General features: G+C 37.6%; 1 protein-coding gene across 1 annotated transcript; it reads left to right on the top strand.

Annotated features, from left to right (window-relative positions):
- Positions 1-12,989: 12,989 nt before the first annotated feature.
- ANKRD26 (ankyrin repeat domain containing 26) lies at positions 12,990-101,630 on the top strand. Its single transcript, XM_065871914.1, has 34 exons — positions 12,990-13,219; positions 20,676-20,790; positions 20,953-21,126; positions 25,525-25,631; positions 29,443-29,513; positions 34,090-34,123; positions 36,538-36,610; positions 37,523-37,583; positions 37,673-37,872; positions 41,186-41,312; positions 41,615-41,676; positions 44,522-44,615; positions 46,670-46,768; positions 47,389-47,417; positions 47,510-47,582; positions 58,121-58,194; positions 62,170-62,321; positions 64,834-65,004; positions 66,796-66,829; positions 67,113-67,254; positions 70,318-70,531; positions 72,386-72,569; positions 73,188-73,325; positions 76,157-77,113; positions 78,500-78,652; positions 81,521-81,591; positions 81,929-82,022; positions 86,417-86,529; positions 88,131-88,260; positions 93,981-94,271; positions 94,857-95,074; positions 96,476-96,704; positions 100,324-100,369; positions 101,494-101,630. Exons 1-34 carry the CDS (start codon positions 12,990-12,992, stop codon positions 101,628-101,630), a joined length of 5,097 nt encoding a protein of 1,698 aa, XP_065727986.1.
- The last annotated feature ends 4,234 nt before the right edge of the window (positions 101,631-105,864 follow it).

The following is a 105,864-nucleotide window of genomic DNA, read 5'->3' as shown; positions in this document are numbered from 1 at the left end:
TGCTGGATATAGAATACATGATTAACAGTTTATTCTTTTTTTTCGCGGTACGCAGGCCTCTCACTGTTGTGGCCTCTCCTGTTGGCGGAGCACAGGCTCCAGATGCGCAGGCTCAGTAGCCATGGCTCACAGGCCTAGCCACTCCACAGCATGTGGGATCTTCCCGGACCGTGGCACGAACCTGTGTCCCCTGCATCGGCAGGCGGACTCTCAACCACTGCGCCACCAGGGAAGTCCCAACAGTTTATTCTTTAATCTCTTTGAATGTGTCGTCCCACAGCCTCTGACTTCCATTATTTTTGGTGAAAAGTCAGCTGTTAATGGTAATTTTGGTCTCCTTTTCCGATAGGTTGTTTTTCACTTGCTGCTTTCAAGAATTTTTTCTTAGCCTTGTCTTTTAACAGTTTGACTATGATGTTTATAAATGTGGACATGCTTGAGTTTTTCCTATTTGGGATTCGTTGAACTTCTTGGATCTGTAGATTAATGTTTTTCATCAGATTTGAGACATTTTTGGCAATTATTTCTTCAAATATGTTTATTTGCCCTTTCTCTCTTCTGGGATTCTCCTTTCACATATGTTGATCTGGTTTCTGAGGCTTTGTTCATTTTTTTCATTGCTTTTCTCCCTCTCCTCTTCAGATTGAATACTTTCTGTTGATTCAGCTTCAAGTTCACTGATTCTTTCTTCTTTCAACTGAATTTTTCATTTCATATATTATATTCTTCAGCTCCAAGTTTCTATCTGGTTCTTTCATATACCTTGTATCTCTTTACTGAGATTCTTCATACATTGCATTATTTTCATCATAGCTCTCATTAATTTTTTAAACATGAATTCCATTAGTTCTTTGAACATGTTCATAATAGTTGCTTTTAAGTCTTTGCTCATTCTAACATCTGGAGATACTCAGTTCCTATTGAATGCTTTTCTTCCTCAGTAAGGGTACACTTTCTTCTTTCTTTGCTTTGTAATCTTGTTGAATTTCAGATAATGTAGCAATTACTAATTCTGAATTTTTCCCCAGAGGGTTGTTCTTGTTTTATTTAGTAACTTGCCACCAGTAAATTTGTGAAATCTGTCTCCACAGCAGTGTGCAGTCACCAATGTCTCTACTCGTTTTTTAAAATAATAAATCTTGCTTCCTAAGCGTTGCTGCTGGATTGCATAGCTTAGCTTATAGCCAAAGATTGGACAGAGGTTGTGTTCAAACCCCATCAGTCAGGCCTCCGCTCTGCCAATGGATCTGTGTGAGCTGGCAAGTACATTCAGTGTTCAGGTCATTTTCAAGTCTGCTCTGGTCTGTGCTTTCTGCTGGGCTTTTTTGCTTCTCCCTTGTGCGTATGTGCAGGCTTTGGCAACCATGGGTATGTGGGTGGCCTGAACCAGCTTCAATTTCCGCTTTGCATGCCTGTACATCTGGAGTATATAGAGTGCTTATCAAACCCAGATGGCTGTCTTACCTCCTAGAACTTCCGGTGAAATCCCTAGCTACTCTGTTGTTTGCCCCAAACAGGACTACAACCTCACTGAGCCTTGTTTGCTTACCACTGAGCTCCCAGGTTAACTTACAGTGCATCATATCAAATGAGTCCCCTCTGGCAGTGACAACAAGCCTTGTTCCCTGGGTCTGCTCTTGCCCTGGTTGAACTACTGCACCCGTAGACCTGGCCCAGGATGTGGCAGCACAGTAATCCCACAGGCTCACAGCTTCTTTCCCTAACTGGGTTTCATGAATAAGCACTTCTTAGTTTGTTGCAGATCTTCAGTTAATTTCCAGAGTGCTGAAATGGCTGTTTTATTAAACAGTTTATCCAAATTTATAGCTGCTTTTTAAAAAATGGAGAGGGAAGAGATATGGGAACATATGTATACGTATAACTGATTCACTTTGTTATAAAGCAGAAACACACCATTGTAAAGCAGTTATACCCCAATAAAGATGTTTTAAAAAAAAAATGGAGATGATTTGTCAACCTCCTCCCCTCATCATGCCAAAAGTATATTTCCCCAGCTTATTCTGAGTCACATTTCAACCAAATCAGTTTAATAAGAATGGACTTTGAGAGGACTTGTAAACTTTTTAAAGCTGTCCATTGAAAGCTACCACAATGCCAGAGTTTTACAAGTAACCTATACCTATTAAATAGATTACTTGTGGTAATTGATAAATGTTTTATTTTTAGATATTCTTTGTTCATATTCATTTTAAAGTAAATACTGAGTTACTACCATCTGGCTAGTTATAAGCATTTTTCTTAATGTAAGTATGTAACATTTTAATAAAATATGTTGGAATGTAGACTTGATCTTTGAATTGAAAAAATAACACCTAGTCGTGGACATAAAATTTGGAGAGTTGATACATTTGAACTGAGGATTTTATTTCTATGCAGATTCTCCCCTGCCCCCATTCTGTCACATGAATCCCTATTCTTTTGGGCAAGAATGTGATTCCCCGACACACACCCCTCCCCACCTTTTAAAACAGAAACTTAGTTTAGTTATGTATCAATGCTTCATATGGGAATATAATGGATAGCTAATCTGTTATGAATTTGAGAATGTATTTCATGAAAAAAGAAATTACAGAGCCGCCAAAGAGAGAGGGTGAGAGGGAGAGAGGTTGTAAAACCTAGTTTGGGGAACTTGATATGAATCTAATCTCCTGCAGTTCTGGGAGCAGGTATGTAACTCATACCCAGGGAACCTGGAATCTGAAGGAACTGGTAGGTTGCTTTGGCTCAGGACAGGAGAAGAACTGCTAATGTGATGAGACAGTTCTGCACTCGCAGCATTTGCTTTGACAAAGACTGTTTGAGTGCTTATCGAGGACCAGATGTTAGTCAAGCCTGAAAGAGAGAAAGTGAGCCATGGTGGTGGATCCACGTTGGATACCGCACGAAAGGGCCACTCAGAGGCGTGAACAGGCCTCAGAACAAGATAGTCCAAAGTGGGGCTCTGGATTCCTTAAGAACGAAGAAGAAAGAATGGATTACATTCACTTAGGTCAAGGGAGTTACAGGTGAGAACAGCTCTGGGCTCAGAAATGCCCCTGAGAGAAAGAGTCAGCTTTAAAACAATTGCCAGATCCAGACTGCTCAAAACCATCTCACATGAGAACTCTACCGCCCCCTGCAGTTTTGAACCTGGCATCATGGGAAACCCTAATTAGCCAGCTGAAGGAAGGGGACCATGCCTGCTTTCCACCCTTACTGCAGGTGGTCTGCCTGTAGCATGGCCTAGCTGATTAACTCTGACTTGGCATTTTTATAGTTCCGTATAGTTTTGTGGGGCTGGACATTGTTTTTCAGTGCTTTGTGAGATAAAGCAACTCTGGACTTATTACTTGAGAGTAAGGGTTTTCAACCTGGCTTGGGAGAAGAACCTCTGAATATTTAAAAGGGTAGTGGGAGATGAAGTTGCCTTCTAATTATATCCCATGAGTCAAAAATAGTGGTTACATATATTAACAGATTTTTGTTTGAACACTTTTCTGGGTGATATAATTCTATTCATAAGATTTTTCAAAATTGAAATATTTGTGTAATTTCCATCATAATCATGTATGGGGTATGTGTGTGAGTAACTTTTAACAAAGCTTCTAATGTCTTAGTATTTTTTAAAATTTTTATTGAAGTATAGTTAATTTACAGTGTTGTATTTCAAGTGTACAGCAAAGTGATTCAGTTATACATATATATCTATTTATATTCTTTTCCAGATTCCTTTCCATTATAGGTTATTACAAGATATTGAGTATAGTTCCCTGTGCTATACAGTAGGTCCTTGTTTATCTGTTTTATATATAGTAGTATGTATATGTTAATCCCAAACTCCTAATTTATCTCCCACCACCATCCCCCTGCTATCCCCTTTGGGAACCATAAATTTGTTTTCTATGTTTGTGAGTCTATTTCTGCTTCGTAAATAAAACGTATCATTTGTATCATTTTTTTTTAGATTCCACATATAAGTGATATCATGATGTCTTTCTCTGACTTGACTTCACTTAATATAATAATCTCTAGGTCCATCCATGTTGCTGCAAATGGCATTATTTCATTCTTTTTTATGGCTGAGTAATATTCCATCGTATATGTATACTACATCTTCTTCATCCATTCACCTGTCAGTGGACATTTATCGAAAAGACACATGCACCCCGGTGTTCATAGCAGCACTATTTGCAATATCCAAAACATCATGGAAGCAACATAAAAGTCTTGGTATTTTTTATATCATTTTATTTCCTCTTCCCCCTTATATGATATTTTATTGTACTATATTATGGTTCAGTATTCTTTCCCCTTAAAATTCCTATGCAGTTTAGTCATGTTATATTTCCATAATCATTATCAGTTTAATACTTTTAATATTGAAATAGCTAATCTAGGGACTTAGTAGAATGATCTATTTATTGTTAAAATGGGGACAAGAGAAACTGCTTTTAGTTGATTACAGCTCTTATTTCCCCCTTTATTCTATTGATAACATTTTTATGATTATGTTAAAATTCAGGAATTATTTTGTGGGATCTTATTCTTTGCTCTCCATTTTATGTTGGTAAACTCTAAGGTTATATATATATCCTTGGTCCTTTTAGCTTCTCTCTATATTTTTGTATCATCTGTATGCTGATGACTTCTTAGTCTTTCTCTACAGCCCTTTTCCATTTACGCTACATGTCCAACTGTTTTTCTCCATAGCATTTGATTTGTATGTTCATAAGAAGCTGTTCTTGGGGACTTCCCTGGTGGTCCAGTGGTTAGGACTCCGCACTCCCAATGCAGGGCGCACAGGTTCAAACCCTGGTCCGGAAACTAAGATCCTGCATGCCACGTGGCGCGGCCAAAAGAAGAAGAAGAAGAAGAAAGAAAAAGCTGTTCTCTAATTTATTGTTTCTGTGTCTGCCTTTTCCCACCTGATGTTGAGTTCTAGGAAGAAATCTTGAACACTTGTATCTCTAAGACTAAATGGAGTGCTTTATAGGTAGACAGCTAATAAATTTTCAGTGAGTGAAAGAATAATAGGCATTCAGTAGATTGATCCTAATTCCCCCATCAGGCAGAGCACTGGAACAGATGGGTCAAATTCTCCATAGATGGTTAAATAATGCCGTAGAGGATATGAGTAGTAAGTGTTTTTTTCATCTTTGAAAATATCGCAGTGACTATAACAATAAAGAAGATGGAATGTCTTCCTGAGGAAAATCTGCCTTCTTTTTTGGAAGATAAAATGTGCAAGGTAGGACTGAGTGCCAGGCTAACAGTATCTTTTACATAGAAGGATCTGTTAACTGGATAAAACGATTACTTTAAGATCTGCAGCATGTGAAATTCCTTAAGTATTCTGGATTGATTTCATACAAGATGTGTTTTATCTTTGATCAACCGGTTGTCTCCATTCACAGTCCTGAGGCATGTTAAAGACCAGTTGTTGGTAAACTTGAGATGTTAGGAATGTCTGTATAACTCTCCTGGAAATTCTGAACTAGGTGATGAAAGAGACAGAGGTGCAAGAAGACGGAGAAAGAAGAGACAAAATATGGAGGATTGGAGAAGATGGTTGCTAAAGGATTTCCAGGAAGAACAAAAGAGAGACTGTGTTTATATTATTCGGAAATAAGCATCGTTATCTAAAAAGAAACTCAAATCAACTATAACCAAAATATCAAATGACTGAATGATTATAAGAAATTTGTGAATCAAACTATGCAAAGCCTGGGGCTTCCCTGGTAGCGCAGTGGTTGAGAATCTGCTGCCAATGCAGGGGACATGGGTTCGATCCCTGGTCCTGGAAGATCCCAAATGCCTCAAAGCAACTAAGCCCGTGTGCCACAACTGCTGAGCCTGCACTCTAGAGCCTGCGAGCCACAACTGCTGAGCCTGCGTGCCACAACTACTGAAGCCCACGCTCCTAGAGCCCGTGCTCTGCAACAAGAGAAGCCACTGCAGTGAGAAGCCCATGCACCGCAACGAAGAGTAGCCCCCGCTCGCCACAACTAGAGAAATCCCACGTGCAGCAATGAAGACCCAGCGCAGCCTAAATTAATTAATTAATTAAAAAAAAAACCTATGCAAAGCCTGATGCACAATGTTTCCTGGTGGAGGGAGCATAGCTCCCACCAAGTAGAAGCATCTTGTCAGCATTAACTCTGCTAGGCCAAAAGGTACATAATTTTTTATTTTTAATTTTGCTGAAAGATAATGTTTTATACTGTTATAGCACAAAGAAAACTGACTTCAAAATTTATCAAAACTTAATGTGATTTTTTTTTCTTCCCGTTTGGGAAGTTGATAGGAGGGCAAGTGCATACTTGTACCCTGGTTCTGCTTTCTGTATGCTGCTTCATCCTTGTTAGATTTTAAGATTCTTAAGTTCATGCTACTTCTTAGTGTCCTAAGATCTCCTCAAATCCTCTCATATAAAATTTGAAGAAAGAGTTGTTAAAGGAGTACATATAAGGTAAAAAGAATGTCTCTCTTGGTTGGGTTTTATAAAAAATACACCTTTTCTTTTATTTTTTAAATACACCTTTTCTAAAAGTGAACTGTTACTATGCTTCTCAGTACGCCGAATCACAAATTTCATTTATCCACCAAAGCTGCTGTTGGTCACTGTTAGAACTGATTATATGGTTAGCATTATATTTTGTAAATTACTTGTGATGCCAAGGTGATGTTTAGGATTTGTGCTTAACTCTGGGGGAAATATTTCTTTAAATGGATAATGCTGATTTTTTTTAAAGAGGCGTTAACATAAATCATAACAGTGGGAAAATAAATTTTTACCAGAACTTTCAAACTATCTCCTATTTCCTATGCACCTAATACCATCAGCATGAAGTCATCCACATAATGGGTAAATTTGATGTCCTGTAAGGTAGTGAGAATATCAAGATCTTGGTGGATTAAATTACCACAGAATTATCAGCATTGATGAGCAAATGTTGTCTTGAGGCAAGATGATGAAGTTGAACCCCTATCCATATCAAGTAAGAGTAGAAAGCTTCTGGTACCCATGGTTAATTTGTGAACTGATTGTATCCTTTGATCATTAAAAAAAAAATTTAGGGGACTTCCTAGGTGGTGCAGTGGTTAAGACTTCGCCTTCCAGTGCAGCGGGTGTGGGTTTGATCCCTGGTTGGGGAGCTAAGATCCTTCACGCCTCACAGCCAAAATAACCAAAACATAAAACAAGCAATATTGTAACAAATTCAGTGAAGACTTTAAAAATGGTCCGCATCAAAAAACCTTTTTAAAAAATTTAGTTCCTTGATTGTAAACAAAGAATGTTTTATTAATTATGCATGTTAATGCCTTATCTGTATTTGCATTTATACTGATTTTGTGTGTGTGTGTGTGTGGCTGCACCGGCCCTGGCAGCAAAAGCGCCAAGTCCTAACCACTGGACCGCCAGGGAATGCCCTATACTAAATTTTTTGGTCACAAATTTTATGTGGCCAAATGTACTGATATTTTCTTTTGACACTTCCATTGTTTTTGTTTGAAAAATCTTCAAAAACTTATAAATAATACCACTCATCCATATTTTCTTCTAAAATATTTAATGGTTTCATTAAAAAGACTAAATATTTTTACTAACCTGGAGTTTCTTTTGGTGTATATGTTGAGATATGTAGTTACTGCTTATCACTAATTGATTTTTCCCAAACCATTTATTAATAATCTATATCATTCTCATTGATTTGTATAGTTTCTCTTATGTTAATAAGTTCTCACCTCTTACTGTTTTCCAGTAATATGCTTATTCTTCTGTAGGCTAGTATTTAATAATTATATTTTTATATTTACTAATTATATATTTTATAATCTAACAGAAAAAATTTAATTTATCTTAACTTTCTTTAAACATATTTAAAGCTATTTTATTTTAACTAGAAACAAATCACTATATGTCTGTGCAAAAGCAACATATGTTTATTGCTGAAAAGTTAGAAAATATAAATAAGAAAATAAATATGAAAGAAGGAAGAGCTTAGTAGTGAGAGTGGATGTAGCTATGCCTCATTCTCCTAACACTGGGTCCCCCACGTGCAAGGTTCTGAGGGGTGATGTTAAGCTTTATGCCCTACCTCCTTCCCCTCTTAGAACCCACTTGGGTCCCACGTTGGTGACTGAGGCACCTAATTTGTTTCCAGTGAAAAAAGTTTGGCCACAAAAGGGATGGCCATAACACCTTTCTTGGTAGCAGCTCCCTATAAAACTAAGAGGTCCTATGTTTGCCACAGACTCAAGCAAAAAATGGCTTAAGACTTTATGAAGTAGAGATGCCGACCCATTTTTCTTGTAGATGGAAGTGCATTGCTGGCTGACTATAGTCATGAGAAAATAAGCTCAGTACCAATAAGAGAATGATAATAAGAATAAGAGAAAATAAGCTCAGTGCCTTCTCATAGGAAGCAAAGACCCTCGGAAGGGCTAAAGTAGGCACGTTGCCAACTGATGCTCTATATCCTCACAATGCTGGGGGGTCAGGGACACAGGGGATAGTCTGGATTCTATGGGGGACAAGTATGGAAGTAAAACAGCTGAAATTTTAACTTGCATTCCTAATGAGTTTCAATGTTTGAGAGTTACAAAGAAAAGTTACAAACACCCCAGTCTGCCTACGGAATCTCAGGAGTCACAGATGGTGTCTACTCTGGCTAGGTAGCGAAGGTAGGAAGAAGGTGAAAATTTTTTCCAGCTATAAACTGCCATGATAAGCAGAAATTATCCTAAGGGACCCACAGAGATGAGGGGTATGTTGGGCATGAAAATGCTCAGATCAGGTCTCCAGTGCTAGGGACAGGGTAACCAACCATGCCAGTTTTCCCAAGACTGTCTTGGTTTTATCACTGATGGTCCTGTGTCCCAAGAATGCCCCAGTCCTGGGCAAACTAGGGAACCTACTTGGGACACATAGTAGACTGACAGCCCCAGCAGCTGTCCTTCTGGATCCACGTCTGTGTCTGTCCTATGACCATGCTTCCCACGACTGCTCCCAGCCATTGTACCCACAATAGGGGTAAAATACAGGCCCATTCCTGGAAGATGCGGGATTTATTTTTCATATGATGTTGGCTCCAGGATTCCCCTTTGGCCTGGCCAGAAATGTTGTTAGAACTGTGCTGCAATTTTAGACTCTCTCTACCCAATCCTCTTTGTTTCCCTCTACCTCCACTTCTTCCATTCTTCCTAGCTCCCTCTCTCCATAATTTTCTATGGCCACTTAACATATTACCACAAATTTCGTGGCTTAAAACCACACATATTTATAGTGTAGTTCCGGAGGTCAGAGGTCTGAAATGATTCTCACTGAGCTAAAATCAAGGCTGCATTCCTTTCTGGAGGTTCTAGAGGACAATTAGTTTTCTTGTCTTTTCTGACTTGTAGAGGCCACCTGTATTCCTTGGCTTGTGGCCCCTTCCATCTTCAAAGCCAGCAATGACCTGTCGAGTCTTTCTCACATCATTCTGACACTTCTGCCTCATCCTTACACATATGAAGGACCATTGTAATTTCACTGGACCCACCTGAATTTGTTAAGGCATCCATAACAGATGTTTTTCATCATAAAACAGGTATTACTCTGACATTATTAATTCCATTAGCATATCTATTAAATAAATATGCAGGAAACCACCAGGGCATTATTTGAGTCTTAGATAGGCATGGGAGCTCTAAGCAACAACTTTACTTTTTTTAAAAAAAATTTTTATTTATTTACTTGGCTGTGCCAGGTCTTAGTTGGCAGCACTTGGGCTCTTTTAGTTGCAGCATGTGGCACCTAGTTCCCTGACCAGGGATCGAACCTGAGCCCCTGGCACTGGGAGCGTGAAATCTTAACCCCTGGACCACCAGGGAAGTCCCTAAGCAACAACTTTCTAGAGGGCATGTGTTTGCAAAGAAATCTGGGAATCTTAGCTTTCAAGTGCTTGGGGACCCAGGTAGCATTTGACAAAGGACATACAGAAGTTCAGAGTTGGCCTAGCATATACTCCTTGAGTATCTCTGGTTTATACAGAAACACTAGTGTCAACCAAATCTTGACAACCTACCTGGAGTCCTGGTGTGTGGTTCTTATCTCCCTACAGCCTCGTAGTGTCTTTGACCCTCATTCCAGGCTGCATCAGCAAGTGTCAGAGTCTTCTTCAGATGTCACTATAGGGAGGCTTTACTGGTCTCAGGTCACCCTGGGGAGTACTGCGGAGACAAATAGAGGACAAAAGATAATTTTCTGGTTGGGCTATTACAGGAAGAAAATTGTGGGTGGTCAGAGTTGAAACCAGTCTCACACACAAAAACCATTTGGTCCAGCTAAGTTGGATAGACCTGAGAAATGTTTTTTTGTTTGTTTTTTGTTTTGTTTTTGTTCATTGCTCTTTCACCAGTGAAGACACTGTCCTGGAACCAGCTATCACTTCAACAGGGACCCTGCCTCCCTCCAGAGTTTTTCAGTGCAATTGCTTTCTTTCTTTCTTTTTTTTTTGGCTGTGCTGCGTTCCCCAACCAGGGATGGAACTCGTGCTTGCTGCAGTGGAAGCGAGGAGTCCTAACCTCTGGACCTCCAGGGAGTTCCCCCAGCAGCAATTTCTGCTGAAGGTCTGGACACCTGACTTCTGAGTCACTAATTCCAAACAATTTGTTGTCAAATCATTCAACCTACAAAGCACAAAATGGCATTAAGTGGCCTCTGAAGAATAAGTACCTAAATTAATATCTGTGCATTTGTCTTGCTGTAAAATATGGCTGCCAAACTTTCAAATTTTGCTGGTGCATCTTGTGCAATGGTGGCATCTGTTACTTTTTAATTTGGTTAATAAAAATTCTTAAAATCAACATGATTTTGATCTTGAAATCATTAACAAATGTAATAGGAACCTGCTGAGTTTGGGGATAGCTGGTTTTGTATTAACTGTTGTTGTGAGCCTGCTTCTGCTTCTGTCTGTTTCACCCACAATACCAGGTTTGGTTTAATTATATTGTAACTGTAAAATTACAGTAATTGTATAAGTAATACATTAAAAGGAGTTTCTGTATACAGTTGCCTGCTTCTACCAGTATGGAGTATGGAGTCAACCTATTTTGCTTTATTCCTAAGAAATGGAATAAAGATGGAAACACAAATTACAGACAGAGAAAGATGGAAGCAAGGGAAAAGATTGTTTAAAGTTTGGGAAATTTTAAAGAACATGAGACAAGTATAAAGCATAAGAGGTTTCATAAAAATGGAGATGATAAGATTCCACAAGTTCACTATGATGATTAGATCTAGGAGTGGGAAACAGATTTGGGTGGATAAAGCAAAGGAGCAAAGAGACTATTAAGAGAAAACACAAAAGTTAGATGTCCCTATTAGTTAGCTAATTACTGAAAAAAATTGGCTAGTAGAATTTTAGGGAATTAGCTATATTGATTTTTAAAATTTGTAGCAACGATCTTATACTTCAATAAAAACAGAGTATCCTGTTTGCATTCTACTTGATTTTTTTCAGCTGCATACTATTCTTCAATATTCTTCAATCTATACCAACCAGTTTGTGCCTTCCTTAAGTACTGCCAGAAACTATCAACTCTTTCTCCTGTTACAAAATTATAGCTTAAAGAAGTTCTTCACTCTCATTGTCAAAAGAATACACAGATATCAAACAATAATCATTTACAAATTATAATGAAAAGAATAATATACCATTACAAAAAAAAATCCCAGGTACAGATATATCAAGAAGTGTACAGGATTTACATAATGAAAAAAGCTACCAAAGGCTAATGAAGGACATAAAATAAGACAAATTGAGACATAACATGTACCTGGATACACTGATACAAGAGACTGATTCGCAGTTAAAATTCTCTTAACCTAATTACAATTAAAATCTCACAAAGAACTCTCTTTAGCTTGGCATAGTGATTAAAAATTCATCTCAAATAATGCAGAGGTAAACATTTCCAAGAGAATACTGAAAAGGAAGAATAGGGAGGGGAACCTTGGACCTGTAATAGATATTTATATTTTATACACTACTGACGCTAGAAGAAGCAGACCAGAATGGAAAAACCAGAAACAGAAAAAACATCCGAGAATTAAATGTAAGATTAAGGGGTAAACTAGGTGAGGAAAGATGGATTGTTTGGGACAAGTGGATAACCATTTTTTTAAAAGTTCTCAAATGTTACACCATGCTCCAAAATAAATCTTGAATTGATTAAAGATTTAATTAGGGGAAAATAAAAGCAAAAACTAAAATATAAGTGAAGAAAATGTGCAGACGGAACGCTGGGCCACAGGGGAGGGTCAGGAGGCATGCGGAAACGCGTCTTCATTTCATCAGGAGAACCTGCGTTGGTTTCTCCTAAGTTTGCACTTGGTGACACCTGTTGCCACAATCTCTGGAACCATGAAAACAGCTTTCTGTAGGTACATCTGTTAAATTCCATGGAGAAAGCCTGGGGCCCAGAGGGATGTGGAAAGGAATAAACTGAGGGATAAGGAGATTTAGAGAGTATTTTTAGGGGAGCTCTCTGGGGGACGTGGCTTTCAGCATCCTGAAGCTCCACGCCGCTCTAGCCCCAGTCGCATGCGAAGACGACTTTCTCACGGGAGATTCTAACATTTGCAAACGTCCAGAAACGCTCAGCCAGCTCGCACCAACGTTGGAAAAGAACCCAGCGCGGCCCACAAAGAATCGCAGAGATTTCAGACGCTTGGGCCTCGCACATGCGCACCGGGCACTCCTGGTCGCCGGTCCTCTGTGCGCAAGCGCAGTGACGCCTTCTTACAAGGCGCGCACGCGCACTGTGTTTAGCTGTATCGCTTGGCTAGGGTTAGTCCGGGCTGAAACATGAGAAACCGCGGAGTTTCCCAGCTGGGATGTTGTGGCCAGACCGCGTTGGCTTATCTGTACCGCTAGTGTTAGGCTCAGGAGACTGTGAGAAGCCGAGGGGGAGGTGAGGTGTGTCTGAAGCCTGTAGGCTCTGCGATGAAGAAGATTTTTGGCTTCGGAAGTAAGAAGGGCGAGTCGCCCTTCGGCTCCTTCACCAGCTCGCGGAGAGAGAGCGGTAATCGAATCAACTCCCGGCCCGAGTACCACATCCGAGACAAGGATCTCGGGAAGATCCACAAAGCTGCCAGCGTGGGCAACGTAGCCAAAGTGCAGCAGATTCTGTTGCTTGGGAAGAATGGCTTGAACGACAGGGACAAGATGAACAGGTAACCGGGGCGGGCGGGAGGAGGCGGGGCGGGCCTGGGTGGGGTCCCTGCTGTCAGTTTCCCCTCCGAGGCTCGTGGACACCTACGTGGGATCCCGCGCCCCGCAGACTTTATAGGCAGCAAAAGCCTTAGCTGGTTTCGGACCCGCTCATGATTCCCCTTATAGAGCACTTTACTGACAGTTTTAAAGTCATTTGACTGAATGTCAGTAACCACAGAAACGAAATTAAACATGAACAGTATCTTATTTTTAATGTACACATTTTTATACCGTAATGTTATATGTTACAGAGAAGTGCATAATGAGGAAAATGATCTGTCTCATGACAGATAAACTTCTGGACTAAAAATTCTTCAGATACAATCCAGTATCTTTTTGTAAAAAAAAATTTTTTTTTATTGCTGTGTTGGGTCTTCATTGCCGTGCGCGGGCTTCTCATTGTGATGGCTTCTCTTGTTGCGGAGCACGGGCTCTAGGCGCGCGAGCTCAGTTAGTTGTGGAACGTGGGCTAGGTAGATGTGGAACGTGAGCTAGGTAGTTGTGGCTTGCTGGCTCTAGAGCGCAGGCTCAGTAGTTGTGGCCCATGGGCTTAGTTGCTCTGCAGCATGTGGGATCTTCCTGGGCCAGGGCTCGAACCCGTGTCCCCTGTATTAGAAGGCGGATTCTTTTTTTTTAATTTTATTTTAATTTATTTATTTTTGGCTGTGTTGGGTCTTCACTGCTGCACGTGGGCTTTCTCTAGTTGCAGCGAGTGGGGACTACTCTTCATTGCAGTGCGTGGGCTTCACATTGGGGTGGCTTCTGTTGTTGTGGAGCACGGGCTCTAGGTGCGCGGGCTTCAGTAGTTGTGGCATGCGGGCTCAGTAGTTGTGGTTTGCAGGCTCTAGAGCGCAGGCTCAGTAGTTGTGGCGCACGGGCTTAGTTGCTCCACGGTATGTGGGATCTTCCCCGACCAGGGCCCAAACCTGTGTCCCCTGCATTGGCAGGTGGATTCTTAACCTCTGTGCCACCAGGGAAGCCTGCAGTATCTGTTTTATATCAGTGTACACCTATGTATATATGTTCTCTACTGAAGGACCTTAGAAGACAGCTTTGAAGTGGGAAGATGGCTGTGTCCTTGAATAGGAAGACTCATTTTCTTAAAATATGGTCTTCCCATATTTAAACCAAATAAGCATATGGTGGTTTAAAGTTTTTTGAGTTTCACATGCTTTCTTTATTTGTTGTGATGAAATTAAAAGTTTTATGTAGTAGACAAAGATTTGCCCTTCTAGATATCAAAATGTGCTGTAAGTTCCCACAAATTATTCGTTTACTAACAACTGAAAAGACAGATAAGTGAATGGAACAGAATAGAAAATGCCCAAACACCCAAATATATGTGAGACTTTAGAACTTGAACTGATGACATTTCATATTAGAAGGAAAAAATAAATTGTTTGTAAATGGTGGAGAAGTAAACTGCTAACTATTTAGAGAAAAGTAACTAGATTTTTATCTCACAAAAATAAGTTTCAGATGGAGTACAGATCAAAAATTTTAAATATTCAAAGTGAGAAAACGACCAGAAGAAAACAAAATTCCTATTTATACATTTTTTGTGCTGACAAAGACCTTCCTAAGAATGACTTCAAAAGCAAGAATTCTGGAGGTTGATTTAACAACATAAAAAAATTAAAACCCTCTGTAGATCAGAAAAGAAGATTAACAAAATAAAAGACAATGAACTTTTAAAATATATCAACATATTTGTATCAGGCAAGAAAACATATCTTCATTTTACAGAGAATTCTTTGAAATCAGTAAGGGGAAAAAACCTCTAATTTGAAATTGAGCAAAGTACTTTTTTGCATATCCATAAGTGACCAATGGATATAGGAAAAAAATTAGCATTTCTGGTAATAAAAGGAATTTAAGTTAAAGAGGAATGAAAAACATTTTCCCTTCACAAAGTTTGTGACGATGAAGAACAGTGGTACTTATACTGCTGTTTAAAGTCTAAGTTGCTTTTGACTTTTCATATAGGCAGTTTGGTGATAAGTACCACATTTAAAAAATGTATATTCCCTTTACACATCAATTCTCTTTATACAAATTAGAAGTAAATAATTAGAGATAAATTAGAGATAGGTAAGATACAATTTGTTGTTCTCAACACTGCTTAAAATAGCAATGTATTAAGACAAACTCAAAGGATTTTAAAAATAAATTACAGTGTATCTGGTATGGAGTAATATGTGACCATTGAAGGTGACATAGATAACAGATGTGTGTTGAACTGCAGAGATGTACTTTGGTAGAACATTGAGAAAAAAAAATCAGTTTCATTATATATAAACACAAGAAGACTATGGTCTTATCTTAGCCAAAAATATGATAAAATTTGTTATTTCTGCACACTTATATTATAAGTGAAGCTTTCTTTTCCTTTTAAAAAAAACTGTGGGGCTTCCCTGGTGGTGCAGTGGTTGAGAGTCCACCTGCCTATGCAGGGGATGCGGGTTTGTGCCCCAGCCCGGGAGGATCACACATGCCATGGAACGGCTGGGCCCATGAGCCGTGGCCGCTGGGCCTGCGCGTCTGGAGCCTGTGCTCCGCAACGGGAGAGGCCACAGCAGTGAGAGGCCCACATACTGCAAAAAAAACAAAAAACTGTGATTTCTACAGTGAACATGTACAAAAATTCTAGTAAATGTTTAGTATTAGTGAAATAATCCTGGGAGAGAGCAGGAATATGAATCTTGTACAGATAAAAATAATTCCTCACTTTCTTTTTTTTTTGGAAGTTTTTCAAGGATTGATATCTTCTGACAACTTTTAACCTCTTCAGAAGTAAAGGGAATCTTTTTATTCATGCCTGTAGATTTTACTAGGTATATATTTCGCTATATACACGTTTTTGATTTTGTGTAACTTTATTACCTATAATATGTAAATGATTATAGATTAATCATTTTACTTTATTGCAGTCTTATGAAAATAAAAAATAGTAAATATAAGTGGTGATTATTACTATTGCAAAAGTTTATAGAGTTTTAGTTGTGTCCTTATGAAAATAAAAAATCAAAAATACAAATGTAAATGATTATTACTATTGCATAAGTATTGCTTTACTTCCCAAAAGTTTTCTTTAAAAATATCGAACTCTCCAAAGTAACAACTGACATCAGAAATACAAAGAATCATGAGAGATTACTACAAGCAACTATATGCCAATAAAATGGACAACCTGGAAGAAATGGACAAATTCTTAGAAAAGCACAACCTTCCAAGACTGAACCAAGAAGAAATAGAAAATATAAGCAGACCAATCACAAGCACTGAAATTGAAACTGTGATTAAAAATCTTCCAACAGGGCTTCCCTGGTGGCGCAGTGGGTGAGAGTCTGCCTGCCGATGCAGGGGACACAGGTTCATGCCCCGGTCCGGGAAGATCCCACATGCTGCGGAGCAGCTAGGCCCGTGAGTCATGGCCACTAAGCTTGCGTGTCTGGAGCCTGTGCTCCACAACGGGAGAGGCCACAGCAGTGAGAGGCCCGCATACTGATAAAAAAAATAAATAAAAAAAATCTTCCAACAAACAAAAGACCAGGACCAGATGGCTTCACAGGAGAATTCCATCAAACATTTACAGAAGAGCTAACACCTGTCCTTCTCAAACTCTTCCAAAATATAGCAGAGGGAGGAACACTCCCAAACTCATTCTACAAGGCCATCATCACTGTGATACCAAAACTAGACAAAGATGTAACAAAAAAAGAAAACTACAGACCAATATCACTGATGAACGTAGATGCAAAAATTCTCAAAAAAATACTAGCAATCAGAATCCAACAGCACATTAAAAGGATCGTACACCATGATCAAGTGGGGTTTATCACAGGAATGCAAGGATTCTTCAATATACACCACTCAATGTGATACACCATATTAACAAACTGAAGAATAAAAACATATGATAATCTCAGTAGATGCAGAAAAAGCTTTTGACAAAATTCAACACCTGTTTATGATAAAAACTCTCCAGAAAGTAGACATAGAGGGAACTTACCTCAACATAATAAAGGGCATATATGACAAACGCACAGCCAACATTGTTCTCAATGGTGAAAAACTTAAACCATTTCATCTAAAATCAGGAACAAGACAAGGATGCCCACTCTCACCACTGTTATTCAACATAGTTTTGGAAGTGTTAGCCACAGCAATCAGAGAAGAAAAAGAAATAAAAGGAATCCAAATCGGAAAAGAAGAATTAAAGCTGTCACTGTTTGCAGATGACATGATACTATACATAGAGAATCCTGAAGGTGCTACCAGAAAACTACCAGAGCTAATCAATGAATTTGGTAAAGTAGCAGGATACAAAATTAATGTACAGAAATCTCTTACATTCCTAAACACTAATGATGAAAAATCTGAAAGAGAAATTAAGGAAACACTCCCATTTACCACTGCAACAAAAAGAATAAAACACCTAGGAATAAACCTACCTAAGGAGACAAAAGACCTGTATGCAGAAAACTATAAGACACTGATGAAAGAAATTAAAGACGATACAAACAGATGGAGAGAGATACCATGTTCTTGGATTGGAATAATCAACACTGTGAAAAATGACTATACTACCCAAAGCAAACTACAGTTTCAATGCAATCCCTATCAAACTACCAATGGCATTTTCCACAGAACTAGAGCAAAGAATTTCACCAGTTGTATGGAAACACAATAGACCCTGAATAGCCAAAGCAATCTTGAGAAAGAAAAATGGAACTGGAGGAATCAGGCTCCCTGACTTCAGACTATACTACAAAGCTACAGTAATCAAGACAGTATGGTACTGGTACAAAAACAGACATATAGACCACTGGAACAGGATAGAAGGCCCAGAGATAAACCCACGCACATATGGTCACCTTATCTTTGATAAAAGAGGCAAGAATATACAATGGAGAAAAGACAGCCTCTTCAATAAGTGGTGCTGGGGATACTGGACAGCTACATGTAAAAGAATGAAATTAGAGGAATGAAATTCCTCTAAAACTCTTAGAGGAAAACTTAGGCAGAACACTCTATGACATAAATCACAGCAAGATCCTTTTTGACCCACCTCCTAGAGAAATGGAAATAAAAACAAAAATAAACAAATGGGACCTGATGAAACTTAAAAGCTTTTGCACAGCAAAGAAAACCATAAAATAGATGAAAAGACAACCGTCAGAATGGGAGAAAATATTTGCAAACGAAGCAACTGACAAAGGATTAGTCTCCAAAATATACAAGCAGCTCAATATCAAAAAAACAAATAACTCAATCCAAAAATGGGCAGAAGACCTAAATAGACATTTCTCCAAAGAAGGTATACAGATTGCCAACAAACACTTGAAAAGATGCTCAACATCACTAATCATTAGAGAAATGCAAATCAAAACTGCAATGAGGTATCACCTCATACTGGTCAGAATGGCCATCATCAAAAATCTACAAACAGTAAATGCTGGAGTGGGTGTGGGGAAAAGGGAACCCTCCTGCACTGTTGGTGGGAATGTAAATTGATACAGCCACTATGGAGAACAATATGGAGGGTCCTTAAAAAACGAAAAATAGAGCTACCATACAACCCAGCAAACCCACTTCTGGACATATACCCTGAGAAAACCATAATTCAAAAAGATACATGTACCACAATGTTCATTGCAGCACTATTTACAATAGCTAGGACGTGGAAGCAACCTAAGTGTCCATCAAGAGATGAAAGGATAAAGAAGATGTGGCACATATATACAATAGAATATTCCTCAGCCATAAAAAGAAATGAAATTGAGTTATTTGTAGTGAGGTGAATGGACCTAGAGTCTGTCATACAGAGTGAAGTAAGTCAGAAAGAGAAAAACAAATACCATGTTTGTATTTTATTTTATTAACGAAAGAACTGCTTTTATTTTATTATTTTTTAAAAATTGAAGTATAGGTGATTTACAGTATTGCTCATCATGGTTTTAAGAACTAAAAGTTATTTAAGTGCCAACTGTGTGACTAGAACTGCAGTAGACCTGTTATATAGACCATTATTTCATTTGATGTAAGGCACGATGGATTGTATGATGCCCCACTATTTTATATATTAATACAGAAATTTTTTAAAATGTTACCAACTCACAGATATAGAGAACAAACTAGTGGTTACCAGTGGGGAGAGGAAAGGGAGGAGGGGCAAGATCGGGGTAGGGGATTAAGAGGTACAAACTATTAGGTATAAAATAAGCTACAAGGATACAATGTACAACATGGGGAATATAGCCAATATTTTATAATAACTATGAATGGAGTATATAACCTTTAAAAATTGTGAATCACTATGTTATACCCCTATGATATATAATTTTTATTTTATTATTTTATTTTTGGCTGCGTTGGTTCTTTGATGCTGTGCACAGGCTTTCTCTTGTTGTGGTGAGCAGGGGTTACTCTTCCTTGCGGTGCGCGGGCTTCTCATTGTGGTGACTTCTCTTGTTGTGGAGCACGGGCTCTAGGCGTGTGGGCTCAGGAGTTGTGGCTCGCGGGTTCTAGAGCGCAGGCTCAGTAGTTGTGGTGCACGGGCTTAGTTGCTTTGTGACACGTGGGATCTTCTGGGACCGGGGCTCGAACCTGTGTCCCCTGCATTGGCAAGTGGATTCTTCACCACTGCGCCACCAGGGAAATTCCGTAATATATAAGATTATACATCACCTATACTTAAATTTTAAAAAATGGCAACTTTAGGCACAGAGACAGAGATAATTAGACCAACAGGAAAAATGAGAAACGAACAGACAAAAAATGCTACCAATAATAGTTGTAACACATCATGAATTATAAATTTCATTCCAATGTCAGAGATGTTAAAATGTGAGAAAATGAGCATATTAGAATCATTGAAGTACAGTGTTCTCTCTAGTCCTCAAGACATATCTTCAAAAGAGGTATAATATCCTTTTACTTAATTGAAATGTTGCCCTTGTAAAATAATAGTAATAATTATGATAATATTACCTAATAATTATTGAGCTGTTATCTGTGCGAGGAACTGTTCTAAACCCTTTGCATGAGTTCTCATTTAAGCATCACAGTGGTGTCCTGTGAGATAACTACTGCTCTATCCCCATTTTGTTGATGAGGAAATTGAGGCACAGAAAGGCTAAGTGACAGCTAATAAGTGACACAGTTAAAGTCAAATTCAAACCCAAGTTGAGCTGAATCTCAAGGTCATGTTCTTTCTGTTCAAGCAGGTTGTTCTTTCGTTAATGTGGAGAGTAAGAAGAGCTAATATATATTGTTCTTTCTCCAGAAGAAAACTAAATATTTGTTTTAAAGGGATAGGAATAGCATGCTATCAAATGTTTTCAATTACATGAACAATTGCATGTTTTGACATAGTGCACTACAGTTTCCTAAAAACTCCTCTCGGTTTCGTAGGACTGCTCTCCATTTGGCCTGTGCCAGTGGCCATCCAGCAGTGGTAACTCTCCTAGTGGAGAGAAAATGCCAGCTTAACCTCTGTGACAACGAAAACAGGACAGCGCTGATGAAGGTACATAGTAGCCAACCATGTCAACGTGAGATGGATTTGATTTAACTGCTTAGAATAAAAATGGATTTATCTCATTTAAATAAAACGAATTGGTGAAACTTCTGGAATGTTTACTCTGAATTCCTAGAATTTACAGTCTGTGTCTTGGCATAACACTTACAGGCCATACAATGCCAGGAAGAGGAGTGTGCAACTATTCTGCTGGAACATGGTGCCGACCCAAATGTCATGGATGTCAGTGGCAACACTGCTCTCCACTATGCTGCTCTTTATCAGAATATATCGCTCGCAGCAAAGCTGCTTTCACATGACGCCAACATTGAAGCAAGGAACAAGGTATAGCTCAACTATATTTACAAAATATTTGCAATACATGGTTGTTTTTTTTTGTTTTAGCTGCAGATGTTTTATCTATAATAATATGTATACTGAATACCACCCATCAGGGCCTGTTACCGTGGAAACAACTCCAAAGCCAAGTCACGGGCTGGAGAAAGGTGGTGCTCACAGAAAGAGCACAATTCTGTCTCCCAGCCACCCTTCTACCCCAGAAGGAAAATCTTCCCATTAGGATATGCCTGGGAGTGGGTGGTGGTCTCAGAGCCCACACAAGACAAAGACCTAGGGGGAGTGAGGTGAGGTGGCGGCTGGCTGCTTGCAGGGGCTCGGGGAATGGGTGCTGTTGGGGATGGATGGGAGGAGGAAGGAGACCCAGTACCCAGCAGGGAGAGCTGGGTGAGTGCAGGTGGCCAGGGCAGGCAGCAGGCTCTGAGCCCTCCAGGACCCCAGGTTCTAAGATCGGGGAAAGTGGGGCAGGTCGTGTTTGACAGCCAGCAAGGGTGTTCACTTATGCTGGTGGCCATTTGGTCCACCATGTACACCTTGGGGTCTTCCACGCTCAGCCTCGGGTGGCTCCTCAGCAGGGTTGTAGCTGTGCATGGGGAGCAGGTGATGGCGAAGCTGCTGTTCCTGCTTTTTCTTTGGGATACACATTACCTCCTCCTGCTGCAGCCCCACCAGGAACTCCCTCTGCTGACATAAATGGGGTCAGTTTTACATATTTGGAAGCTCAAGCATTCCCTGAGTGAAAATATTTTGAAATAACTTAATTATCTAAGATTTCACTTTAAATCATTATATTTCTAAAGAAGCATTAGAGGGTATAGCTTTCTTTTATGTGTCTATAGCAGATATTTGTGAAAACATTGCATTTGTTAAAGGTAAGACTTTTTTTTTTCCCCAAATATTTTTTCCCCCGCTCAAATTTTTTTCCTGATTAGTGTAAAACAACACAGAAATGCAAAACTTGCCTTGGAGATAGACTTTGTCCTAAAACTCAAACAAAACAAAAGCATTTTACAATAATAGCAATCTTGCTGCTGTTGACAAGTTCCTATTTTATTAAAAAATGATTTATGTAAAAATGATTTCTCTCTCATTGCCTAAGGCTTCAGAGGGTAAAAGGAAAAGGAAAAGGAGAGAGCAGTTGAAATATGCAGGCTGGGCTTCCCTGGTGGTGCAGTGGTTAAGAATCTGCCTGCCAATGCAGGAGACATGGGTTCGAGCCCTGGTCCGGGAAGATCCCACATGCCGTGGAGCAACTAAGCCCGTGAGCCACAACTACTGAGCCTGCACTCTAGAGTACGCGAGCCACAACTACTGAGCCTGTGCCCCTAGAGCCTGTGCTCCGCAACAAGAGAAGCCACTGCAATAAAAAGCTGCGCACCGCAAGGAAGAGTAGCCCCCGCTCACTGCGACTAGACAAAGCCCACGTGCAGCAACGAAGACCCAACGCAGCCAAAAATAAATAAATAAATTTTAAAAAATAAATAAATATGCAGGCCAATTTGGAAATTTGGCAGTTAGGAAGTGCCAAGAAGAGGTTTTGGGGTTTTTTTTTTCCCCTTCAGTTTATGTATTTAGGCAAAGTTCTTTTCAGGTTTCGGGGATAATAATTCTTATTTTGGGAAAGAGCCTAAGTGAATTGTAACCTTGCCTAGAGATCAATTTTAGGAGGACTCAGAGGAAATCAGATTGGCAGTGAATGTGTGGTGATTAAATGGGAAATAAGGGAGAAGAACAAATAATTAACTGACATATTATCCTGTTTTGGCAGAAACAGCCACTTAGATAAGAGTCTAGACTCTGCTCTCAAATCTAGAATGTCTTGATGGGAAGTAAAGGGTTTATAAGTAATGAGATCAAGTTGCATTTTGAGTTTACTCGTCCCTGTTCTACCTATTTACCCAGAAAAATTAAATGTAGTTTTGGTGACTCTTATCTCTTACACTTTTCTTTTTTTTTTTTTTTCAAATCCTCAGTTGAGAAAAGGAATTGGCCATGTGGGTAGGAGATGAGACTGACATGGTTGCTACACTAATTCTCAGCTAGCATTGTGCTCGTGAACCACAGTCACCTGGGAGAACTTATAAAAACTTTACAAGCCTAGGCTCTCCCCTGAAGATTTTGATTGAATAAATCTAGGAAGGCCCAGACATGTGTGTTTGGAAATATTTCCTCAAGATTCTGATACAGCCCTTGGTTAAGAACAATGGAATGGATGAGTGTGATTTATAAATTCACAGATCTCAAAAATAAGAAATCTCTAGAAGAGTTGGAGTTTGATAGATGCTAATTCCATCAACTCCCTCCTTTCCAACAATATTAGCCTGACTTTTTTTTTTTTTTTTTTTTTTTTTTTTTTTTTTTTTTTGCGGTACGCGGGCCCCTCACTGTTGCGGAGCACAGGCTCCGGACGCGCAGGCTCAGCGGCCATGGCTCAGGGGCCCAGCCGATCCGCGGCACGTGGGATCCTCCCGGACCGGGGCACAAACCCGTGTCCCCTGCATCGGCAGGCGGACCCTCAACCACTGCGCCACCAGGGAAGCCCTAGCCTGACTTTTATGTTTCTCTGCCTCTGTGATTGAGAAGGTGAAAGGGATATTATTGGCAATATCTATTGGCTTGAAGAATAACTCCTTTTTCCTTCCAACCACTAATCATTCACTGGCACTCAGAGAGTCTTTAGAAATTTGCTTATGGTGAGTCATTTAATAAGTAGAGTATGACCCTTCGCGATTTTTGCACCTTTTGTTATCATCCAGGTCATTAGGTCAGCAGATGTTTTTCACAAACAGGGTTTTCCTGACTGCAGTAGTAGTAAAGCATGAGCCTTCTTTTGGTGAAAGCTGCATGACAGACTCTTGCAGTGTGTCTGTTAGGTTCACTGGGCCCTGGCATAAGCAAGATGATAGTTTTAAACATCAAAACCCATGAAGTTAGTAACAGTACAGATAGGAATTGTTTTAATAATTTAGTTTCAGCAGTCTTATGAACTAATTATCCATTTGGTTAACATCAGGGAGAATTATAGAAATAGATTGTAGTTTTCTTTTTTCTTTTTTTTTTTTTTGCGGTACGCAGGCCTCTCACTGTTGTGGCCTCTCCTGTTGCGGAGCACAGGCTCCGGACGCGCAGGCTCAGCGGCCATGGCTCAGCGGCCCAGCTGCTCCGCGGCATGTGGGATCTTCCTGGACCGGGGCACAAACCCGTGTCCCCTGCATCGGCAGGCAGACGCTCAACCACTGCAGCACCAGGGAAACCCATAGATTGTAGTTTTAACAGGCATTGGAAACATTCTTGAAGTGGGTATTATGAATCTTAATAGAAATTTTTATTACATGTTGGGACCCACTTTTTTTTTGTAAAACACATGATACTAAAGAAAGGAAAGGTTTTACGTGCAAATATTTGCTTTATACCCACCCGTTTGGAAACACTCACAGCAAACATAAAAACACAAGTGGGCTATAGACTAAATGTGGCCCCTGGATGTGTTTAGCTTTCCTCCACAAATTGAGTCAGCATTTAAAATTTAGGAGACTCATGCAGAAATCTGCATTTCAGGCTTCTCTTAAGGAATCCAATCTGGTCCCCCTTGAGCCCACGCTACTGTTTGGTCTGCCGTGCAAAGGGTGCCCCTTCTGTATGGCGCGCGTTCTCCGGTTCGCTGGCCTCACCTGGTCCTATCTTCACTTACTTGGGTCGCCTACTTTGCCTCCATAAGCATCTGTGTTTCCAGTTCCTGTATTACAGTTTATTTTGATAAATATTTCTAGATTTTAAAACAGTCATTAATTTATAATCTATTTCATATTTTAAAAGAATCTCTTAAGAATGGGATTGAAATGTTCAAGTTAGAATTTATAAGTTGGTTTTTTAAAAAAACTTTTTCTTTACATGTTCATGTGAAGAATCGTATTCCCATTGGAATGTCTGTAAACCTTATGAGGTTAATTGGTTATCGTTGGATAGGTTATGCATGTTGCAGACAATATTATATCTTTCTCCTCAGCATTGTTCCTAAAATATGCAGTTGATTTAATAGTTAAATGATTATCTCTGGAGGAGTGTTTAGAATGTATAGACTAGTATAGAGCAATAAAATAACTACAGTATACCTGATAAATACTGTGATAGAAGCAAAGATCCTTGGAACCGGTAAATGTTGGAAGTGAGTTTTAGAGAATGACTTTGCAGTTAATCATGTGAAGAAGTGAGGAGCATTTTAAAGAGAAGGAAGCAGCACAGGGTGGGTGAGAAGGAAGGGGCTTCTTTTTATTTACTTTCTATATTAGATGTTTAAGTTCAGAGAATCTATTATAAGTTTTAAAATTCAGTTTAGAAACATGTAACTTTGTACCTTCTGTATAAAGTGTTTCTGCTGTTTTACAGGAGGACCTCACACCACTTTTACTTGCTGTAAGTGAAAACAATCAGCACATGGTGGAATTTTTAGTAAAGAAAGAAGCAAATATACATGTAGTTGATAAGATGAAAAGGTACGGTAGTTTGTTCTTTTTCTTTTTAAAAACCTTAGTGCTGTTCTAGAGTGGTGACAGAAAGATTAAATTAGTAAGAAGAGGATTAATGTATAATCAACACATCATCAGGTGGAAAAGCAATTACTCTGACTGTGTATCATGAAAAATAATGTATAGCAGGATTCATATTCCTTTATAATATTGACTGATGTCATTTGCAACCTGATTGTTTTTTTTTTGTTCACATGATCTTATAATAGCTAAGGGATTTCGTATTAGTTTTATTAGCTTTATAAAATATGGATTCTACTTTTTAATTTACCTTATGACACAGTATTGAATTTCTTAATTCTTTTAGAATAATTTTTTAACCTCTACTTTGTGTATATATTTTTCCTTAAAAGATGCATGTCTTTGGGATGACTCTTTGCTTTAAATTACTTTCTTTGAAGAGTACTGATGTTATTAGGTTATCACTAAGTGATTGTTAATCACTATTACCAGACACTTTGGGCTCATCAGTTTTTATCCTTTTTCATTTCTAGTACATTTTTGGCGGGGGGGAGATACGTGGGCCTCTCACTGTTGTGGCCTCTCCCGTTGCGGGGCACAGGCTCCGGACGCGCAGGCCCAGCGGCCATGGCTCACGGGCCTAGCCGCTCCACGGCATGTGGGATCTTCCCGGACCGGGACACGAACCCGTGTCCCCTGCATCGGCAGGTGGACTCTGAACCACTGCTCCACCAGGGAAGCCCCATTTCTAGTACATTTTGATGTTCTTATTTTTGATTGATGAAGGTAGAAGGCAGAAAGATAGCTTTAATTGGATAAATATTTCCTTCAATGAAGACAAGTCATAGGTGGGTGATAAGGAGGAAAGTGATGGGCTTTAGATTCAGACTGGGTTTAATTCCTAGTTTTCCTACGTATTAGGTGTATGACCTTGGGAACGTTACTTATTATCAGCAAATATGTTTCCTGATATGAAAAGGAGGATAGTAGTATATCCTTCAAGGGTGGTTGTGTGGAAGAAAGATTACATATATAGTATTTCATTTAGTGCCTAGCACATGCTTGTCAGCAACATTAACTGCAACCATGACTATTTTTATTTCATTATTATTAATATTATTGTTTTAAGCCTGCAAATAGCTTTTCCTTAACCTGACCTCTAGCTGATTTTGAAGTATAATATAACAGACTAAGGAAGAAATGGGGAATTCTTCCTTTATATACTCACCTGCTTCAGATAAGTGACCTCAGCATAGTTTCTTGTCCATCAAGGACTTTAAATTAGCAATTTCTTCTACATGCCCTCTGAGTGGGGCAGGAGGCTTCTTTTTTGTCCCTTCATTTTAGCCTTGGAGGTAATTTACAAAGATGAACACTTGAATGTGTAAATGGTCAGTTCTGCATGGATGGGCAAGATATTAACTTGGTAAAGTATATCAAATTAGCTGTTAAAGTTAGCTAAAGTTCCTAAGGGTGAAGTTATCTCTCTGTTATTTTAGAACAGCCCTCATACTTGCTGTAAACGATGAGTCAACAAATATAGTCAGGCTTCTTCTTCAGCAAGGTATTGATGTCTTTTCTCAAGATATCTATGGATGGACCGCGGAAGAATATGCTCTTATTAGTGGTTTTAATATGTAAGTGTTTACATTAAAATGCCAGTTACCACTAAACTGTGGTTAAAAATAATTTAACTGTTACTTGTTATGTGACAGGTGAGAGTTCTAGTTTGGTGCAGGCAGCTTGGGAATGGTGGTGAGATGTTCCCCATTATCAGCTGGAAACCAGCCGAAAGGCCAGACTAGTTAGATGTAGCAGTGGGCACAGGGTTCTTTATCTCAGGACTTTAAGACTTTATATCCTTAAAGATCGTAACAGTATCCATTTCATTCCAAGTGTAACCCCTGTGCATGGGGTACAAGTAGTGTCACAGCTCTGATTTTTCTAACTTGTTATTTGGGTCTTGAAGTGTTTAGTTCAGCAGACTATCCTATATTTTCTCTTGGGGACTTACTTCTATACTCTCCCTCTTAAATTTTGCAAGAACCTAAGGGATTCCCTAAGAGCAAAGAGACAGTCCTCATCCATAAGTCATTTGGAGGGGAAAAAAAGGGCATTCTCACCATTCTGTTGATTGCATTGATTCTGTTGCTGCAGTGTTGCTACTAAAACTGGTCTTAGCAGGGTCTCCTTGGCAGCTGGATCTGCAGTCTGGATGTTGCTCTATAAAAACCTTTAATAACTTGAAAAGAAAAAAGAAACTGGTCCTGCAGTCGGGTCACGATCGACCTTTGCTCCCAGGATGCCCTTGCTGATCCAGATTCCTCAGTCTTCTTGGTGATGCACACTTAGACTTCAAAGTGACAACTTTTTTAGTTCTCATACATATGCCTGTAGCTCAGCCACTGTTCCAAAGCACCAGCACCCAGTTCTGGCACCTGGGCCTCCTAGCTTTAGCCACACACACCCTCCCCGACACACTCAAAAACCTTATGTAGCCCACATCTTAGCCCAGATCTTCACGATGAGTTACCCTCTTACTTGTCTTTTCTGCTAGCAGATGTCAATGGGAACCGTTTTAGGCTTTCAGAGAGGTTCAAATGCTCCTGCCGGGAGAGAGCTGACTTTCCTTTTTCCTTTGTTACCAGACCTGAACCTCAAGGCTGCTTTATATCCTGTGGGGCACTTTTTCTTAGGTCGTGGAAGGTCCCATATCATCCTCCTCAGAGTAGTGGGTGCCAGCTTGCCTGAGATTCCATAACTGAGGTTGGCCCCTCAAGTGATCTGTTTTCCATGATAATGAAAATCTTCTAAATGATTTACATCTGCCTCAACCTTCAAAGTATTTTCAGATTCTGCCTCATAAGGAACCCATTCACCAGAAATCCCTGAATCTCAAGTAGGTTAGTTGGCATTAGGAGAGGTAAGCCCTGTCCAGGACTTGTCAGCATCCATTGTAAAAGTAGGGTTATGTCTTCCAAGTGAATTGGAAATGAACATGGAGCTTAAGCATCATTCTAAGAAAGATCTGTTGGTTCAGAGTTTGAGTAGGTAGAGAAGCAGTAGTAGTGGTCCAAGCCAGGTCTGAACTTTGATTGGTTTTCTACTCTTGGTGTGATTAGCTGTGATAATTGGGGACAGTTATGTTATCTAATATAATGAGGTCATATATTTATAAACAAATTCAGTTACAAATTATAGAATAGCTGAGAGTCCTTGAATTACAAACCACAAAGAAAGGACAGCTAATCACCCTGATTACTGACATTTTTCCTGAAAACTGCAACATTAGAATGTTAAACCTATGAAAAGACACACACATTGGGTTTTTAATATGATTTTTAAAAATTAATTAATATATTATTTATTTTTGGTTGCGTTGGGTCTTTGTTGCTGTGCGCGGGCTTCCTTTGGTTGCGGTGAGTGGGGGCTACTCTTTGTTGCAGTGTGCGGACTTCTCATCGTGGTGGCTTCTCTTGTTGTGGAGTTCGGGCTCTAGGCGTATGGGCTTCAGTAGTTGCGGCACGTGGGCTCAGTAGTGGCTCATGAACTCTAGAGCTCCGGCTCAGTAGTTGTGGCGCACGGGCTTAGTTGCTCCACGGCATGTGGGATCTTCCCGGATCAGGACTCGAACCCGTGTCCCCTGCAATGGCAGGTGGATTCTTAACCACTGCGCCACCAGGAAAGTCCCACAATTGAAGTTTTGATAATAGCTCTGACATTGTCTGAAGTGATCTAAGAATTTAATATATTTGGTAATTGTTTTTCATATTAGTATTAAAATAGTAATATTATTTATCACATTTTTAATACATAGCAATCGCCAACTGATTTCTGAATATAAAGAAGAAAAGAGACCTAAAACTCCTTCTCAAAATAGCAACCCAGGTAAGACGTCTGATAGTGAATTACTCTTGGTGACCCTACCATAGATAAAGTAAGAGTGAGGAAGTTTTAATAATGAAAGAGCAATGAAAAAAAACAGTGTGTAAACTGCATGTATATTTTTATTTTTTTAATTAATTTCTTAATAGTCTAGTATTCAGAATTGTTTAAGAAGTTAATTGTAGGTAATTTAAAATCAGAGACAGTATTGTCTGAAAAGAAATCCACCTATTTAATCATGGCGCCTAAAATCCCATATTATATCTTTGTGTAAATAAGAAAAAAGATTTTTCGGTTAGTATGTTGTATGTTTCCTCTATAATCACATGAATATTAGTTATTTTACAGTGATTAGCCTCACTAAAAAAGTTACCAACTTTAAGCCTGGGAACTCAACAGTACCTTCCTGGTACTTTAAACAGATGGCAAACAAGAAGAACTGCAAAGCTGAGCCAGTGTACAGCGTACCAAGAAGAGATTATTTTTGAAAGATACCTACTGATAGTACAGAAGTCAGAAAAGCAATGCTGGTAGAGAAGCACTGGTTATTTTCCATATTATTGTACCAGCGAGGTCTCGCTATTACCAACTTCATTCCTCACAAGTCCAAACAGTGAGATAGGCTGACTTCATCAGAACCAGATGTTTTCTTCTGTGTGTTGGATAATTGTCATGACACTATAATTTTGTTAGAACGACATGGTCTGTTGCCATTAGTTAAAGGATTATCATAATATTCAAATAGCCCAACTGGGGACTCAGCAAACTCTAGTAAAAGCACAAAAATACTTCACATTAAGAAAAACACTATTGTGTTCCCTAGATGTGACACCTAGCGCGTTGTACAATCTGTATGAGGACACCTCTAACATAGTAGACCTCTGTCCATCAAAGAACTTCTGTAGGTTGGTTTTACACGTTAGAGGAGATACAGAGATGAAATAGAGCTTTGGTCTTCAAGGTGCTCATAATAGAGTTGTCCCTGGTTAATTTCTGTATTTTTTTAAATGGAATTTTCAAAGAAAACATTTATTTATTTGTTAATTTGTCCACAAATTAACTATCAAGTATCTTTTAGGTACTAGGCACTATTCTGATGTCACAGGATGCAAACATGTAAAAAACACAGTCCTTGGGCTTCCCTGGTGGTGCAGTGGTTGAGAGTCCATCTGCCGATGCAGGGGACACGGGTTCGTGCCCCGGTCCGGGAGGATCTCACATGCCGCGGAGCGGCTGGGCCCATGAGCCATGACCTCTGAGGCTGCGCGTCCGGAGCCTGTGCTCCACAACGGGAGAGGCCACAACAGTGAGAGGCCTGTGTACCACACAAAAAAAATAAAACGAAACAAAACAACAACAACAAAAACACAGCCCTTGTCCTCCAGGAGCTTGTTATTATAATGATCATTTTCATTATTTAGTATACTTTATTCTGTGCTTACTATGTCCCAGAGCCCACTAGGAGTTTATAAATTGTCTTTATGTATTTTTTTAAATTGGTGTTTCATATATGCCAGATATTTTAAGTCCATGGTGAGGGATTCGAGTTTTTAAAAAGTGCATGGACCTTAAGGTAAGCGTGCAGAGTGAGAAGTTTGCCAGGTAAAGAGGGAGAAGGACAGCGTTTGGCTGGAGGAACATCTATCAAGAGCACATGTTTTGCAGAAAGAACAGCAGTGTACAGGCTAAGATGTACGAGTGGACTTGGCAGGATTTATGAGCAGTTCAGTTTTGCTGGTGCAGAAAAGGTGCTGTGGGGATGGTTGGTAAAGAACACTTGAGGAGGGGCTGGAGAAAAGTAGGGCAGGCACTGAGCTCCACAGCGGGACAAAGGGAAGGTCTCCTGGGGACAATCTGAGTCACGTACTGCAGGGATCCTCCTCTAGGAATTTGAGTACCAGCCAATGATGAAAAGATGTCAGTGGAATTATAAAGCCCTTAACTGAGGACTGAGGGTCTTGAGATGGAGGGAAATATCATTATTCCACATAGATCAGTTTCTTTTTTTCTTTTTAAATATTTATTTTTTTTGGCTGCGTCAGGTCTTAGTTGTGGCGTGCAGGCCCCTTGTTGCAGCGTGTGGGCTTCTCTCTAGTTGTGGTGCGTGGTAGATCAGTTCCTATATTTGTTCATCTGAGTGTGCTAAATAAAACTCTCATTCAAAATAAAAACTAAAAAGGAAAAACAAAAAAAAGAAAAGTAGGAGAGAATGGTGGTGATGTTGCAAAAGTTTTTTTAAATGAAAATTTCAAGGAGTATCAATTATATCAAGTAAAATTACTGAAAAGAAAGTTGGATTTAACTCTTAAAAGTTCTTTGGTGGTAACCTTTTCATAAGGACAATTTAAGAGTCATAACATCTACTTTTTACATGAGTGGTACTTCTCATGTCCAAATATGGAAAAATTATCACATCTACCAAGGTCCTAGCTAAGTTTTTCATAACAGCGGCAGCTGCCCACGTAGGGTCAGCGAAAACAGTCTGGCCTGGTGAGTACGCTTGCCCGCGTCTTCCCAGAGTTGTCAAAACCTGGAGTGGGACTTCCCTGGTGGTCTAGTGGTTAAGACTCCTTGCTTCCACTGCAGAGGGCATGGGTTTGATCCCTGGGGAACTGAGATCCTGCATGCCACTCGGTGTGGCCACAAAAACAAAAACAAAACAAAAAACCTGGGAGTCAACTGTGAGGAATTAAACCCTGCTTAGTTGGAGAAAATTAACTGATCTTTTCATTTTCTTTATAGGAACTTTCATACTTTAGAACATATTGTCAATCATCAGAATTCTTTGTTTTTTTTCTGGTTGAAATAGGATTGTTGCTTGTTTCAATTAGTTTCTGACGTCACTGTTTCATCTATCCCTTTTATGCCTTTATTCAAATGGATATAGAAATACAGGAATCTCCAAGGCAAATATCAAGAAAAACAACTTTGAGGAAGGTTATTCTGTGAAATAACCTGACTGTAATCACATATAACACATCAACCCAAATAATACAGACTTCATGTAAACAATGCAACTGTTTGAGAGGTTCCCCAAACCACACCAGGTTTGGCTCTTCCATAGAACTCCCAGGACTCAGCATGTGGTTGTACTCATGCTTGTGATTTATTACAGTGAGAGAATACCAAGCAAAATCAGCAAAGGGAAAAGGCACACGGTGCGAAGTCTGCAGGAAACCAGGCGCAAGCTTGCAGGTGTCCTCTCCCCGTGGAGTTACTGCATGTACTTCATTCCCCCAGCATCAGATTATGACAACACATGTGAAATGTTGTCCAGCAGTACCAGAGTCTCTCCCTCCCTCCCTTTTTTTGTTCATCAGCTTAAGATACGATGACATATGCCTTACAAGCTGAAGAAGCATGATTTCTATAATCATTTGCCACATAATGGGAAGGGTTGAGAAAAATGACATCCCTCACTACTACACAGCACTAACTGTTTGGACCGTGCTGCTCTATGTGGTGGGTCCAGATAGACTCTTGAGCAATGGAAGGACACAGTCTCAAGGGATTATACTTTTAAAATGTATATATATTTCAAACTTAAAAAAAATTCAACTTCTCCATCCTCACCATCCAGTTGACCCCATTTGTCCTTCCCTGCCTCCCTTTCAGGAGATTATCCTTTATAAAACTGGAATTACAAAGTCTTTCATGCTTATCTTGCAATTGGATATAGGGCCAGAAAGAGTTTGTTTCCTGTGTTTTGCCATGCTCTAAAGTACAGTGCCTGTAGACCAGGCTTCCTTGTGACAGGGCGTTTTTACCCTGAACTGAAGAGCCAGAGAAGTTGTGTTACGTGATGGCAAAATACATGTATTCTCTATGCACTGCTCTGAGTGATGGAAGTCCAGAAATATCATGCTATTTAAGTTTGCTATTGTCAGTTTATGGTACTGATTCTACTAATGATATCATTTTCTGTCAGTCTCACAGTTTGGTTAGGATTATGGTCATTGTAAACAGCACTTCACTTTTAGGTATCAAATTTTGATAAGTACTGTTCTTTATTTTTTGTTTTCATTTCATAAATGTAAAGGTGGGGAAATGGCTCTCATGCATAATTGCCTAGCAGTAGTATAATCAGCATTCACTCTAGTATACTCTCCAGGTGTGGTTCCAAACGAATACTTTTTAAAAAAAATTAATTAATTTTATTTTTGGCTGCGTTGAGTCTTCGTTGCTGCACGTGGGCTTTCTCTAGTTGTGGAAGTGGGGGCTACCCTTTGTTGCGTCATGCGGGCTTCTCATTGTGGTGGCTTCTTTTGCAGAGCACAGGCTCTAGGCGTGCAGGCTTCAGTAGTTGCAGCGTGCGGGCTCAGTAGTTGTGGCTCACGGGCTCTAGAGCGCAGGCTCAGTAGTTGTGGCGCACGAGCTTAGTTGCTCCATGGCATGTGGGATCTTCCTGGACCAGGGCTCGAACCCGTGTCCCCTGCATTGGCAGGCGGATTCTCAACCACCGCGCCACCAGGGAAACCCGCAGAGGAATACTTTTTAACAAAGCATCAGTCTTACACTTTTAATATTCTGTATTTTTCTATTGTTGATTTAAAATGTGTTTTACTTTTTCCTTTAATAGTGGATGAGAGTTCTGAAGAAGAGTCTTTAAGCAGGTAGGATTTTATGGATTTTTAAAACTTGTGTGTTTAACTAAGGGAACATGGAGAAAAGAAACTAACGTTTGCTGAGTGTTCTACTCTGGGTTAAACACTGTATTATGTGCTTAAATTTGTTACATCATAAAGTCATCACAACCGCTTTGCAAAGTAGCTGTGCTATATAGCTTACTTTAATTAATTAGGCAGCTGTGGTTTGGAGGGCTTGGTTAATTGACCCATGATTCTATAGTCAACAAGTTGCTGACCTGTGATGTGACGGTCAGCCCCAGATCCACTCTCATGTCCCTCAGCAGAGATTGATAAGTACCCGTGTAGCACTGGGGTCAAGATACAGACCCAAATCAGATCAACTCAGAAAGTCAAATTTAGTTATGTATTGACTCTGATTTAGAGTTTTCCTAAGAAGCCTGGTTAGTCCAAGTCTTTGTCCTGATATATTTGACAATTGCAGTGGTAACTAGTACCTTGTATTTACCATTGAGGTGTTATGGCAGATCTCAGGTAGCTGAGGCCTCAGAACCATAGGGTTTTATACAAGCAAGACCTCATTAGGCAGGTCTTCTTAGATATAACGATGTCTACTCTCCTTAAGGTGAATTAGTTTTCTATAAGAGAGAAGTATCTGCCTATAGACCATGTTATGTTAATTAAATTCAACATCTACATAGAGCATCTGTCTCGTTGATTTCTCTACTTACTGCCTTCCCAGTCTGGTTTTGGTTTTCCCTTCAGGGTAGTACCCTTGCCTGGTTTTCTGAAGTTTTTTCTTTTTTCCAAGAGTCTTTTTTCTTTTCTTTTCTTTTTTTTTAATAAATAAATTTGTTTATTTTTGGCTGCATTGGGTCTTCATTGCTGCGTGTGGGCTTTCTCTAGTTGCGGCAAGCAGGGGCTACTCTTCGTTGTGGTGCACGGGCTTCTCATTGCAGTGGCTTCTCTTGTTGCGGAGTGCTCGGGCTTCAATAGTTGTGGCACGTGGGCTCAGTAGTTGTGGCTCACGGGCTCTAGAGCGCAGGCTCAATAGTGTGGCGCATGGGCTTAGTTGCTCCGGGGCATGTGGGATCTTCCCAGGCCAGGGCTCGAACCCGTGTCCCCTGCATTGGCAGGCGGATTCTTAACTACTGTGCCACCAGGGAAGTCCTGAGCCCATCCTTGATTCAGGAACCATTGCCTTCACAAGCTGAAATCTTAAAGGTTGGAGGCTGCTATTGAGCAGGCCTCAGGGGTGAGGCACAATGGTGATTTGGGAGGGGAGCCTATAGGAAGGAAGATATTTAGGCAGTACATAGGGAAAGAGAGGCACAGCTGCCAGGACTCTGTTTCTACAGCACTGTCTCTGCTTGGGGATCTGAGTGCCTATGAGGGTTTTTAAGAGCTAGCTGTTTATGTGGACCTGAATAAGGCAGGACCTCTATAGGAAAACTAAGTAGACTTTATAATTTTTAATGTTTTAATCTCTCTGGGAATAGTTTAACATATAAATTAAACATATAAATTTGTTCTTTGACTTTTGTACATTTAACTTTCAAACATTTCAGGGGACTCCCTGTACTGTTTTAGAGTAAAGGGGAGGAATGGGGCCTTCTTTTTTTTTTTTTTAAATAAATTTATTTATTTATTTATTTTTTGGCTGCATCGGGGTCTTCGTTGCTGCGCGTGGGCTTTCTCTAGTTGCGGCGAGTGGGGGCTACTCTTCGTTGTGGTGCGCGGGCTTCTCATTGCGGTGGCTTCTCTTGTTGCAGAGCAAGTGGTGGCGTGTGGGTTCAGTAGTTGTGGCTCGTGGGCGCTAGAGTGAAGGCTCAGTAGTTGTGGTGCACGGGCTTAGCTGCTCCGCGGCATGTGGGATCTTCCTGGGCCGGGGCTCGAACCCGTGTCCCCTGCATTGGCAGGTGGATTCTTAACAACTGTGCCATCGGAATAGCCCGGGGGGCCTTCTTTAATAAGTGGTTTCCCTGCTGGAGAACCAAGACTGCCATTTTTGACGGACACAGATTAGTCTTTGAACCAGGCACGGACAATGGAGAAGGAACAGCATATCCTTCTACTTTGTTTTAGGTCATCAGGTTTGTTCCAGTTCTGGTAAACAAAAGTTATGTTACCCATTAATTGGGTTTTCAGTTCAGGTTTTAGGACTTTTGGTGGAAACAAATTATTCTCAGGCTCTGCCAGTATATTGGCTGTCACTCTTTGTTATGGGAACTGAGAATGGGTCTTAGCTAGATATTTCATAGGTTGGGAGAGGTGGAAGCAGAAATAGGTAACTAAAAGCTTTTCTAAAACAGAGGCCACATTTTAATGATGTCAAGAAACATCATTTAATATATAGACAACCAACCTTTCACTTGATTTTTGTTTGTTTTTGGTTAAAGAAATGAAGTCACTCATTTTTGTTACATATTTTTGCTCTGAAGGCTTTCCAACAAACCTGGTGTTGATGATTCATGGCCTACATCAGATGATGAAGACTTAGATTTTGATACCAAGGTAAAGTTCTCTCCTGTGAAATTAGTTTTCCTGCTTTGAATTTAGTTTTGTGTAGTATTAACTTTTAAAGTTTAGCAGTGGTCTACCTCTCATTGTTTTATGTTTGTAATACAAAGTTGGTCAGAGCAAACCATTTTATAAAAATATGACTAGTTGAATTTTTTTTTTTACTTTGCTAAATACTGAACGTCGGGGCTGAAGAGAAAATGGGCTGGGAAGTAGATAGTAACAGGAAAAGTGTATTGAGAAGCGCTTTGCCACAAGGGAGGAAATACGAAATTTGGTCAAGGATAAGGATTCTTATTGTGATTTTTCAACCGTACTGACGTGATTTATATAATACTCATGCTTAAATGAAATCTTTAGTGGATACAGTTACTTATTGTAATAATCATAGAATTTTCCTGGGGCCTTTCAGTTCCAAAACTATATAGCATATATCATCTAGTTCTTTTTTCTTGGACAATTTTTATTTTGGTATCATAGAGTTGTTAGGAGAGAGCTTTTTTTTCTCTGTTTCTGTCTTTGGTTCTGCATTAAGCCTAAAATAACAGTCGAAATTATGGAAATTTAGAAATTAAAATTCTGTTTCTCAAAATCCATATTATGAAGGGATTTTGCTATGTTTTCTGAAGCATTCCATTAAGCGTATATTCAGGGAATTCCCTGGTTGTCCAGTGGTTAGGACTCCACGCTCTCACTGCCAAGGACCCAGGTTCAATCCCTGGTCAGGGAATTAAGATCCCGCAAGCGGTGCAGGATCTTAGTTCCCCGACCAGGGGTTGAACCCGTGCCCACTGCAGTGGAAGCATGGAGTTTTTTTTTTTTTTTGGAAGCATGGAGTTTTAACCACTGGGTCACCAGGGAATTCCCAATACTTCTTATTCTTAAAGCTCTTGTTTTCTTCTCTAGAATGTCCCGAAACCAAGTTTAACAAAGCTAATGAATGCTTCTCAGCAATCCAAGAAAAACAGTAAGTTATTTGAAGACTGTCCTTCTTGTGTTATTCACTGATTTGAAATTATGGATGTTCTCATGTACTCCACTTTGTTTTCACTATAGTAGAAGCAAAATGTGGCATCGTGAGACCAGAGAAGAGAACCTTCTTTGAGGACAATAGTTCTGATAGTGAAAATGAAGATGTGGTCGAAACCTTTCCCAAACCATCAATCAGACTCCAAGGCGTCTCTCATCCTGCTTTCCCATCACCTGAACCTCTCCCAAAACCTCTCAAGTCTTTAGCAGGCCTTGGTCTTACAAAGGTAAGTTGTTCTGTTTTGTTTTTAACTTTTTTTTTTCTGTGCTTTTTCACATACCAGACCCCTGATTCTTACGGTGATGAAAAGAATCCCTTACAGAAATGGAATTCCTCAAGATCACGATAGAAAACAGTGTAACAACAAGAGCAACATATGTGCAGGATTGAGATTTATGAACGTTGGTGGCAGTAAACCATTCTGAAGTATGCCATTATGAAAGGAAAGAATTAGAAAGCAACTAGAAAGAACAGCTAGATGAATATGAAGATGGGGAGGGGGATGAAGGGGAAGAATTCATTTAAGAAGGACAAGATGAATTTAAAGATTGAATGAGGGTCAAGATGAGAGAGATTATTATACAAACACAACAGAAATAGTGGGGTTAAGTGAGAGCAGGAACTCTATAAAATATGATAGAAATTATTTCAAATTCAAATTAACAAGAGAACGTCAGGTCATGGGAAAAAGTGCTCGCACTCTTTTGAATGACGTATAGTTGATTTTTATGAAGAACTGAAAGAGAATTTGATCCTTACCTTTTTTGGTTGTTGTTGTTGTTTTTTAATTGAAGTATAATTGATTTACAATATTGTGTTAGTTTCAGGTGTACAGCAGAATGACTTGGTTATACATATGTATATATCTATATTCTATTTTTTTCAATTCTTTTCCATTATAGTTTATTACAAGGTATTGAATATAGTTCCATGTGGAAGTTAGTTTTAATCTGAAGTTTTTTCCTTTCTAAAAAATTCTCACTTTTAAATTAATAAGGTTATGTCTTATATTTAATCTAGCAAAACCTTTGTTCATAGATAATGCAAGATGAGCTCTGTTTTAGGCCTTATCAGATTTATTATGAATTAAGAATTTTTGGCCCTTCTGCTTCTTGTGGTTTCTTACTTACTGTTTGGTATATACTTAACTTACTTAACTAATTTATCTTACTGTTTGGTATCATCTTGGTAGGCATTTTAGATCTTTTTGAGAATAGACAGAGAGGAAATAAATATTTTATCTAGTTTTTCACTAAGATTATAATTTCTAATTATGTAAATGAGGTTCTTAATTTCAAGTCATTAAATGAGAAAATTTTAAACTGCCACAGTCTTAAAGAAAAAAATATAGAAATCTTTTTTTCTGGAGAGATTCTGATTTATCTTTTCCTAGTAATATCTGTACATAATGGGCACATATACATGCATCAAATGAATGAAATCACAATTTATGATTTTTTTCTAATATAAACTACTTATTATTATAAAATAATAAGGAAGGAAAAATTACCAGCAGAGTGTACAAAATTATCTCTGGAAGACAATTTTTTACTTTTTAAAATATCTCCAGCAATAGGTACCTTTCATGTTATTCTTGAGAAACTTTATTAACTTCAGTATTTATAGTTAAACTAGCATGTAAATATTTTGTTATACAAGTTAAACTAACGTAAATTCTTTCATATCTAAAACTCAGGAATCCTGGTTACTTGATTTTTTAGTCCCTTTGTTCTTCCCTCATGTGAATATTGGGTCCTGTTTGTTAATCATAGATGTATCTGAGAACTTTTAAATCTCCAACTTGGATAATCATAGTTTTACTAATTTTTTTTAGTACTAAATCATTTCCCCAATCTTTAACTGCCATTCTATAAGGCGTAGATAGGAAGAGTTATTAGCGTGCTGTTCACAGGTGAATAAGAAAATCATGTGAATTTTAAAATAGGGTTTTATGTTTCTTTCGTACATCATAGTAGTACTTAAAAATGCCTTATAATTCCATAATCACATAAACATTCTCTTCTACAATTTTTTTTTTTTTTGCGGTACATGGGCCTCTCACTGTTGTGGCCTCTCCCGTTGTGGAGCACAGGCTCCGGACATGCAGGCTCAGCGGCCATGGCTCATGGGCCCAGCCGCTCCGCAGCATGTGGGATCTTCCCGGACCGGGGCACGAACCCGTGTCCTCTGCATCAGCAGGCGGACTCTCAACCACTGCGCCACCAGGGAAGCCCTCTTCTACAATTTAAAACTTGTCTTTTAAGATTAATTTTTGAAAAGGAATCTTCTTGTAGTCTCTTGAGTTGGTGTTTTACAATTAACTCTTTTCATTAAACTTAAAAATGCTTATTGCTATTATATCCCAGAAATGAATATTTGCACATATTCATGAAAGAGTATATTTTATATCCTTAAACAAATGTTGCAATATATAATCGAAAAATTGAAGCTCATAATTTTCTTCCCCAGTCTTGTTTATATTTTCAAAAGTTCAGAACTCTGCATAGGTTTGCATCATTTAATTATACCAGGTTAGTATATTTTACAGATATTTATCTTAACATCATATGCTTTTCCTGAACAAGTTTATCTATTACTAATCCAAATGCATTTATCCAAATCTTTCTTCTAAGTCCCCTGGGTGCCTCAAATTTCTTATGCCCCAAGCTGAAGACATTGTCCCTGATGCTTTCCTCTTTCCTGACTCTTTATAAGCTACTCTGTCTTCCCCATCCTAGTAGATAACATCACTGAAATACCGAAGCAGGAAAAATCCTGGACTCCATCCCTCCCTGAAATCACCACATCCTGTTGCTCATCAAGTTCAGTATTTTCTACCTGCTTACCATTTTTCATTTCCTATTACTTTCTCACTTATAATTTTGAGATGCTCTTTTCTAGTTTTGCTCCCCTGATGTTCATCTTTATGTTGCTGCCAGAGTGACCTTTCTAAAATATATTTGTGAAGATGTAATGCCTCTACTTATGTAGTGGATCCCCATCACGTGAAGGAGAAAGTTCATGTTCTAGGAGGACACTTGCTTTTTTTGGTTTGGCTCTGATCCTCCAGTTTTGTCTCTCCATACCATTCCCGGTAACTGTGTTCTGGTTTTCCACGTGACTTGTTATGTTGCTTCACGCCTCGTCCTTTTGCTCAGGCTGCCTTTCTAGAATCCCCTTCACATCCCCGCTCTACACTGTGTCTGTCTTTTAAGACACAGACCTGTCTTTGCAGCATTTCCTGAGTTACCCAGATACAGCTGACTCCTCTTTCCTTTGTGCCCTTCCTGTACTCTGTTCACATCAATTGTAGAGCTTTTGAATGATACTTTTCTGTTCTTATTTGTTTTCATGTAGCTCTTCTTCTCCTAGAATACAGAGCAGAATTGGTCTTCTATTTATATTTCCAGCTTTTCCCCCAGGATAGTGCCTATGATTTGATAGAACCAGTAAATGTTTGTTGTCTTACTGATTGATTGAATGACCAAATGAATGAATATGATGTTTTCTGGAATTAGGTGTTTGTTTTATTTTTATAGGAAGGAGCAACAAATCCAGAAATTGGAGAAAAAGAAAATGATACTGATATTGAAAGTGCTCCACAAGAGCAAACAGATCATAACAATTTGACTTCTTTTGATGGAGCACACAAAAATAATAGGAGTGGTAAGTTAGTGAATATTTATGAACTTTTTTCTATGCTTAAAGGCTAGTATAAAAACATCTAAAGTGTGTAGATCCAAATATACTATCCATTTCTTTTTAAGTATGTTTCTTTTGCTCTGTTTCTTCAGAAGTATCCCAACTACTACCAACTTTTTCTTCCTGAAAATGCCTCGACCCTCTGAAATTCTTTTCTGCCACTTTATTTTATTTAAATATTTGTGGATGGAGATAGACTTATACAGGTATTTAAAATTCATAGTAGTAAATGTTCTCATTAATGGATCTGTGGCTGCATTTTACAGATATGATGTCAGCGTTAGGATTAGGAGAAGAGGAAGATATAGAATCACCTTGGGATTCTGAGGTACTGTCTTCTATTATTTTTTTTTTATTTTAAAATATAAGCACTGAGTGATGTTAAAACATAAAAGGGGGATGCTTTGACTTTACTTTCTCACCTTTGCATTTGCCCATCAAAATTTTTTCCTTATATTTTTAACCTGTAATTAATTAAATAATTGTGTGCTAAATATAATAACTGCCACATAGTGCACTTTTGTTAATTTGCAAGATTCACCTAACGAAACCAGTGTAGTATAGAGCAAAAACCAAGGCTCAGAAGTCATAAGGAATCAGTTTGGGTTCTGAAGTTAAATTTATCTAAAAACTGAAGCATTATTCCAGGTCAGCCTATGGCCAAATGTATGTTTCTTTTCTTTTTTTTTTTAATTTTTGTTGGAGTATAGTTGATTTACAATGTTGTGTTAGTTTCAGATATACAGCAAAGTGAATCAGTTATACATATATCCACTCTTTTTTCGATTCCTTCCCCATATAGGCCATTACAGAGTATTCAGTAGAGTTCCCTGTGCTATACAGTAGGTCCTTATTATTGATCTATTTTATATATAGTAGGGTGTATCTGTCAGTCCCAGTCTCCCAAGCAAATGTATGTTTCTTTGGTACATATGGATGTGTAAAACTCCTAGTGAGGTTCAGAGAGAAACAGGTTGAAATGTAGTTTTTTACCACTTAGACCTGAAAAAGGTAGTGCCTGAGACTTGAAAGTATTATTACATTTGGATTGTCAAATAGATCTCAAGGAACATTTCAAGAGAAGCAAAAGAATGGGGAATAATAAGTATGTGGCGTTATAATAACCACAGTTTGGTTTAGCGATGTTTTAATAGTTACACACCATTTTGGATAGTTAAACTAGTGTGCGTTGAGTACCTTTATGGCAGCCGTACTTGAAGTAACGTAAATATAAAGTAATGATGACCTGTTGTAAAGTGACAGCTATGGAAAGAAATAAGAAGGGCCTGATCTGTTAGATATAGGCAGCTGCTGCAGTGATACAGCACTGTTTAAAGTCAAAAGACATGGTAGCATCCTGGTTCTGTCACTAGCTGTGGGATCTCGGAAAAACTTGTCTACCCTGTTTGAGCGTCAGTGACCTCCTTTGTAAAAATGATACTGGTACCCACTTCTCAGGTATGTGTAGGGAACAGATGTGGTAACACCTGTGAACACACATTGTAAACTGTAAAGGGTGCTATAGAAATGTAAGACAAAAATGATCACAGTCGCAATTAGTGACTCAGTAAATGCTGGGGCACTTTTTTAAAACCTGAAGGACAATAAAATGACAGTAGTGTTAAGAATAGGAAAATTAGAACGGGCATGTGGATTTCTAGTTTGGGGTATGTTAAGTTTCTATAGACTGTTATCGGAGATCTCCTATAGGTATCAAGTGCTTTGGTACTTGAGGTGCTCTCGACATTTTAAATGTTTTGATCTTAAATAAATTCCTGTCATTGAATACCAACTATGTGCTGGGCAGTTAGACACTGACTGTACCAATTGAGGGGTTAGGCTGTAGTGGTGGGAACATAAAACCAAACAGGAATCCTTTATAAGTCACTGTTAAGTCCTTCATGTAAAGAAAATGGAGAGGGCTTCCCTGGTGGCGCAGTGGTTGAGAGTCCACCTGCTGACGCAGGGGACACGGGTTCGTGCCCTGGTCCGGGAAGATCCCACATGCCGTGGAGCGGCTGGGCCCGTGAGCCATGGCCGCTGAGCCTGCGTGTCCGGAGCCTGTGCTCCACAACGGGAGAGGCCACAACAGTGAGAGGCCCGCGTACCGCAAAAAAAAAGAAAAAGAAAATGGAGAATGTTAAGTTAGACAACATTGAGAGAGTTTGTAGTTAGGATGGGGATGGGAGTGGGAGTGGAATTAGGTAGTCAGAAAAGATCTGCATGTGAGAAAAGCTACCAAGGGGAGGATGGGAAGGAGCCTGTCATGTGAGGGTCCAGGGGAGGGACATTCTGAACAGAGAGAACAGCAGATCCCATCTCTTCATCATTTCACTCTCGCATCTTGGAATGACCAGGAAACAGGAAGTGGGGTAACTGTCCTTACAATCATTTTTATCATTGTTGTTGTATGTAGAAAGTAAAATGTGCATAATAAAAGCTTGGCACATTTAGATGATAAATAAATGTTCTTATTCTTCCCTTATTAAAGCTTGCTGTACTTTTTTGAAGAGTTGCATAACTATATTTAAATTTTTTGCTATTATTTAAACATAAAAGTTTTTCTTACTACTTCGCTCTTTTATTCAACTAGTTTTCCTATCAATAAAAATTTTATCAAATAACAGATTCTTGTAAGCCCTTGTTTACCTAAGTGAAGCAGCTTCTACAGTGTTCTGTTTATGCTCAACATGACATACTTCATGGTTTCTTTTCATGCCAAGTATATTATTTTAATACTAAAAAATGTCTGTCTTTAGAAATATTTTAAATTTATAGCAAGTGTACTTATTAAAGAATTTATTTAAATACATATTTTTAAAAAATACTCTCTTCTTTTGACAGGGAATGCAAAGTAGAGTTAGGTATTTTGAAGTTAATTCTTTGCTGAAGTGTGCCTGTAAGTCAGTATTTTGTCTGTGAAAATAATTCCTCTGGCTTTCCATGCTCAGTTTACAGAGTCAGTAGCCAAATGAAGATAAAAGATATACTTGATCTAGAGAGTGTGTATGAAGTTTTCTATTTAAATGTTTGGGTTTTCAATCCATGCTTCTCTTATTTTTAAATCTAATTGCTTGTAAAGTAGGAAAATTTTCAAAAGTAGGGTATTTTCAGGTATTAGAAGGGGATTAGGAAATCTTTATGCAACTCATTATTAATATCAATTTTAACAGAGTATCTCTGAGAGTCTTCCACAGAAGTATGTTGATCATTTATCTGGAGCTGCAGGTCAAAGAGGAAAAAATATATTAAATGGACAAGTAGAAGGTAAGAACTGTATTTTTATGAAAAAGTCATTTGGCAGCATGTTGATTTGAAATGGGAATTCTGATATATTCTAATAGCCAAAGAAAATCACCTGTCGGTTAAGAGGAAGAATCATTCCTCACACTGATTTCAAGTTGAACTGAGCCTGTCTCATTCTGGAAAAGAAGTGCTGTATCAGAAGAACTAAGCAGCTACATCTTTTTTTCTAGTCAAAAATCCATCAACAGTTTTTAGGCAGTTTTTATTTGGCCAAAAAGCAGTGCTTGAATACTTAACTGTGTGCTGTGTTCTATTTAAGTTCTGACTGTCCAGATGTTCTTTTGTAGATGACATGCCATGATATAATCATCTATCTCCATGTCTGTTATCAAGTTACACTGTGAAGTGTGTCACCCTTTTGAGGTGGTCCTCAAAGACACAGTTTGCTTTTTGTTTAACCAAGTGTCCTAAAGCATGTACCTGAAGTTAAATCATTTTTTATTCTAAAAAGCTATGCAGCTTATATTCTGAAAACTATTACAAAATATAACACTGTTGATGTAAAAAAAAAAAAAAAGAAAAGAAAATCACCTGTCAAATGCATACTGAGGAAAAAGATGAGAAAAGGAGGGAAGCTGTGTATCTTATCTGGTGTCAGCCACAGATTAAATTGATAGTCCCCTTTAAGGAGCTAAATTATTAATTCCGTTTCAAGGTACTCTACAACCTAAGGAAAGTCGGGAAATGAGGAAGAGGAAAGAAGGAATAAAGAATGAGAGAGGCAGAGGTTACAGGGAATAAATGAAGGAAAAGGAAGCAGGGGTCTGTGGAGGACGGTGGCAAAGTAAAATAGGTCTTTAGAAAAAGGAAGAGAAGAGTATTTGAAACATGAGACAAATTTGAAGTGAGCTTCCAGCACCAACACTTGTCAGAGACGAACAGTAAAGCTTTCCCACTCTTACTGTGGGAATGTAGAAGCAGACTCATAGATCAGAGTTTCTCAAATTTTAATTAGTCCCCTGGGGACCTTGTGAAAAGTGCACATGCTGAGCAGCAGGTCTGGGGTTGTGCATTTCTGACAAGCTCTCAGAGTAGCAAGGGTGTAGGCTTGCATTTAGAGAAATCTGGAAGAGGAGCCGCTGGATAGTTCAAGACAGAACAGGATCAAGGAAAAGCATTATTTTCTTTTTCTTTCTGAGCGTGTTTATAGCCAGAGGGTAGCAAAGCGTTAAAGTAGAACTTATAGATGTAAGGTACCACTGCTAAGCAAAGAGGAAAAAAGAAGTGGTGGGGATGATCCATAAAAAGAATGTAAAAGGGGAAGAATTAAGACCAGAATTAAGAATTAAGATCCAGAGACTATCTTTGAAGAGGAAAGAATATAGTGAAAGGAAAGAGGGAGGAAAGAAGGATGTTAGGGAGGTGATTGTGGAGGTGATGAGGAAACTTGAGAGAACTCTTGTTAGATGACTTCAGTGTATTTACACTGAAACAAGGTTACGTCATTGCTGCCCCAGAGAATACTGGAAGCAGGAGTGGGTGCTAGAATTGAGGTAAACCCCAGCTCCTCCTTGTAACTATCAGGCATCAAAGATATATGTTGTGTTGGTATGTGTTATTCAAATGAGATTAATTTGAATATGGAAGCATTGGCTGTTTTTTTTTTTTCAAGATAGTTTTTTTTTGTTTGTTTTTTTGGCTGCTCGGCTGGCATGTGGGATCCTAATTTCCCCGACCAGGGATTGAACCCGTGTCCCCTGCAGTAGAAGCATGGGGTCTTAACCACTAGACCGCCAGGGGAGTCCATAAGATAGCTAATTTTTTGATGATAATTGTTTCACAAAAATCCTTTTAAACATTAGCATGATATACTGAACCAAACTAATTTTGGAAACAAAAGAAATTAATAGAGTTCATTCCCTAAATGCTAAAATTGTTATTTTTAGTAAATACTACACTGATTTTGAAATATTAAAGATTTTTAATATCTAATAATTCTGTGGCAGTAAAATTTACTTTTTCCTTTTTGATAATCGTACTTCGATATTGAAAACTTATAATACATTATTTCTTAGATGTGCCTTATATACCTTCTTGCATGAGTGGATCGAGAAACTTTAAGATGACTAAACTAGAGGATCCAAGAAATGTAGGCATACCAGTACCCCACATGGGTATGGAAAAAAAATGAATATTTTTATGAACTATTATTCTACAAGTGTATATCCAAGCTGATCAGTTCATAACACTTTCTCTGATGAGAAATGTATAATATGCATTCAACTGAACTGTCATCCCAGCTGTGCACTTCCTAAATTACAGGACAAATTGAAGAACATGATAAACACTTGTAGTATAATGGTGTAAATGATGCTGCTGTATTGCATTCAAGATATGCTGTTGCATTTTACCATCAGCTTTCACATTTACCTTCTCGGGGTCATGATTTGTTCCTCTGATTAAAGATCACTTTTCTCCTCATCCATCAGCATGTTCACATTGGTACATGTGCATTTTTCTATTTTATAAAGGCTTTTGGAACATAATCTTACTTTTGAAATCTTAACTGCATGTTTTATTAAACCTGTACTCCTATTTTTTCTTCAGTATCTATAGTGGATTCATATGTCTGTCTTGTTGCCGTCCTAACTTCCCCCAAGAAACAAAACACCAAAACCTAAAGTATTCACTGCCAAGGCCAAGCATGAGGATTCTGCTCAGTACTAACTGCATGAATATATAGGTGGCTTTCATAGTTACATGTAATTGATTCTATGTCCCTTTTGCCTTTTAGATTCTCCTGAAAAATATCCTCACTTGCAGGTAAAAACTTATATTTTTATCTTGAATTATTAACTACAGATTGTATCAAATGTACATTATTTATTAATCAACTTGTTTCAAAACCCATTCAGCCTGCAGTTGGAGTGAAAGATTCTGTTCCTAATAAAACAGTAGGAATGAAGGATTTGCAGACATCCAGATCAGGTAAATTCTGCAGTGCAAATTTCCCTCTGGAGAGAGGTACACTAAAATATTTGAAATGCTCACAGCCTTCATATTCCTAATTCTTTTTTCTTTTGTTTTTGCAAATTTAATTGAAGGATTTGACGTAAATAAGGCACGTGTTATTGTTGGTATCCATGTTTTGAAAACAGGATATTTACAAGCATAAGAAAAAGATATTTTTAAAATGTAAGCTTTAACTCACATGTTTCTATGTATGTTTCAATACCCTAAAGTAATCAGTTTGGAATCTCTGTACTTCTTAGGCATTCTCAGAGGTAAATTATTAGAGTCTAAGATTTTTCCAATTTTATAAAATGCTTATTTGAATTCTGACCTTTACCTAGAGTAAAGCTTCACTTGCTAACATGTCAATTGTATTTCAACTTTAATTATTTCATTTTAGTGGTGTTACACGGATGAGCTTAAGCCAACCAGATGTTTTGATTAGCAGACTCTGTGTGTGTGTGTGTGTGTGTGTGTGTGTGTATGTGTGTGGTCTTTGATTATTAAAAGTGGGGGAAAGTAATCATACCTTAATGATGATTTGATAGACACAATCTTTTAAAACAGTAATTCTGAAAGTTTTTGGCTTTAAGATCCTTTTATTTATTTATTTGTTATTTTTTTATGAGGCAGATATAGGATCCTTTTATACTTTTAAAAATTATTGAGAATTCCAAGGAACTTTTGTTTAAGTAGGTTGTATCTACTGATGTTTACTGTATTGGAAAATAAAACTGAAAAATTTAAAATACAAGCACACACAATCATACATTCTATTAGCCATTGGAACTATGATGTTATCACATATCTTGACTCTGGAAAACTCCACTGTACATTTAAAACAGAATGAAAATGGAAATAACGTTTACTGTTATTGTGAAAATAGTTTTGGCCTCTTGGACCCCTTGAATGGTTAGGTCTTGGAACTCCAGGGATGCTCAGGTGACACTTGAGAACCACTGTTTTAAACCATTCAGAGCTTATGGATGTGAAATGATAAAGGGACCCTTGTGATGAAACAGGATTTAAACTTTCACTTTTACATTTCCTGCTTTTTTTCTTTGATTTGTTTTTTTTTTTTAGGTTTTTTTCTTTTTTTTTTTATACAGCAGGTTCTTATTAGTCATCAATTTTACACACATCAGTGTATACATGTCAATCCCAATCGCCCAATTCATCCCACCACCATTGCCAATCCCCCATGGTTTTCCCCCTTTGGTGTCCATACGTTTGTTCTCTACATCTGTGTCTCAATTTCTGCCCTGCAAACCGGTTCATCTGTACCATTTTTCTAGGTTCCACATATATGCGTTAATATACGATATTTGTTTTTCTCTTTCTGACTTACTTCAGTCTGTATGACAGTCTCTAGATCCATCCACGTCTCAACAAATGATCCAATTTTGTTCCTTTTTATGGCTGAGTAATATTCCATTGTATACATGTACCACATCTTCTTTATCCATTCGTCTGTTGATGGGCATTTAGGTTGCTTCCATGACCTGGCTATTGTAAATAGGGCTGCAATGAACATTGGGGTGCATGTGTCTTTTTGAATTGTGGTTTTCTCTGGGTATATGCCCAGTAGTGGGATTGCTGGATCATATGGTAATTCTATTTTTAGTTTTTTAAGGAACCTCCATACTGTTCTCCATAGTGGCTGTATCAGTTTACATCCCCACCAACAGTGCAAGAGGGTTCTCTTTTCTCCACACCCTCTCCAGCATTTGTTGTTTGTAGACTTTCGGATGAAGCCCATTCTAACTGGTGTGAGTGAGGTGATACCTCATTGTAGTTTTGATTTGCATTTCTCTAATAATTAGTGATCTTGAGCAGCTTTTCATGTGCTTCTTGCCCATCTGTATGTCTTATTTGGAGATATGTCTATTTAGGTCTTCTGCCCATTTTTGGATTGGGTTGTTTGTTTTTTTAATATTGAGCTGTATGAGCTGTTTATATATTTTGGAGATTAATCCTTTGTCCGTGGATTTGTTTGCAAATATTTTCTCCCATTCTGAGGGTTGTCTTTTCATCTTGTTTATGGTTTCCTTTGCTGTGCAAAAGCTTTTAAGTTTCATTAGGTCCCATTTGTTTATTTTTGTTTCCATTATTGTAGGAGATGGATCAAAAAAGATCTTGCTGTGATTAATGTCAAAGAGTGTTCTTCCTATGTTTTCCTCTAAGAGTTTTATAGTGTCCGGTCTTACATTTAGGTCTCTAATCCATTTTGAGTTTATTTTTGTGTATGGTGTTAGGGAGTGTTCTAATATCATTCTTTCACATGTAGCTGTCCAGTTTTCCCAGCACCACTTATTAAAGAGATTGTCTTTTCTCCATTATATATCCTTGCCTCTTTTGTCATAGATTAGTTGACCATAGGTGCGTGGGTTTACCTCTGGGCTTCTTATCTTGTTCCATTGATCTATGTTTCTGTTTTTGTGCTAGTACCATATTGTCTTGATTACTGTAGCTTTGTAGTATACCCTGAAGTCAGGGAGTCTGATTCCTCCAGCTCCATTTTTTTCCCTCAAGACTGTTTGGCTATTCGGGGTCTTTTGTGTCTCCATACAAATTTTAAGATTTTTTGATCTAGTTCTGTAAAAAATGCCATTGGTAATTTGATAGGGATTGCATTGAATCTGTAGATTGCTTTGGGTAGTATAGTCATTTTCACAATATTGATTCTTCCAATCCAAGAACATGCTATACCTCTCCATCTGTTTGTGTCATCTTTAATTTCTTTCATCAGTGTCTTATAGTTTTCTGCATACAGGTCTTTTGTCTCCCTAGGTAGGTTTATTCCTAGGTATTTTTTTCTTTTTGTTGCAGTGGTAAATGGGAGTGTTTCCTTACTTTCTCTTTCAGATTTTTCATCATTAATGTATAGGAATGCCAGAGATTTCTGTGCATTAATTTTGTATCCTGCAACTTTACCAAATTCTTTGATTAGCTCTAGTAGTTTTCTGGTGGCATCTTTAAGATTTATTTCTTTTTCTTCTCTGATTGCCAAGGCTAGGACTTCCAAAACTATGTTGAATAATAGCGGTGAGAGTGGACATCCTTGTCTTGTTCCTGATATTAGAGGAAATGCTTTCAGTTTTTCACCATTGAGAATGATGTTTGCTGTGGGTTTGTCATATATGACCTTTATTATTTTGAGATAGGTTCCCTCTATGCCCACTTTCTGGAGAGATTTTATTATAAATGGGTGTTGAATTTTGTCAAAAGCTTTTTCTGCATCTACTGAGATGATCATATGGTTTTTATTCTTCAGTTTGTTAATATGGTGTATCACATTGATTGATTTGTGTATATTGAAGAATCCTTGCATCCCTGGGATAAATCTCACTTGATCATGGTGTATGATCCTTTTAATGCATTGTTGGATTCTGTTTGCTAGTATTTTGTTGGGGACCTTTGCATCTATATTCATCAGTGATATTGGTCTGTAATTTTCTTTTTTTGTAGTATCTTGTCTGGTTTTGGTATCAGGATGATGGTGGCCTCATAGAATGAGTTTGGGAGTGTTCCTTCCTCCACAATTTTCTGGAAGAGTTTGAGAAGGATGGGTGTTAGCTCTCTTCTAAATGTTTGATAGAATTCACCAGTGAAGGCATCTGGTCCTCTACTTTTGTTTGCTGGAAGATTTTTAATCACAGTTTCAATTTAATTACTTGTGATTGGTCTGTTCATATTTTCTATTTCTTCCTGGTTCAGTCTGGGAAGGTTACACCTTTCTAAGAATTTGTCCATTTCTTTCAGGTTGCCCATTTTATTGGCATAGAGTTGCTTGTAGTAGTCTCTTAAGATGCTTTGTATTTCTGTGGTGTCTGTTGTAACTTCTTTTTCATTTCTAATTTTATTGATTTGAATCCTCTTCTTCTTTTTCTTGATGAATCTGGCTAATGGTTTATCAATTTTGTTTATCTTCTCAAAGAACCAGCTTTTAGTTTTATTGATCTTTGCTATTGTTTTCTTTGTTTCTGTTTCACTTATTTCTGCTCTGATCTTTATGTTTTTTTTCCTTCTGCTAACTTTGGGTTTTGTTTGTTCTTCTTTCTCTAGTTCCTTTAGGTGTAAGGTTAGATTATTTATTTGAGATTTTTCTTGTTTCTTGAGGTAGGCTTCTATAGCTATAAACTTCCCTCTTAAGACTGCTTTTGCTGCATCTCATAGGTTTTGGACTGTTGTGTTTTCATTGTCATTTGTCTCTAGGTATTTTTTGATTTCCTCTTTGATTTCTTCAGTGATCTCTTGGTTACTTAGTAACGTAGTGTTTAGCCTCCATGTGTTTGTGTTTTTTACGTTTTTCCCCTGTAATTCATTTCTAATCTCATAGCATTGTGGTCAGAAAAGAGGCTTGATACGATTTCAATTTTCTTAAATTTACTGAGGCTTGATTTGTGACCCAATATGTGATCTATCCTGGAGAATGTTCCATGTGCACTTGAGAATAAAGTGTAATCTGCTGTTTTTGGATGGAATGTCCTATAAATATCAATTAAATCTGTCTGGTCTATTGTGTCATTTAAAGCTTCTCTTTCCTTATTTATTTTCATTTTGGATGATCTGTCCATTGGTGTAAGTGAGGTGTTAAAGTCCCCCACTGTTATTGTTTTATTGTTGATTTCCTCTTTTACAGCTGTTAGCAGTTACCTTATATATTGAGGTGGTCCTATGTTAGGTGCATATATATTTATAATTGTTATATTTTCTTCTTGGATTGATCCCTTGATCATTATATAGTATCTTTCCTTGTCTCTTTTAACATTCTTTATTTTAAAGTCTATTTTATCTGATATGAGTATTGCTACTCCAACTTTCTTTTGCTTTCCATTTGCATGGAATATCTTTTTCCATCCCCTCACTTTCAGTCTGTATGTGTCCCTAGGTCTGAAGTGGGTCTCTTGTAGACAGCATATATATGGGTCTTGTGTTTGTATCCATTCAGCAAGCCTGTGTCTTTTGGTTGGAGCATTTAATCCATTCACGTTTAAGGTAATTATCAATATGTATGTTCCTATGACCATTTTCTTAATTCTTTTGGGTTTGTTTCTGTAGATCATTTTCTTCTCTTGTGTTTTCCACTTAGAGAAGTTCCTTTAGCATTTGTTGTAGAGCCTGTTTGGTGGTGCTGAATTCTCTTAGCTTTTGCTTGTCTGTAAAGCTTTTGATTTCTCCATCGAATCTGAATGAGATCCTTGCGGGGTAGAGTAATCCTGGTTGTAGGTTCTTCCCTTTCATCACTTTAAGTGTATCATGCCACTCCCTTCTGGCTTGTAGAGTTTCTGCTGAGAAATCAGCTGTTAACCTTATGGGAGTTCCCTTGTATCTTATTTGTCGTTTTTCCTTTGCTGCTTTCAGAAATTTTTCTTTGTCTTTAATTTTTGCAAATTTGATTACTGTGTGTCTCGGCGTGTTTCTCTTTGGGTTTATCCTGTATGGGACTTGCTGCACTTCCTGGACTTGAGTGGCTATTTCCTTTCCCATGTTAGGGAAGTTTTCGACTATAATCTTTTCAAATATTTTCTCGGATCCTTTCACTCTCTCTTCTCCTTTTGGGACCCCTATAATGTGAATGTTGTTGCATTTAATGTTGTCTCAGAGGTCTCTTAGGCTGTCTTCATTTCTTTTCATTCTTTTTTCTTTATTCTCCTCTGCTCAGTGAATTCCACCATTCTGTCTTCTAGGTCACTTATCTGTTCTTCTGCCTCAGTTATTCTGCTATTGATTCCTTCTAGTGTAGTTTTCATTTCAGTTATTGTATTGTTCATCTCTGTTTGTTTGTTCTTTAACTCTTCTAGGTCTTTGTTAAACATTTCTTGCATCTTTTCAATCTTTGCCTCCATTGTTTTTCCGAGGTCCTGGATCATCTTCACTATCATTATTCTGAATTCTTTTTCTGGAAGGTTGCCTGTCTCCACTTCATTTAGTTGTTTTTCTGGGGTTTTATCGTGTTCCTTCATCTGGTACATAGCCCTGTGCCTTTTCATCTTGTCTGTCTTTCTGTGAGTGTGGTTTTTGTTCCACAGGCTGCAGGATTATAGTTCTTCTTGTTTCTCCTGTCTGCCCTCTGGTGGATGAGGCTATCTTAGAGGCTTGTGCAGGTTTCCTGATGGGAGGGACTGGTGGTGGGTAGAACTGACTTTTGCTCTGGTGGGCAGAGCTCAGTAAAACTTTAATCTGCTTGACTGCTGATGGGTGGGGCTGGGTTCCCTCCCTGTTGGTTGTTTAGCCTGAGGCAACCCAACAGTGGAGCCTACCTGGGCTCTTTGGTAGGGCTAATGGCAGACTCTGGGAGGGCTCACGCCAAGGAGTACTTCCCAGAACTTCTGCTGCCCATGTTCTTGTCCCCACGATGAGCCACAGCCACCCCCGCCTCTGCAGGAGACCCTCCAACACTAGCAGGTATGTCTGGTTCAGTCTCTCCTGGGGTCACTGCTTCTTCCTCTGGGTCCCGATGCGCACACTACTTTGTGTGTGCCCACCAAGAGTGGAGTCTCTGTTTCCCCCAGTCCTGTCGAAGTCCTGCAATCAAATTCCACTAGGCTTCAAAGTCTGTTTCTCTACGAATTCCCCCTCCTGTTGTCGGACCCCCAGATTGGGAAGCCTGACATGGGGCTCAGAACCTTCACTCTAGTGGGTGGACTTCTGTGGTATAAGTGTTCTCCAGTCTATGAGTCACCCACCCACCAATTATGGGATTTGATTTTGCTGTGATTGCGCCCCTCCTCCCATCTCATTGTGGCTTCTCCTTTGTGTTTGGATGTGGGGTATCTTTTTTGGTGAGTTCCAGTGTCTTCCTGTCGATGATTGTCCAGCACCTAGTTGTGATTCTGGTGTTCTCACAAGAGGGAGTGAGAGCACATCCTTCTACTCCACCATCTTGGTTCAGCTCTGATTTGTCTTAAGAAATTTAAATCTGACAATTTTACTTTCTTTAAAAAAAGAAAAATATTTTTGTTATGTATTCATTTCCTGTCTCATGGCACTGTATGCTCTTTTGATCTAGTGTGGACCTAGACTTATCCTATTTTTACCTGGAAACAATTAGTCACTCAAGGCTATCATTTCTTTTGTAAATTTATGATATTTATCCAAGGCTTAAAAAATGATTTCTAAAGATACATTGGTACATTGAGGAAAGTCCATCTCATTGTAATTAAAGTAGTACCATTCATTAAAAGATTTTTTAAAACCCATGTCTCTGGAACACACAATACTGTCATGCATATTTAAACATAAAATAAATGGTTAGACATAATTTTGTTAATGAAAAAATTCATATGTTGAAGAAACATAATTATTAATAAAGTTCTTATGGTATACAGAATATATAATAGAGATTGATGGGTGAATCAAAGTAAGTAATACTAGAAAATTAAAAAGTAGAAAAAATGAGAGGCTTCCCTGGTGGTGCAGTGGTTGAGAGTCCACCTGCCGATACAGGGGACATGGGTTCGCGCCCCGGTCTGGGAAGATCCCACATGCCGTGGAGCGGCTAGGCCTGTGATTTGGCCGCTGAGCCTGCACGTCCGGAGCCTGTGGTCTGCATCGGGAGAGGCCACAACAGTGAGAGGCCCGCGTATGGCAAAAAAAAAAAAAAAGTAGAAAAAATGAGAGGCAGTAGTTAACATATCTATATGAATGGCAATGACATGTAAGATACAATAAGCCATGAAGGAGTAGTGTGTTTGGGGGGAGAGGAGGACATGGGACTGCTTCTCTGAAGAAAGAATTTGTTCAGGTTAGTCAAATTTGTATTAGTATTCACATTCTAATAAATGGAAACTTTGTTTTCAGATTTTTCAGATTGGGATTCTGCTAGTTTGACGCTCAATAATGAGACTTGTCAGAGAGCCGGGCATTTGAAAGTTGATGATAAATATCCATTTGTGTCACAATCAATGACCAAAAATCAGTCAGCAGCCACAGAATTTGGACAGATGACCTTAATAGATAAAGAAAAGATTAATATCGGAGCGGTGTTTCTGTTAGGGAATTACACGCTCCATGACCTGTGTGAGTCACAACTGCCAGAAAACAGAGAAAGCAAACAAGGTAATAAATAAGCACAGAGCACTCAACCGTAGGCCACCTCAGCATGGCTTCACCATAATCCTGATGTTTCCAAAATCATTTTGTGGCAAAATCTGCTTTGTGTTTACTCCTTTTATTCAACCTGCAGCCAAACGTCTTTTAGCAAGACGTTTGCATTCTTCCTCTGACCAAAGCAACATAATAAATAACAAACAGAATTAGGAGAGAGAATAAGTTCGTTAGGCTAGTATTTAGCGTACACCTGAGAGTGGGTAGCAGGATTATATTTAGAATTTGGGGACTAGTTGGGAAACCTAGGTAGACATCTCAAGATTCCTTTCTCAAAGTGTAGTTTTTTTGGCTTTATTTTTGTTTAGCTCTGAATTCATTTGTATTAGTTATAACTATATTCAATGTAACTAAAAAAGCACCTCCAAAACCAAACACTAAACTATTTCTTGTATTTTCTATGAGTTTATATATTTTAGAATTGGCTTTCCCAGCGGTAATGGGAGTCATTGGGGATTGCTACATAGTCCCTCCTTCTTAGCTGTGTCCACATAGTATATCAACTTATTATTTTTAATGAATTAATAGTTCACAAGGGATATTGGTTTTAAGGAGTGCTGATCATTTAAAAATAGTATATGGAAAATCAATTCTAATTCTACTAGGATGCCCAGTCTATTGACTAGCCACACCTAATATATGTTCTACATAAATACCAATTAATTTAGTGCCCTTGATCCGTCATATGATCAGGGCTATAGTAATAAATCATACACTGTTTTCTTTTTCCAGTCCTATAGTTTTATCTTCTTGTCTTTCCTTACCTGTAGAATTAATGTTACATTTACAAAAGATTCTCAGTTATCTCCTAGAGTAGTGACTACAAGCTATAAACTCAAAGTTTTTTTTATCTATACAAGTGACTTGTGTGCTCTCATTTCTCCATGAGCTTGGTAGGTCCAAGAAGCACGAATTCAAATGAAACACCTACACGAGCCCCCTCAACACAGGAAGATGTGAAACAGGAAAACTGGAAACTAAATACAAGCAACTTAAAACAGTTCATGCAGATCATTTCTCTTCTCAGTTGATACCTTTTAAAGTAATAAGCAGAGTCTAGTTCTTGAGGGACCCAGGATTCGTGCATTTATTTATTTAATAAAGATTTATTCTATGCTGGGTCCTGGTAATTTTATATCTTAAATATTTCTGGAAACAGTCCCTCAGTGTAGGCCTGCATCATCTTTTTTTTGCATTATAATGCCATCAAATTCGTCTCCCTCTATTTATTTGTATGGCCTTCAAATTCATCCCTCCCGCAGCATTTAGAGTGATCTATCTCAAATGCACCAGTGATCGTGAACCACTCTTTAAAGCATATTAATGTTCAGCCATCTTAGAATGACACGAGGCTTTCATAATCTAACTTCTACCTGACTCTCCCTCTCTAGCCCTTTCTGTCTGTCCTTTGCTCTGGAATTCTGAACTGCTGGTGATGCTCTCTCATCTATCCCTGTATTTTAGACAAATATTCACCCTGTTTTATGTATGCTTCTCTCCCTGTCTTGCTACAGCTTTCCATGCTCTCTCCCTTTCCTGTCCTCTGTTCCCCTGAATCTGACTGACCTCACTATGTAAGTCTCAGCTCAGGCATTATCTCTAGAAAAGCCATCCCTGACACCTTTTATCTACATTCTTCTTTAAACTGCAATGTTTAGTACTGAGCAGGAACTCAGTAAATAATTATTGAGTAAAATAAATAAAGACTGTGTATATAAAGATGATTTCAAGAGATTGTTCTCTACAGTCTAGGAGCAAAGAGGATAGTCGTGAAGAAATAATTTACAGTTCAGGTGATGAAGATACACTAGAAAAATCTATAAAGTACTAAGGTAGCTACTAGGAAAGAGATACCTATTTGGGGAAAGAGAGCTGTAATCAAGGAGGAGTTCACAAAGCAGGCTGGGTCTTAAAAGATGAAAAGAAATTTGTCAGAAGAGTAGAGGAAAGCATTTCAGATTAAGGAACTGATAAAAGCATGAAAAGTGACAGTAATTTTGGAAACCATGAATAACGTTGCAGTTGAAGCTTGGTGTGTTGTTAAATCGGTACTATTATGAAGTAGAGAACAGAGTATATTGTGACTTTATATGTTTGTCCTGTATTTTTAAATTTTGTTTGGTTTTTGATTGTTCTGTTCATTGATGTTTGGTGGATGAATTTGTAAATGAATCTTTGAGATGTTTGTGTGCCTGTAACATGGTGACATCTGGTATTTCCCAGATGGTTTGTTGAAGTTTTAGGTAATTAGAAGTATTTCTTAAAGAAGTAAATATTCAGCTAAAGATTAAGCTTAATTTAACTTGTCATTTGATAAATGCTTTAAAATCTAATTTTATAAAGATTATGTCTTTTATCTAACTGTTCTAAATAGTTAATTTTAACTAAACATATAGATTTGTCAGCAGAACTAGGCTTAGAAATAACATCGGAGGAAGCACAAGAAAGGCTTGATGGAAGTGAAAATAACCACTCACAGGTATGTAAAAATGTAAATGTAAATTTCTGGCTCAATATTGTTTTCTATGCTTTAACGACATACCAGAGTTCAAATGAAATTACCTTTCAAAATTAACCTCTTAGAATCAATAGATAATAATTTAATATTTCGTTTTTATAGTGCTTTAATTACAAAGCTTAAAATATTGTTAGAATCTATTATAATTTATAGTTAAATTTTGTCCTTGGAATTGAGGCAAAAAAATTTCCTGAATATTGTTTGCTTCTTCCTTACATGATAAAGAAGGTGATAATCAAATACTGAATCGTATGATTAAGCAGTTGAAATTATGAACAATATATCAATGATGGTCCATGAGTTAGATTCATGGAAGGAGAAATGATTCCCAGCTGTTCAAAATTTGCAGTTTCAAATTGCCAGTCACTAATGCCAAGATTAAAGATTTATTCTGTCTTGTGACCTCTATGTAATCGACCTAAGGATCTACATTCAGGGAGAGAAGGGGTCATACAATCAACCCAATTGCTTATTAAGGAATCAGACCTTCCAGAATTGGACCTTTGTTGTTAGGGTACAAACAATAACTTTCTAAATTATTTCATTTCAGGGTAGGAAACCAGTAAATATTATTAAACAATGTTTTATCCAATTTCATTAGTGGATATTAGAATGAAATATGACTGAATGAAAGCAGGTATTATATCAATATATAATACTATCATAGTATATAATTTGCATTAAAATTTAGGAATTTGTTCCTCTTTCTGATTGATGTTAATTGATTTTGGCTCCTAGTAATTTAAGGTTTGTCTCTTCTCCAGTTACTAGTCCTTAAAAAAAAATCCTTATGTGCACATAGGGACTCTTTAAGGTACAGGGAGGTGAAATATTTTTAAGTAAGGAAGCCTTTGTAACATTAAAAATCATCTCCTAATTCATTTTTGGTAGATTTAACATATATGAATTATTTAGTTCAAACAAACAGTGACAAAATTGGGTTTGTGAGTTCATGTTTTTCTCCTGTTTTAGGCGAAGGCAAGTTATTTTTCACTTCTTAGTTGTAATCCAGTGATTTGTGAGTAGCTAAACATAGATTAAGAAGTTTAACGGTTGAATTTTAATTATTCTCTAATTTTTCTTTGTCCATACTTGATTACTTAAGGATAAAGTTATTTTACAAACATGTACCCTGACAGAAAAGACATCTGAAAATCAAATCAAGCCAATTAATCTTCCGCTTTTGCATCTGCAAAAAATGCCTCAAGAACCAGAAATGAATAATGAATGTGATAGAGAGGACATATCTGTATGTTCAGGACTTCCTTGTGTACAAAAGTATGAGGAAATGTGGACCAAACAAGGCAAATTAGAGTGGAAAAATAACTTAAAACTCATCACAAATGAGTTAAAGCAGAAGTTTGGTGAAATTTTTGAAAAATACAAAATTACTGTTTGTCCTGAGGAAGAGCCACTACATGATACCCCTAAAGAAGGAGCAAACATAAAGGAAATACCTTCTAATTTGACAAATAATATACCTGACTGTGAGGCAAAAGATGCATTTGGAGTATCTGTATCTCTAGCATTCCAAGCATTTCCTGAACAAAAAGAACCCAGTCTTGAAAATGTTTTTCCATCTTATTTAACCTCTGGGTACTGGGGACATGCTTGCCCATCATCTTCACAGCTTTATTTAAATGAAAATAAATTAGACTATGAAAGTGATAAACCAGACACTGAACATGTTTTTAACAAAAATGAGGAGAGTTTTTATAATGATACAAAAAATAAAAAAGTAAGGGACCCAGTAGTTACATTTGAAGTGCAAGAAGACCAAGAGTTTGATATGCAAATGGTACAAAATATGAACCAAAATAACACTAATTGGAAATTAGACACCGGATGTATGCCTCAGTCTAGTGATCCCAAAAGACTTTTTGATTTATGGCTTGCCCGCTCCAATGAAATGAGACACATGATTCAAATAAAAAGTCGTGATATTTCTGCTGTTACAAATACTTATAAGAAAACCAAACCAATACAAGACTGGTTCCAGAAGCCATTGCTTGCAGATAATTGCAGTGCTAATAACTATAAAAGCATGGAACCTGAATTAGAAAATGGGAGTTCTTCTCCACTGAATAGTAACAGAACATCCAAAGTGTATCTAAATGAAGAATTACAGCAAGATATGCAAAGGTTTAAGAATGAGATAGGCATGTTACAAGTACAGTTCCTGGCTTTGGAAAAAGAGAAAATTCAACTTCAAAAAGAGGTAGAGGTTCATTTGCTGCTACTTTGTTCTTTCTCTTTATCAATGATCTGATCCATTCTGATTTTCCACTTATTAATAAAATGGGGTCAGCTAAATAGGTAATTGTGTAGAAATAGATTACTTCTGCCATCTAAATAATAGGAAACTATTTTCATGGCTTTTGTTCCTTAATCAACCTAAGTCTCTCTCTGTCAGTCTTTCATATGGACTGGGAAACTAATTTAGCTACATACCATGTGACCTTCTGAGCCAGAATAAGCACAAAGGAAATTGCTTAAGAAATATAATAAGCTAGGGTTTTGGGTTTTTAAAAATCTATTGGCTTTTAAATATAAATTACACTTCTATAGTATGGGAAGGAAGCATGACTGAAAGAAGGGACATAAACACGTATTCCTGCTAAACTAATCTCTTTATTGTGCTTTAGTGTGTGCGATCTTCTCTGCTTTACTCAATCCCTTGGCACTTAGAATTCCAACATGGCCACTTTAAGATATTTTTAATAACAAATACATGTACTCCCACATATTCTTTAATCACCACTCTCAGATGTTTCTGTTGAGTCAGACCTTTACATTATGTTGTTTAATAAAATGTGGTAAGTTTTGACATGTATGATTTTATCATATAGGTAGTATAAACCCTCAGCAAAAAAATTCAGTATTTTTCTCCAAAGGAGAAAACTGAGTTTTGACGTGCGGTGAGTCTTTTTTTCCTTCCAGTAATAGATTTTTAAATTTGTTTGTTTGCTCTTTTGTGTAAGAGGTGCATTGACTGAGTTTTAAAGATAGACAAAAATCTAGATATTCTCCTTTAAAAGAAAAAGAGATGAGCCCTACCCCCAACTGAGGCATTAAATTACTTTGCCAAAGTCACACTTTTAACTTATCTGATTAATTTGATGAATTCATTTGGTAATTTATCAGAATCAGGGTTACAGAATTGTATCATCTCTTTTGGTGCCATGAAATGCTAGGAAATGCCACTTTAGGGGCTTTGGACAAATCATTGAACCTTTCTTGGTTTTATTCCCATTATTGGTAGATAGTGGGGCTAAAGTAGATAATTACTTCTATACCCTTAAGCTATAAAATTTCATGGTTATTGAATGTGAAATTAGGAGGCATTACTCATTTTCCAGAATTCCACACTAACTAACAATTCATTAATTTCACTCTACTCCTGTTTTTTGGTAAACTTTGGTTCATATATTTTAGTGAACACTGTCACTTTTTTGATATTCCCAGGATCCAAATGGAAAAAGAATTGTAAAAGGCAGTGGGGGAAGAATAGCTTCAGTGCAAAAAGAAGAATGTTTCCTTTTTGTTACTGAAGCACCAAGGTGTCACATTCTCTAAATTTGGCTGTTTAATGCAAAATCCAGGTGGTAAAGACCGAAGAGGACAAATTTTGTGTCTTTGTCTCTTTATTTCTCTATCTCTGCCATCAGACGGGGAAGAGTGGATGTGAATAGCTGCACACATTAAAAAGCCCTTTTTGAAATTTTTAAAACTTTATTTCTTTTCCTCAAACAGAAAGCAGAATTTACAAAAATTTCAATGACTTGTAATTAAAAAAAATTAAAGTAAGCACAAAACTATTTTTATTGCTTAAAACTGGGGCAAACTCTGAGTCAAATAATTAATGAAAATGAAAAGGTCTTTATAATGAATAAGGTAATAACAATTATATGTAGTGTCAAACTTTAATCATTAAAGGTTGAAGAAGAAAAGAATAAGCACAAAAGTAGTGAAATGGAAGTATCAGAAAACATATATGATGCTGATGACAGTGGATTAATTCAACAGAGAAAGAGCAGAAAAACTAATAACCAACAGTTTCCTACCATGGAGAATGAAGATTCTGATAGGTAAGCCTATGTCAGTATTTAACAATAGATAATTGTTATTTTACTATAAAACAAGTTCTCATTTGAGCTAATGTTCATGATTAACAAATTTTATATTTTACTAGGGTTATAGTTATTTCTAATACTCTTGTCCTTTAGCCTTAATACTAGACTTAATTGGTTAACACACCACCGTATTACAGTATTAGAGTATTCTGGATTTGACTGTATACTTACCTTTACCAGTGTGTTGTATATTTAAATATATTTTGTGTTACTAATTAGCGTCCTTTGATTAGAGCTTGAAGACTCCTTTCAGCATTTCTTGTGAGGCAGGTCTAGTGGTGATGACCTCCCTCAGCTTTGCTTTGTTTGGGAAAGTCTTTATCTTTCCTTCATTTCTGAAAGACAACTTTTCTGGATAGAGTATTCTTGGTTGGCAGTTTTTTTCTTTTAGCACTTTGAATATGTCGTCCTACTCTCTTGAAATCCGTTGATAGACTTATGGGGACTCCCTTATAATTTACAAGCCACTTTACTTTTGCTGCTTTTAAGACTCTCTCTTTGTCTTTGAGTTTTGACATTTTTATTATAATGTCTCCTGGTGAGGATTTCTTTAAGTTGAGTTTGTTTGGTGACCTATAAGCTTTAGGAACTTGGATATCCAAATCTCTCCCCAGGTTTAGGAAGTTCTCAACCATTTTTTCTTTAAATAAGCTTTCTGCCACCTTCTCCCTATCTTCTCTTTCTGGAACTGCAATGATTTATGAATTATTTCTTTTGATAGTATCTGGTAATTCATGTAGGCTTTCTTCCCACTTTTTCATTCTTTTTCCTTTATTCTTCTCTAATTGGAAAATTTCAAAGCTCCTGTCTCTTAACTCACAGATTCTCTCTTCTGTTTGATCCATTCTGCTGTCAGTGTTCTTTATCGCATTTTTCCTTTCATTCATTGTATTCTTCAGCTCCAGAATTTCCATTTGGTTCTTTTTTATTATTTCTGTCTCTTTGTTAAACTCCTCATCTTGTTTGTGTATTACTTTCCTGATTTTGTTGGGTTGTCTTTCTGTGTTTTCTTGTAGCTCACTGAGTTTCCTTAAAACTACTATTTTGAATTCTCTATCAGGTAGATTGCAGACCTCCATGTCTTTGGGATTTGTTACTGGAAGATTATTGTGATCTTTTGGTAGTGTCATGTTTTCTTGATTTTTTTTATGTTACTTGAAGTTTTGCATTGCTGTCTTTGCATTTGAAGTAGCAGTCACCTCTTCCAGTCTTTAATAACTGCCCTCTCCAGTGTACCCCAACTTGCATTTTTTTGTTCCAGTGGTATGCTGGCACTTCTCTGCTGGAAACCTGGATTTCCACAAAGGCTCTCTCGTCTGTGGGTGATTGTCTAAGACAGTGTTTTCCAGGGGTTCCCTGGACGTTGTTAAGAGTGGCTGGAGCCAGTTCATGGGCCATGCAGGGTCCACAGCAGGGATGTGATCTGTATGTCTGTTACCAGTTGGGTGGGCAGGACTCTTCCCACATCCCTTGGTTTATGGTGCTGGATCCTGCAACTCCCACAAAGCCACTTTTGTCCATGGATAGATGCCAAATTGTTGCTGGTGGTGGAGGGATACTATGAGGTACCTATTTTTCAGCCCTGATGCTGACGTGACCCCAACATGTGGGTGTTTAAAAGTAAATTTTCCCCCCAAGATATTTCCTTGAGTTCTTCTTTCATGTTACATGTACCTCATGTTATTTTTAAAAATCATGTAAGTTAAACATTGTATATCAAAACAAAACAATATAGTAGAAATCTAATTATTACTCCCATGTCTAAGAATCATTGCTTTTAGGCAGTGAACTTCAGCTTTTCAGTGTAGCACTTGAGGTTCTTCAGAATGTCTTTCCAGACTCATCTCTCTGCTTCCTTCCATGTATTTTGTACTTTTCCTTCCAAGTTCCTAGGAAACACCTAGATGCCATGTGCCTGATCTTTGTGCTCACATTCTAATCACCAAGTAGAATGATTTTCTCCATTTTCTTTTCCTCATGACCTCCTCTGTTTATTTAACCTCTTCTGTAAAGCTTTCCTATGTTCACTTATAACTTTCATATGTATCATAATTGTGTATCTGTCTTTGAAGCAAGAATTTGTATTTGCTTGCATATGGTTGGTACTTCATAACTGTTTTGTGAACTAATAAATGACTTATGATGGGTAAGAGCTGGAATTTTTTTTTTTTTTTTTTTTTTTTTGTGGTACGCGGGCCTCCCACTGTTGTGGCCTCTCCTGTTGCAGAGCACAGGCTCCGGACGCGCAGGCTCAGCGGCCATGGCTCAGGGGCCCAGCCGCTCCGCGGCATGTGGGATCCTTCCGGACCGGGGCACGAACCCGTGTCCCCTGCATCGGCAGGCAGATTCTCAACCACTGCGCCACCAGGGAAGCCCCAAGAGTTGGAATTTTTTTAAAAATTGGTTTTTTTATTCTTTATCAGTAGAATTATTAGAAAACATTGGCTTTTTTATGGATTTTTTAAAGTAACGGTCCTGGCATGCATATGAAGGAAGTAAAGAAAAATGAAAATGAAAACTGGACATCAAAAGAATGTGTGATTACACCAATGTTTGAGAAGGCTGATTCACTGATCGGTGGTCTGCTACACATGAATGATGACAGCAGTTTAAGTGAAGTAGATCAGGATGATGGCAGGTAAAATCTACAAATTCTTTATTTTTAGGTCAAGAAATATTAGCACTGAATACTTTTTCTGGAAATAGAACAGCATAATATAGTGTACAGGCCACGACAAGAGAATTCTCAACTATACCAGATGAACGCTGCTGAAAGGTTAAGATGAGGACAAGTGGCTTTGACCAGAAGTAGTTTCAATAAATATTCCCCATGGAAGTTGGACTGTAGTGAATAAGTATAAACGGCTCCTTAGGGAATATTTACTGGGAAAGGCAATAGAGAACTGGATGGTAACTGAAGAGGAATGTGGAGTTCAAGGGAGTTTCCTTTTTCTTTTTACGTTAAGATGGGAGTTTTTAGAGTATGTTTGTATGCTGTTGGAAATGAGCCAGTAGAGGATGCATTTATTCCGTTTAATCTTGTTTGCATGTCCAATATTAGAAAGTTTATTGATTGTATTACATTATCTTTAAAATATTATAGTAAACTAATTGTACATAATACTTCTATTCACGTATAGTTTTATGGTAAGGGCTTGTTCATTGATTTTGAAGTGTAATATTCTTATATAATTGAATATGCAGATGAGTACTTAAAAATTATTCTATCATACATAGATTTTTAAAAATTATATAATCATAAATTTACAAACATTTAGGCCATACTGAATAGGATTTAATCATTCCTTGATAATTCTAGATGACAGTATCATCATGAGTGGCTATGGTTTTGTGAGGTACTCTAAAACAGATTATGTTAACTTCATAGTGGTTTAGATTCCAGGGAAAAGGGTAAGATTTTGTTTATATTCGATAGAAAAAAAAACTATTAACAATCTATCACAGATTATTACTTTTGGATTATAAAGTTCTAAATTACAAAAGTCATGCTTCCTATACTAAAAGTGTCATTAACACGTATTGTGCGCTAAGTATATGTTGAATGCATGAATAAACAGCTGAATGGGTGAATGAATGCCTGCTGATGAATTTCTTTACAAAAGCAAATCTTTATTGAAAATAGAATTCCAATATTGCCTAGGTCTAAAGCCTTTTTATTTTTAAAAAATATGTGTAAGATTCAGAAATTATTATTTATAGTTATAACTAGACATGGAATAATAATACATATTCATTTGCTATCATATTACTTAAAAACACTTAAAAATAAATATTACCTTCTCATCATATTGTGAAACACAAGTGTTGAAGCCAGATTTCCTGGGTTTGAATTCTGGGTCTGCTGCTGATCTGCTGTAGGGGCTTGGGCAAGTTACTTAGCCTTTCTGTGCTCCATTTCTTCCTGTGTAAAGGACCTAATGTATTTACCTCTCTCCCAGAATTGTTGTGAGGATTAAAATGCCTTTAAGACATGTAAGGTGCTTATAATAATGCATAGCAGTTACATAGTAAGTCCTCAAAAAGCTAATATCATGATTATTAAAAAAGAGTTTCTTTCACATAAGGACTTAATACTTTCCAAATAGGTTTTAGTTCCATAAAGTTAGTTTTTATTGAAAATGACAATAACAGAAAACCCTGGTATATTTCTTCCTATCAAATAATTCAAGTAACATTATGTTTTTCCTTTTCCTTTGATTGTCAGCTTGATCTAATTTAATGTTTTGTTAATATTATTATGGTATATTTTCTTTGTCTTTTAATGTTACTCTTTCTATTTATTGTTTAATCTCTTTTATAGAAAATTAATTACCGATACAAAGATTTTATGTAAAAAACAATAGGTTTAGGTATTCTTTGTATTTTAAGTATTTAATGTTTGCCTGAAAAGAATTGTTTGTTTTTTTAGGGCTACAAAGGAAACATCTAACGAAAAGAACAAGGTAGAGTAAAAAATTAATTATAAAAAATACTATCCTGTAGTAAAAAATTACTTTGTAAAAGGTATAGTGGAAAAATAAAAAATCTTCCTTTGTTGTAGAGACATTTACTTTGAAAAAATAATTTAGAAACACTGTTGATTAAATTATCCCTTTGATAAAAATCTGTTCTTTTAAAAAGTATCTGTGTTTTTGCTTTAATAAAGAGATATTTATCATCTCTGTACACTTAGTATATTTTATAAATATTTTGGGGACATTGTGAAATAGTACTTTTTATTTGTAGGTCAAAGAGCAAATTGATTCTATGGATGACCTTGATGACTTAACTCAGTCATCTGAAACAGCTTTTGAGGATTGCCAGATGCTTTACTCTAATTATAAGAATTCCATGTTGCTAATTGAGCAACTTGGCATGGAGTGTAAAGGTAGGACCATGGTATAAATATAAAGCCTTTTTGTGTATACTGTTGTAATATTTGGTAGAATTCACTAGTGTAGCCACTTGGGCCTGGAATTTTCTTTGTGGGAAGGTCTTTAACTAGGACTTTAGTTTCTTTTTTAGATATAGGGCTATTTAGTTTATTTGTTCTTTCTTGATTGAGCTTTGGTAATTTCCCTCTCTCAAGGAATTTACCCACTTCATCTGAGTTGCCAAATTTATTTACATAATGTTCATAATATTACTGTCAGTATTTTAATATCTATAGAATCTGTAGTAATTTCTCATTACTCATTTCTGTGAAATTGGTAATTTGTGCCTTCTCTCTCTCTTTTTTTTTCATTATCAGCCTGGCTAGAGGTTTATCACTTTTATTCATCTTCTGAATATATTTGGTTTCACTGATTTTTAAAATATTTATTTATTTATTTATTTATTTTTGGCTCTGTTGGTTCTTCGTTGCTGTGTACAGGCTTTCTCTAGTTGTGGTGAGCGGGGGCTACTCTTCGTTCAGTGTGCAGGCTTCTCATTGCTGTGGCTTCTCTTGTTGTGGAGCATGGGTTCTAGGTGCGTGGGCTTCAGTAGTTGTGGCACGCGGGCTCAGTAGTTGTGGCTTGCAGGCGCTAGAATGCAGGCTTAGTAGTTTTGGCACACAGGCTTAGTTGCTCTGAGGCATGTGGGATCTTCCCAGACCAGGGATCAAACCCATGTCCCTTGCATTGGCAGGTGGATTCTTAACCATTGTGCCACCAGGGAAGTCCCTCATTGATTTTTCCATGTCTTTTTTGTTTTGTTTTGTTTTTTCTCATTGATTTTTTCTTTGATGTTTTTTATTTCCTTTCTTCTGCTTGCTTTGGGTTTACTTTGCTCTTTTTTAAAAAATATTTATTTATTTTATTTTATTTTTGGCTGCGTTGGGTCTTAGTTGCGGCACGTGGGATCTTTCGTTGCAGCGTGTGGGCTTCTCTCTCTAGTTGTGGCGTGTGGGCTCAGTATTTGTGACACTCCAGATGGGGTGTGGGCTCCAGCGTGTGTGGGCTCTGTAGTTGCGGCATGCTGCCTCTCTAGTTGTGGCTTGCGTGTTCAATAGTTGCAGCGGGCGGGCTTAGTTGCCCCATGGCATGTGGGGTTTTAGTTCCCCGACCAGGAATCGAACCCACGTCCCCTGGATTGGAAGGCAGATCCTTAACCACTGAACCATCAGGGAAGTCCCCTAATTTGCTCTTTTTCTGGATTTTTATGTTGGAAGCCAAGGTCATTGATTTGAGACCTTCTTTTCTAATATAGACATTCAGTGCTATAAATTGTCATGCAAGTAAGCAGTATTCCACAAATTGTAATATATTATGTATTCATTTTTATTCAGTTCAAAATACTTTGTAATTCCTCTTTTCATTACCTCTTTAATCCAAGGGTTATTTAGATGTGTGTTATTTAGTTTTCAAATATTGGAGTATTTTCCAGAAATATTTTTGTTCTTGATCTCCAGTTTGATTGCTTTGTGGTCAGAGAACATACTTTGTATGACTTAAATCCTTTTGACTTACTCCTTTATTTTATAACCCAGAATATAGTCTTTTTTTGGTAAGTGTTCCATGGCTACTTGAAAAGAATGGTGGTGTTCAAGCCTACAGTATCCTTGCTGATTTTCTGCCTGCTCTTTCTATCACTTATTCATTGAGGGGTGTTGAAATCTCAGATTGTAATTGTGGATTTGTCTATTTTTCTTTGCAGTTCTCTCAAGTTTTGCTTCATATATTTTGAAGTTATTAGGCACATACACGTTTAGGGTTGTTATGCTTCTTATTAATTGACACTCATCATTATGAATGACCTTGTTTATTGCTGATAATGTTTTTTGCTCTGAAGTCTACTTTGTTTGGTATCAATATAGCCAGTCTAGCTTAGCTTTGTTTTGTCACATGTTAGTGTGGTATATCTTTTTTGTTTGTTTGTTGTGTGGTATATCTTATTTCTAACCTTATTACAAATTTATGTCTGTGTGTTTAAAGTGCATTTCTTGTAGGTGGCATACAGTTGGGTCTTGCTTTTTGATCCAGTCTGACAATCTGCTTTTTCTTTAAAATTAATTAATTAATTTATTTTTGGCTGCGTTGGGTCTTCATTGCTGCACATGGGCTTTCTCTAGTTACGGCGAGTGGGGGCTACTCTTCATTGTGGTGCGCAGGCTTATCACTGCGGTGGCTTCTCTTGCTGTGGAGCACAGGCTGTAGGCCCACGGGCTTCAGTAATTGTGGCATGTGGGCTCAGTAGTTGTGGCGCATGGGTTTAGTTACTCCATGACATGTGGGAGGACCAGGGCTCGAACCTGTGCGCCCTGTGTTGGCAGGTGGATTCTTGACCACTGCGCCACCAGTGATGTCCCTGACAATCTGCTTTTTAATTGAGGTTTTCAGACCATTTTCACTTAATGTGATTATTGATGCAGTAGGTTTGAATCTGTCATTATGCTGTTTGATTTCTGTTTATCCCATCTGTTCTTTGTTCCCCTCTTCTTTTTCTGCCATCTTTTAGACTAATCGAGTAATTTTTATGATGTAGTTTTATTTCTTTTTTGTTTTTTTGGTTTATTAACTGTAACTCTTTTGTTTCACTATTTTAGTGGTTGCTTTAGGGTTTACAGTATTTTACTTAGGGTTATCACAGTCCACCTTCAAGTAATATTGTACCACGTCATATATAGGATAAGAGTATTACAAAATAGTTTACTTCCACTTCTTCTCTCCTTGCCAGATCCTCCTGGATCTGTGAGATTGTAGTTTTCATTAAGTCTAGAAAGTTGTTGGCCATTCTTTTCTTCAAATATTTTTTTTCTGTCTCTTTCCTCCACCTCTTTGGGGCATTGTGTATTTAACCACTTGAACTCCTGGTCAGGGAATTAAGATCCCGCATGCTGTGCAGCATGGCCAAAAAAAAAAAAAAAATGTATTTGTTCAATGTATGGATGAGTTAAGGTGAAAATGCACAGTGCTTTATACACAAAAATTACTCATATTTTATTTCTATCTTTGTTTTCTTCCTAATGCAGATTCTGTTAGCTTATTGAAAATTCAGAATGCAGTTCTTTCATATGAAAGATTAATAGAACTTAAAAAAAATCACTGTGAACTACTTACAGGAAAAAATAAAAAACTGGAAAGTAAGGTTAGTGGGCTACAAAAGGAGCTATCAGAAACAAAAGAAATAAAATCACAGTTAGAGCATCAAAAAGTGGAGTGGGAACAAGAGCTCTGCAGCTTGAGGTATTGAACATCTTGGTTTTAAAGAAATACTTGAACTGTTTTTATTTACTGTAATACTACAGATGTGTATTTACTTTAATACTATGGGAAGTTTTATAATTGCTAACTTACCTGCTGGGATTTTACAGGGGAGAAAACTTCATTAGTGTTGTGGAGTGTGAAATTCTTGGAAATAATATAGCAAGTTCTTAACAGTGGATACTTCTACTAATAATTTAATGTATATATTTCCAAATCATCATTTTCATGGCTATACAGAAGTCCTCCATATGAAGCCTCATTTTTTTTGTAATCTCTCTTTTTTTAAAAATTTTATTTATTTTTTTTATATAGCAGGTTCTTATTAGTTATCCATTTTATACATATTAGTGTATACATGTCAATCCCAAGCTCCCAGTTCATCCCACCCTGCTGCTTTCCCCCCTTGGTGTCCATACGTTTGTTCTCTACATCTGTGTCTCTATTTCTGCCTTGCAAACCAGTTCACCTGTACCATTTTTCTAGATTCCACATATATGTGTTAATCTACGATATTTGTTTTTCTCTTTCTGACTTACCTCACTCTGTATGACAGTCTCTAGATCCATCCACGTCACAACAAATGACCCAGTTTCGTTCCTTTTTATGGCTGAGTAATATTCCATTGTATATATGTGCCACATCTTTATCCATTCGTCTGTTGATGGGCATTTTACGTTGCTTCCATGACCTGGCTATTGTAAATAGTGCTGCAATGAACATTGGGGTGCTTGTGTCTTTTTGAATTATAGTCATTATTTTTTTAACAAATTGAATTTCAGTTGTTTTTCATTTTTCTGTATTATATTTAATGCAACTAGGAACATCTCTTCTATAAATTCATTTCTACATTTATGATTATTTATTTTGAATAAATTCTTTAATATTGTGTTATTTGGTTAAAGTATGAGAACTTTTAAAAAAGGTCTTTGATCCATGTTTCTAAATTGTTCTCCAGAAAGTTTATATTACTTTACACTCCCACCCACAGAAGTATGAAACGGCCATTTTTCTCAAAACAAAATTTATGCAGTTTTATTCTTAACATATGCATGGATGAAATAAAAGGTAAAAATGGAAGGTGATTACTGATTAGTTTATTCAATATCTCTTTCATACAGAGATAAAATTAGTTCAAAGGTTGTGCTGAAAGCACAAAATACTCTCTATTGTTTAATTAATTAATATGGATCCTGCCTTACGGGATTTAAAATGACTTATTAAATAGATAATAATCAACAAGTTGAAAATGTTGCAAAAGAAGAAACATAAAAAGTGTGGGGCAACAGATATTAGATTCCCTAGCCTAGTCTTGGATTACAGTGTCTGAAGATATATGTTCTGTAAAAGACATCTGCAGATTTTATCTGGCACTGTAAGTCATTTAGGGGTACCTGCAGTATTTTATGAAGTTGAAATTTTATTTCTAGTCAACTTATAAACTTGTTTCTAAACAACAGCTTCTCTTTTTAATTAGTAACTAAATTTTCTGTCCTAAAGGAGGAGTAATTATGACAGTGTGGAAAACAGGGTAATTTTCGACCTCACTTCACTGAATAATTTCAATATTTCTTTCCTACACTATTCACCAGAGTTACTCTGGACTAAAACTTACTTAAGTGGCAGAATGTTTTTTCATTGCTACCTTTCAAGTATATATATCTTTATGAAGAGATTGAAGTGAGGAATTAAAAATATGAGACCTAGAAAGGAAAACAAAACTGGAGAACAGAAATTTCATTAGGATAGTATATCAGCGGGCGAAGAGCCAGATCATAAAATGAACTTTTTATTTTCTAACAAAACACATTTTAAGGTAAACATATTTAACTGCAGATTCACCCTAAAACAAGAAGAAGAGAAGAGAAGAAATGCTGACATGTTATATGAAAAAATTAGGGAGCAGTTAAGAAGAAAAGAAGAGCAATACAGTAAAGAAGTTGAAATGAAACAACAACTTGAACTCAATCTCAGAGCACTAGACACGGAACTGAGGACTGTGAGAAATAATCTGAATCAGGTAAGTTAATCTTTGGTGAAAATTTCAAATTTCCAACAGTATTTCATCAGTATTATTTGTAATATCTCTTTGATTTAATATATATTATTTAGGTTTAAAACAAATAAAAAGTGTTATCTCATCCTAAATATGAACTATGACATTTTTAGCTTAAATTATTAATTTCTTGCCATTCTTAGCTTCTAATACATGCTCTGTGTATGTTTTCTGAATGGAGGAATGGAAGGTAAATTGAGCTTAATGATTAACATAATGATTGGCATTTTTGGTCCATTTGAAAGTAATATTCTTAATTCCAATCCATGTGTTAATTTTGGCTTTTTTATGTTAAAATACAGGCTAAACTGCCTTGAGACTGTGATGGAACTAGTTAAATGCTTTGTAAAAAGATTTTCTTTCACAATACTATATCTCCCTGTATTTTTGCTCTGTGATAAGTTTAGCAGTCATTTAAATTAAAATCGTAAGTTATTCATGTGGGATAAAGATCCTTGTGTTTATTTAAAAAGGCTACTTCCTTGTAACAGTTTTTTGTTTTTTTTTTAATTCTGCTCTTAAGCTTTTGACTTTTTTTTTTTAATGGTATGAGACCAAAAACCTCATGAAATGTGTCTCCAGGTTGTAGAAGAGCGAAATGACACTCAGAGGCAGCTTTCTCGAGAGCGGAATGCCAGAATTTTACAAGATGGAATCCTGACCAATCACCTTGCCAAACAAAAGGAGATAGAAATGACTAATAAGGAAATGAATTCTGAGGTATTTTCTTTAATCATTTTCAAATATTTGTGTGTATGTATCTGTATATGTATATATATATATATATATATTTTTTTTTTTTTTTTTTTGCCGTACGCGGGCCTCTCACTGTTGTGGCCTCTCCCGTCGCGGAGCACAGGCTCTGGACGCACAGCCTCAGCAGCCACGGCTCACAGGCCCAGCCGCTCCGCGGCATGTGGGATCCTCCCGGACCGGGGAACGAACCTGTGTCCCCTGCATCGGCAGGCGGACTCTCAACCACTGCGCCACCAGGGAAGCCCTATGTATATATTTTAAAAACCAATACTATACATCACAGACAGTATAGAGGATATTTTAAAACCTATTTAAGTATATTTGGGGGAGGGGTGACGTTTCTTGTCCATTGGATATTTAATATTTTTAATTCAAACATAATTGAATTATCTTTAATTAAATTTAATTCAAGTAGTATTTTTAATTCAAATCCATTTGTCTGCAACAGTCAAGCAGTGACATACAATAGCCTCATCCAAGGAGAGGCTTTTAATATTTTCCATAGGAACTGATGAACTTTTCATAATCTCAAAACTATTGCTACCATCTAGAAAAGTCTGCACCCTGATGGTGGTTTAAGCAGGGAAGATCATGTGTGCTCCACCATCGACCACACTACCCAACTAAATCCCAGCACTGAATACGATCTTGCCCTCTGCTTTGGAGTGAACATGTCAATCACTATGCACCTCATCATTTTCAGTGTCTAAATCAGAGTCTGTTCTTGGTTTCACTGTCATTTCTTTGACCAGTACCCCATCAATGACATTTTTACATCATTTACAATTTTTCAGTATCGTAAAAGCTGCAACATTAGTTGTAAAAACTTTTTTTTTTTTTTTGCGGTACGCGGGCCTCTCACTGTTGTGGCCTCTCCCGTTGTGGAGCACAGGCTCCGGACGCGCAGGCTTAGCGGCCATGGCTCACGGGCCCAGCCACTCCGTGGCATGTGGGATCTTCCCGGACCAGGGCACAAACCCGTGTCCCCTGCATCGGCAGGTGGACTCTCAACCACTGCGCCACCAGGGAAGCCCGTAAAAACATTTTTGAGCACTTAAAAAAATTATTTCCTCAGAATAAACTTATAAAATACCAAAAAAAAAAAAGAAAACCCCAAAACAAACAAACAAAACAACATTATGGTTTTTGGCAGTGATTTCACTTCCTCGATAGATTAATAGAGAGGTTAGTTTATCCCTTCCACTGATGGTAAGGAGGAAAGGTATAGCCAGTTCAGAGACCGTCTTTTGGATGTCATTCTTCTACTTGTGAGAAAATTAACACTTTGCTCCATGTAGTGTCCTATTTCAGTACAAGGAACTTTTGAAAGTTCCTTGTGATAGATATGCCATAATATTTATTTAGTGATAATTTATTGATAAGTATTTTATTTTTAGTGAAACAGTTCATTGTATTTCCCCCTACCTTACTATTTTAAGCATTATGAAGAGAGAATAAAAGTGATTGCAGCAGTGAATAATCTCATGATTTTCTAAGATCTCTATAAATTTTACCTTATTTACCACTAGTGTATGCACCATTAGTGAAATATAAGGCTCATTTCATATTTATATGTTTGTACTAGAGAACTAGCTGTGGTCTGGTGTAAGGGGACTCATAGTAAAGTCAGAAGACCTGGAGAAAAGCCTGCAGCTTGCTTGTATTTTTGACTTCCTCATTTCCAGGACTGTCATAGCTAAATGAGTTAATTGACATTTGTAGAAGTGCTTATTTAGTACAGTTATCAGTAGATGTAATTCTTGTAACTGACTATAAAAATATTAGAAACATAGAATATTTATGGAATATTCTCAGGACTATACAAATATTAGAAATGTAGAATATTTATGGAGTATTCTCAGGAAAAAAATTTTTTAGGAAATTTAATCTGTCGAAATATATACAGAGCTAAGGCTTTTACTATGGGGTAGCTGTATAGGTTAGATAGGAGATGTGATTTTTTTTAAGCTAGCGGGTGGTATTTTATTTTATTTTTTATTGAAGTATAGTTGATTTACAATATTGTGTTAGTTTCAGGTATACAGCACAGTGATTCAGTTTTATATATATATATACCTTTATAGATTCTTTTTCCAAATATTGAGTGTAGTTCCCTGTGCTACACAGTAGGTCATTGTTGGTTATCTGTTTTTTATATAGTAGTGTGTATATATTAATCCCAACCTCCTAATGAATCCCTCCCCCTCTTTCCCCTTTAGTAACCGTAAGTTTGTGTTCTATGTCTGTGAGTCTCTTTCTGTTTTGTAAATAAGTTCATTTGTATCATTTTTTTTAGATTACTCATATAACGATATCATATATTTCTCTTTCTCTGTCTGGCTTACTTCACTTACTATGATAGTCTCTAGGTCCATCCATGTTGCTGCAAATGGCATTATTTCATTCTTTTTTATGGCTGAGTAGTATTCCATTGTATAAATATATCACATCAGATGCAGTTTTTAAGTGTACTCAGATTTATTAATCTTTTATTTTAAGCCTTCTGGGTTTGTCATAATTTAGAGAAAGGCCTTTCCAATTCTGAGCCTCTTAAGAATTCTCTTGTGGTTTCTTTTTTGCTTTCGTGGATTCATTGTCTTTAATTAAATTTTTGAACTTTTGAAGATTTCTGTTTGTAAGAAGTCTGAGGTTTGTATCCAACCTTATTTTTTCCAGTTGGATATCCACTTATTGCAGCCTTTTCATTGTATAAACATATAGGTTAGTCTTTCAGAGGAAATCATGAAATGTCAATTTATTGAGTACTAGCTAAAAATCTCCTTTGTTTCACTTAGGTGTCCGATAGTCCTGAAAAAGAAAAAGATCTGTTACATAAAAACCACGTGTTGCAGGATGAAGTTGCCATGCTAAGACTGGAAATAGACACAATAAAATGTCAGAACCAGGAAAAGGAAAAGAAATATTTTGAGGACATTGAAATTGTAAAAGAAAAGAATGATGATCTTCAAAAGACAATAAAACTGAATGAGGAAACATTAACAAAGACAACATTCCAATATACTGGACAACTTAATGTTCTGACAGCTGAGAATACAATGCTAAACTCTAAGCTGGAGAATGAAAAACAAAGCAAAGAAAGACTGGAAACAGAAGTGGAATCCTACCGTTCTAGACTGGCTACCGCCATACATGATCACCATCAAAGTCAGACATCAAAAAGAGACCTGGAACTTGCCTTCCAGAGAGCAAGAGATGAGTGGTTACGCTTGCAGGACAAAATGAATTTTGATGTGTCTAACCTGAACGATAACAATGAGATGCTTTCCCAGCAACTTTCTAAAGCTGAAAGTAAGTTCAATAGCCTAGAAACTAAGCTCCATCACACGAGGGATGCTCTCAGAGAAAAGACTTTGATGTTAGAACGTGTACAGAGAGACCTAAGCCAAGCACAGTGTCAAAAGAAGGAAATTGAACACATGTATCAAAGCGAACAAGGCAAAGTGAATAAATACATTGGAAAGCAGGAATCCTTAGAAGAGAGATTATCTCAACTCCAGAGTGAAAACATGTTGCTCAGACAGCAACTGGATGATGCGCAAAACAAAGCCGACAGTAAAGAGAAGACAGTAATTAACATCCAAGACCAGTTTCAGGATATTGTGAAAAAACTTCACGCTGAAAGTGAAAAACAAGGTCTGATGCTGGAGGAAAGAAACAAGGAGTTAATCAATGAATGTAATCATTTAAAAGAGAGAATGTATCAGTATGAAAATGAGAAAACAGAAAGAGAAGTAAGTATCCAAGAAGAGAAATAATTCTCAGACTTCCTGAAAGAAAATTCAAAGTGATTTTGATTATGGCTAAATGTTGAATCTAGTTGAATCTAAAATATATATAGACTATAAATCTATAGACTGTAAATCAGCCTAAAAGCATACCTTGTATCCAGCAAATAAAGAATTAGACCTGAGAGGTGCTTTACTTTGAGTAGAGACATTGTGTCACCTATGAAATTTTAAGAGATTAAGTTATAACTTGTTAATGGGTATAGACAGGTATTAGTAATTTACTCTTCTGCTAAATAATAATTTTAATCTTTATGTCACATTTTAGTATCATGATGAAGCAGATAAATGAAACGCTCAGATCTAAACTGAATTATTTTGAAATTAAGATTCAGTTGTGTGTATTACCTTGACAGTCAATTCCAGATTTCCCAGATGAACTGATGTGTTGATGCCATATCTCATAGTACTTTTCCTTCAGTAGCTTGTCATAACTTTTTAGTTGATATAATTTTATTTTTATTCATGTCAATTTGAATTAATTTGGGAAATAGTTCAGCCTCAAACCATGTATTCTTATGACCTCTCAACTCTTTAAAGGCATCTACTTTTCATTAAATCATATTTTGGGATTAAAGTAGTGAGCTTTAGCAAAACTATACTTGATTTAATCTTCCCACTTCTATTTGTAATTTACTTGGAACATTTTTACAAATAATTTGCTCATAATTCTCATTTCAAGGCTCAGTTACTATCATTTGGATATAAATTTGTCCAATACAAAGAATTGTAGCTCTCTGTGACTTATTAATTTGACATTGGACTCCCATTTTCAGACTAGCGAGGGGTGGCAGATTCATGAGTAGCAGGAGTAGAGTGGGGGACAGCGTCATAGGGGCTGCCATTGGGAGGCAGAGGGAGGCCCTGAAGGTCTCATTGTAATTCTAGGAATTAAAATGGGAATGACCTCATTTTAATTCTGAGATAGGAATCTATTGAGCACTGGATTGAATATGTGAGGATCTCTGAAGTTAATCGAAGCCTCCAGTAGAGAAGAGGGAAGATGTTCCCACCACTCGTCCCACCTACACACCCATTTCTTTCTGAGACTTGAGGAGGTCCTCAAGCTCTGCAAATTGATCGGGAAGGGCGGGGAGTGGATAGCGGGACTGAATCCATTGTCTAAGTAACTTAATAGCGATAAGGCCAGAGGGTAACACCTTCTGTGTCTTAAACCAAATTCAGTGAGCAGGAAGGTGCACATACGAGAAGAAGGAGACAAATTGATGTCTCTGGTGATAGTTTTCAAAGTACGTATGTTGGAGTTATCTATTATTAACATAACTTAATAATAAGGTAATTTATAAAATCAGTGACAGAGTATCTTATTAGGCACTTGTGAGACAACTTCAACAAGAACTGGCTGATACCCTAAAAAAGCAATCTATGTCAGAGGCTTCACTGGAGGTCACGTCACGTTATCGTACTAATTTAGAAGATGAGGCACAGGATTTAAAGAAAAAATTACGTCAAGTCACCAGTCAGGTATGTATGATATTTAACATGTCAATACTTAATGTATAGGATAAAGTGTTTTAGGACACTAATTTTCTTGGACGGCTTTCTTTTGTATTTTCGTTACAAGTAAATTTATTACAATTTTGTTATCTTTATAATGCACTTGTTTCTTAAACTCTGACTTTCATTCTGCTGTTTGCATTATATTTTTTTTCTTACAATGTTTATTTACCCTTAGGAAAGTTGAGAATTGTGCATGATTCCTCACAGAAGTTGAGAGACTTTTTTTTCTATTAAACAGTATTTTTTAGTGATATCTCTACTACCATGATGAAGCAAGCCAGATAAAATCAGAGGATAATGTTTAATGGAATGTTCCATAAAATTGTCATTTTTCATCTTCACTTTCGTGAATGGTTATAGTATCTGTGGATATTTATTTCATGGATTTCAGAATAATTTGTGCAGAAAGGTCATTAGACAAACCAGTTGAAGTTAGGCATTGCCTTCATTTTCGTTTCATTTTAGATATATTGTAAAAGCGTAGAGATACTCAGATCGTGTATAGTATGTACACCCAAAATAGAAAATTAAGAAAATTATATAGATCCTGCCATTGTATTTTTAAGAAAACTATTGAGATAATTCACATATCGTATAATTCACCCATTTAAATTGTGTAGTTGAATCTCTCCTTGTATATTCAGAGAGTCGTGCACTTGGCACCACAGTCAATTATAGAGCATCTCCATCACCCCCAAAGGAAAACCCTGCATCCCTTAGCCATCACCCATGGCCCCCATCTCCCTCAGCCCCAGCAATCACCAGTCTAATCTCTGTCTCTGTAGATGTGCCTATTCTGGGTATTTCATATAAATGGAATCACACAGTATGTGGTCCTTTGTGATTAGCTTTTCTCATTTGACGTAACATTTTCGAGGTTCATCCACGTTATAGCGCATATCAGTACTTCCATTTCTGTTTATTGTCGAACAGCACGTTATGTGGCTAAGCCATTCATCCATTCATCAGTTGATGGGCCTTTGGGTTATTTCCATCTTTGGGCTGTTAATAATGCTGCTGTGAACATTTATTTACAAGTTACTGTGTGGACATAATTTTTATCTCCCTGCTGTTGGATTTTATCCTCTGAGTTAATTGGCTGATTTCACCTTTTCTTGGCCTTTACTCATGCTGTCCTTTCTGTCTTTACAGTTTCTTTTCCTCCTGCCTAATCCTCCATTTATTCAGACCTGGCCCCCAGTCTTCTCCATGAAGCTCTCTCTGACTGTCCTAGCTCTCATTGACCCTGACATCTAGTCTGTGAAGAACAGTTTTGCCCTCAGTTTTACACTTTTAATTTTTTTCACGAGAGAGAATCTTGTCTAAGTATAAATTTGTCTAACAGGTAATATTTATTGATATGCACGGCACCTGTCTTGCATAAATTGAAAATATTTTAGCTTAACAGTTGCTAGGATACAATTAAGTACTTTATACCATACCAATAATTTTTTCTTGGAGCTATTGATATAATAAATCTTTTATTAAAATGTATTTTAAGCAATTAAATATAAAATGAAAAGCTCTTAATCTAATAGAGGAGAATTGTTCAATTAAATGCTCTTTTTTTTTTCCCTCACTCTGGAAAAAAAAAAACTAAATTTGCCTTCCTTCATTATGCAGCCAGAACTGAGGATTTTCACACTTATAGCATTTCACCAGCTGTAAAGCTCTGTGGATAGCTTCTCTGATATCCATACCACATAACCTTAATTTTCTCATCCGAGTACTTTCTAGACATAAACAGTCGCTGGGAGTGAACTGATTCAGAACTTTGATTTAGCAATAGGGTGATATTTCCATGCCAGTGACTTAACCCTTCCTCTGATGGTCATGTAAGTTATGTACCACTCAATCCAGGAGGTGCTATTCGCATATTAAATTCATGATCACTGCCCACTGAGTAGTACAGAGAGGAAGTAAGTTATAAATTATTATAAGTGGAAAAAAGTACTGGTTGATTAGTGGAATCAGTGAAAGTTTTTGAAGTACTGGGCACATACATTCTGGTCCTCACACTCCCCGTTTACTGCCAATTTCAATGGTATGGAGAATGCTTTCAGTGGGACTTGTACAGGAGACCACTTCTGTTGGCGCGCCATCTGCCTAAAATATCAAATTGTTTAGAACATAAAATACAGCAATAGTAATAATTCTAATTGTAAACACTTAGCATTTACTATGTGCCACGTACTTTTCTAAATACGTTATGTTTACCCCCCTCCCCCGATTTAATCTTCCCGACATCCCAGTGAGGTCAGTGCTATTATTATCTTCATTTTACGGCTGGAGAAACTGAGACATAGAAAATTTAAGTAATTTGCTCAAGGACATCCAACAAATAACTGGTGGAATTGGGACTCAGACCCACGTGTTCTGGCTCCTGTGTAGATACCGCCTCTCACACTAGTCGCTGAAGCATCTGGCTGTCACCAACAGTAGTGTGTAGTGTGAACGTTCATAATCACTGGAAGAGCTGTGGTCATTCACATATGTGGATATTTAAAATTATAATTGGTATAGAGCGTGGAATAAAAAATATAAATGTCTTTCCCCATTTGGCCAATTTATAAGTTCGTGTATTTATTTGATAAAATATAATTTAAAGCATGAGTGATGTTGTGGTTTAGTACTAGAGGTCAGTAACTTGTAAAGGGCCAGATAGTAAATATTTTAGGCTTTGTGGTTCACAAGGTGTCTGTTGTAGCAGCTCAACTCTGCTGTTGCAGCAGGAAAGTAGTCATAAACAATATGCAGATGAAAGACATAAAAACAGATGATGGCGGATTTGCTAGGTTATCAGTAATTTAAAAAAATTTTTTCTCCTTTTAGTTGCAAGAAGCACAGGATCGACGTACAGAGGCCATGAGATGTGCTGAGAAGACGCAGGATCACATCCAAAAGTACAATTTGAAGCAGCACAGAAAATAACTTAAGTATAGAGCAGATAAGCAGTATAGTATGAGAATTATATCAGTAATGACAATAAAATACATCATTGTGAGGCTGGGTAAACATTTCAGCTTTGAGCTATTTTGAAATGCATAATTTTTCTCCATTATTTCGAAATTTTTTACATTATCCACAGAACACAACTAGAAAATGGCACAATTGCCAAATCATCTCCTTTTCAAAATTCTAAGAACGTATGTAATTGAACCTGCAGGTGTTTGTTCAGAAAATGTGTGGTATTTTAAAAGTCTATGTGTGAGAATAATTATTTTAAAATATGCATTTTAGGCTTGAAATTGAAAATGCCAAGTTAAAAGCTACAGTCAAAAAGCAAGCCGGCAAAATTGAACAGCTTCAGAAAAACCTGTTAAGTACGAGTTCAGTAAGTCAATCTCTTAATTTCTGTCATGCTGAAAAGGAATTTTAATTTTTATACTAGTAATATATAAGAATATTTTGGACAATATGAAAAGTCTCATTGATAAAAGAGTTTATTTTTATATTGATACTACTTGCTACTAGTAGCATAATTCCTCTTTATAGAGGAAGTTGACTGAAATAATAAAATTGATTTTTCTAGTAAGATTTTAATTAAAAAGATTGTGACAGTCCAAAAGCAATATTTTATATATACCACATTTTGTTAATTCATTCATCTGTCAATGAACACTGGGATTTTTCCACCTTCTGGCTATTGTTAATAATGCTGCTATGAACAGTGGTACACAAATATCTGTTTGAGTCCAGAAATTTGAGTAATGATTTGATCTAGAATTCTGAATTTCCCTTGTAATCTAAACCCTCCAGTGCTATTTTGAGAATGAATTACTTTTTTTTTTTTTTTTTTTTTTTTTTTGCGGTGTGCGGGCCTTTCACTGCTGTGGCCTCTCCCGTCGCGGAGCACAGGCTCTGGACGCACAGGCTCAGCGGCCATGGCTCACGGGCCCAGCCGCTCCGCGGCATGTGGGATCCTCCCGGACCGGGGAACGAACCCGTGTCCCCTGCATCGGCAGGCGGACTCTCAACCACTGCGCCACCAGGGAAGCCCGAGAATGAATTGCTTTTAATGTTGTAGTTCGTTTTCTTTATCAAGAAGGAATACTAGGTCACTATGCAAGCATTTTTCTGAAAGGAATATATTTTTTCCTTTCTTGGATTTTATTTTACTTTATTTTTTAAAGATTTTTTTGATGTGGACCATTCTTAAAATCTGTATTGAATCTGATACAATACTGCTTCTCTCTTATGTTTTGGTTTTTGGGCCAGGAGGCATGTGGGATCTTAGCTCCCTGACCAGGTATCGAAATCCCTGCATTGGAAGGCAAAGTCTTAACCACTGGACCTCCAGGGAAGTCCCCCTTTTTTCTTCAAAAAAAGAAAAGAGATGCCAGTGAAAAAGTAGAAATGGCTGCTCAGTCAGGGCCTTACATAGTAACAGGTGCTCCTAGCATAGCAAGTTCAGGAACAATTTTTTTCTCAGACACTTGAGTTAATCAGCCTTTCAAAGGTGTAACAGCCAGTCTCAGAAAAGACTGATGTGTAATCCAGGATTCCAATTTATCAATGTATAGTGAAAGCTATGTAACTATTTACCAAGAAGAAAGGTATTCTCCTGCCATTTATATTCTCCTTTGTAGGGGAAGCTACCTATGATTTAAAAATCAGAAGATTCTATTGTGAACCCTAAGTTGGAGGGATGAGGTAGATGCACCTACCAACTCGTCTCTTTCCATCACAATAGTTAGATTCATGCAGTGTCATTATACAGATATACCTGTCAGGGGAACTAGAACATTCTATTGACTGGCCCTTCTTGTGTTCAAAGAAACATTGAAAATTATTTTTTCTAGACTTGATATAAATTAGTCACATTGTATTAGCATACTTTTCTTACAAGTGGCAATACAATATGTTGACAAAAGGAGTCTTATGTGAATGAGAGTGCCAGATGTCCCCTTACATTGTCAAACAGAAATCTATTCGGGTATCAGAAATTGAAAATTTTGTAAGAATACCCCACACTGATTAAGCATATTAAAAAAATAATGAGGGATTTTCTGTAGATGCCTATAGAAATGAGTTAGGATTATGACATAGAATTATGGGCCACTTTAAGGTCTACACAAATCAAAAATTTAATGAGACAGCTTTTCACCAACTCAGTCAGTAGCCCTGGCTTCTCTAGAAAGTTCTCATCTTAGGAATCCCCAGGCCAGAGCCAACCTGAGTTAAGATATATGGTCAGCACAGAGTTGAGATGAAGAATCTGGGCTGGGAAGAAGAGAGAGCTCTATCTGACTCAAGACTCCAAACAATATAGTTGAGTATTCACCCGAAAGGAGTGTCAGAAGATTTCCATGAGGTCAGGTCTCTATGGAATAGGAAATTATTCAAAAGAAAACAAGGGCAGGGACTTCCCTGGTGCAGTGGTTAGGAATCCGCCCGCCAATGCATTGGACATGGGTTCGATCCCTGGTCCGGGAAGATCCCACGTGCCGGGGAGCCACTAAGCCCGTGCGCCACAACTACTGAGCCTGTACTCTAGAGCCCGCGAGCCACAACTACTGAGCCCATGTGCTGCAACTACTGCAGCCCACGTGCCTAGAGCCTGTGCTCTGCAACAAGAGAAGCCACCACAGTGAGAAGCCCGCGCACCACAGTGAAGAGAAGCCCCCACTCACCGCAACTAGAAAAAGCCCGCATGCAGCAGCGAAGATCCAATGCAGCCAAAAAAAAAAAAAAAGAAAACAAGGGCAAATAATTGATAATCTGATCCTTGTGAAAAACTTTGGCATTATAAAAGAAAATAAAGACAAAGTATGCTGGTCAACATGCTAAGGGTGAGGGTACCCCCCAAGATTAGAAAATAACACTACACTCAAAGTAACACCAATAAGAATAAACATAAAGTGTCCAAGAATAGCTCTGTACAAGGATAATCCACACCGAGTAATGGCTCATGAGTGTGGCTGAGGATGTTGTCTATGAGGAGCGAGAAGCGGGAGAGAAAAGTACAGGTGATCTCAGCAAAGGGGTCAAGGCTGGAAAGGTAGGTTAGGGAATCCGGTACGAAGCCTTGAGATGTAAGGAGCCCTGAGAGAATTTAGAAGGAGGATTAGAAAGGGTCAAGGACTGAACATCAAGGGTTACTGTCATTCAGACTGAGGTGGGCTCAGAGGAGCAGAGGCAGAGTGTGGTCATGTTAGCAGTTGATGCTGAGAAGTAAAGCAGGGTAAGGACTGAAGAAACAGTTCTTGATGACCCTCAAAACTTTTAGTGGAGTTACAAGATTGAAAGTCAATTTAGTGTAAAAGAAGAGAATAAGTGATGAAAGATGAATTGTGGATGAGACCGTGCGTTAAAGAATGTAAGAGTCCGGGGCTTCCCTGGTAGCGCAGTGGTTAAGAATCCGCCTGCCGGGTTTCCCTGGTGGCGCGGTGGTTGAGAGTCCGCCTGCCGATGCAGGGGACACAGGTTCGTGCCCCGGTCCGGGAGGATCCCGCATGCCGCGGAGTGGCTGGGCCCGTGAGCCATGGCCGCTGAGCCTGCCCGTCCGGAGCTTGTGCTCCGCAACGGGAGAGGCCACAACAGTGAGAGGCCCGCATACCGCAAAAAAAAAAAAAGAAAAAAAAAAAAAGAATCTGCTTGCCAATGCAGGGGACACGGGTTCGAGCCCTGGTCCGGGAAGATCCCACGTGCCGCAGAGCAACTAAGCCTGTGCGCCACAACTACTGAGCCTGCGCTCTAGAGCCCGCGAGCCACAACTACTGAGCCCATGTGCCTAGAGCTCATGCTCCGCAACAAGAGAAGTCACCACAATGAGAAGCCTGCGCAGCACAACGAAGAGTAGCCCCCGCTCACCACAACTAGAGAAAGCCCGCACGCAGCAACAAAGACCCAACGCAGCCAAAAATAAATAAATAAAATTAGTTAATTAATTTAAAAAAGAATGTAAGAGTCCAGTGGCGGGGGTGGGGATGAGAGAAAAAGCTACAAGAATCAAGAAGAAGTTACATTTTTATTTAGTGTATAGAAGACTTAAACTTTATTTAAAGAGAAGAATGGTTAATAGAAATGGAGAAATTGAAACCTATGGAAGAACGCTTACAGAGAATGAAAGGCTTTATCTCATGTTGTGTGGGAATTTTTCAAAGATTATATTAGTAAGGTGATTTAACAAAACCTGGAATATCTTAAACCATTGATGAAAATGTTTCTAGGGCATCTTTAGAAACTAAAACGTGAATATAGCCACTCTTTAAAAAAATTTCATTAGCGTGTAAAAACCTCTGTGTTTTTTATTTATTTATTTCTTTATTTATTATTATGTTTTTGGTTGCTCCAGGTCTTGGTTGCAGCAGGCGGGCTCCCCAGTTGCAGCAGGTGTGCTCCTTAGTTGTGGCATGCAACCTCTTAGTTGCAGCCTGCATGTGGGATCTAGTTCTCTGACCAAGGATTGAACCCAGGCCCCCTGCATTGGGAGCACGGAGTCTTATCCACCATGCCACCAGAGAAGTCCCAAAACGTCTGTTTTTAACAAATAAATTTTGGCAATTTAAATTCTAGGAAAATGATGAAATGATGATAATGAAAAATCGATATAAGCTGTTTCAAGAAAAGTCATTAGTTTTGAAGTCTGTCCTTATTGGCATCAGGTTTATAAACTGCGTTTCACTATAAATGTATATTACTCATGAACTCATGAGAAGTAATATTTTTAAGAAAGAAGAGTAAGTCTCTAGGTTTTAAAACATAATTAAAATTTTTTTTTCAAAGTCTGAGGATGAAAAGGAGCAATTAAAGAAATGTATTGAGTTAAAACAGTCTCTGGAATATAATTTGGATCAAGAAATGAAGAAAAATAGTGAATTAGAAAAAGAGATTACTGGGTAAGATTTTAATATTTCTGATAATTTCAACTATTAACTAATTGATTTAACTATAATTTTGTTTTATTAAAACCTTAGATACAAATTCATTTTGTATGTGTATATTCATACTTAAATCATCCATCCTATTTAAAAGTTTACCTTAGAAACTCACAGCACAATCTGAAACTGTTTTGAGTGCCCCAGTATTACAGTTCCTCTTTAATGATTTCTAAAACAATAACAATAGAGTACCTTGCATATAGTAATGTCACTCTGCTCTTCATCATCTACCTTGAATTTTTATGTCTGCAAGATATCTTTGCTCTTTTTTGGTAATCCTGCCTTCTTTTAGTTGTGTTCTTCCCCTTCAGCGTTCAAGTATTTTAATATCTAAAAACCTATTTGTGTCACTGTTTAACAACATCAAAAACTACCTTGATTTTGCTTATATTTTCTTTCTGCTCTAAAAGTTTAGTTCTAGAATATACATACAAAAACATATGTGTGACTTAAAGAATAATAACATTAGTGATCATGTTTTGACCACTCAGATTAAAGAAAAAAAAAAAAATAGAGTGTTTCCCAATGTCTGTGATGCCTCCACATGGCTTCCTTTCTGGTTATTTGCTGAGCATAGTCAGTTAGCCCTCAGCATCCGCAGATTCAACCAACCTCAGATTGAAAGTATTCAGGGGGAAAAAAATTCCAGAAAGTTCCAAAAAGCAAAACTTGGATTGGCCTCAGGTGGCAACTATGTCCATAGCATTTATTTACATTGTATTTATAACTACTTACATAGCATTTACCTTGTATTAGGTATTATAAGTGATCTAGAGATGACTTAAAGTATACAGGAGTATGTGCTTAGGAGGACTTGAGCATCTGTGGATTTTGGTATTATACTTATGGTTCTTTCCTGATTCTCATTAGTATTTTCCTCTCATTTAATTTTCTCTACATTGCTTGGCATTTTGTTAACATTGTGCTGGGCAAGATTTCTAGATCTCTTAAAACAGCTTGAAGAGACTGGTACACATTCTCTCTCTGCTGATTTCCTTTTTTATGAAGCTCAGCCTGGTTTTTTTTCCCCGTCAGCTCAGACTCCAAAGATTTTTTCTTTCTTGTTTCTTTTTCTGTTTTGAGTGAGTGTCGATGTTTTTTGTGTGTTCTTTCTTTGCTTCTTGTAGAGGCTGTGGTCAGTAGGTACCAAAATGTCTTTTTGTGTCTTTTCAAACCATTCGTATATGATATGCTTTTCTTCTTCAACTTGGATACTGATCTCTGGTTTATAACTAGTATTTAATAATAAGTTAATATTTCATATTAACATACTAAAAATGGATACTAATAACAGCTTACTTATAAGAACTGTATAATATATGTATACACACACTATATTAACTCTTTACTTAGCGTGTGTCATAAAATTTTTCTTCATATTATTTACCTAAGATTATAATTTAGTCATTATGCTTTCAAACAATATTGGATTAGAACATATGAGAAAGAATTATAATTTATAGCATTTATTTTATATGATAGAACATATATCTGTTTAAATAATTATTAATTATCTACTCTTAAAGAACTTGACTTATTCATTCTATGCATTTCTACAGACTTAAGAAACTCTTAAAAATGCCAAGAAGGAAGTTAAATGAATGTGAAAATGGAGAGCTTAGTTTCCATGGAGATTTAAAAATCAATCAAATTGAAATGGATATTCAGATTAATATGCTAAAATATAAGGTAATTTTTAATCAGTTTTGGGACCCAAAGGTCACTTAATTTGGGGAAATATAAATCACTCCATGCTTTGAGCAGTGAAACGCAGATGTGTCTCTTAATGTTTTAGATTTGATACCAGTAAAAAAGACAGCTTTTTCCTATATCGTTTTTCCATAAAAAGGGCACACTGTTGACTGTCTGTGTCTTGAACCATGGCTAGTGATCTGAAGCTGAGCAGCACACCATTACCCCAAAGCATCCATTATTTTTTGGTGACAGCTTTATTGAAATATAATGAACATACCATGCAGTTCACTCATTTAAACTGTACACTTCAGTGACTTTTAGTATATTCAAAAAGTTATACAGTTATCACCACAATCAATTTTAGACCATTTTCATCACCCTATAAAGAAACCCTATACGTTTCAGCCATCACCCTGGGCCAGTTTTCCCTTCCTCGTATTCCCAGCCCCAGTGCCACGACTGTACTCCCTGTTTCTATAGATTTGCCTATTTTGGGTATTTCATGTCAGTGGAATCACAGAATATGGGGTCGTTTGTGACTGCCTTCTTTCATTCAGCATAATATTTTTAAGGTACGTCTGTTTTGTAGCATGGATCAATACTTCATTTCTTTTTATTGCTGAATAATATTCATTTGTATGGACATACCACATTTTATTTATCCATTCATCAGTTGATGGACCTTTGGGTTGTTTCCATCTTTTTGGCTGTTGTTAATAATGCTTCTATGAACATTCATGTCCAAGTTTCGGTGTGAACATATTTTTTTCATTTCTTTTTGGAATATACTTATGAATGGAATTGCTGTATCATATGGTAACTCTGTTTAACCTTTTGAGGAACTGCTGTACTGTTTTCCAGAGTGGCTGCTCCATTTTACATCTTTATCCAAAGTGTGTAAGCATTCCAATTTCTCTACATGCCCGTCAACACTTGTCATTACCTGTCTTTCTGATTATAGCCATCCTAGTAGGTGTGAGGTGGCATCTCATTGTGGTTTTGATTTGCGTTTTGCTGATGACTAATAATGTTGGGGCACTTTTCATGTGCTTATTGTCTATTTGTGTATCTTCTTTGAAGAACTGTCTATTCAACTTTTTGCCCATTTTTAAGTTGGATTGTCTTTTTATTATTGAATTGTAAGAGTTCTTTTTGTATCCTAGATACAAATCTTCGATCGGATATAGGATTTTCAAGTATTTTCTCTCATTCAGGAGCTTGCCCTTTCCCCTTCTTGATGGTGTCCTTCAAACCACGGAAGTCTTTAATATTGATGAAGTTCAGTTGGTCGAGTTTTGTCTTTTGGTGTCATATCTAAGAATTGCCAAATCCAGTCATGAAGATAAACACCTGTGTTTTCTTCTAAGAATTCTGTAGTTTTAGCTCTTGCATATTGAGTTAATTTCTACATATGGTATGAGGTAGAGGTCTAATTTTATTCTTTTGTATGTGGATATTCTGTTGTCCCAGTACCATTTGTTAAAAAGACTCTTCTTGTCTCATTCAATTATTTGGCACTCTTACAATCAGTTGGCCATAAATGTGGGGCTTTCCTTTTAGATCCTCAATGGTAATGCATTGATCTATATGTCTGTCCTATGCCAGTACCAAGTCAGATTTTATGAGAATTCTTTCTTAGTCATCTTGCATATTACCAGTTGTTTTATGTAATAATAAAAAGTCAGTGTAGTGGAATGTCTTTAACTCTACTTCCATGGAGATTTTTTGCCTCTTGAAGGAGCCTGTGGCCAGCTTATGCCTCACTGACCCCATGACATGATGGGAAGTGGGTTTACAAAGGTAAAGTCCATTCCTTTTTTTCTCCCTCCATTCAGACCTTTAGTCTCTCACCCAATGCCCCCCACTTCACTCCAGTTTCCATCAAATCTTGGTCACAAGATCTGCTGACTTAGTCTGCTATCTGCTTCATTATGTTTAGCTCATTATAATTCATAGACTCATCCATAGGTTTCACCATCTAGGAGGAGATTAAGTCTGGGCTGTCAGCTTTCCTCATTGGAAGTCTCTCTAAGCCATCATGTTGCAATTCATAATTAAATCTTTTGACGTGGTTCTTGTGTATAACACTCATGCTGATCTCGTTCTTGACAAAGATCCTGAATTCTCAGAAACCACAGTTCCCTGTATCTACCTTCTTTTATTTAAAAAGAAAGAGATGCATAGCTGTACTTTATAGCTTAACACATAATGAATAGAATAACTATTTAATCCCATCCAAAGAAAAAATTTTAAGAGTATAGCTGTTAAAAACCAGGTAGGGCTTCCCTGGTGGTGCAGTGGTTAAGAATCTGCCTGCCAGTGCAGGGGACAATGGTTCGAGCCCTGGTCCGGGAAGATCCCACATGCCATGGAGCAACTAAGCCCATGCGCCACAACTCCTGAGCCTGTACTCTAGAGCCCGCAAGCCACAACTATGGAACCTGTGTGCCACAACTACTGAAGCCCATGCACCTAGAGCCCGTGTTCCACAACAAGAGAAACCACTGTAATGAGAAGCCTGTGCACCTCAACAAAGAGTAGCCCCTGCTCGCCGTTAACTAGAGAAAGCCTGTGCGCAGCAACAAAGACCCAACACAGCCAAAAAATAAATAAAATGAATTTTTTTAAAAAAAGGTAATAATCAATTTATCTGGGACAAATAATAGATTAGTAATTTGAATTTCAAAGCCAGTTTTTATGATATAGAGAAGCACTGTGGTACAGTGTAAAAATGAGATAGTCCTACCTTCCCTTACAAACAAGCTTTAAGTAAGGTAAAGGAAAAATTGTATTTAATTATATACTGCCAAAGGACACTGCATTTGTTTTACTACTGAGAAGATTAAAAATGCTTCCATGATGTTTTATTTCCTCTCTGAGGAAAGGACAATGAAGATTGAGTCCTAGATTAATAAATATTCAAGGCTGCCTATCCCTTAGAATTTCAGTTAATTGAGATGAAGTAAAAAAGTCTGATTTTGGTAATTAAACTGACGATTTCTAGTTGTTTTTCAACTATTATACTTCATATGTCTCCTTGCTTACCAACCTTCCTTATCTTCAAACTTGAGGGGAAATTCTGAAGAGGCATACCTGCCTATCTGTAAGAAATTGTAAGTGAAGGGAACCTGCCAAAAACTTCCTCCTGAATAGTTCTTAGGTCTTTCTTCTAGTTATCTGCTTCTTCTCATCAGCACTGTTTGTCATTTCAAATTAATCTCAACATTTATTAGATTCCAGTTTATAGAAAACCAATTTCTACTGTGTTGAAGTTATGTTTCTTATTATCTCTTTTTTTTATCCACTTTTCTACCTGTTTTTTTCCTAAAAATCTCCTCAAAGTTTAGTAGCTTAAATAAGCAACGTTTATTTTGTTCACAATCTATACTTAGGAAAAGCATAGCCAGGCGAGCTGGCCTCTCTTCCCCTCAGTTGGAACACCTACCCTGAACACCGAGGCTCTCTTTGTGGCCTGAGCTTCTCACAACATGGGGCTGGGTTCCAAGGTTAAGAGCCAGGCAGAAGCTGTGTTGCCTTGTCTAACCTCGCCTTGCAATTCACACAGCATCTCTTTCACCATATTCTGTTCATTAGGAATAAGTCACTTATGCTTGGCCCATAGTCTACCTTTTTTTATGGAATAAAATTTTTAAAAAACTTATGGATACCTTTAAAAACCAGCATAATCTACCCACTGGCCACACTTTTTTATATTCCTTCCACATGAAGAATACACTTATCCCTACTCAGTTCCCCCACAAATCTCAATTGTTATGGTGTCAGGCTCAGGCTTGAGTCTAGGATCTTACCATCTTTCACCAGGTACAGATGGGGATGAGGCTCCTGGGCGTGGTTTCTAGAGTATAGCCCCTTGAGTACCAATCCTCTCAGTACTAAGACTTGAGAACTAAAGGGACAAATTTTCTGCCACCCACATACCCAGCATTCTGTTAAACTGCTAAAGACGCTCCCATTCAGAAATGGAAAATGGAAGACATGCTGGTCCATAGCAGTTCTGAAATACAGCCTGATACCTGCTGCCAGCTCTTTGGTTAGGACTTAGTCCCGACCATGGAAGTGATTCTCCTTTGCTGTACCCTCTGAGCTCTTTGTTCTGTCCTTTTCGTAAGAAATGACCTGTGTTTGCAGCTGAGTAGTGTTTCTCAAGCCAGCAAGGGAAGAAAATGACACTGAAACCTGGAGGAAGGGGGACTTACAGAACTTCTAAGAAAATCCCAAAGGCCTCTTCTCATTTTGTACTGTCTTGGTCTCTGTTAATCCAAGCTAGCAAGCAGTGTTTTTGTCACCACAGTTCTCTTTAAAGCTTTGAGTGTCCTGTGAATTTTATTGGGGTGCATGCCATTGGAAAAGCTACCCTCCCAAATCTTTTTGAGATAAGCTCTTCCGCTTGGGCTTCTTGTGAAGCTGTTGTAGGACGGGAAAGCTTGTAGGATGATGCCTTTAAAATTCTTAGGCTTTTTTAAGATCCTTAAAGGAATTTGAGGCATCAACTTAAGTCTTTCCAGGGTGTTAATAAAGGGTTCTACAGTCTTGGCTTCATCTTTAGACCATGTTTTCCTGGCAGCACCCTAAATCTCATCTTAGCCCAGAACCTATTTCTTTGTTTTAGCATTATTTGGGCATGTGGAGATGCTGTAAATGGGATACAGATATTTGAACCCAATGAGTCCTGGATCCTTTATATTTAATAGTCTTTTTTTTTTTTTTTTTTTAGCTTATCCCTCTCATCAGTTTTACTTTCAGCTGCTTTGTAGCTAGAGTCCCCCTTCCTCCAGGTTGCAGTGTCATTTTCTTCCCTTGCCTAGAAGCTGTCACCTTCAGCCTCTTCAAGGGCCGTCAGGCTTCCATTAACAGTCTTACGAAGCCCTGGGAATTTCGTGAGATAAGTGTGAAAGAATTTGTAGACATGTTTTAAAACTATCACATCCACTTGCCTTGTCTTACCAAATAATCATTCTGTCTAAAGGGAAGTTCTTCCCAACTCAGTGTCGTTGAAATTCCAGCAAGTTTTTTTGTTTGTTTTGTTTAGTATGTTCTCTTATTCTGTGGAAAGTAACAAAGCATTACAAGAATTAATGGCACTTTTTTGTTCAGAAAAATGTATGGATCATCTCGCTAAACTATTACACTGGGAGATGTGATTTCTCCTTAACCCTGTGAAGCATTTCTCCTTGGAATGCAATTCAAATTAGCATAAAATATTTGTAGCTCAGAAAAAAGGCTTACGGTATTAGAAGCCATATTTACAAGACTCATTAGAGTCTGATTTTCAGAGTCTTATTTTGGGAGGCATTTATTAATTCAGCCCTAAATAACTCAATATGATATCCCTAAAACTTTAAAAATCATGGAGGGTTAAGATGAGGGTGGGGAAGGAGTAAGAGACTTTCTACTAAGAGGTGACTTATAATCATTTTATGGAGGAAAGACATGAAACAATAGAAGAATAAAAGAGTATAAAATCAAATGCAAATGTTGTGTAACAATGACGACAGTAAAGGATATATATTTGTGGCTCTTGGTGGTTTGAACTTTTTTCTTCATTTTCTTAGTAATTGAAGGTCCTACATGCTACAATATAGACACCATTTTATTGTAACTGAATTTATTTTGAAAGTTGATACTGGATTTGAGTTAGGCTATTCTCAAGTCTACGTCCCTAATTACCAAACGATTTTATTTTGTTCATGCAGATTGATGACCTTACAGCAGAACTGGAAACTGCATCTTCAAAGTGTCTACATCTGGGTGCAAAAAATCAAGTTCTTCAACAGGAGTTATTATCTATGAAAGTAATGCAAAAGAAATGTGAAAAACTAGAGAAGAATAAAAAGAAGTTGGAACAAGAAGTAGTGAACCTCAGAAGTCATATAGAAATGAATATGATAGAACACAGTCAAGTAGAGCAGTATAAACGGGAGATTGAAGAAAGAGCAAGACAGGATATAATAGAAAAATTAAAAGAAGTCAACCTATTTTTACAGGTTAATTTTTTGATCTGTAATGTGCTTTAATTCACTTCACTATAAATTACATTTCGGATGTATACATTTTATGTGTTTCTTCTACTTCCCTTATAGCAGTTTGTTTTGTAAATTCCTGGAAGGAAGGTGGTATTTGTTTCTCTCTTTAAATATTTCGGTTTCCATCATTATTCTCACTAAATGGATCTTTCAAAACGATTCTCACTAGAGAATCATTCTATTTTTAAGACCAACTGGTATAAAACAAAACTATTAGGATGAAAAGAAAATATTGTGATTTAGAAATTGTACTATACTCTTGGATTATTCTTAGTTGTATTGTTCAATTTAAAAACTTTTAAATTGATCCTATTATTCTTTGAATTATCAGATTACATGGGTACAAATATAAGAACGATCCGACTTTAATTTTATAATTAAGATTTAACTCAGTTTACATTGATGATAAATATTTTTAAAGTTCAGCTTTTTTTTCACATTTAAAATTGCTCTCTGAATCATTGACGCAAAACTAAAGGGCACAAATATACTATAATTATTCAGGTTATCATTATTTTAAACATGTATCTTTTTATTTTACTTTAGACACAAGCAGCGTCTCAAGAAAACTTAGAGCAGTTAAGAGAGAATAATAATGCTTCAGTAAGAAGTCAGATGGAACTCAGAATTAAAGATCTGGAATCTGAACTCTCCAAAATGAAAGCTTTTCAAGAAGATTCTAATAAAACAGAATTGGAAAAATATAAGCAACTCTACCTCGAAGAACTAAAAGTTAGAAAGTCATTGGCAAATAAACTAAACAAGTAAGTCAAAACATAGAATCATAGAAAATAAATTTAAATTTAGCTCATTAATTTGCCTCTAAAGCATAATTTTTATTGAGCCAGGTTCATGAGATTAGTAGGAAGTGAAAGCTAACTAGATAGTATAACTTTGGAAAATGATGTTAGTAAGTGAAGTCGCCTTTAAAATGTTAGTCCAGTTTGCATCTCCCCACCTTTTTGTTCGTTTTAAATAACTTTATTTTTTATATTTTCATATATTGGGTTGGCCAAAAAGTTCGTTTGTGTTTTCCCGTAAGATGTTACTGGAAAAACCCAAACGAACTTTTTGGCCAACCCAATAGTTAACCTGATTTAGTCTTTAAGCTAAGTGTTTTTGAAACTTTGTAATTTAGATAAAATTTCTTGTTGGAATTCCCGTAAATAGAAATATTAACGAGTTTAATTATTTTTTGGAAGATTACAGCTTAAACGCAAAGCGTCACATTTTAGCATTTGGTAAATTTACTTTCTTGATTATCATCTTTGGTATCATCGCTAGAGGGCGCCCTGAGACAAACTACTGTATTCGACGTTTTTCTACTCTACATAAAGGCATGCTTGTGAAATAAGGGGAAAGTAACAGAGGGGCGAAGGGCCGTATCATTCACAAAGTGTCTAAAAATAACACGGTGGCCTGCGTGGGGGGGGGTGGTGCGTGGAAGACCGCAAGGGCAGATCCCACCCCCAGTGCCTCAGTAACAGTGTTACCGGTACCCGTCCGCAGCCTGTTAGGAACCGGGCCGCACAGCAGGAGGTGAGCAGTGGGCGAGCCAGCAAAGCTTCACCTGCCGCCCCGCATCGCCCCCCATCGCTCGCATTACCTCCTGAACCATCCTGACAACCCCCACACACCCCCATCCATGGAAAAGTTGTCTTCCACGAAACTGGTCCCTGGTGCCAAAAAGGTTGGGGACGGCTGCTCTAGATTATTCCTCAGTGCCGAATGCTTAATTTCTCTGAGGTAATGAGTGAAATGTGTATACAGGGGTGGTGAAAGCAAATGCTTGAAAATGTCTTTAAGGATGGTTTGTTTTTTCATCCCTGAACTGGTTTACTAAAGGTGGGTGTCTAAGTGCAGCCATCGCAGAAGGCAGCAAGCGTCACCTGTTAAGCCGTCTCCATCGCTGACACCATTTCTCTCCTCTCCTGACTTTGACTTACTTGTTAGTTAAGGATCCCCCAGACACATATATACTTCTTTAGAACAATTTTACACCTAGAATTGTTTATAGTAGGTCTGCTCTGAGCCATTTTCAGTGTTAAAACGTGGTTTAATGGGACATTCCATTTACTATTATGGCAATTTTAAAAATGCAAATCATTTAGGAATCATTTAGGGAAAATGAAATGAATGAAATTGGTGTTTTGCCATCTTTCCAGGACTAATGAGAGGCTGGCAGAGATCAGTACCAAACTACTGGTGGAGAAACAGCAGAACAGATCTTTACTCAGCACTCTTACTACGAGGCCAGTCCTGGAGCCACCTTGTGTAGGAAGTCTTAATAATAGTTTAGTGCTCAATAGAAATCTTACTCCAGGAGAAAACTTAGAGATTTCTACCTCAAGTTCACGCCCTTCGAATAAGAGCATGGAGATTTACTTGACCAAGGTTAGTTATATTATCCTTTTTCCCTTGGGTTTCAGATTTCTGATAATAACTCTTGTTTTTAATTTAGTGAAATTCTGAATTGTTTACTTGACTTACGCACACGAAGTAAAAGCCATAATTCATTGTGCTAATAAAGAGACAGAAATTTTATGATTTTTTTTAAAGTCTCTCGATTTCTCATTTTCAAGAGAGATTTATCATTAACTTTATTCAGTAAAGGTAATTAAACTGACAAATTTTAAATTTCTTGAAAAACTGCAGTTAAATTCTATTTTAGAAATTAAATATTATTGCCTAATAACCAAAGATATACTTTCTAATTGATTTCAGTTTGGCAAATGGTTCATAATCATTTTCAAGTTTTCCTGCACCCTAGTTTTTCTACCCCTAAGCATAAGTGAATGATTGGCATCCAAACACTTAACCATATATGGATTTTTTTTTTACTTAAAGGAATCCTAGATAAATCCTTTTTGTGAATTAAATAGATTTGTAGCACTAAATAGGTTAATTTCTTTTTTTTTTTTTTTTTTTTTGCGGTACGCGGGCCTCTCACTGTTGTGGCCTCTCCCATTGCGGAGCACAGACTCAGCGGCCATGGCTCATGGGCCCAGCCGCTCTGCGGCATGTGGGATCTTCCCAGACCGGGGCACGAACCCATGTCCCCTGCATCGGCAGGCGGACTCTCAACCACTGCGCCACCAGGGAAGCCCCTGGATTTTTTTTACTTAAAGGAATCCTAGATAAATCCTTTTTGTGAATTAAATAGACTTGTAGCACTAAATAGGTTAATTTCTGTTTTTAAGTTAAAATTTTTTGTCATTTTCGTACATGAGAGTGCATCCTTAATTACTGTTTTACTTAGAGCATTTTTATTGAATTTTTATAAAATGTCTTGCTGAGCAATTGTAGAACATTTCTAAATACGTAAATAAAGCAAATATTTACATTTTTAAAATGAAGTCCACTTATGTCTCTATCTTGCCATCACCTGGATGAATGACGACTATGATGGGGAGTCTTTAAATTGCAACTGGTTTTCATTGTGTATCATTGTTATTAAAATATCCATCTCAGTGCACAGGGTTTTATGGTTTTGATGGTGTTTTCATGATGTTCTTGATGCAGAGAAAAGTAGCTCTTGTTAAATGAAGTCTCAACCTGTTTTCTTATTTGGCTTCACGTCGTAACAAATCATAGAAGAGCAAAGCTAAGGTTTCTTAGACAGTGCTGTGGCTAAATTGGGTCTAAGTGCTTCAGAGCCGTGAAACTGGACTCCAGGGTCAAAAAGAAAATGCATGTCAAGCTCTCTGTCAGTTGCTAAGCATGATGTAAACTTAGAATGTTCTCATGGGTTGTCACCCAAAAAATCAGACAATGTATCATTTTACAAGATGAAGATGAAAGAGTGTGTGAATGCAAAAACAATGTGAGAGAAAATTTCTGTGGGAACTTTTTCCTTTAATTTTTTTGGAGGAAAGAGCTGTTTATTTTTTTAGTAATTCTAGATAAATCGAAAAATAGTTTATTTTAAACTCAATGTTGTAGTTACTAGGTATACAGAGTTCCCTTGTGGGGTCTTTGCCAAATCGTACTGGTTTTAATAAGAGAGATTGAAGAGCACTACTTACTCTATCAAGATGCAAAGACATGTCTCCATAATCACTACAGAATGCCACAGAATAGTTATTATACTGCTGTTGTTCACATAATTCTTTTTTTTTTTGCGATACGTGGGCCTCTCACTGTTGTGGCATCTCCCGTTGCGGAGCACAGCCTCTGGACGCGCAGGCTCAGCGGCCATGGCTCACAGGCCCAGCCGGTCTGTGGCATGTGGGATCTTCCCGGACCGGGGCACGAACCCATGTCCCCTGCATCGGCAGGTGGACTCTCAACCACTGCGCCACCAGGGAAGCCCCCTTTCTTTTTTTTAAAAAAAATTTTTGCATGAAACTGTATTATATAAAACAGAGACAAATATAGAGCTGTTTAGTTAAAGGAGTGGCTGGAGACCCTGAAGCTGTGACTTCTTTGTCCTTCAATCCTGCAGTGTCCTCAGTGGGACCTTCCATTTTTATGGGACATAGTTTGGAAACTACCAGTTGTGAGAGAATCCTTCTAACTAAAAACCTTTAGAATTAAAACTTGCTGATATATTGTTTTCCCATGTATAATTTTCTCACCTTTCTGTATTTTTGTTAAATGGAAAAGTTTAAAGAAAAATGCAGGTGTGTTCTCCTTATTAATGTTCGGCTTTCAACTACTTCCTCCAGCCGAACATGATCCTCACCTAGAAGTCAACATGAGGGTCTCGGAAGTACATATTGAGGACAAGAGCTTTTGGGGGAAAAGAGAGTAATCTTACACGGGTCATTCCCTAATTCAATGCATGTAAAAACGTGACCTACATTTTTCAGTGTTTATTAATGGTAATAAAAAATCATTTCAGTAAAGCCTTCTTCCTTCATCTGTTATGAATTATTAATTTCACAAAACCTGTCTAGTAATGTTGTCACATTATTCATTTTATAGGGCCTCTCTATAGTGCTGTTGTCAGAAAAGTGTTATGGAAAACAGTCTCTGAAAATATTGGGAAACCTGCTAGCCAAAAAATTTGTCTTCGCACCTAAAACTTACAAAGGCGTTGGCTATCATGATATCATTATCATCACAGTGTTTATTATGTTCAGTATACTATTTTAGACCCTGTTTAGTTAGAGGGTGCCTTTTATAAGAAAGATTTTTAAAAGAACACTCTAGGTGGAGACACTTGTAATACAGTTTGAAATGTTCTCACACATTTCATAATTAAGTAGATAACTATAATTAGTCAAATGTTTCAAAAAGTTGGCCCTAATTTCTAGAATGGAAATAAAGTTACAGTTAAAGAATTATGTATTGTTTTCCTTGTTTCTAATTCTAGAAAGTCATGAATCAGAAACTGAGTTTGAAAACTGGCTCTAGCCTCTACTTTTCCTTTCTTCAAGCAGATTTTCTGAAATAAATGTTCTAGTCCTAATATAGACAGCAAAATACCTTTACTTAATTTTTTGCCAGTAGAATTTTGACGTGAAATTACAACAGAACCATTTTCTTCACTTTATGTATTTAAGATTCTATGTTGAAAAATTATTACTGTATAACATACCTTAAAATTTTGGTTTTATAGAAGTGTAAGAATGGAAAACTCATTTTAAGGAAAAATCCATTAGAGTAAAAAAAACTGATTAAATTTTATAAAGAGCAATTTTTCTAAGAATTGCAAAGTAATGCATTCATTGTAATATATGACTTGAACCATTTAAACTTGTTTGTACCAATAAGATCAAAAATATCACCCTCTGAAATTATGTATATTCAATAGACTGATATTTTTCGTACTTTTTATCAGATTAATCTAAATAACATTACATATATATGTTCTCTATTATCTAAAATCAAAATAAGTAGGAATTTATTTTATTTTATTTATGTGATTATTTTTCTATTTAAGCAGTCCTCAAATTAGCTCTAGTCTCTAGAAGTATTATTTAAAGGCCACATTTCATGAGCTATACATCATTCCTACAAAAATGTCTCTTGTCTAACTTAAACATAAATAATATTTGACTTATTTCAGATGCAGCAGGAGATGGAAAAAAATATAACTAGAGAACTAGAAAAAGGTATGTTGCCGAAATGTATGAATTCAATTTCGACATTGATTTCGGACATAAACTGTAAATATTCAGTAGTAAATGGTATCTCTTTCCATTGTTTGGATGACAGATACTATTGATAGGCTAAATATCTTTTCTTATACATATCTAATGAAAACTGTGAAAGCATGAATATTCATAATGAAAGCTATCCTGATTCCTCATTTATTCATCATGTTCCATAGCTTTAAAAAAAAATCTCAAAAAGCCTATGTATTTCTTTTTATTTCTGGCTGTATCCTTCCTCTACTTCTGCCATCCCTGTGGAACTGTCAACCTGCACACTGACGCTATTAGGAAACATGGGGTTCATCAACTTCTCAAGTTTCTGGCAGTGATTAAGGCCAAAAAAACCCAGACTCGAGCAGCCACGTTCGTGTAGCTGTCGCTTAGTGGCTGACATTAAAATTTCCTGTCATTGACTTCGTCATTGGTTTATCTTTTGCTCTCAGGAAAAATTCCAAATTTCTTATATCCTGGAGTAAAAACACCCAAATCAGTTTGGGTCCTGCCCTAGTATTCAGCCTTATCTCTTTACTACCTTCCTCTGCCCCTTTGCTCTGCATCTAGTCAAATAGACTGCTTACAATCCCACAGGTGCTCTTCCTCACCTTTAGTCTTTGTATGTGCTTCTACCCTCCACCTCCCGTACTTTTTCCTTGTCCTTCAGGTATTCACTTACATACCACCTCCACCAAAAAGCTGACAGTATTGACACAAAGCTGGGTGTCCCTTCTGAGTGTTCCTTGTACCCTCTTTTATACCTGTCATAGTATTTATGACTCTGTATGGAAATTGCCTGTTTGTCTGTTTTTCTAGTATATGATTTTTCAGGGTGGACTGTGTCACCTTCATCTTGTAATTCCAGTGCTTGTCACAGCACCTTAGCAGATGGTTGTTGAGTAAATGAATGAAGAATGAGAAAATCAGAAGCTCTGATAGCCACAAGAGCAATGTTATGTCGTGTATAGATATTTTTCATTCTTCTGAACGCTTAGAAAGGTCTCAGCTTTTTTTTTTTTTTGCTAACTTATATGTAGTTAACGCAAGTATTTTAGGTAAAGAATATAATCCTTTCTTTTTCTTTTCAGCTACTGCTGACTGTGAAGCTGGATCCTATAGAGCATCTCCTCTAGGAGCTACTGATGAGTCAAATCTAAATCAGGATCTAGTTTTGAAAACATCACAAGAATATGTACAGATTTTGAAGAAAAATTATATGATCTAAAAGAGAAATAGTAAAAATTTCCCTACTGGGTTGTTTGCATAACATTTTAGTTGTTTCCCCATTAAACATGATGTGAAAATCTTTATTAAAGGAAACTATTTTTGTATTATATGTGAATGATGAAAATTTATATAGTATTTTAAACCATGTTTCTCTGCATCTAACTTACTTTTAAGCAGATTTTATGAATCAAAACACTGTTGAGTTTTACATACTCAAACTGAGCCCTGATACCAGCACCCAGACAACCAAACTCGTTATTAATATATAGTGGTGTTGATTGATAGCTTTTTTGTATTTCCAATTTTATCACTATATATAGACCTAAAGATTTAGACAGACATCATTTGGATATACTGCTGCTATGGCTATCGTCAATGTTTGGTTTTTTAAAAAAATATTATTTATTTTTGTTTTTGTTTCTTGCGGTACGCGGGCCTCTCACCGCTGTGGCCTCTCCCGCTGCGGAGCACAGGCTCCGGACGCGCAGGCTCAGCGGCCATGGCTCACGGGCCCAGCCGCTCCGCGGCATGTGGGATCCTCCCGGACCGGGGCACGAACCCGTGTCCCCTGCATCGGCAGGCGGACTCTCAACCACTGCGCCACCAGGGAAGCCCTTATTGTCAATGTTTGATGTATTACAATTGTTATAGTGCCATAAAACTTAGTATATGTCACTTTAAACACTCATTCATAGATCTTTCCTCATGGAGAAATAAAATTTGCCTAGACTTTTCACCTTTTCTATTTATTTACTTACTTTTTGGAAACAGTCTTAAAATTAGAGAAAAGTTCCAAGCACCAGACTCAAACAGACATTTTCATAAAACTACCATATCTCCCATATATTCTCCTAATGTAACATGTATCTTTCCTAAACGTCATTTGTTCTCCCATAAGTGCCCTTCCCTCCTCCCACCAAGAAGTCATGTTTTTCAGAAGATGCCTTTCTCCTACTCCCTGTCACTTAAGTAGTATATAAGCCCCCAGTTGTAGGCAGCCCCTCAAATCACGTTTCTTTGTGAACCCCAGCATGTAGTCATACACAGTTAAATGTTTTTTTCTCATGGTAATCTGCTTTTGTCAATTTAATTTGCAGATTCCCAATTAATGAACCTAAGAGGGTAGAGGAAGTGTTTTCCTTCCCAACAATTCCAAGAGCTAAAATGTTAGTAACTTACTTACATCCTTTATTCCCTTTTCTTCTGTCCTTTCAATGTACTTAGTTGGCAGAACTCTGTAAGAGCTTGCTTATCATTCTCCCCACTTACCTTCACCCAGGCATCTACGTGCTGCTGAAGAAAACTATTCTACTTTTATTTAGTTAATTTGCATCTTCTTTCTTCACGATGTCGATTTCAAATCTCCTCTCTCTGTAAACTTTTCACCCTGTTTTTTCCCTCTCATGTGTACCAGGCAATCCCATTTCCCACGACAAACTTCTTGAAAGATTTGCCTGTATCCCCACCCACTCTCGGCTGTCTTCTCCTTCCCCCATTCTCTCAAAACTATTCCGAAGTCACTGATGACTTCCACATCGCTGAATCAAAGTGACACCTTTCCAGTCCTTGTCTAACTGAATTTCTCATTCCTCTTGGCATTCAGTATAACTGACCCCTTTGAGACACTCTCTCCTTTTGGCCGGGCTTTTAATACTCTTTAATTTTATCCTGAATGCACGCACAGCGTATTGTGATCAGAGACAGAGTTCTTATTAGTATCTCACAGTAAATACACAGGCCTTCCTCCCTCGCCCAGGCCTGCACCTGGGGCAACATGGTGAGAACAGGTCAGTTGTTCTAAGCCAGCAGGTGAAGGGCTGGAGGGAACTGGTTTTCCCTGCTGCTTGTGAAGGGGCGGGAGTTAGCCGTCCTCCTCTCCTGGGAAGCATCTCCTCCTCACTCTGGCCTTTGGTATGTAAGTAAAACTGTTACCCACCCCAACAAGGGTCCTTCTGCCCAGTGTCGCTCCCACCAGTAGAATGAGTTGGGTTCAGAAGCAAAGGAAAGCTATACTCTTTGATCAAAGACTGGAGAGGCACAAGCTCCTGCTCAAGAGGCCTTGGGCGGGGCTGCTTCTCAGGGATCCCATCAGCAGGGGAGGGGGTGGAGTTCTTGCGGGGCAGGCGCAGGCGCAGCTGCTCCCCATCGCAGGGCCCACATGGCCCGGCACTGCCATCTTGAATGGGGTTGTCGTGTGCAGCGTTCCTGCATACGGTCAGTCCTCCCACCCCCAGCTGGAGCATTGGCACAGCCATTTCACACCCGGAACTTGTTTCTGAAGTGCTGGGTGCGAGGCCTCTGCACGAAGCACCCTGTGAGCCAGCGAAAGCAGACTAAGAACAAAGGCAAAAAAGGTTAGACTTTATTTTACTACCGAGATTCTATTTTTATTTCCTGGGAACAGCTGATGGCTTTGCCAGTGATGAAATCTCTCCAGGAGCCAGACCCCGAGTCTCCAAGTTTCTGGGCCTCATTCCTCCTTGAAATGTGAATTCCTAGGGAGATGGTGCACCTTCGGGGACCTAATCAGAGCTGTAACTATTTGGTCCTCCTGGGGGGATGAGACTTCATGAATCCTTTCAGATCAGAGCAATTAGACAAATGGCTGTAGATGTGAATCTCACACTGCACAAAGAGTCTCAGAGGGCCAGGGCTTTTTACAAGATCGCTGAGAAATCCCAGGAAATTTTGCTTCCCCACAATTCCACCCCTCATTCCGGAAGGAGTTTTAGCCCCAACATCGGCCACTGTAACCAGTCCAACCAAACTTGAAATTGGTGGGCACCAAATCCTTTGGGTTTGTCTTAGCCAACACTTAATCAGAGCTGTGATCAGCAGGACCCTGACTTAGCAAAAGAAGTTGGTCTCAGCTGAACTCCCCTAAATCTCAGATTCAGGCATCTAGCCGAGTCCCCCAAACCATTAGGGACTACCTTGGGAAGGCAGGTGGCTCCTCCTTGTGTTTCCGTATTAACCTTTGCAACCTGGCCCAAGGCACTGTAGGGAAGCAAAATTTTTCACCCCCAAACGTGTCTCTTTGGCACGAGAATTATTTTAGGCTGAATAATTTTAAGTGGAAGACTCAGGAAGTCTTTCTTTTTACCACCCCCTTAACTGTTGAAGAGTTTAGATAAAGGGCCTGGTCCGAGAAGACCGCCATCACTAGAGACACCTAGAGGGAATATGGGCGAGGTGCGGTTACGAGCACTACAGTTATTTACAGGGAGTTCCAAACATTTGCTTTTCCATCTCCATGTGAATTGCCTTCCTCCACTTTGTAGTCCCAAACCACTACCCATAACATCCTCTTTTGTCTTTAGCTGAAGATGGTATTTAAGGGGAGGGTTTTAGCCATTCTGGTGAGTTACTCAGTTTTCCTGGGTCTCTCTCGTGTGTACAGGGAGTATACATGTTAGTAAGCTTTTTTTTTGTTTTTCTCCTGTTAATCTGTCTCACATCAATTTTATCCTGAGACCAGCCAGACGAACCTAGAAGCATAGAGGAAGGTTTTTCTTCTCCCCGACAGCAGGTACCTTAGTACAGGTAGCGATGCTAATTTACAAGCGGCACAGACTTTGCCTGGCCTGCAAGGAAGGAATCTGTGGCAAACTCTGTTATCCATACAATACTAGCCAGTGAGTGGAAGCTCACCTGAATGCCTTCAAGCTGAGGTGGGGTCATTGTGTTAGTTATACTGCTTGCTGCAGGACCGGCCGATTAATTGAGAGACAAGTTGTTGGAGCAAGGAATAGCCACCTTATTTGGAAAGCTGGCAGGCTGAGAAGATGTCCCAAAGAACCATCTAGCCTGAGTTAGAATTCAGGCTTCTTTTATACTGAAAGGGGAGGGAGTAAAGTCAAACACTTCCTGGTTCCTGTCAGCCTTCAGAGGGGAGGTGTTACTTTTTTCCTCCCTGCAGTCATTCACAGGTGGGCCTGGTCAGCATGCTTCCTGGGAGCCAAACAGAGGTACTTTAGCTTAATGCTCATTACCTGGGAGGCAGGGTTCCCAGAGATGGGCCACTGTGTATAATTTAAGCTTATAGGCAACATCCCCTCAGTGATTAACTTGTAATAGAACACAAAGGCTCTTTGCTTTGTATGGTATTGTACAATTGTTCACTTCAGCAGAAATCAGGGACAAATTTCATACTGCCTTTTGTGAAAGAAAAATAAAAATGGAGTCGGTAATGCTCCCTAAAGAGGGCTCTCTAAAGTGGAGCTGGGAGGCCA

Source organism: Phocoena phocoena, chromosome 2 (assembly GCF_963924675.1).
Source record: "Phocoena phocoena chromosome 2, mPhoPho1.1, whole genome shotgun sequence".
NCBI lineage: Eukaryota > Metazoa > Chordata > Mammalia > Artiodactyla > Phocoenidae > Phocoena > Phocoena phocoena.
The sequence above is the reverse complement of the archived record's forward strand: the minus strand, read 5'-3'. Positions and strand labels throughout refer to the sequence as shown.

What these genes read in the sequence shown, in the direction of transcription:
- ANKRD26 (XM_065871914.1), top strand. Translation starts at nt 12,990, where the DNA reads ATGAAGAAGATTTTTGGCTTCGGAAGTAAGAAGGGCGAGTCGCCCTTC. An exon ending in ATGAGAAAACAGAAAGAGAA is followed by an intron (nt 77,114 to 78,499) that starts GTAAGTATCCAA and finishes GTATCTTATTAG; the next exon opens with GCACTTGTGAGACAACTTCA. An exon ending in ACGCAGGATCACATCCAAAA is followed by an intron (nt 81,592 to 81,928) that starts GTACAATTTGAA and finishes TATGCATTTTAG; the next exon opens with GCTTGAAATTGAAAATGCCA.